Source organism: Diadema antillarum, unplaced genomic scaffold (assembly GCF_040938485.1).
Source record: "Diadema antillarum isolate AM-2024a unplaced genomic scaffold, OU_Dant_1.0 seq00000170_RagTag, whole genome shotgun sequence".
In the NCBI taxonomy this organism is placed as follows: Eukaryota; Metazoa; Echinodermata; class Echinoidea; order Diadematoida; family Diadematidae; genus Diadema; species Diadema antillarum.
The window spans coordinates 1,179,980-1,324,158 of record NW_027271239.1 but is presented as its reverse complement, the minus strand read 5'-3'; the positions used below and the strand labels follow the sequence as shown (position 1 = coordinate 1,324,158).

Sequence of the window (144,179 nt, the reverse complement as noted above, 5' to 3'; positions counted from 1 at the left end):
CTGAAATGCAAGTTCTATTGACAGATTTTTGAAAAAGTCCCTGGTGTGTGTGTGTGTGTGTGGGGGGGGGGGGATACCCCCTCCCGCACCCTCCCCCAACCCCCGCCCCGCTCAACTCTGCAATGATCAGTTGTGTATTAGGTTGCTGTAAGATGGCTGTAAGATAAAAACACACGCATGTGTGTGTATCATTATAGTTGTATAATATATAACGGTTGTTAACACTTCCTTTTTTAAATCCATGGTTATGTTCCTTATTTAGACCCCTAAGTGGCATTAGACTATTAAACAAAGTGAGAATAAGACGAAATGGAAATTAGACCAAGTGACGATTAGCCCAAGTGGTAATGAGACTAAGTGGTAATTAGACCAAATGACAATTAGACGAAATGGAAATTGGACTAAGATATATGTAGACCAAGTGGTAATAGCCGAAATGGGTGTAGCCTAAATGAATATCAGACCAAGTGGCATGTAGACGAAGTGAGTATTAGACCATGTGGAAATTAGACCAAGTGGAAATTAGACCAAGTGGTGTTAGACTAACTGAGAATTAGACTAAGTGCTATTAGCCGAACTGGTCATTAGACGAACTGGATATTAGACCAAGTGGAAATTAGATGAAATGGCGAATAGACGAAGTGGTTGTAGCCCAATTGGGTTTAGCTCGAATGGTGTTAGCCCACCTGGTGATTAGACCAAGCGGTAATAGCCCAAGTGATAATTTACCACATTGAACACGATCATGAACCACACATAAAATATGGTGACTGAAATCGTGTGGTTCACGCATGGTCTTGTTCAATGTTGCCTCCTTGTTTTGTTTTTGTTTTTTTTTTTGTATTATTATTATTTTGCCTCGATCTGACGAAGACTGTCCTGAGATCGAAAGCCCAGGCCCCTCTTGACTCAAATTCACTCTACTGGCTCGCCATTATTGCATAAGCAGTTTTAGCAGTTTTGTAATATATAACTTGCAAATTATGGCTTATATAACAATGTGCCTTTTGATACTGTCTGCAAACCGAATTATCATTCCCATTTGACGCGACATGCTCCGCCGACAATCATTGCTCCGTGAATGGCGACAAATACTCCTCGACGAACATTGACGAATTCTCCGCGACTACATGATACTATATGCTCCCCCAACATTTGCCCCGCGGACAATAATCATTGTTCCGCCCACATTTGCTTCGACAGCAATTTCTCTACTGCCGAATCTATAGAAAATTGTGTTTTCCATATAACGTTTGCTTTTCATAATTTATGTTTGGTACTATCAATAGAGTTACAAAGAATTCATAAAAAGCAATTATCAATATATATATATATATATATATATATATATATATATATATATGCTGAAAGAAATTAGACTGAGGCGGACGTTGCTCTCGATATTGTTCTCCCTTTTAATCAGTCGAGCTTTCGGCCTGAGGAAGGCCTGATGACTGGCCGAAAGCTCGACTGATTAAAAGGGAGAACAAGATCGAGAGCAACGTCCGCCTCAGTCTAATTTCTTTCACTATATGCTATACCCACAATGAGGCACCGCGTACGTTTGGGAAGGGATCTATCTCTCGCACTAATCATATGTATATATATATATATATATATATATATATATATATATATATATATATATATAGTTGAGACAATGTAGATAACAGAAGATGTCGCCTGGATGGCAAGACAGCCACAAGACATCCACAAGACATCCAGGCAACGCAAACGTCTGCTTAGCAGGTAATCATATTATTTAGTGTATTTATGATATATGTTTGATAATTTTTATTGTATGATATGTTTGTATGCTATATATACTCACTATACACTCATTTCCAGTTATACATTGTTGAATGTGTTGCAAAGTGCCAAAAAATATTGCCAAGTATGTCATGTAACTATTAACTCATGCTCAACTTATATTTAATATATTGTGTTTATGACTTCAGATTTGTTATGCTCAAAAACATATATTTCGTTTCACAAACAGATATTAAAGCTGAGGAAGACCACGGTCGAAAGCTTCACAACTCTGCCGGTTTCATGCGACATCTTCTGTTATCTACATTGTCTCAACTATAATTTCACTTAAGATGACAGAGGCGTGCAGTAGGAATATCAGCATCATCACACTGTATATATATATATATATATATATATATATATATATATATATATATATATATATATATATATTGTATATATGTAACCTTGAAAATTCAACTGAGAATTCAATCTTCAGCAAAGTCGGCGGAGCACTTGTCATGAAACCTTCACAATTACACTGCATACGCATCGTCTCCCTGAATTTTGATTCCAAGTGACGTGGATCCCCCCCCCCCCCCCCCCAGTGTTCATGAAAGCATTAAATCATGGACCTACTACAAAGGGACATTCACAATTTCGTACATCAATGCATGTCTCTGTCCGTGTCAAAATTGTCACAAAAGCATTTTAAACATTCTCCGTGCTTTGATCTTATGATATCCGCCGCCGGCAAGCTAGGGTAAAACTACCGTGAGCACGCAGCTCCGAAAAAAAAGTATAAAATAAATGCGCTGAAGATAACAACTGTCTTAAATCAAGGAAAATGCATTTATTACAGTTTTGGTATGTATTAGTATATCACCGCTCAGACATTTTAACTGGCGAATTGCAGGTACTTTTAAAGAGAAAGCTAACTTCTTAGGTAATTAGTTATGATTCGTAATCTCATTTTCCACCTTATCCGTACATTTTTCCAGAGTAAAAACTGATAGTAAGGGAAAAGATATGTCTGTCTCACTATAGTAGGCAAGGTATAATGATTGAGCGCGAGCGAGCGAATCGGTAATGTCCAATCCAATGACACGAAATCAGTCATGTTCTGAGGTTTGCTGCTTCTCATCATCGGCGTTTATTCATAGACGTTTCAGTATGACAAGGCACGTCAGCCAAATAGGACAGGACTGAGGGAAACAAGTCTTTTGACAGTGACGCTACATGATCATGCAATCATCAGATGTCTTTTTACGTGTTTTTTTTTCGCGCACATTTTGTGACATTTCATTTTTTTCTCGGTGAATCTTCATCATCATAGCTTAATATCTTTCACCATATTATACGTTTATGTTTCTCTAATAAACATGCATAATTATATTGTTATCTCTATTACCTATTAAATAGTCTTCTATCTGAAATGGTGCGGGTCCATCCGTCGATATTTTGTCTTGTCGGACACTGAGGAAAGAATGTATGGTTGTGTCGTTACCATTAGCCACATTTTTTTTTTCTGCACCGACTGATACCACTCGTAATTAAGCCGTCCCACTTGGAGTAGGAGGTTCAGCCTCAACTCTGGTGCCGCCACTTTGTGATCAACCCGTCTCTGCCTCTCCGGACGAGTGAAGTATTCTCTATTGACCTGAGCTTTGGGAGCAGAAAGAGCGCTCTCCACTGGATTCAGAAAAGGGGTAAAGGTGGAAGGAGCTTCATGGTGATATTGTCTACTACCTCTGGTAGCCTGGATTTGATATGTGGTCGGGTGTTGTCGAAAATGAGAAACACCCCTACGTCCTCTTGACAAATCTCTCGGCAGCGTCGGGCTGTATCAATCAGAAAATCTTCGAAGCCTTCTTTGGTCGCAGTCTCTTGCATACTAATGTGTGATGCACCAGACCGCGTCAGGGGCTACTGCCAATATTAAATCAAGATTTCGCCTTCGTTGTCCACCCACGATTTGCAGAGCTGGCTGACCTGTGGGGGCACGGCCAGATGCCCAACGAGTCCATACATTGTTTGGAAGAGATGCTTCCAAGTCGGTTTCCGTATGTCCGAGGGTCGTTCTTTCATCTCGTCATCAATATTGGTATTCAAATTGTCATCTCGAGGCACCTTGTCGCTTCGTCCCGTTCACAGGAAGGTAGCAATTACAGATCTTCAGTTTGTCGCTTGGCGGTGAGTTGGCCCGGTCGGTAGCGCGTCTGCCTCCGACCCAAGCGACCCGGGTTCGAACCCGAGTCTGGACAGAGCAATGTTGTAATCATACCTTCCCCTCTAGCAAGAGGCAAACCACTTTGACCCTCGGATAGGACATAAAATGGAGGTCCGTGTGTGAGAGAGTCACATCTGATGTACGTAAAAGATCCCGCTTCATTCACTAATCGCAAAGAGCAGGGTGTTTAACCCGGTGAAGTGGTCCCGCCTCACATCCAACTGGGCCCATGGAAGACCAGCTTAGCATATAGCTGAATATGGGCTATCCAGCCATCTTCTCAGATGGAAAATGAACTAACAAACAAACACCAAGTATACCAGCTACTTCTAGATAGTCTGTTTTGTTGTCTTCTAAGGCCTAAGTTATTCCGGTCGGCCCTCATTAGTGGTGCTTCGGTAGCACTGGTCGGTAGCGTACAGGACGATCGTCAGCCATGGTGGGTTTTCGTTTTTGTTGTTGCTGTTGTTGTTGTTGTTGTTGTCTATGTTGTCAGTAAGTCAGATCAGTACACTATCTTGCTCGTCAGCGTCATGTTTGTAGAATGAAATGAATACAAAACAAAGAACAGAATGACGACGGCGCACGGGTTTATTCAATAGACTGTACTTATGTAGTCAAATTCATGAATATGTAAATGGACCTAGTACATGCAACAAGTTTTCCTTTAACCTGCTCGTGATGACGAAGAACATTATATAGATCCATTACACAATTAATGAATTTTTAAAGAATGTTTGTGGTTGATAGCGGGAGAACAGGGGCATAGACCCCTGGCCCTGAGGAAATAGAACGCCACCTCCATAAAAAGGGCTCAGACTTCCTACATTTTTCATGATTTTGCAGCAAAAGAAGGATTAATGTTATTTGCCAAAGGAGCAAAACATCACCAACACAAAGTATTGATCTGTTACTCAATCCTCTCCCCATTTTGAATTTTTGCCTGATACGAATCTCACATTCTTAAATTGAGTATTTCCAAGGAGGTTTAAGAGATGGAGTTCCAACTGGTTCTAATTATTCAAACAGTTGTCACTTTTCTATTGATGTACAAAAGAATTCCACAGGTGCATCTGTGCCTTTGGTGGCGGGGTTTGATGCCGCCGTCTTGCTGAGCAATCTGAAGATTCATTTTGAACGTTAACTTAATGTTGGCTATATTTTGCTTGCGTATCTATTAAAAGAAACGAAATCTCACTTAATGATAAAGCTCATTAAACAAAGGTCAATCCCTTCAAGAAATATGTGCAAAAGTGTAAATCAGAGCTGTATCATGTGAAAGTGTTTAAAACTGTACCCTCCTGGAAAGCCGGTTTTATCACTTTTCCACTTAATTCCTCCAAATAAAACTGATATGGAATAACCTTCGAGTATCAGATTAGTGGCCGGGCACGGGCAGTCGAGTAATTTTCATTTTCATTTCATCATTTTTTGCGCTATTTCTATTCGCGCATCCCCGTGTCTTTACCTTTATATACCGCCTATCTTTTATAAGTAGGGATATTTTCGTTAGAAAGTGGCTGATGATTATGCAATGAGAAATGAGTCAATTGTCTTCCTATCTGCGCGGCAGATCCAGTTTGCCACATGCTTCAAATACTTTCGAGTGGCGGCATCGAACGTGACTTCAAAGGAAATACGACAGTTGTGACTCCATTATCTTGAACCTCCTTGGTATTTCAAATACGATTGCACATACATGTAAACGAATTTGAATGATTGATGGAACGGATATGATTGTTAGGCATGGACGAATTTGAAAGACTATTGACGAATGCCACCTTAACTCTTCCTGTACTGGGCTATTTGGCTCCATGAAAATACTGGGGGGGGGGGGGGGGGGGGGGGGGGGGGGCTGGGAGGCCCCCCTATTGATCTCGGAAACGCAATGTCCGATAAACTTGAAAATTTGCATGCTGATAGATCTTCGCGTGCTGAATCTGATGGTGTAATTTATTTTAATCAATTATGCAATTTTTTTTGCATAATTAGCTGATTAATTATTCATAATGCGTATTTTATGCATTTGGGGGATATTTTCATAATTTCAGCCTAAACAAGTACAAAATTACATGAAAACTGTGTAATAATGAAGAATAATGTTTCCCAAATGTGAAATAAATCAATTCTTATCTATTTTTATGAGTAGGTCTACAGCAAATTTGCATAAACTATTAATATGCAAATTTACTACTTGTGAATTTTTGCATACTTTTGAAATCTTTGACGTACTAAAATGAAACTGGAAGTAAAATTATCCTTTTACAGGACCCATGGGCACTACCATACTTTTCAACTGTATTCTGTCCCTGATATTGTAAACTTGAAGTATGATTTATGCAAATTTATGTAAATTTATGATTTTCTAAAATAAAAATTAGCTTATATGTGATTTTGCGTGCAAAATTAAAAAAAATCAATGAATACAAAAAGTATAGGAATGTGAGAAAAATCAAACAAATTATTTGCCATACTCATAAAACATTTTTGAAATTAACTTTACAGAATCATGTTTTGTCTCAAAAAGTGAAAATATCACTGTTATTCTTTTGTTTTTCCAATGTTTTTCATTTCTTTTGTTTTTACTGTTTACATTTGTTATGTATTTTATTGTTTTCTAAGAGTGCCCAGTAAATCAATGTGGAAGGATAAGAGTTATTTGAATCATCTATGTGGATAAACTCAATTCCCCCCTCAGAGAGAAAAAAAAAACGAGAAAAAAAAAACGTTTTTGTTATGTTTTGTATTGTTTTTATTTCCTGTTTTCTATTGTTTTATATTCCTTATGTATATCATTGTTTCTAAACTTTGCTCAATTTATTTCAGAACAATATAGAAGCATGAACCAAGTGGAAAACCAATTCCTGAGCAAAATGTACAAGGAAAAGTAGAAATTACGCGGTGCGTAAAATATGTCCCCGCCGGAAGTAGCATTTAGTATCAAAATGTACTATATAGGTCAAAAGATCAAGGTCAAAGGTCAGAGAAGTCAAAGGTCAAAATTCTGTGTACAAGTTTTGAAGCCCTCACCTAGTGCCATCACATAAAGCAAACGGAATCGAAATCGGGTTAGAAATGGCGAAGGAGTAGCATTTTGTAGCAAAATGTACAATATAGGTCAAAAAATCAAAGTCTAAGGTCAAAGAAGTCAAAGGTCAAAAGTCTGTGTAGAAGTGTTGAAGCCCTCACCTAGTGCCATCACATAAAGCAAACGGAATCGAAATCGGGTTAGAAATGGCGAAGGAGTAGCATTTTGTAGCAAAATGTACAATATAGGTCAAAAAATCAAGGTCAAAGGTCAAAGAAGTCAAAGGTCAAAATTCTGTGTACAAGTTTTGAAGCCCTCACCCAGTGCCATCACATAAAGCAAACGGAATCGAAATCGGGTTAGAAATGGCGAAGGAGTAGCATTTTGTAGCAAAATGTACAATACAGGTCAAAAATCAAGGTCAAAGGTCAAAGAAGTCAAAGGTCAAAATTCTGTGTACAAGTTTTGAAGCCCTCACCTAGTGCCATCACATAAAGCAAACGGAATCGAAATCGGGTTAGAAATGGCGAAGGAGTAGCATTTTGTAGCAAAATGTACAATATAGGTCAAAAAATCAAGGTCAAAGGTCAAAGAAGTCATAGGTCAAAATTCTGTGTAGAAGTTTTGAAGCCCTCACCTAGTGCCATCACATAAAGCAAACGGAATCGAAATCGGGTTAGAAATGGCGAAGGAGTAGCATTTTGTAGCAAAATGTACAATATAGGTCAAAAAATCAAGGTCAAAGGTCAAAGAAGTCAAAGGTCAAAATTCTGTGTACAAGTTTTGAAGCCCTCACCTAGTGCCATCACATAAAGCAAACGGAATCGAAATCGGGTTAGAAATGGCGAAGGAGTAGCATTTTGTAGCAAAATGTACAATATAGGTCAAAGGTCAAGGTCAAAGGTCACGACTGAAATTCTGTGTAGAAGTTTCAAAGCTCCCATGTAGTGCTATCATATAAAGCAAACAGAATCAAAATTGGCTCATAAATGACAGAGAAGTAGCAAATTGAAGATTTTGATCACACACGGACGCACACACGGACACACGGACGGACACACGGACGGACACACGGACGGACGGAGCCCGTTTCATAGTCCCCCGCTCGAACTCGTTCGGCGGGGACAATAAAGTAATGCAAGCCATAGTCTATTGACAGTATGTAACTGTACACAAATATATGCAGCGATTAGCCGTTTTAATGACATCGGCCCATAACACCCCCTAGGTAGGTCCGATATGGACAAATGTGGTATCAAAATGTGCGAAAGACTTCAGGGGAAAAAGTCATGAAGCGAGAATCCGAAATTCAAAGCGGTCGCGATGCAATCGCCAAAAGTGTGGAGGGGGGGGGGCTCCCAGGCGCCCCCCCCCCCCCGGTGCAGTTAGGGTTAACCCTAACTAGGCCGCGCTATTTAGGTAGTTGATAGAGCCGGGGGGGGGGGGGGGGGGCTCCCAGGCCCCCCCCCCCCCCCCCAGATCTCGGCCGTCGACCGCGCGATCGCGACGAAAATTGGCACACACATTGCCTATGATGTAATCTAAAATACCATGAATTTAATTTTTCAAAAAAATCCTTATTTATGCTAAATTATGCTAATTTATGCATGATGATGCATAAAATCAGACTATTTGGTATAAATCACAAAATAAAGTTCAAAACAGGCACATTTTTTGTGTAAATATTCTATTTAGTGTCCTTAGCAAATGTAATAAAAAAAAATTGTGATATCAGAAAAAATTCTTTAAGTATTTTATTTTTTTTAAATTTCTCATGTTTTTTTGACTTTATTTTTTTCTATGTTTTTTCGATGAAATTTGTCCGCGACATCGCTCTGAACAAGAAAATATGTTATTCATTGATTTTAATCAATAAAACACCAAAATAATCATGCTTTTATGAAATTTGCCTTGCCACAGTTTGCATTGAAATTGTACACGAATTAACGTTTTTGAGCAATTTTGGGTCTGACATGCATGTACATATTTATGCGTAACTTCGGAACCGCGCGCCCGGGCGTCGCAAATTTGGTGTCAAAAGATGCGGGAGACTCGAAAGAAAAAAGTCATGAAACGTCGCGGCGATAGCTTTTTGCGATTGCGATACATCGTGCGGAACGTGGGGGGGGGCCTCGGAGCCCCCCCCCCCCCCGCCTAGTTAGGGTTAAGACGAATAATCCTTTCGACTAACAGCCTTTTGCAAAGGCAGCTGGCAATAATTTGTGGACGTGCACAGTCACAGCAAGTGTAGCGACCTGCGAGCGGAGCTGAGTTCCAGCTGTGTGCGAGTCTACTGCGAGTGAGTCCATTGCGAGCTGCCTTCGCAAAAGGCTGTTCGACTACTCTCTTACTTGAAATGTATGTACATCTATATTGCATGCATGTATCTACACCCATAGCACAAGTCCCATAAACAACTGTTGAGGCATCAAAATGAAGTATAGTTGCTACACAATCATCTTTGATTCAAATTACAAATTTTAATCAAGACAATTCTGGAATGCATGTACATTCAGCAACAGAAAACTTGTACAGGGTAACCTTGTTATAACGAAGACCTACAAACCATGACAATTACCATGTTATGATCACATTTCTCATCATACATCAGGGTATCAAAGCAATGAAATGTAAGAAGCTGGGATCTACAAAATCATCTTGATATAACAGGGTTTTGTGATATCTGACCTCTTCAGATTCCATTGTAAAACTACATTTGTAGGTACTTTTACTTGGATACCTAGATAAGTACAATGGAGCATCTTCAAGAGTGTAGTTCAAAGTAAAGCTTTGTTACAGAGTAAGTTACCCTGTTCACCTTTGGGAGCAGTGATTTAGGAAATGTTCAAGGTATCACTTTTGATGCATATGTGTAGGTTTGTTGTGTCAAATAGCATCTTACCATATACAATTTTTGCAATGAAGTCTCAAGTATAAGGAAATATCAGTATTTTTCTTAAATACCATAACTGTATATGGTTAAATCTGGAAACAATTTTTTTATAACAACATGTATTATTCACATTTTGTGTATTTAAGATACTTAACATTGATTTTTTGGCTTCAAAATTTTATGGTGATTGTTTCTTTCCAAAACTCACATTTTATAACTGTTTTAAAAGCACTAATGCTGGGTTTTTGTTACCCTGCAAATGGTAAATTATGCAAATGTAAATTATTCCAAAAAGTAAACTGTTTATTTATATCACGATTTCAGGGCAGAGAATATAATGGAATCTGTGTACATATGAGGCTTCAGCAAGCAAAGCAATGAATTTTATTTTGTGTGTGTGCGTTTTGCTTTACTCTTTCAATCAGCATGTTCTGGTAAATGTATGTAAAATCAACCTGCAATAACGTTTAGCAAACTTCTCTTGAAATTAATATTTAGTCACCAATTTAATACTGGCCCAATAAAGACCATGCTGGTGTGCACATGATACAAGTGTATAGAAAAACTTAATGAATGCTGTACAAGTGTAGACATGAATGAAAAAGCTATACATACATGTATATGATATCACAAAACAGTGGTTATTGGTGTTTAAAGGGGCTGTACAGTACTGGTTGAGGTGGGGATTCATGTTTTTTACATTTCTAAATGAGATAATGAGAAACCTCTTAAGAAATATGAAAGAGCATGTAATTTTAAGAAGGATTCAACGTTTATTTGATGAAATTGGTTTTAAAATGGCCGAGTTATTCAAAAACACTGATACAAAATGTAATAATAAGAGACTACAGTAAACGCCTTTTATTAGGATCTCTCTGTTTCACCTTGTTTTTGGATATCTCTGCCATTTGAAAACCAATTTCCATCAAATAAACTTTTTATACCCCTTAATTGCATGCTCTTTGACATCTCATAGAGTGATTTCTGAATATCTCGCAAAACGTTAAAAGCTAAATGAAATCCTCACCTCGACCAGAACTGTACACAACCTTTAAAATGATTTAAATGGCAAAAACAAAAAATAAATTACAATCTTCAAGAACATAAGATACCAAATAAAGAGTTTGAACTCAAATTGGGCTAAGCGCCATTCTTAACCTTTCTAGAGTAAGTCCATCATCATACTGAACAAATAAAAACTTTCCAGAAATGCCTCACTGGTAACATGACACAGAATTTATTTTCTTGAAGTTATAATTAAAAAAATATCTCATATTTCTTATTATATTCTATACTCTTTTTAAGCAGCTTACACAATTACAACTCCAATTCATGAAATGGAAAATGATCACAGCCTACAACGTCTGATACGAATGATAACAACAGGCACACACAGACACACACACACACACATACACACACGCATGCTCATATACAATGAATTGCAGATGAATTAAAAAAAAATAATACCCAATGATTAAGTCAATCTGATAACTATGGTAATGATTATCACTTCACTAAAATTACAACACAGCTACATTCAAAAGATTGTCAAGAGCTGCTGATTTGATGCCATCATCACCATCAACATCATCACCACCATCATCACCAGTATCATCACCATCACCATCATCATCATCCTCCTTATCATCATCATCATTATTACTGTTGTGTCACATCTGTTTTACGCAATCTGCGAGGTTGGACACTTCCATTTATTATACGGCATCGAGACTTCCATGTCTGTGAGATATCCACCTGGGCTACACCAGAGCTCAAGCTCAAAAGGTCTCCATTTAAAAAAAAAACAACAAATCAAACCAAGAACTGGAAACATCAGCTGGATCTAAATTCCTAATTAGATTTGGAAAAAAAAAATCGAGACACTGGTGTCAACAGTAAACTAAATTATGCACTCATCATGCTGGCTTCAAAATAAAATATCTGTGATGCAATATTTGAATTGGACACATTTTTTGTTGAGTTGCATCTTTTCATTGGCAAAACAAAAAATATCTAAAGTTCAGCTTTATGGAAGACAACAAAAATTCTATCACCCCTGTAATGGGTCTCTGTCTTTACTTCCCCCCAAGGAAATTCCTCACGTACAGATATCTTGCCTATAATTGTACCAGCAGCAAGGCCGTTGCTTTCGGTTTACTTTGCCTTTTCTGCGTAGAAGAGGCCCCACTTCTGATTGCCAGCTTTCACACGCTCAATTTTGCTCTTCCAACCATCCCGCAGTGCTGCAACGTCTTCTTCCGAGAAACCCTGAATGGATAAAAACAAAAAGCATCAGAGAGATCGAGTATTTACAGGACCTTGGATATCCCAATGATAGATTAATCATGGGATTGAAATAAAATACATCTTTACTGACTTCTCTTTTTTTTCTTTTTGAGTTCAAACTCATTAACCATCTTTATTGCAAGCCCTATGATTATTGTACTCCTTCAGCAACGTGCTGCGTATCATACTGAACGTAGAAAGTCAACATTTTTGTATTGTTTATGTCTCTTGAGCGGAATACTGCTTTTTTTTTCTTCTTCTTCTTCTTCTTTTTTTTTTGGGGGGGGGGGGATGTTTTTGTATTGTTTTGTATGACAAAACTCCTTCAATGTATACTCTCACAAGAGTGTATTTTACTTTCAGATGTTGAGTGTTATTTGAATACACACATGATTTGTATCTTCTTGCCAGGAACGGTTGATTCTCTACCCCCCCACCCCACCCCCTTTGTTTAACCCCATTGTAACTGGGCTATATGAGACCAAGTTTTTACTGGGGGGGTCAATTTGACCCCCCCTTCAGATCTCGGCCGCTGATCGCGCGATCGCCGCAAAATTTTGCCTGAACATAAAGCCGGATGTCAACTACAAGATTACATGGTCATACAATAGAATAATTTTGATTTTATATTTTCTAATATAAATTAATTATGCAAATTTACGCATGAAATCATATTTTCACCTATAACTCCATCAAAAAGAATGAAGGATTGCTAAATTTTTGTGTCAGAGTTCCTCAAGGCACATCAAACAATTTTCTTGCCAAAAAATAGCGCAATCAAAATCAGTTTCTTTTGTTTTTTTTTGTTTTAATTTCTTATGTATTTCAGTGTTTTTTCGACCTTTTGTTTTCTATTGGTTTTTTGCCAAAATTTGTTGGAGGCACTTTTTCAGGCTTATCTACATTAGAATCGATTAATGTCAATGTTCAAAAGTTGAAATAATCTAATTTATATCAACTAAACAAAACAAACCCAACCACAATATGCATTGGATTTGCACATGAAATCACAAATTTGAGCTGTTTTCGGGTTGACATGCATATGCAAAACACGGTGTACCCGGACGTTGCAAATTTGGTCTCAAAATATGCGGGAGACTTCAATGAAAAAAGTCATGAAATGACGCGGCAAAATCTTTTCGCGTTGCGGAATCGTGGCGCGAAATGTCGGGGGGGGGGGGGATCAATTTGACCCCCCCAGTTAAAATAGGGTTAAAGGACAATTTCACCTTCATAGACATGTGGGATGAGTGAATGCAGCAATATTAGTAGAACACATCAGTGAGAGTTTGAGCAAAATCGGACAATCCGTTAAAAAGTTATGAATTTTTGAAGTTTCTGCTCAGTCACGGCTGGATGAAAAGACTTCTATAGCTTGTGATGTCACATGAGTACGATATAAAGAAAGAATAAAGAAAATTCAACATATTTCCATTTTTCTTGCATAACAAAAGAACACTCAACTTCTCTCTTTCAGAAGGCAGGGGGAATAAAATTACCCTTAACATATGTCAGTAGCAAGTCTAAGAAATGTGCATTTTATTCAAAAAGTAAAGTTTTGTGAAATTCTCTTTTTATTTTCCTTATATAGTTGGACGCATGTGACATCATACACTGTAGTAGTGTCTTCTCTTCCAGCAGTGACGGCGCAGATACTTAAAATAATCATAACTTTTGAACGGATTGTCCAATTTTCCTCAAACTTTCACTGATGTGTTCTAATAATATTGCTGCATTCTCTCAATCCTTATGTATATAAAGGTGGACTTGTCCTTTAAGGAAAGGATCATGCCTCAGACAGCAGTGGGTGCTGATCATTTCATTTAATGCCACAGTTCACTCATTTCACTTAGGCCACCATTCTGACTGAAAATTAGGGGTGACTTAGTTCAAAACTACATTAGGAAAGAAAGAGCAGTCCCCATAGGAGTGTGTAGCAACATAATCAAGAAAAATGGGAAACTCCTATTAAAACAAAGAGCTGGGAATAGTCAAAATTCAGATTCTTTCCTCTAAATTCAGATTGGTTGGGGAGTTTTGTAACCATCACTTCTTGTGAATAATCATCTTTTTCTTCTGGAATGGAAGGCTAGGTGGGAGTGACCTCTGACCTATAGACTACAACATCCAAGAGTTTGTCAGGTTTACAAAGAGTGCAAATTTTTCACCCCTTGTACCAGACTCTCTCAAATTTTGCATTGAGTTCTCATGTACCAATATATCCTTACACCTTCTCTTCACATTGGACCTTTAGACATACAAAAATATTTTGGAAACTATTGCATCATTGATTGTGAAAGAAATCAAAAAAGGACAGATAATTTCAAATACTCGACAAATAATCATCAAAATCTAGCAGTCTGTGGGATTGGAAATATAATTTGAATGTACATACCTCCAGAATATTCTGGCTTCCATCCAGTATCTTGGCCAATTCTTTCTCCAGCATGGCCTGAAATTGCCAGGTCCTGTCTTCCGCCCTCACATTGACAAAACCTGCCGTCTCAATAAGCTGTGTTGACAAACGGCAATGACACTGCATTAACATTTAACACTGCCATGGGCACCCCGCATACACTATATTTATTCTTACATAGATAGCCATTTCATGCCAGCATTTATACACAGATTATCTGGGTTTTTTTCATAAAAATGTTTGTTACTGCATTGCTTTTACGTCAAAATGTTTGCTTTTTGAGTTTCAGCAGCAGAGGGCAGTTACTATCAATATACCTTTTTTAATCAATTTGCCTGGTAACTAGACACATTATAACTTCATTATCAAACTTATTGATATCTACATAGTTTTATAATTGAAATTGCTCTAAGACTTTTAAACTGCTTCTGTCGATGCATGATTCCATCAGTCACACACAGGGAGGTACTGATTCTAAAAGCAGCTGTCTCCAGTTGTTATGGTAACCTTAGTCATGCCATCTGAAGCACAAAGTACAGTTGAACCTCTCGTATCCGGACAAGTCGGGACCGGGGCTCATCCGGATAAGGGATTTGGCCAGATACGGGAGACTCAATGCTTTATACATGTACATACATACACATGTACTGATGTAGCCCATTGTAGTACCACATGTAGTAATGTGTATAGTAATGTGTATACTGCAACCTTTTTTTTTTTTTTCATTGTTACACTCAGTAACAGACCCCAAAATAGAGGTTCGTGTTTGCAAGAATGAAATCATTTTCTTTTATAAATTCTTGGGATGATTTACCTAAATAATTAGTAAGAAATGTATCAAGTAGATCTTGAAAATAAACAGTACGAGTCGACGAAACTACGCTTCAAAATTCGATCATCACGGCTCGGCAAAGTCGACTGTAGGTCGCCATTGTTAGATGGTCTCCCTCTCTCTCTTTGTGTGTGTACTGTGTGTGAACATTTTTTGAGTGTTCAATATCATTCGTTGCTCAGCCAATGACTCGAAACAATGCATGTCTATCTAGTCATATCGACGGCTGTGCATGGACCTATATGTGGCAATGCGCTATGAGAGGACTCGAGCGCATAATCTGTCCATGTTCTTGCGATGATTTGGGGATGTTTGGGGATGTCAAAATGTCTGAAGGTAAGCAATTTGGAAGGAAATATGTAATTCATGTGTGTTTGTGTAGGAGTTCTCGAGGAGTTGGGAATCCCCCTTTCCTCCCGTAATTATTCAAAAACAAATCACGGCGAGATTGCGTCCATATAATAGAGAGATTCGGATAAAGGGAGGCCGGATAAGAGAGGTTCAACTGTATAGCTAACAGCATCTGTGCAAACACATTCAGTATTCAGAAACAGCAGTCACACAATTACATTACACATGAATACTACCACTGCCTCAAACACATAACTACTTTTACATCAACACACTTCATCACCCTCACCTCTCCATATTTCTTGGGTGTGTACAGTGTGTAACCTCTCTGAGCCACATATGCCTTGAAGTCTTCCCGATGAGGTAGCTCGCCGCAGCAGTAGTCTGAGATCAAGAGCTTACCACCAGGTTTCAACCAGCTCTGCAGGGGACAGATACCAGCAATCAATACAGGCAATTTAAAAAAAGAGAAACTTGATATCTGTTTTGCCGTAGCCTGGATGTTGAATCAATTCAACTTATTTCAACATATTCCAACTTCTCCCTACTTCTTCATTCTAGATATTCAAGGATACCTAAGGCATTATTTGTTCTGGGAGTGGATTTGCAGAAATGCTTCATGCTACAGAGTACAGAGGTGTGACATCATAGCTTTTTATCACTGGTTCTAAACAACCTCAACTAGCTCGAATATCTGTGAACACAATGGTCACTAACGATGCTCCTGATTTATTCAAACCCACTGCCTGAAGCCATGTGCCAGGATATCTTGTGACATCCTGACTTTGGTACTCTTAAACAATGAGGCAATAAATAGAAGAAAAAAAATGAAGAGGCAGGCAGAGACAAAGGAGGAAAACAACAACAACAACAATGACCACCTTACATAATTGACAGCAATGACACTGGGATGATGCAATGAGTGAGGGAGAAGAAAGGATGTGGTTGCCAGGTTACCATCTGTGCTCCACAGTATGTGGGATATGCCTCTCATTGGCTAGTTTACTAAATATACATATTAACTAGAGAAGCATTCTGAGAGTGCAGACCTCCACCAAGCAGCTATTTTTCACCAATGATCTTGTTCTTCCATAGAGATCAGTGATTTCCACCCATACATATGCACGCTGAAAATCACCCAATTTCCCAATATAGAACCCTTTTGTTATGTCATCAACCCTCAGCTACATGGCACACCTCGCCCTTGCAGAAACTAGAGCACGCACTCTAGTGCACATATGAAAACCTCAAAATTGCGCAGCTTGACATCCCAAGTTCATTAACCCTACCTTCCATAATATCTATTGTGATTGATTTGAACGTGTGTCTCACCAGAAACTTGCGGAATATCTCAGGCTTGTCCTTCAAGTGCAGGAGGGTGTCTCGGCTGTAGATGACATCGAAGAAACCATCGGCATATGATCTTTTAGTGATGTCACCAATCTCAAACTGGACCTGGCAGGAACAAGGACCAAATAGGATTAAAAGGGCTGAAATACTCTGGATAAGCAACAAGGTGGTTATTCTAGTAGAATTAGACTCAATGCAACATAATATTTGATTTTTAAAAAAATGTGTGTGTTTGTCTTTCAATCGTTAAGCAACAGAGACTTTGAGAGCGAACAAAAGTAGAAAGTACAGAAGGGAGGGAGCTTGTATTCTTAGGAGTAATGGTTAAAGATTGGGTAGCATAAGTAGACTGTGTGTTTCGAAGGTAGGCCCGACTCGGATATATTCGAGAATCCCCATAACAAATTGTGTACAGCTTTATACACAGCTCAAAGCACAAACTCAGCTGAAGAATCTTGAGTGGAGCTGAATGTCATCGATGAACGGTGCACAATTACAGCTGATGGGCAATTCCTTTCAGGAAGGTCTGTGGTAGTTAGAGTTTTCCCCCAGTGTACCCCAGTGAGCAGCAAATGAAGATCGATCAATGAGGCCAACCTTCTTATTACATAGTCTTCCTGCGCTACCAGGTCTTTAACCCATTGGCCCGAATTCACGAAGGTGGTACAAATGAAACCATGATTTAAACCATGAACAAAAACCGTGGAGCGCCAAGTGTTGCATGGAATATTTCGTTACGAAATTGGTCATTTCGTCGACAAAATGACTGTTTCGTTATCGAAATTATCATTTCGTGAACGAAATGTTCATTTCGTTACAAAATGTTGTCATTTCGTTACAAAATAATCATTTCATCGACGAAATGACTGATTTCGTAACAAAATATTCCATGCAACACTTGGCGCTCCATGGTTTTTGTCCATGGTTTAAACCATGGTTTCATTTGTACCACCTTCGTGAATTCGGGCCATTGAGGACAGACTGAGTTTGCTACAACACGCATTTCCCATAGACACCTGCCCGACTATACTCTGGACTCGTCCTCAGCGGGTTGAGAGAGTTTCTTCCCTAGCAAACTGCATGGGAGGCAAATTCTGACATGGGCAGTTGCCAGGTCAGCATTAAATCAAAAGAGCCGTTACCTTTGCTTCCTTTTGGTCTCTCGCCCTTTCCATGGCAACCTCGATCATGTTGCTCGAAAGGTCGATGCCGTCAACCTGCACACCGTACCTCTACAAAACCAGAAGACAGAGATGAATTAAAATCAACAACAACAACAACAACAACAACAACAACAACAACAAATGATTAGAATATATCTATGCGATGATTTTCTTAATGCCTGTCGACAAAAGACATTGAACCATTTTGTCTCAAAGTGCCTTTGCAGTTACACAGCTGTAAATTGCGAAGTATTTTGGTTTTTCCTCTTTGCAGTTGATAACTTCATCCCACCCCTTCCTCCCCAACAAAAATAGCAAAGAAACAAAAACAAGAGGCTGCAACCTAAGTGTGATGACATACTCAAGTGACGTGCTACTGCAATAGTCTAACTTGAAGGCTGCTGTGCTATAACAGGGATTAAGAAGGATTGCATAATCTATCAATCATTGACAGCGTGTCCTCGAATATTTCTGCCATCAATGAGTTGACAATAAAGAGTTAGATGCAACAGGCATGAGAAATGGCAACATAAAGTCTTGCATACTGGAATGGCTGCACAGGAACTTCTCGGACATACACAGGATATAACAATGAAATCTTCATTTTCAGGTTAAATTGAGGACTATTTCACAAGTAACGTTTCCCCATATATTATACAGTCTACGACTGAACTAGTCACACAAAGAAGAAGTCAGCGCCGAAGCAATAAATCTAGGCACCATGTGTGACGTTTAGGCAAGTGTGAAACATATGATACAACTCCAATAATTGCTCGCATCTTACAGGAATACATTTTACAGCAATAATGCCACATGACACTACGAAAAAACTTGAATTAATTTGACCTGGGCTGACTCCATCAAACAGAAGTACTCCAGTGCCATTGAACAATATTTGACATATACATGGAACTATGCAGGAAATTATCACTTTCATATCAGATGATGAAATCTCTCTTAGTTACTGTAAAACGAGGAATTTTCGCGTGCATTTTAATTTCGCGAATTTCGCGAGCGCCGAAATTCGCGAAATTAAAATGCACGCGAAGGTTTTTGTCTACACTACATGCATTGAACGCCAGTGGCAATTTGCGAAAATTTCATGCCGAGAAAAAGGCTGTCGGCTCCAATTCGCGAAAATTTCATGCTGCGAATATATCATGTTTTACAGTACTAAATGAGATGCAATGTGTTGGCTGACTCCATGGTCAGTCTTCACTGACCTTTGCCATGTAGAAGTCTCCTCCTCCAATACCACAACCCACATCGAGAACCACCTGGTCTGGTTGAAGGTCCAGCATCTTCAGAAATTCCTTTGGATGAGACACATTGTTTTTAGGAAGTTATTTCAGTCCACTTTACAAATCACAAAATAACCATGAGTGGCACCATTAAATTTCTTCATTTCCTCGAGGCTCACTTGAATCTAATTGTACAATTCCTATGTTGAGGCACAATTATGCTTTCATTTAGTTCATTTTTTCCCTAAATAATATCTATTCACCTTTTTCGGATTCTCACTGCAGTGTAACCATTGTACAACGTACTAATTTCAACAATTAACAAAATATATCACATTTACAATATCTTGCACTACAGCAACTTTTTCCACTAAAAGAGAAAATCGAAAACTTGGAAAACTGAATTTCTCAATTTTTCTATTTCATGACTTTTCAAACTCTATGAAACTTACAAATAACAATAGGCACTTGATTCAAATATAATGGTTCTGGTTCCTGCAAAGAAGTTTTTTAACATGAGAATTTCTGGCTTTAATAAAGAGACTCACCTCAGTGGTTTCGTGTCCTCCCGTGCTGACGTAGCCGTCCCCAAACACCTTCTCGTACCTCAGGATACCGGTGAGAGAGTACTGCTTGTTGTCCAGGAACTGCTGGAAGGAGCTGAAGCCGTGGTTGGCATTCCTGTCCTGCTGTACTCGGTGCCACAACCAGCAGAACTGGTTGGGATTGTTCTTCAGCTGTTATTGTGGGGGGGGGGGGGGGGGGGGGGAGATGTCGGAATACATTCACAAGTCTGTGCAGTGGCAAAGGGGGACAACATAGAGTGGGAAGGCCGGCCCGGTTTGGATATATCTGAGAATCCCTGTAAGAAATTGTGTACATCTTTATCACTGATCTCTATGTAACCATAGCTGAAGAATCTCAACTGGACTCACAGTTGCTGTTGAGTGTATGCCTCAATGCACAAGGCTAAGGGCTGCTTTTCTTGGTTTTCTTCAAATGCCCCCCCCCCCCCCCCCCCCCCCCCCTGGTGAGTAGCAAATTCAATTGAACCATCCATGTTTACCCATGCTACCAGGGCTTTAACCAACTGTTGAGTTACTGGCAAAATTGTGTGCCAAAACTTGAGTGTCGAAGTTGTAACTAACATTCTGATACCTGTCATCAAAATCCTCAAAGCAACAGCTTTTTCTTTCTCAAAATATTGTTACAAATGGGTAGAGAGTTTTCTGCTCTATGAACAGGGATGATGAAATTCAAAATCTGCTACACAAAAACTGCACACAAAGAATTTTGAGAATTCAGCTGTAACTACAGTGGACTCCCGTTATAACGAAGTCCTCGGGACCAGCAGTTTTCTTTCGTTATATCGAACTTTTGTTATAACCGAACAAATAAACAATAAAAATACATAGAGTGGATAATGTTTCGGCCTGAATTTTTACTTCGTTGTAATCGGAATTTCGTTATAACCATGTTCATTATAACGGGATTGCACTGTATCATGAATTCTATATATATGCATCACCATGTTAATAAATGCTGTACTTAAATGAATTTATTCCAACACTATGGCCCATGGATATGATCAAGTATGTTTAATCCAGTCACTTACAGAATTTCATTGTGTTGAAGCAGTTACTAGTAGTATTAGTTGCAATCCAGATATCATGGAATTAATGGACTCTGCATGTAGGATCATGAAGCTCAATTTCTTTTCAACGTAGACAAATTGTTAAACAGTAACTTTATTAAACAGGGAGCTAACCTTGGCGTAAGACTGTATCCTGCGGCAGAACGTCAACTCGAAGCCTGCTGCTGGACCTTCGTTCTCCTGGCTGGTGCTGGCCGACTGGAAGACAGCATTGTATTCTTTGGGGTGGCGGTACTTGGTGGGGTTGAACTGTCTCGTCACGTCCCCTAAGGCAGAGGGTCAAAAAATTTTATAGGCACGAGTCAACAAACAATGTCTTCTGCAAAGCACTAGGCACCAAACTTGATAATTCACTTGCCCTAAACAAGTTGTCCACAGCTATTGCCAGTCTCATGTGAATTGCACAGCTCATGCTACATTTCATTAAGATTTTGTAAGTTACAACTGTAGCAGCTACCACAGCCGAAATTAAAATGCCCCCAGTTCATCGACTGTTGCAATTTTGTTGCCACCAAATAGCTGCGACAGCTTTGATTAGTTGTGGCCATACAGTGATTAGCGATTTCTGTCAAGTAGTAACTATTGTGACACCCCTCTAAAGTCCTTTATGAAAGAGTGCTCAAATATATGAAAGATATTTGCTTCAAGAGGGCACCAAAACATTTTGGAGTTAACCTGTGTCTGACCTTGGAGACTTCAGTTAATGCCATATCTACTGTTCTTCAACTAGGATGACAATCGTTTCCTTTGTAGTGTTTAGGAATTCCCCTAGTAATATCAACTTAAAGCTATAAGGAAAGTGTCAAACACAATAGGGCCACTCATGCATCTTCCAAATATGGAACTCACCCTGAATTAACCCATAAATTCCTCGGGCAAATTTGCTGCGGAAAATATGCATCTAGGTGTTCGATTGGACACTACTGAATTTTTATCATCTTAGCCAAACATGACAGTCACTAAATAAGGAAAACTTTCAAAGAAGGACTCTACAAATAAGGAATAATTTTAGATGGACCTGATTGATGGAAACAGGACTCTCGGAAGAAGAGTTGACCACCATTCTTGAGCCAGCCAAGCAGTTTGAGGGCCAGTTTGACCAATTCATCGTCGGACAAGTACATGAACAGCCAGTTGGAAAAGATGACATCATAACTGGTGGGAAGAGCACATATCATGAGAGCATTAAAACAGACTTTCTGAATGATACTGTGTGTTCCTTGTAAATTCAGTTCATCTGATGGGTGGCATTTTTAAAAAATTATTGTCAAGTTTGGGCTATAACTTGATATTGTTACCTGTGCATGAGGGCAACATGGAAATTAAGCTATTCAACAACAGTTCCTTTCCATCTAAAACCCATCCCTCCTTATTTGATTTTTAATAAACCATTTACATAGTGAAATATCTAATGAAACTCCATTGTCTACACCCATGAAAATCTAGCTTTGCCTAAGATAGCCATTTTGAAATTAACATGCTGAGCATAGATGCTAATATAAAACTAGATGGAACTACAATGTACCAAAGTAGTTAAAAACAGTAGGTCAAATACAACAGTTCCCAGTAGAACTACAAGTATGTAAAACAAATGCAATGGCAGATACAACTACACTACACCAGTACACTGCAGATTGTTTGTTGTAGATTAACTCATTCAGAAAATCTTGATGGGTCTGTATCTTATCGACACACTCGAGTAAATTCAGTGTATCACCAAACATTTCTTCAGTCATTTTTTTTTTGTTTATCAACATTCTGAAACATGAAATAATCATCACAGTTGAAACTGGATATCACCTCATTACAGAGTCCATCCTAATCATTTTTAGAGATGTTTTTACGACTGCATATCATAACTGGACAAATATTTTGAAGTTCCATAAGTAAAACAAGGAAAAGTAGAAATTACGCGGTGCGTAAAATATGTCCCCGCCGGAAGTAGCATTTAGTAGCAAAATGTACAATATCGGTAAAAAATCAAGGTCAAAGGTCAAAGAAGTCAAAGGTCAAAATTCTGTGTAGAAGTTTAGGAGCCCTCACCTAGTGCCATCACAAAAAGCAAACGGAATCGAAATCGGGTTAGAAATGGCAAAGGAGTAGCATTTTGTAGCCAATGTACAATATAGGTCAAAAATCAAGGTCAAAGGTCAAAGAAGTCAAAGGTCAAAATTCTGTGTAGAAGTTTTGAAGCCCTCACCTAGTGCCATCACATAAAGAAAACGGAATCGAAATCGGGTTAGAAATGGAAAAGGAGGAGCATTTTGTAGCCAATGTACAATATAGGTAAAAAATCAAGGTCAAAGGTCAAAGAAGTCAAGGGTCAAAATTCCGTGTAGAAGTTTTGAAGCCCTCACCTACAGACTGTAGTGCCATCACATAAAGCAAACGGAAATGAAATTGGGTTAGAAATGGCAAAGGAGTAGCATTTTGTAGCAAAATGTACAATGCAGGTCAAAAATCAAGGTCAAAGGTCAAAGAAGTCAAAGGTCAAAATTCTGTGCAGGAGTTTTGAAGCCCTCACCTAGTGCCATCACATAAAGCAAACGGAATCGAAATCGGGTTAGAAATGGCGAAGGAGTAGCATTTTGTAGCCAATGTACAATATAGGTCAAAAATCAAGGTCAAAGGTCAAAGAAGTCAAAGGTCAAAATTCTGTGTAGAAGTTTTGAAGCCCTCACCTAGTGCCATCACATAAAGCAAACGGAATCGAAATCGGGTTAGAAATGGCGAAGGAGTAGCATTTTGAAGCAAAATGTACAATATAGGTCAAAGGTCAAGGTCAAAGGTTACAACTGAAATTCTGTGTAGAAGTTTCAAAGCTCCCATGTAGTGCTATCATATAAAGCAAACAGAATCAAAATTGGCTCATAAATGACAGAGAAGTAGCAAATTGAACATTTTGATCACACACGGACGCACAGACAGACAGACGGATGGACGGACAGACAGACGGACACAATGACACACACACGTACGGAGCCCATTTCATAGTCCCCTGCTCGAACTTGTTCGGCGGGGACAAAAATCATTAAAGAAAGATCTTACCTATTTTGAGGTAACTCAAGAGACATGACATCAGCTTGTATGAAGTCAGCGTTGCCATGGTGCCCATTACTCTTCTTGTTCTCCTCAATGAAAGAGGCCATGAAATCCACTGCCGTTACATGCTCACAGACCTTGGCCAGGGCTCCTGTGAAACGTCTGTAGTATTGATGGAACTCATAATCAGTTTGGAAAATTGTCCACATGCTACTTGCACAAATATTCAGTTCTCATCCTGTTTTATTTTTTTTACTCAATGCCCAGCTAGGCAACATACAACCACCTACAGTGTATTTTAACATACTTTTTCACCCATACAGAAAAGGAGTACTCTACAGATAGAAACATAGGACATGAACAGGAGACCATCACAATTTCTATGTTTTGAAGGTTTTACAGTATGTATTTGTTGGGAAATGAAATTTTCGCTCAATCATTCATAGTATCACATGGCCGGTGGAACCGGGGATGGGGGGTGGGGGGGGGGGGGGGGGGGGGGGGCTTGGGCCCCCCTACTTTTTGTGCACCATACAAAGGAATACATATGATGTAAGGTGTCATCACTTTGGCCTCCCCCCCCCCCCCCCCACTTTTTTTAACCTGGAAGTATGTAAGTGGCCCTAAATAGGAACAAATAGATAAAGATCTTGAAGTGTGAGCACGGTAAGGTTATATTCTTCCGCTGAAGACCCCCTTTTTTTTTTGCTTATCAGCTCATGAAACCTGGATGTGGCCCCCCACTTTTGAAAACGCTCCGCCGGCCCTGCATCATACTTGACACTCATCACAACCTGGCCATACATAATTTGACATTGCGCCACTTTTCATTTGTCTCTGTTTTTCACACGCTTGCCCTGTGAGACATGACATTGATGGCTATGTGGCCATATAACAAGGCTGCATACTGGCACTGGTCTGACGGTCCCTGATCAGTAAAAATCACTGTCAGACCACTAACTTTTTGGGGAATTTACCAGTGAAAAATGGAAAAACTGGCTGCCTACTGGACCAACGGACAGGTCGGACCAGTAGAAGAAATGGGTTAGTGTGCAGCCCTGCATATAACACAATCATTCTAATCAAACATGAAAACATTTCACACTGCTGAATACAGAGAGGCCTACTGGTCATCATCTTTGAGTGGTTGACATTCGGACTTCTATGTTGTTGCATTGGTCTGGTTTTGCTGAGCTGCTGCTCTGTCTATTAACTGCTCTTTGCTTCTACACCTCTCTCTATGGGGTAAGTTCTAATTTGTGTTTTGCTGTGTATTTTGTTTAGACACCCACAGGTAATGGGAGAAGGGGGGGAATCCAAGGGGTGTTGGGGTGGGGCTGTCTGAGCCACACTGCAGGACTGTCTCTAAATCCCAATTCTTATCCAATGCTTACCCAATTCCTGCCCCGAGCTCCAGGACCCTCTTGCCCTTGAGGTCCGGGAGGAGAGATAGGACCTCGGGAAGTTCGTACTGAGTTAGGACGGCTGCATTGGAGTCCAGCATCATCTCCTCAAGGCTGGCCTCGGTGGAGTGACTGCTCCAGAACTTGGTCATGTTCCCCCTCGAGTCCCCGTCTGAGATTGTCAATGGAATGAAAAGAAATGACACAAATGACGGAGATGTTTCCTTGATCTGATTCTCAATTCGTCAAATTTCACAAGGCAATTGTCCATGGACATTTAGTGAAAGTTTCCTCAGTGGTATGCCGAGTACAAAGCCAACGTTTGATGCAGCACGGAAACAAATATTGCATATTAACAATTTTGAATACCTTGGCTATACTCTAGTCAAGGGCAAGTCCAAGATAAGGTCCCCTCAGAAGGCAAAATTTCATCTTTGCTCAATATTGACATGTTTGGTATCGTTTTGAAGCTTATGAGTTGAAGTTTTGATTTCCATGAAGGAAAAAATGATATTATGTAAATTTATGCAAATTTCAAGGGCTTAATTTGCATAAATGTGAAACACAGCGTTACGTATGGGACATTTATAAAAATTCATATTAATTCAAAGGAAAGCAAATAATATTTGATTAATATGTGGACATAAGAAGTTCATCACATAGTTTAACTTGGTATGAAAATTTAGGGATTATGCAAATGATTATGCAAATTAGCTCGTGTCCTATCATGAGATGTCCCATACGTAACAAAATGAGGTCATTTTTTTAGGTTTTTTCTGAAATTGCTAAGGTTATTTGAATGCCCTTATTGGAAAGTTCTAATTTATTGTTTAGAGAAATTTAAATACTAGAGAAAAAAGAAAAAAAAAGTAAAAGAAATATTTTTTATTAGGCATTAAAATAATGTTATGTATGGGACAAATGCGTTACGTATGGGACATCCTCATACATATTGCATGTGAATGCATGTAGCTAGCTGGGAAGGTCTCTCAGTACACAAATGTTCAATCATCCTGAAGAAAGCATCCCAACATTGTAGTAGCTACTTTTTGAGTTATAGACACTTGAAACAATACATGAACTTGACTGAACAATTTTCAGAAAGGGGGAGGGGAAAATGGCAAAATACACAATGAAAAATCAGCATTAAAGGGATGGTATAGTTTTTTGTAGAAATGGGGATTCAGTTTTCAACATTTAAAGAGATGATTGGAAACCAATTATATGAATTACTTAAGAGCATAAAATCCCAAGACTAGAGGAATTCAAAGTTTATGTGATGGAGATCCAATTTGAAATGGTTGTGATATAGAAGAAAAAAAAAGTAAAATGATTTTTTTTTTATTGCAAGTGATACACAAATTGTCCTTATTCAGTTTTCAAGTAGCCACAACAAAATTCATGGGTATACATACTGAGTTGTGACTCGAATCAATGACCTGACTGCTAGACAGACATCATTTACTTGATCACTGGGATTCCACGCAGCAGGTATTGCTTATTTATTAAACTTAATATTTCTTGTGTCAAGTTGTTTTTTATTGAAACTAAATGGCAAACTGCCCTTCATCAATGCAAGTAAACACTTTAAACTATTCAATTTTTCAGTAGTAACTATCCTGATAAAAATAGGGCATACATACTCAGGCTGGTCATAAAAAAATATAGAATATGATTGAATGTGATCATGATGGTAAATATCTGGGGAATATTGTTCCCTTGTCAATCTGGATCAGTATTTGAGTAATTTCAACTGATTCCACCTCAATAATTATGCAAAAATTTGTTTAAATGGGTATTTTGCAAAATTATTTTGCAAAATACCCATAAACATGGTTCTCCACACGCTAAACGAATGGGGGACAAAGGGCATGCATACCCAGGTTGGTCATAGAAATATGAAAATATGATTGAATATGACTATGATAGTGAATATTTGGGGAATATTGTTTCCTTGACAATCTGGATCAGTATTTGAGTAGTTTCAACTGATTTTACTTCAATAAATATGCGAAATACCCATAAACATGGTTCTTCACACACTAAATGAATGGGGGACAAACTGTCCCATACGTAACTGTCCCACACGTAACACGTCATGTCTGTCTTTAAATAGAACATGTAATTAGAGCTTTTTGCCTAATGACATGAAACTTACCTGTGATAATCTTGAGTGTTGTGACTTTCATCACAGTGAGTTACAAGTTGTAGAATGATATACTTTCAGAGAGTTTTGAGATTGAAAAAATGTTTAAAAAAACAAAATTTTTCTGGTCCCATACGTAACGGCACATATTTTCTCTTCTAGAATATAATTGTCAAGGTCATTTTTCTCAATTTTTTACATGATTATACTTCTTCTAGATATCAATCACCATGATGAATTTCAATATGATCAAAGGCAATTAACACTATTTTTCAGGTCATAAAAGTCTCTGAATGTCCCATACGTAACGTGCGCGTTATCTTGGACTTGCCCTCCATCAGGCCCTTCCCACGACAGTATACACATGTAGGTAGCATATCCCCAAAAGCTATACAACAAGAGCACTTAGAGCACTGATTTAAACTGTGATCAATTAACGCTCTACAATTGAGATAATTTCTGACTATTTCTCCAAATCCTGTATTTCTCTAAAAATAGATACCATTCAGGTATGTTCCTTTGAAGTGGTCCAGTATGACACTTTCTGCAAATATTCCTATATTGTCTGTTGCTGCTATTACTCATCCTCCCCTCAAAAAACTTGTGGTCAAACAATAATATTACATTGTATGATACTCGTTATCAAGGCCATAATCATAATGATGATGAAATTGATATGAAAACAATTTTGGTAACCCTCAAGTGTAATGACAAAGTTTACATTTTTCACCATTAAAGTTAAGTTTCCTAGCAGAACAACAATCTTATTCTAAGCCAAATATCACAATTTATTTCAGTATGAATTGTTCAAGTGACAACATTCTTTTATCCCCCCTCCCCCCCCCCCCCCCCCCCCTCCCAACACCTCTGTAACAAAGCCATGTTGGTATGGTTGGTATAGTACTTTATACTGCACAACCTTCCTTTGCATGTCCTCGAAGCTGATTTTCATATGAAAGGAATTTTTCACATTTTACTATAATACCTAATAAACTTTCAGTGGGTAACACCAATAAGTCAGGAAGTTTCAGTAAAAATGACCTTGTGGGTCTGCTTTGCTGACTTTAAATTAATACTGTGAAAGAAATTGCTATGTTATCCCACACTGAGCTGTATGAAACCATTTCTAAGGCTGGAACAATTGGATAATCTTTGTTATCAAAGAAGCAAACTCAAGTTGCGATTTTAATGTCAATATTCATCCACACTGATAACATGCAAATCTGGTCATACAATCATTACAGAGCATTTTGCTTATCTACTGCTGTGAAATTTGGACCCACAGTACTGAAAGGGAACGTCCAGGGTACTGGAGGACTTTTATTTATCATTTCTGCTTGAAAAATTCTATGCCACTAAATTTAATAGCAAGACTCTTCTGTGAAGAGAGAAATAAAGGAATAATTGATGGCTTTTAAAGAATTAATCACATGTAAATTCTATCTGCAACTTTTGTCTGTTTCAATGCATTTCAGTGATATGCATAAATTTATATCTTTGATATCTATTATGTAATGCTCATCACGTCCATGGAATGATGCTGTTTATAGGAGTATTCCTCCGGGAAGGAGGCACTTTAGGAGAGAGAGTTTAGTGGCCATGCTCATACAATTTACCATCTCATCTCCCAGCACTTTCACAACTACAACTGAGCAGAACTGTGGTGCTAAAAAACATTTAATTAAAAAAAAAAATGATTAAGCCTACTCTGCTTGTTCGTCCTGTCCCAGTCCTTCATCTGTGCATACTATGTGTAATATTAATCCAGACAGATGTGCCACTTTGGTAGACTATAAATTTTTCAAATTTTTAAATTAAGGTTTTAAATCTATGTATTTCCATACACTACTAAATGTGGACCTGGCTGGTTACATCAGTTGCTGTTGTTGTTTTGTTCAAGTGTTCAACATCTTACAAGCTTGGCTTTTTAGTGGAACACTGTCTTCCATCATTATGATTATTTACTATTTTTGTTGCCACGACAAAGTGCATTGTTTCTCTTTCTACGACATCATTCGTGCATATATATGCCATATTTGAAAAAAAAAACTGCCTTTATTAAATGATTGAAAGACAAAATGACAACTTATACCGCTTTGAATCATGTTCTTTTTTAAAACATGGAATTGAATTGAATTGAAACAAGAAGTCTGCTTCACCTAAAAAAACAACAACTAGATGAGCAAAATTCTGATCCCAGATATTCTTTGTTTGATTGAAAAAAAAGATAAAACAATCTCTGACTAAAGACAATGTGTGTCAGGTCACTTGATTATTGATTACTAAAGCAACAAAGCTTATAAAAAAAAAAAAAAAAAAAAAAACACACGCACACACACAAAAATCTCCTTATGTACAAAGTCTACACATTGTAGTCCAGGGGTGTTTGCATGTTTAAATCTAAATTACTGAGCCAGATTATGTTGAATCTTATCAACACTTAGCATTACTGTGAAGGTGACTTTCTAGTCTGACCTCACTTGTCACTTATCAGGCCATCACTTTTTCAGTTCTCTTTATCATCCACAGGAGAAACGGAAAACAATTATCTCACACTATATCGGTACAAAAAAAAAAAACACCAAAAAATCACAAAAGAAAAGAAAACAAAAACTTCTTTAACACAATAATAGGTAATTTAAAAATTGGAACATGAGGTATACAGCATGTGTACATACTAATTTCTATTCATATAGGTACTGTATATAATTTCATTTTCTTATCTAATTTCACTTTCACACGATTTGAGTTAATATCAAACAAGCAAACATCAGGTAAATTTCTGTAATACATGCAAAAAATTGGCAATGACTTTATGTGCATACTGCAACCACATCTTGTTAGAAAGCATCATGCTTGAGCATTTATCTCGCTTATTGACAATGTCACTTATACAAATGGCCGCCTACCCAGGGTGGGGTGATGTGAAGGGATCTGAGGTTGGACTGAATGACATTCAGTCCAAGAAGGGCACAGTGAGAAAAAAACAAACTTTGATAAGTAGTCCAAAGAGCAAGTTGGCATGTTTAACACTGGACAGACATGTCATTCACAATGTAGGTACTAACAAGAAGGTCAAATTATGAATGCTCATTGAAACTATCTTGTTATTTTTCAATTGAACGGCCAAATATTGATTGGACAAGATAACAGCACTTAAATATTTGATTGAATACCTACTGTGTTTGTATACCATTTCTAGACTTTGTGGGTAGGTCTAATGTACATAACATGGACAGACAAAGATGTGACAGAAATAAGACTGATGAAGTGCACCATTTTGCTCATTAAATATTAAAAAAAGAATACGGCAGTTTAGTGAAGATTTGTGCATTGAATAGAAATGAGACTTTTTTCAGTATCTTAATTCTCATTTTCTTTATGTAGTATGCATGATTTCCTATGACTTGTTTTTGTGTGTCTGTTTGTTTGATTTTTGTATTTGATTTTTGCTTTTTTGTTGTTGTTACTTTTTTTAAAGTTTCCTATACTATGTATAAAATGTTGTATTTTGTAATTGTATGATTTTTTTACTTCACGGACTCACAGAAGAACAGCCATTGGCTGAAGTGAGTGACCTGTGGTGAAATAAAATAAACTCAAACTCAACTCAACTCAGGCAATGTACACCTTCGCCTCATCTAGTTTTGCTATTATTAGTGGTTGTTTCGATAATAAATTCCTGTCACAGGAATCTGATAACTTTAAATTAGATTATAAGTCAGCTGTATCACCCATCAATTTAATTTCAATATGTAATTAGTAGTTACATTGCAACTTACCGTACTGAAAAAAACCCCAACGAAACAAGAAATTTGAAAAATGTGATGTCATTCGAGTCAACAGTCTTCCTGTTGAACTGTACTTTTTCAAGAGCACAGTAGATTGGACCTTAAATAACAGATGTGCAATGCGGCAAAACGCTGTACTTCACTTTTGGGAGCAATCGGTAATTTGAGAGGAATTTTATTGTTAAAGCGTGTATTGAAATCATTGCCTTTTATTTTGTTTTTACAGAGTTGAATTTTAAGAGACATACTTGCCAAGACCAAGAGGGAACCCTGGAAAGAAACCAACGATTTGAATATTGTAGCAGGAGCCCATAGTACATCATTGAAGCCCCACAAAACGTCGCTGAATTCTCCTTTTGATAACCAGATTGCATATAAATGTGCAAAATTTTGTCGCTAGTGGTTGGGTCCATCACCCATGTGGTTTGTGCAAGTAAATGAGGTCTTTGAATCTTTATGCACCAACATGCAACACATGGAGGTCAAGCTAGATTACATTTTTGGACTTGACTTGTGGCACTTCCAGTGATGCAGAAGTCCGGCGCAGTGCATCCATCAGGCATACACGGAGTGTTTCATTTATGCATGATAGTGATTACAGTAGCTTTTCTCTTTTTATGTTCTGTATCTCCGATGTTTTAATTGCTTTTCATCATGACTTTGAATTTTAAAATTTAATATGTTTCAGTTTGTTACCATAGGTCTGAAGTACAAAGGGCAAGTCCAAGATAAGGTCCCCTCAGAAGGCAAAATTTCATCTTTGCTCAATATTGACATGTTTGGTATCATTTTGAAGCTTATGAGTTGAAGTTTTGATTTCCATGGAGGAAAAAATTATATTACGTAAATTTATGCAAATTTCAAGGGCTTCATTTGCATAAATGTGAAACACAGCGTTACGTATGGGACATTTATAAAAATTCATATTAATTCAAAGGAAAGCAAATGATATTTGATTAATATGTGGACATAAGAAGTTCATCAAATAGTTTAACTTGGTATGAAAATTTAGGGATTATGCAAATGATTATGCAAATTAGCTCGTGTCCTATCATGACATGTCCCATACGTAACAAATTGAGGTCATTTTTTTAGGTTTTTTCTGAAATTGCTAAGGTTATATTAATGCCCTTTTGGAAAGTTCTAATTTATTGTTTAGAGAAATTAAATACCATAGAAAAAAGAAAAAACAGTAAAAGGAATATTTTTTATTAGGCATTGAAATAATGTTACGTATGGGACAAATGCGTTACGTATGGGACATCCTCATACATAATGCATGTGAATGCATGTAGCTAGCTGGGAAGGTCTCTCAGTACACAAATGGTCAATCATCCTGAAGAAAGCATCCCAACATTGTAGCTACTTTTTGAGTTATAGACACTTTAAACAATACATGTACTTGACTGAACAATTTTCAGAAAGGGGGAGGGGAAAATGGCAAAATACACAATGAAAAATCAGCATTAAAGGGATGGTATAGTTTTTTGTGGAAATGGGGATTCAGTTTTCAACATTTAATGAGATGATTGGAAACTAATTATATGAATTACTAAAGAGCATACAATCCTAAGACTAGAGGAATTCAAAGTTAAGTGATGGAGATCCAAGTTGAAATGGTTGTGATATAAATATTTAAACAGAATATAAAGTAAAATGATTTTTTTTTTTTATTGCAAGTGATACACAAATTGTCCTTATTCAGGTTTCAATAATAGCCACGACAAAATTCATGGGTAATCTACTCGATCACTGGGGTTCCATGCAGCAGGTATTGCTTATTTATAAAAATTAATATTTCTTGTGTCAAGTTGTTTTTTATTGAAACGAAATGGCAAACTGCCCTTCATCAATGGAAGTAAACACCTTCAACTATTCAAGTTTTCAGTAGTAACTATCCTGATAAAAATAGGGCATACATTGTACATACTCAGGTTGGTCATAGAAATATAGAATATGATTAAATATGATTATGATGGTAAATATTTGGGGAATATTGTTCCCTTGTCAATCTGGATCAGTATTTGAGTAGTGTCAACTGATTCCATTTCAATAATTATGCAAAAATTTGTTTATGGGTATTTTGCAAAATTATTTTGCAAAATACCCATAAACAAGTCTCTCCACACACTAAACGAATGGGGGACAAGGGGCATGCATACTCAGGTTGGTCATAAAAATATAAAAATATGATTGAATATGATTAGGATGGTGAATATTTGGGAAATATTGTTTCCTTGACAATCTGGATCAGTATTTGAGTAGTTTCAACTGATTTTACTTCAATAATTATGCAAAATACCCATAAACATGGTTCTTCACACACTAAATGAATGGGGGACAAACTGTCCCATACGTAACTGTCCCATACGTAACACGTCATGTCTGTCTTTAATTAGAACCTGTAATTAGAACTTTTTACCCAATGACACGAAACTTACCTGTGATAATCTTGAGTGTTGTGACTTTCATCACAGTGAGTTACAAGCTGTAGAATGAAATACTTTCAGAGAGTTTTGAGGTTGAAAAAAATGTTCAAAAAAACAAAAATTTTCTGGTCCCATACGTAACGGCACATATTTTCTCTTCTAGAATATAAATGTGAAGGTCATTTTTCTCCATTTTTTGCATGATCATACTTCTCCTAGATATCAATCACCATGATAAAGTTTAATATGGTCAAAAGCCATTAACACTATTTTTCAGGTCATAAAAGTCTCTGAATGTCCCATACGTAACGCGCGTGTTATCTTGGACTTGCCCCAAACTAAACTCTTGGAGTGCAATCAGCTGCAGTATACAATTTGTACGCTGTGATGATAGAGTAATGCCACCATACTGAGCCCAGTCTCTCCGCAAGAGATGCAGAGTAATCACATCTGATTTTCCCCTTTTTTTAAAATCACAACTAAAGCCTTGTCACTTCAAAATAAAAATACATTTTCCGAACTTGACAGCTAACAGTTTCTTTACCGAACACTTTGCAATTGCTGAAAAAATTAATACAACTATGACACAGTTTGGAGATAAGATGGGGGGGGGGGGGGGGTCTACTGGTAGTACGGTACTACATTTCGTTTTTTTCATACATGACTAAATAAAGCACACACTGTGCTGGCTCAGCTTTCAAAACATTATTACAGATATTGAATAGCACCCCAAGTGCATTCTATGTGACAGTGAGAATGAACAATGCCAGTATAGTACAGCATTGCATACCTGATGTGGTACAGTAAACATGTGACAGTGAGTATTTCATTATGAATATTATACTGGTATGCTACAAAATGGGAATGGCTATAAAAATGGTTATCAGGCTACATAAAATATACCTGTAAGATAATGCCTTTGTGTGTGTGTGTGTGTGTGTGTGTGTGTGTGTGCATGTCATATGGTGATCTATTAAATGATATGGTATCTTCCTTCTTTGAATAGCTAATTACATTGCATCGGTGACAGAGAATAATTTTCTTGTATCTGCACCAATTTGTTATGCATTTTGTACGACTGCTATCTAGATGAAATGTCACTTGTGTAGCAATTTCACTATAGAATTGTATCTTTAGTTAAAAATATAATATTATTTCCATACGCTAAAAGTGCTATTTAATTTCACAAAGGGAAATTCTTCCCTGGAAGAACTTTTTGCTTTCCTACCTGTCCACTGTGCTCTGGAGGTGAACACATAGATTTTCTGGAAAAGTAAAACTTTTGATATTAAAGACTGTCTGTCTTTTCATATCTCGAGTGATATGTTCTAGTACTGTACTGCTTTCAAGTAATCCACTATAAATAATTCATATCTTTATCATTATTACCTTCGCCAAGGGAGGAGGTTATGTTTTCGTTACCGTTGGTTTGTTCATTCGTTTGTTAGTTTGTCCGTGTGCAAAATAACTCAAAAAGTAGTTAACGGATTGGGATGAAACTTGCAGGAAAGGTTGAGAATGACACAAGTAACAAATTATTAACTTTTGGTAGTGATCTGAGAATTTTGGGGGAATTTATGAAGGATTTTTGATATTTTGGCAGGTAGGGTCAATGAACTTGGGAGTTCAGGCTGCACATATTTGAGGTTTGCATGCGTGCACTAAAGTACGTGCTCTAGTTTTTGCTAGGGCGAAGCGCGCCGTGCAGCTGAGGGCTAACAGTGTAACAAAGGCTTCTAAATTGGGAAATCGCGCCACTTCAGCACACAATGCTATAAGTACGTATGGGTGGAAATCACTGATATCTCTATGGAAGAACAAGATCAGTGGTGGAAATGAGCTGCATGCTTGGCGGAGGTCTGCACTCTGATCAGAGTACCTCTCTAGTATATCATTACTATTCATATGTATATAATCAATGAGTTCGAGAGGCCTGTGGAGTATGGGCAGCTATCACGAGATATGGTAGGCAGGGAAAGGCAAACTACACTGTTCTTATCGAGGCATGACAGAGAATAGACTGAAAAATCTACTCGCCTGGATGAGTTTGATATTTTTTTTTCCTTTTTTACTTTGACAGATCTCCTCTGGACACATATTGAAGCCTGTGATACTGTAAAAGAGGAAATTTTTGCGCAACCAGAAACTAGCACGAAAATAAAAGCACATGGATATTTTTGCTTGCCATATGTTCCTGTACTTACATTCTTGATTCCGCGGAATTACAAACACGCCAATCTCTTCTTACCAGGCAGAGCGTGTAAAATTAGTCACGCAAAAATATCCACTTGTACAGTATTTACTAGCAGATACTGCAGGGGCTAAGCTTATACAGCCCTCCTACAAGGCCCCATCCCAACTTTACATTATCATTAATTAAAAGGTAAGGATATCCAACTTCAAGGTCAGTGAATGTTTTCATGTCCATATCATGGGACAATGGGGAAAGGAAAGTTATTATTTCTTTTAGTCTTTTACTTGTTGGAGAGGATAGTGAAGGAGGAATGAAAGAATAAAGTAACAGATGACCTCATCATCAATCATCACATCATCATCATCATCAATCATCATCATCAATCATCATCCAAGCCACCCATCTGAACACCCAGCCCAAAAAGGATCCAAAGAATAGAGTGATGTTGGGTGGGTCAATATAGAGTAGAGTCTATACTCACTCGACTGCATCCTGAATGATGACAGCACCTGAGTTAAATGACTTAGAATTCTATGCCAAGTTCAGATGATAGATGTTGATGTTGTCTCCGCGATTGCTCTCTCTGCCGGCTGCCTGGGTCTCAGCCGACTCAGATCAGGTCTAGCAGATTGTGCACCCCCGTCCGTTCGGTCGCTCTTTTGATTATAATTATGCAATACCAACACTCCTCCCAACAGCGACCTTGATTTCAGCTCGTGGCAAGCTCTTGCAACCATCAAGTTCCCAAGAGGAGAAAAATCGTCGATGCATGCGCAGCAGCCAGCAGCAGCTACCCTCGAGTTCAAGTTTGACGCCCTTCCGTCCGTGCAGAAGAGTAGCAGTGCAGTGACTCTGTGTCATACAGCGTGAATTGCCTCTCTCGTACGGCTGTAGGACCTGCTACGGCGATTTTGATCCCTTCCTCGCTGCTGCATCACCGCCAATGACGAGAAATTCAGCAGTCAACTGAAAGATAAACTTCTGCCTCAGTCAGATAACGATTTCTGTCTGTACAAACTTGTTTCATTACGTGTACCCTTACCGAGATACCGATTCCGAACTCGTAATATGATTATCTTCAGATGAATGACGTGGTTCTTCACACGGGCTCCACTCCAGTTCCCCAGGCCAGCGCAGCACATACAGAGATCCACAACAGAACAACAGCAGCATGAGCACTGACCTTTGCTTGTTCTAGAGACGGTACGCGGTCACCTGATTCTTGCAGCCAATCGTACATCATTTTGGAAAAAACGGGGCGGGGAAACTTTGTCTAATTAGTCTACAATGAGAGACCTCTAAGAACCCTGATGATAGCATGAAGTATATTAAAGAGGATGGCGATCTACTTTTCTACATGTATTCATGTTTACCATTATGGAATGTACAATATGTTACAAAATGTATCTTAGAACTTGTGTTTTATATCATTATCTCACAGTGATTCTTCTTCCTAAAATCAAGATAAAAGGACAAACACAGGTAGGGTCTGTACGATCCGAACATAAACATATCAGCTGTTCATCTGAATCGGCCCGAGACAGGAAACACGCAAAAAGACATAAGTGACTACATACTGTATGTATTTTACTCAACGTTCGGAATCAGAAAAGAATAAGCTTATAAAAAGGGGGAGGAAGTGACGGGGGATTGGCAACCTTTTAATACTTTTGAAGTTCATAAAATATATTACAACTAATTACTCTGCTGATGGAGCTAAGAGGTTCGAGTTTTAATGGCGTGGGGGCACAAAACTATACGCGCCGTAATTGTTGTATACACGGGACTGTATAATGCGTTGTCCAGCGTACTCTGTTTTTGTTTGTGTGTTGTGTGCAGTGTATGCGTGTTTTTTGTCTCTCTTTCTCTCTCTCTCGCTCAACGGACGAGGGAATTTGCATACAATGAATGCCCTGACATGGCCTTGTAAGTGTTGGTGCACAATTTAATTAATGTATATCAAACTACTTATATCTGCAGTCTCTTTATTTCAGAATGACTTTCTAGAGGAAAAAAACCCCAAATAGATACTATAGATTGTAGTAAAAATAAGAGGCCGGAGCAATGAGGAGATTCTTGATGAAAACTCTTCGCAAGGGCATAAATGCATGAAAAATTGATGCGAGGTTTCCATTAAATATAGACCTAAAAGCCTACTTGCACTTGTGCTTAGACTCTATCAACGCAAAAAAAGAAAAGAAAAAAGGGACAGCCCTAAGAACCCTCCAAGTGGAATTCGGAGAAATGCCCCTAGAGTTACGTCAAGAAATGCTCTCGGCAAGACTGAAAGCACGTATTGAGAATACTCACAATCATCCTATGAAAGAAGGGCTTAAGAACTGTTGGCAATTTGAATTTTGTAAAAACACTGCTTCAAAAGAACCTTTCGGACAAAGGACTCAAAACTCATTTGAATTTTTAGATCCATATGTTGAATTGTGTGTAAAACCTCCCAACGTGCCTTTCTGGATGTGGAAGCCTCCGTGTGTATCGACACAGTTAAAAGAGTGTGTGTCAAAGACTGACAACACAGCCTTCCAAAAACAGGCCTCCTTAGAAGTGATGTATACCAAATGGCAAAACTATTTACATGTATATACAGATGGCTCCAAATTACATTAAGGCAAGGTAGCCTCTTCATTTTATGTGCCAGTGTATAAATATGTTCAGAGTAAAAGAATGCAGAACTAAACATCTGTTTATAGAGCCGAATTGGCGGCTAAGTCACGTTAGCTTTGTATTGGATTGACTTACCACCATTTCAAACAGGAGTAGTTATTTTTAGTGACTCACTCAGTGCCCTTGAAGCCATTCGATCTCAAAGAGAAGAAAGTTTTGTTACAGAAATTTTAAGTTTCTGTACTAATCTATATTTTAAGGGAATATTAGTAAGTTTGGAATGGATTCCTGGACACTGTGGAATAACAGGAAATGAAGTGGCAGATAAAGCAGCAAAAAAGGCTTTACAAAATGTTTCCATACAAGTGAATAACAAGTTGAATAAAAAAGAATTTAATAAAAAACTGAAAAGGTGTTATATGACAAAATGGCAAATTAAATGGGAGGAGACAAACTCCCCCCCCCCCTGAAATATGTTCAACGAAAGGTTTCTCAGACCTATTTATGCGCTTTGAATGACAGAAGAGCTGAGACAATCCTACATCGCCTCAGGATGGGGAACTTAGGTTTAAATGACAATAATTTGTTTCAAATAAACCAACATGTGTCGGGTATGTGTGAATATTGTAACGTCCCAGAAACAGTTGATCATTTTCTTATGTTCTGCCCCAGATATATTATACCCAGAGCTATGATGTTAGTTGAAACAAAAATTCATGAGAACAGCATTCAAAGCTTACTAATTTCAACTAACCCAGTATACCAAAAAGCTCTTGTGTTATTATGTTAAAAGATCACAACGATTTTAGATAAACTTTCATGCATGTTATGAGTGTACATAGTTTGCACTAACTCTGCCTCGGGGTATTCTGAAGAGGCAATACATGCGCACCACAGCCCAGAGATTGCTTACTTTACTAAAAAATGTATATGTGATTATTATATATATTTGTAATTTATTAATATTGCTTGTTTGTTTTGTTTGGCTCTGTATCGGACCAATTGAGGTTCCTGTGCTGGTAAGCATCGGACTCTACTGCCTGCATATCGGAGGGGCCTAGGCCATTAATAACGGCTGAGAAGTCTGCTCGAGACAATGAGCCGGATTGGCCAGAAGATATGATATTTTAAGCAGGCAAATAGACGTACCGACAGCTGACTAAGGATACTCATTACAATATTCTTTATTGAAAAAAAAATGATAAAAGGAAAAGAAATTTCTAGATAAGTGTTTGGCATAAATATTCTAAAGAGAATGGAAAACGCCACTAAACACAAAACAATAACAACAACAACAGACCTACATTCACTTATCTGGAATACCAGAGACATGCAATAAATGCTGTATGCAAAGTGCACGGGAGTGCACTTTGACTTTCCATCTTCTCCAGACATCCTGAGTCATCTTCTCCAGGGTGTAGGCCTACTTGTATCTAAAGAAGCGAAACATATAAAACTCTCAAGTTTGTTGTGCATTGGTTATACTAACATAGACTATAGTGACTGCTGTTGTACTGGTAATACTGCTGTTCTTCTTGTTGATCAGCTAGCTTTTTGCTACTTCGATTACTTTAGCCAAAGGTCCTTGCTAGTGTAGGATCTTTGCTTTAGCACAGTCAATCGAATTACTTTTTTTAGATCAATTTCGTCCACATGATTCCCTTTAAAGAAAACGTATTCAAGTCCTTTTTTCTTTATCACGCAGGCTTAACCGGTCCGACTCAGAGCGATACGCACAGTGCACTCCAGGCGTATGATGTAACGAATATCGGGTCTAGGGCAATTGCCCCCCTGGGCAATTACCCCGGACTCTTCCCCTGGCCCTAATCCCAGTCCTAATCCTGAACATAATCCTAGCCCTAACCCAAACTCCTAACCCTAATCTTTACTCTAACCTTTAATACCACTTAGAACCAGAATTTAACTAGGGGGTAATTGCCCTGATACGCGCATAATATCACGAGGAAGTACAAATTTAGGTCCCAAAATTAATACTAGTAGGGCCTACCCCTAGTCGATGTACAAGCAAAGGATCTGTAGTACAAGCATGTACAGTCAAACCTGTCTATAGCGGCCATCCGAGGAAAACAACAAAATTAACCGCTATAGACAGGTTGGTGGCCATTTTGAATTTCAACACTTGCATTTTATAATAGCAGAAAATACTGCATGTGATTCTTAAACAACAACAACCAGCTAATAGGTTTGCATGTGCAGCTATTATGGGAATGTTTGTTGTACAATTCAATTCATTTCATTTATTTGGTTTTTTTTTTCGTTTGTTTGGTTGTTGTTGTTGTTTTTTTTTTGCCTGCTTCTGTTCCTTTGATTTTAAAAACAACATTTCGGGCCTGAGTAACTGCTCTGTTTCGAACTGGGTTGCATGAACGGCGGTTCACGAGTGCTGAGTTCGGTGGAGATTGGATGAAGCTTACGTAAACAGCAAACAATACCCAGACACTTAAATACTCTCCTTATTCAAAGGAACTTAAACACTAATAAGTCAGGATTTTAGTAAAATTGTAATATGTTATTAGGAGTTGTCTTTGCTTTTGTAGCATCTATTCAGGGCGGCATTACGGAAGCCTAGATTAAGTCAAGTTGGTGGCAAGACGGCTTTTCGTGGCACAGAGCTGCATTAATTTTGTCAATTTTGTCTGTGTGATTGTGGCTGAGCAAGAATTCGGTAGAATTCACGTATATTCATGGCTGATTTAATGATTCAGCTAAATTTTTGTGACCGCTATTTACGCAGGTGGATATTCACCACGGGATACAAAATGATTGGCCACTGACCGCTATATAAAGGGTCCATAATACATACAGCAATTTCATCCGGAGATTTTTCAGTGGCCGCTATAGGCAGGTGGCCGCTAAGACAGGTTTTACTGTATAACATACATCATGTACATAATATAAATGTACATATAATATTCGACACTTCTTGATGTTGATGATGTGATATTCTTGGGTCTTATTTTCGTGTACAGATATTTTCGCAAGAGACGGAGACAAACATTTCGTGAAGTGCTGATTTCGCGATTTGACACAGCCAATCATTCGCCCACAATGTCCCTCTGTGCGCAATATTTTCGCGTGTTGGCAGCCCAACAATGATTCGCAAAATTCGCATAAATTCAACCCTCGCGAGAATAACAGTTTTCACGCTGCGCAGCAACAACGTGACTCACTGTCCGACGGAATATGTAGCTGCCTGTTACTAGGCATCATGGCCACTCCAAGAATTAGAAACCCTATGCTCCGTGCTATCTATGAGCACAATACTAACGAGAGGTTTCAGAGGAGTTGTCTTCACAAATTTTACGATACAAACAAGGTGTGAATTCGTTCCGTGAGTACAAGTTGAACTTGTCAACAGTGCGTGCAGGATACAGACCCATGTATTGTGTTTCGTGTCATGTCACTGACGTTTGTATGCTGCATTGAATTGCATGAATTGCATTAACCATGTAAATTTGCTGAGATACTAGATGTATTAACAAAACGCTTCTGCCTTTTTTATGTGTACCACAAAGTGATGATCAATACTACAATTGTCTGGATGCAATATAGTATAGTAAGAGGAGAGTAACACTAACAAATTACTTAATTAAATTTAATCTCTGAATCAAATACCCCGACCAGACGCTGTGTGGAGCGCCTGGGCTGTGTATATCATTTATCAAATTGATTGCAGCATTGAGTGATTGAAGGCACACACAATTTACTGGCTCTTTTGATCACATTCTCACTCTCGGCCTATTTTCTCTCAAGTTGCAGGAAAGCAGGGCGGCAGGAAGGCACTCATTATTTGGCTCTCAGAGACTCTGGTCTTTTTTTAGTCTTGATGTTATAAGAGTGTAAGACAGTTTCTGCAATCTCACTTTCAAACTTCAAACAACCATTTTTTTCCGCAACCAAGACTCTAGCGACAAGGACTAACAGAGTAAAATTGCGAGCTCCCTCTTTCCTCCTGAGTCTATAGTTTGGTTCCAGATATAACATTGAAGAGTACCTTGAAGAAGAAGCATTCATTGTGTCACATTTCGTATTCCCCTGTTTTTAATTTTCCACATACATTTGTAGTTACTGAAAGATAGCAATTTTGGGCAGTTGGTTTATGCACCATTGCTTCCATGGATGTGGTTGTCTTTTGTGGCAAGACATTACTTGACTTAGCATCCAGACTATTAAAGACCAGAGTCTTAGCCAAATTTAATGAGTGCCTCCCTGCTGCCACAAAATGTTACACTTGCACTACATATCTAACCTGGCTACTTCAAGCTAGGGCGCAAGTTGTTTATACTGTATCTGCTCCAAGTATGATTAGCCTGTTCAGGACCTCTGTCTCAAACTATACTACTTACTGCATACGTAAGTCTTGCTTTTAGGTATCGATTGGTTAAAAGCAGTTATTGGTGGTACAAATACAATAGCAACCTGCATGAAGTGGATAATATTCCAATACTAAGAAGTGGAGAATTTGAAAACTTCAACCGTGGTAGTAGAATAATACTTTTTTTAATATGTCTTATTTTGAGGAATTTTAATGAGGAAAGACTTTTTCCCCACAATTAGATGACAAAAAATAATCACACAGGACAATACTGTTTAGTCATGTCTTTTAAAACTAACTGATGTTTGATCAACATAGACAAGTTTCCTTTGTTGAACTTTACAGTATACTTCAAGTTTTAAACACATAATTGCTTTCTGCTCCAGTGGTACAGCTGTGATTTGGCCAAACTGCCTCCGTGGCTATCCACCAAGTTTGTGCAGTGTAGCCTAGACCAGGGCACCAAACTCTTCCTTGACCAGTGCTATGAGAAGTCCGGATGGTTCCTGACCCAGGCTTGGCATTCAGTGGCAAAAGGGTTTTTGACTTTTGTCATGTCCCCCACATCAGCTAATGGGTGAGGATCTTGATTTCATGAGCATCTCTTGTTATATTTGTCCGTAATTTTTGCTGGGACAGGAAATAGCTGTGTGGTTTTTTTTTTCTTTTCCTTTTTTAGCCCATGTAATTTGCTGTGCATTTTTGGATTATTCCCTTAGTTTTATACTATGAATTTGACATTCGGAAAGCTTAAGTCAAAAGTAAGGGAAGACATACACATTGTAAAGAAACATATGAAGATAAGCATGCATATATATATAAATTTGTGTGTGTGTGTGTGTGTGTGTGTGTGATTACTTTGAGGCTCCAGTTAAAAATCCCTCACCAAACTGAAGTCATAAAGAGAGTCTCTTATTTTGTCAACTTACTTTTACCCCTTGGAATATCAGATATAAGACAGTAAGTTTTGCTGGAGTATCTCATCAAATATTCATTTTGATTACTAGTACTTGGACTCCAGCAAAATTTATGGATGTTAAACGTCTGTACTTTGCATAGAAAGCTTTATAGTGAAATGTTCATTTACCCGACTCTCTACCCACTTCCTCTGTGAAATGTACCTTATCAGACTCTTGAGGCGAGGCTCCATGTTTGTGTTCTCACGGGACCAGTTCATACGCCTCCTTGGGGTTTCGGAGACCTGGCGAGGGAATCGCGTCATGGACCTCGGGGCAGGAGACGGGGAGGTCACCAAGGAGATGGAAGCCTTCTTTGAGGAGGTGTACACCACGGAAGTCTCTTGGCCGATGCAGTGGAGGTTATCGGGGAGGGGATACAAGTGAGTTGTGTGTTGTAGCATTGCACACTATGCATTTGAAGGGGATGGGGAGGCAATAATCATTGTTAACCCATTGAGGATGAGTCCCAAGTATACTCAGGCAGGTGTCTGGGCAATGCTTGTTGTAACAGAATCAGTCCGTCCTCAATGGGTTGATTATATCAGATGGAAGAGAAATGTGATTTTTCTCTGTACCGGCACAAGCCTTTCTAACTCCTCCTATGCAATGCTGCTGTATGACAGACAACTTTGTATCTACTCTCATGAGCAATACACCTGCATCCAGCGGGGATAGCCTGAAGCCTGGCAACCCTGTGTCATGAGATATTTTGGACACATTCCTTTGTATTTGCAGAACCATGGGGCTTTCAGAACCAAGGTACCAATAACGAACCTTGTACCGCACTGACCTGCCTGACGTCATGCACGGGTCAGCCGAGAAGATGTCAATTTCTCAATTCAGAGAGGACTAAGTAATCTGTGTCAGTGAACTTGACATTCAGTTAATCACCCAAATCCAAGGAAAGTTTATGAAGGGACAGATGGCTTAAGGAATTCAATGCCTTCAGTCAGTTAGTAGCTGATCACCCAGCATTTTCCATGAAGATGTTGTAAGTGATTTTGTCTGTGTGTGTGTGTGTGTGTGTGTGTGTGTGTGTGTGTGTACACATTTCAACTTTGATGACCATCTTGCTCTGTGTGGGCTCTTTTGCCTCTTAGCTTGCTGGCACTGTTGACATTTATATTAAAAGAAAAGAGATCATTTCATTCTGGTTACTAGAATTCTGTCATTATCATTGTTTAAAGCCTATTTTTCCCACTGTAAGGTTGGACAGTAAAATATTGTTATGACATAAATTCATACAGGGTGCTGCCTACAGAGGAGTGGTCTCATGTGAAATCTGGCCACACCTATGACGTGATTGGCTGTTTAAATCTGCTGGACCGCTGCGACCGGCCGCTCACCCTCTTGGCAGACATGAGGGCGTCCCTTTCTCAGTCGGGTGTTGTCATTGTAGCAGTTGTACTTCCGTTTAAGCAGTATGTTGAAACAGGTACACACGGTTAATTACATGATTCTACATATAAATATACGTATGTGATGTACTTCATATTCTTTGTATGCTTTTTTTTCCCTGTTGATCAACACAACAGAGATTAAAGCAATTTGAGAAAAAAGAAGAAGGACAAAGGCTAAAAGAGATTGATTTGGATGTATATGTGTTGGGCATTTTGCAACAGCTTGGAAAAAGCGTTTGGTGTACAAGTGAATCTTTAAAAATCTTATCTAAAACCAGAAGTGATAGAGCTTTAGAAGTTAACACTATAAACTGTAGTTTAATAGTCTGCAAGAATGCGTGGATAGGTGAACGTGCCATACTTGGGTGAGTGTGAGACCCCAGGGTCTCTTGTTTAATCTTATTGTACATAAGCAGTGAAAAGACTGCACTAACTATGACACTGCACTTTTGTTCAAGACATGAGCCATCCAACCACCTCTGAAAACATGAACAGCAAAAGCAAATTAATGTTCATTGTTTATTTTGTCTTCCCAGTTCAGAAATGCTAATTTGTATGTATCAGGTTATTTTTGTCTTTTGTTGATACAGCATATTGCAGAAAATCCACCATTGAGGTTTTAACATGAACGTGTTGAGGACGAGTCCGGAGTATACTTGGGCAAGTGTCTATGGGAAATGCGTGTTGTAGCAAAATCAAACCGTCCTCAACGGGTTAAGTTTGTAGGGCATGCATGACATAATTGGCATCAAAATTCATGCTGTATTTTTTGTTGTGCAACTTCTTACCATTTCTTTGCAAAGGGGCACCAGGCAACCGACCATCGGAGGTCATAGAGGTCAAAGGTAAACATTGGGAAGAGCAGGTGCAGCGTTTAGTGGAGGAGGTCTTTCATCCAGCGGGCTACCAAGTCAGAAGCTTCTCCAGGGTGCCGTACCTGTGTGAGGGTGATGCCACCACCCCGTTTTACTTGCTGGATGATGCCCTGTTTGTACTAGAAGCTAAACAAGATGCGGTTGCAGAAGACTCATGACCGACTCATTGATGATAGATGTTTGCGCCTTCTTAGGAGCTGCCGTAAAAGGCAAATAAAAAAGGACAGACTGTGTAAGAGGAAAAGAATGACGGTGATATGCTTCTTGAATACTGAATTTTCCCTAATGCTTGACAATTTTGTGCTACCTTGAAACTTGTCATTGTATGTTTTATGTAGGAGAGACGTGTTGAAAATACAATCTCTGTTTCTATGTTTTAATACAAATTACGATGCCTGGTTTCCTTCTATGAGAAATCTGCACAAAGTTGCCTCTGGAAGTGTAATGAGAGTGTCTCAGGAATCAAAACTCTGGCATACCAAAGATTTTTCAACCAAACTGTAATTACAGGACCTGTGACAATTGCAAATACCCAGATTACTGCCTGTCAAATTTTTAGCAATTTTTTGGATTGTGTCATTTTTTAATGCTACATGAATGCAGGGCAATTACAGCAAATCTCAGGTACATGTATTGTCAATGATCAAATGAAAGCAATGTTAGATGTTATAGGGGTTTCTTAAAATGGAGTGAAACCCATATGTACATATGTATTGAGTTTGTGCAACAATTTCAGTAGAACACATCAGCAATGGTTGGGGAAAATTGGTCTGTCCACTCAAAGTTATAAAATTTTACAGTTTTGATGCTACCATCGCTGGATGAGAAGACAATACAATGATATGATGTAACTACAAAGAGAATTTCATAAAATTGTATATTTCATTTGAAAAGTGCATGTTTCCTTGACTTATTACTAACATATGTTAAGGACGATAATTATTCACCCTGCTTTCTGAAAGAATCTGGAAAAGTCCAATGATCTTTTGTTATGCTAGAAAGAGAAAAATATGATGTATTCTCTTTTGATTGTGCCTCCACCATGGATTGGCTATTACAAGGCATTATGTTTACGGGTTGTCCGTCAGTCCATCTATCCATCTCTGTCTGTCTGTCCATCTGTCCTTCTGTCTGTCTTTCTTTCTGTCCATAATCAATTTTGTGGACTGCGTAACTTAACCATTCGAGGTGTCCTTGTTAAACTTTGCATATGTATGTTTCAATGTACCAACTTGTGCCTGTCCACTTTTGGGTGCACATGCTCAAGGTCAAGGGTCAAATTAAAGGCCAAATTTTTAAAATTTCACTATTTCCTCAATGTCTATACAGTGCCTGTTATGGGATATTTTCCTGAAACTTAGTGCATTTATGTATTACCAGATAAAGATTCTCTAGTGAAAGTTTTGGGCCCTGGGGTCAAAGGTCAAAGGTCAGGTTAGAATGCTACAATTCTACTCTGTAATGTGGAAATTACACTTTTTTCTCCATACCTTGGAGATTACTCAGTGCACACACTTATTCCAATGGGTATATTGCATATAACATGCAATACTGCACAATGATTCTATAGGGGAAAGATTTTAGTCATTAGGTTTAGGGGTCAAGTGAAAATGTTACGGATTTTTCCAATATTTTATCGTGAGGACTGGATGTAACCAGCTTGTGATTGTTTGAAGTTTTTACTGGGGGGGGGGGGGGGGGGGGGGGGGCAATTTGACCCCCTTTAAGATTTCAGCCGCCGATGGCGCTATTGCCGCAAAATTTTGCCTGAACATAGAGCTGGATGTCAACTACAAGATTACATGGTCATACAATATAAAAATATGGCTTTCTATTTTTAGTGAATTAATTATGCAAATTTATGCATGAAGTCACATTTTCACCTATAACTCCATTAAAAAGACTGAAGGATTGCTAAATTTTTCTGTCAGATTTCCCCAAGACACATCCAACAATTTCACATGAAAAAATAGCACAATCAAAATTAGTTTCTTTTGTTTTTTATTGTTTTGTTAATATCTTATGTATTTTTTTTTGACTTTTTGTTTTCTATTGTCTTTTTCGCCAAAATTTGTAGCAGGCACTTTTTCAAGCTTATCTACATTAAAACTGGTTAATTTCAATGGTTAAAAGTTGAACTAATCCAATTTATATCAATTTAACAAAAAAAAACAACAACACACAATTTGGATTGGATTTGCACATGATATCATGAATTTGAGCTGTTTTCGGGTTGACATGCATATGCAAAATATTACGTAACTGCAGAACGGTGTACCCGGTTGTTGCAAATTTGGTCTCAAAATATGCGGTAGACTTCAGTGAATAAAGTCACGAAACGACGAGGCAAAATCTTTGTGCGTTGCGGAATTGTAGCGTGAAATGTCGGGGGGGGGGGGGGTCAATTTGATCCCCCCAGTCAGAATAGGGTTAAACAATTTAACTGTCATTCCAAATGGAACCTAGTTCACGGAAAGTAAACACTCAGCACCTTTGTGAAATGAACATGTCATTCAAATTTATTTATTACTCTTAACCTTTCTGGAGAATCGTGTGACATGGGGGAGGCAAACCAGTGGCTATAACAGCATTTCTAGTTTTTGGCATATTGTCCTGTTCTGGTCTTCTCATCCAGCAATGACCGCTCAGAAACCTAATGCTTACTGGGCACACTGGACACAAGTTTTTTTTGGGGGGACATGTATTAACTTTGTGATGTTATACTATGCCATATTCTGCCATCTCACTGTTAATTGCTTATCTATTTGCTCATCTTTGCATCAAGGCACTGTTATCCCCCCCCCCCCCCACACACACACAGTGGTCAGTGTAGTTTATACACAGAGCTACCAAGTCTCACGCATTCTGCGTGAGACTCAAGCATTTAGGGTCTGTCTCACGATCTCGCGCATGGCACCCATTTTTCTCACGCATCTGGTGAAATCTGTAATTTGGGCCAAAAATAAGGAGCATAGCTCAAAGGATTAGAGTGATAGTTGCAATTGAAGGTATATTTCCCTTTTGCCTTTCAAAATTAGTAAAAAATAGTCACTTAAGTATGCACCAGATCGCATCATTAAGAGCTAATAATTCAAAAAAGCTCCCTACCATGGGAGGGGGACACCCTCCTCGTTCGCGTGCGCATGCGCGGGAGCGCCGAGACGCCGAGTCATAAAAATCTCACTCATAAAAGTTTTTTGAACTTGGCATCTCTGTATACAGTAAAGTCCTGTAGTGATAGATGAAGGAGCAGAAAAAGAGAATGACAGAACAACCAGTGAAGGACATCAATAAATGACTTTTTGATCATTCAGTTGTATGAATGTCCAGTAGTGAATATTTTGATCTCTTCATCAAAATATTCACTTTCATATGATATTTGTTAAGCTACCAATTCAACGAATGTAACCAGTCATTACCTTGTGAAAGTGAGGGATAAGTGGAAACTTCAGCAAGGGTAGACTTGTACCAATTTGCTTTTCTTCCTTGTTAAAAATGGCAAAGAATTGAACAAATCGATGAGACAGTTACTGATATGGGTTTGTATGTTTCGTTATTGCAATTTAGGCATGCTTGACTGTGTTCCCCAATGGTCCGTAGTGAACTCCTAATCATCAGATTATATGTGCACAAACCATATGCTTGGCATGCAGAACAGGCTAATCTCATTTTCCTACAATAGTCGGGAATTTATGATATCAACATCTTGTTAAACAGATAAAGTAAATAAGGGAAGAAATGACATTTTACCAGACAAATCCTCTCATTCTAATGAAATCATCTTGTATCTGTAGGTTCATTGTGATGGGGTTCACCTGTATTCAAATTCAAATTTGATGCAGATTCTTGTTCTTGGTACTCATGTCTGAGCAAAATGTAAAACCTATCAAAGGAGAGCCACAAGAATGGATAACTTCTTCTTCAATAAAAAAAAGAAAAGAAGAAGAAAAATCAGGAAAATGTAAGATAAAAACATAAGTTGGTGTTGGTGCTGTTGCATATATTTCTGCATAACTACAGGCATTATTTTTCTTTCTTTTCTATGATACAGACTTCTCTTGTACTTATATTGTTTCTCGCCATTGCTCCAAGCAAGGGAACTACCTCTACCTATCTACCAATGTTTCCAGGTGCTAGACTACCAGAAGCTAGACTAGTCTGGTAGTCTGGTAGACCAGACTACCAAAAGTGTTTGTTAAAAGCAAGCTTTTGTAGATAGCAATCATTTGTATAGATTTGAGCATCTTAGTGGATATGACAGGCTTAGTGTCCAAAACATTGTCTCTTTTATCTATTCTCATTCCTCTGTGCTTTGCTTGGATACACGTTTTTGCAATTTGGTGTTGTGGTCTCAGCCACTGATGCTGGATCTGCTAATGTCAAAGCATAACTTTGTTTTGAGGGCATTATTATTCTACATTTTCCTGTGTAAGAGTGCATTTTATTTTGAACTAAAAAATGTAAGTCAGTACAGCCTAGAGAGTAGAAAAGTTATACTCAAATAGAAAGAAAGAAAAGAAAATTTATCTTCACTGCCTTGTTTGATATCAGAAAACAAAATTGTAGTATCCAGTATAAAGAATGTTAAATATATTTTCACATGCCATTGCTCCTGCCAAATCATGTTTTATGTTTCTATGATTGTAAATCAGTATATTCACACTGTTTTCAAGTTGGCTCTAAAAGAGTAGCATAAGAACATAGTTGAAGTTTCATCAAAATCTGACTGAAGGTGTAAAGAAAGGTACAGATTTTTAAAGATGCACATGATTTCATGAATCAAAGATATTAGTCGCAACCATGTGCTCAAAGGAGAGGTGATGTCATCAACTTCACAGTCTCTCACTGAACTGTGCCCAAATCTTCACTAAATGTCATTTTGTACATGCATCATCTCAATAAGATGTATCATTTGCAAGCAAACCATTGTAGGGCTGGGTGTTTTGTTATGTTTTAAACCTTTTTAAACCTAGATGTGATGACTTTGGGAGAATGGGGGTTGCAGTTGCTAAATAAACAACTGAAGTCATGACTTAAATGTTGTGAGTGTAAAAAAAAAAGATGAGAGCACTACCTCTTCCTGTTTTGTTTGTAATTGGGAAAGTAAAGTGGAAAATCATTTTAATTCCATAATTCATGTCTGATCAGACAAAACTTCCTGTTCTTTGGTGAGTTCTATTTTTCTCTATGCAGAGAAACCCAGATTAAACAAGGTCATCATGACTGCCAATTTTACCATCATACACCAGGCCTTTTTCAAGGACCCACATGCCATTAGCACTGATATGTAATCATGAGCAAAGAGAGGTATTGCCAAATGCAAGGTCCTTTTTTTTTTATCTGCAATTGTACTTTTGTAATGTGTATTCGTGACCAGGAGAAAGCCCAAACTGCACACCACTGTCTTACTGAATAGTCCAGCTACACTTTGTATATGTTATCGTTTTGACCAAAAAAAAAAAAAACAAACAATAATAGATAAATAAAATGAAAAAAAAAAAATGCTGAATTATTTGCCCATTGCCTGTCCCTGCAGAAGATGAGCTTCTTCAAACAGTGCAGGGCTTTGAGCTGTAGGTTGTGATTTGTGCTCCAAAACACTGGTAGCAAAAATTTGATAATTGACAGGCATGAAGTCGAGAAATTTGACTGGGTCTTCATAAACACTTTCGCTAGCGGCCCGACTTTCTCTCATGTAACAACCATCTGCTTGCTTCTCTTGAAGCAACTACACAGTGAGAGGGTCTTTTACAAAGCCTGAGCATGTGTTGCATTTTGCTCCCTTGCTAGATCTACTCGTGTTACACACACACACACACACACACACAAACACAAACCCACCAGATTCATGAAAATAACTGCATATCTTGAAAAGGGTTAGGTTTTAATGTTAATTATTACCTATACGAGGTAGTTTTGCGAGGCAATTGCAGTTGGTGTTTTGCAGGGTCAAAAGGTCAGCAGTCAATATTCGTTGGTATTTTGCTTCTTCTGGGTTTTGCCATTAACTTTACACAGGGAGGTGGGAAGAGAAGGAGTGGAATCTCTCTTCCCACCTCCCTGCTTTACATGTAAACATTTCGATCGACCATGAAAAGAAAACATTCAAGGACGTCGCTGCGTGGCAATTACACGAACCGCAGAAGAACGCCGATAAATCAACTCATACAAGGTCAACCACTTCCAGCAGCACTACGTGTCAAACAATGATAAGTCCATTTGTGCTCAATAACTGCACAGTGACCATCAGTTATTACAACTCTCCAACTTGAAACAGAAGCAAAAATAAAGTGTAAAAGTGTTCAGATGTTTGAAGTTCGCCTGTTACAACTACATATGTATCTTTGAAGTTGGAGTTTAATGATATACATTGATGAACAATTTTTCAATTATTCGACATGTTGGTGATGATCTACAGGTAGTCAAATGTGGCTTGTTGATCTATATCATAGTGTATAGCCGTATTCACATATTTTTACTAATTTAGGTAGGGGATAGGTAATAATTATGATATTGACTGGCCTTGAGGGAGATACCAGATAAATATTGCCCGCACTGAAAGAATATTGTCCTCGTCTTCGACTCAGGCAATATTCTTTCAGTTTGGGCAATATCTTCTGGTATCTCCCTCGAGGCCAGTCGATATTATATAATCATTTTTGTGTCAGGTAACTTGACTTCTCGAGCGGTCAGGTAATTATTTTCTTAGTTGGTCGTACTGGTTTCAGGTACATCTATTGTAGATCACTCACACACATATCTTGTTTGGAAGAGTTGTACCATCTGGTAAGTGACAAGAAAAGAACAACTTCCATGGCCATTTGTGGAATATACACCTAAAATATGAGAATGCCGAGTGTATGGTGTCTCAATTCACTTTAACAGAAGTACTTTACTTCGTTGGCCTGTGTGATAGCATGAGTAGAATGAGTAGAAGCTGACCTGCCGAAATTACAGTATTGATTTGTAGGGGGCAGTGAGGCCCCCCCCCCCCCCCCCACTTGGGATGTTCTTAAAAGACAAAGGAAAAAAGTTGAACCCCCCCCCCCAAGAAAAAAAAAATACTAAAGCACCCATGAAATTCCAATGTAACCCAGTGACATTTATTGACACCTCCCCCACACCCATCCCACATTTACAAAATTTCTTTCCAAATTTTTTAATCAAAAATTAGTTTTCTTACAACTGAGCTGCAAGTGCCAAATAGCTGTTTTTGTGTGTGTGTCAGAATAGCACCCTGAAATTGATTAATACATGCTCATCTGCATCTGAAATCTTGTCTTCCAGTTAGTTAAGTACCAGTAGATAATTCTTGCTCATTTTAGTCTGTACACTGTACATGTAATATATACTGTTAATTGCCTGTGTACAATATTGTCCGAGAGAATATTTTTCTCAAATTTAACAAGCTACATATGTATTTTGAACTGATTTACTATACATGTAGATGAGTGTTGATGTCAAGTAGGAGGTATACTATGTACTAGTAGTAGTATTTCAATAGTGCCATATCGTGTGCTGGTTACAGACGAAATACATTGTATAGTTTAGCACAGAGGAAAGAGTAGGCTTCCAAATTATCAATGTTCAAAGGACTGGTAACACATTTTCACAATAGACGTACAGTGTATGTACTATGTAAACCTTTCTTACGAAAACCTCTTTAACACTAAGCTGTATTTTATGTTTATGTGGTCATGGTAGCTCTATTAACAGTTCAGAAATATTTCATATTTGTACTGTTTTACATGTGTCACTCGTTTATGTGTTGAAATTGTTTGTCCAATGAAAATTCATATCAAGGATGGTTGAATAGTCTAATCTTGTTTGCATGTAGCATGTTATTGAAGTGTCACTCGAGTTGTGTATACAGTGTATATATATATATATATATATATATATATATATATATATATATATATATATATATATTTGTAGTTGTTCTGCGTATTGGCAGTACTAGAAATAGCAATAATAAAGTCACAACAGAGGAATGCAGGGAATGCAAAAATAGCCAATCTTGATTTAATGAATAATCCGAATTTTCGAGGATCCTTCCTCTTCTTCAGGGATGACAGTGCGAATATTCACAATGATTATTGAGAGTGAGGTGTTACTACCCTGCTAGCGTGCGCAATATGTGTAACCAAAACAAAAAATAATAGATAACAACAAATGCATGTTGTGCGCTTATGAGTGTCATACTCTACGTCATAATAGAGAAGACGTCACACTAGGATTGCGCGCGCTGCACAAAAAGATCATGAGACAATAATAGCAATAATAGAAACGTCATAAAGGCAATGAAGTTAACATGATACAATGAAAGTGCCAATGGATTTTCACCGTGATATTGTCAATATCCCACTAGCGCGCGTAGTCTCAGTGTAACCAAAACAAAGGATAACAAATAATAACAATAAACGCATGCTGAGTTGCGCAAATATGAGTGCCATACTGTGCGTTATAACAGAGAAGACGTCACACTGAGATGGCACGCGCTGCACAAAGGAGACAATATTAACGATAATAGAGACGTCATAATGGCAATGAAGTGATACAATCTGTCAAGTGCTTGTATATAGAGAGAAGAGACGAGAGAGCAAAAAGTAGGAAAGGAGGGAATAAGGAGAGAAGAAAGAAGGACACAAGAAAAAAATGAGGAAATTGTCATTAAATATACATGAGGTACACTTACTAGTAACACATCAAGACTGCGCAAGTTGTCCAGTACCAGAAAAATAAATTGAAGACCTCTACAAGGATGAAATTATCAATAGCGGAATAGCAACTGAAATTAGTTATCGTAGGAAAGCATATGGGCTGAGCCAGGAAAGATCTTTGTTCATGCCTGTTTCAAAACTGCAGCTCCGAACAATGGATCGCAGTTCTGCCCACTTCCTGTCTTCAGCCGATTTGTAACCCCCGCCAAAGATGCAGACTTTCAAGTCTTTCATCGAATGACGGGGGTCACTGAAGTGGTTCGCCACTGGAGTATCTTTACGCTTCTTCAGGATTGAGCTCTTGTGATTATTAAACCTCATACGGAACTTTGTGCTTGTTTCACCTATATATGACACTCCTGGGCATTTAGTGCACATGATACAGTAAAGCACATTGCTAGAGTCGCATGTGTGGTCCGGTGGTTTGATTCTGAGTGACGGAGAGATTTGCACCACTGTTTCTGTCACTGTTTCTGTCACTGTTTCTGTTTCTGTTTCTGTTTCATTTTTTGTGCAGCGCGCGAAATCCTAGTGTGACGTCGTCTCTATTATGACGTAGAGTATGACACTCATAAGCGCACAACATGCATTTGTTGTTATTATCTATTATTTTTTGTTTTGGTTACACATATTGCGCACGCTAGCAGGGTAGTAACACCTCACTCTCAATAATCATTGTGAATATTCGCACTGTCATCCCTGAAGAAGAGGAAGGATCCTCGAAAATTCGGATTATTCATTAAATCAAGATTGGCTATTAATGCATTCCCTGCATTCCTCTGTTGTGACTTAATTATTGCTATATATATATATATATATATATATATATATATATATATATATATATATATATATATGTATGTATGTGTATATATATATATATATATATATATATATATAGTTGTTGTTGAGCACAGCATATAGATTTTTACAGTATTTTTTTTTCTTGTACATTACACAAGCACGTACAAGTTAGCTTTTATGGCATATTTCCTTTCTTATCATCAAATTTCCAAGAGACAACAAAATTGATTGAATACAACTTCTTCAAAGTAATGAATTATTGCATAGATTTGTTGGTTTTTTTTTCTTAGAATCAGCGCTGGCTGTTATGAGGGAGCACGGTAGTGCTGCTGTCTAGTAAACAGATCGTTGGTTCAAATTCAACCCATGCATGTATGCCAATGATTTATTATATTTTTCTTTTTTTTAATCATGGCTGGTACTAAAACACTGAATAATTGGTGCTTATGTACACCGATGAAGGGCATCTTGTCAAGCAATATTGTAGTAACTACAGTGTATAACTTCTACATTCTATTCTATTCTATTCATGCATGTCCCCAGAAAGTACTTCTTTACTACTGACCGAATTCAAATCATGCTGCATGATATTTCAATACTGTAGGAATTATGAATGCACATTTGTGAAAGCCTCTTTGACCTAGGACAAGAGAAACATTTCTCGTAGAACACCCAACCCAACATTACCTAAAACCAACAATAGGAAAATGATTTGGTCTCAAGGCAAGCTGTTCTGCAAGGTTGTTTTCATGTGTGTCTGTGTGTGTTAGTAACAAAACAGTGTACTTGAGGCATAAATACCAAGACATGAACCAATACTTGCACACACACACACAAACATACACATTCTTTTTCACATAACGCCCTTGGGGTGACAAGACTGTGAACCTTGTTCTAAATTAGCAGATATTTGATAAAGTTTGAACTTAGTTTTGAATATCAAAAATAATATTTGAGTTTTAAAACATTGCAATCTTTAATGTAATCCAAAGCAATGTTTCTATATCATTTGACATCAACAATATTGATGATTTGCAAAAATGTTTGTTTGTTTGTTTTTTTTAAAATCTCCTGCAATTCTTGATTTTTTAGCTACAAGGTCTTGTCAGACCCAGGGACAATACAAACACACACACTAAAAGCGCATGACTATCATTCTGACACGAGTATGGCCTTAAAGTAACTGCGAGATGATTAAGAATTGGAGAACTGACTTTTATCTCATGGTAGGCCACATTATTTGAGCTGCAGACGCAAATATGTTTTCTTTGCTGATTTGTTTAAACTTTTGTCATACGATACTGAGTTTTAAGTTCATAGCACAGCACAGAGACTAACAAGCATAACAACTGGTGGCTTTTGAAGTAAAAATACAAACATGCAGACACACACAGGCCCTCCATTTCACACTCGACTTTCTGACAAATTTCACATGGTAAGAATCACACCAAAGCATGATATTTTGTGATCAATGAAGACCTTTATTGCTGGTCCTCATTAACAGACGTTACTTCACAGGATGTTATTTGTGACGAGTTTCCATGGCGATGGAAGCAGCAGAACTACTTGGCGGATGCCTGTGCCTTCTTGATCTTGGCCATCTCCCTGCTCACAATGGCATTCCTCTGTTGAATGAAATATTATGAAAGAACGGGAAAACCATCAGTTGAGGAACACAAAAGACTGTCAATGCTAACTACTGGTACACACATAAAATTATATATACATCCACATTTTATCGGGACCCTTTTTTCCCAGATTTCACACACAATGAGCGGATACTTCACTACAGACAGCAACTAAAAATAACAATTCAGGAAGAATTTGCCGATATCATGTTCATCTCAGGGTGCCTTACAGGGCATACAAACTGTTGAAAGAAGAATGCAAAGAGGACTTGTTAAATTGAAGTATATTATTCTTCGCCCTTTTTTTATGTTTTTCTTTTTGCCAATCTTGCAGGCTATGTCAAATCAGCACGCTAGTCTCAAACCAACACAGCTCTGTCACTATATCTTGTTCACACAGTGTGTCTTGCTATCAACACGACCTTTGGTGTAAATTATTGAGGTTGTCCTCGCAAAATTGAGAATATATCTTTTCTTTCCTTTTTTTGTGTGTGTCAAATGTTCCCTAGGTCACATTTCAGAAGAAACTAAAAGGTATTGATAATCATAGCACTTTTATCTAAGGAGGTATAGCTGCTCATGGGAAACTGTCCAACTCATCTGGCTTTTTTCCCCCCAAGCATATAATCACACTGCAGGCTGAGATTGGGTGTTTGGTAGTGTTCATTTGCTATGCTATCCTGCTGGATGTCCCTAACTGCATTCCTGTATAAGATAAATTGTGTCTTGTTCATAAATCCTTGAAAGTAATGACAGGCAAACACAGATTACAGGTGACACAGGAATACATTTTACCTTTTGCTTGCAGCGCATGAGCTTGTAGCGGTCGAAGTCGGTCATCTGTACTCTCTGAAAGATCCAAATATGTATGGACAGAAATGTTCAATATTTGTTATTTGTAGCTGAAACAGAAAGTATCAGGAAGACACTTTCAAAGGGACAAGTATCTGATCCATGAAGCTCAGCTCTGTTTACGTATTTAGTTAGGTTTTGTTTTGTCTCTGTCTTGCTAGCCTTCAATCAGAATATGATGATGGTAATTATGCTCCTTATGCAATCAAGAACCCTCCATGGAATAATTGGATTTTAAAAACAAAATGCATTAACATGCACTGGATTCAATGTTTGGTTACTATGATTAATACCAATCATTCAGTTTTATGTCACATAATCTTAGTTTCTTTACTCATGACAACATTACAAATGGTGGTTTTTAATTTATTGGCAAATGACTGAACACAGAAGCAGCAAAGTTTTGAAAACGATGAGTAAAATGGAATCCCTGTGGCCTCACCCTCTTCTTGGCAGCCAGCTTTTTGGCCCAGCGCGTTTCCTCCCACTTCTTGGTGATTTCATCCTTCTCCCAGGCCTTCCTCACTGTGCTGTTGCGGGCCGAATGAGGGATGCTGATGACGAAGTCCGTCAGGTGCAGCTGCTTGAAGCGGATCCCCTGGCGCTGGACACCGGAGCATGGTCCATCCACAAGCGCCTGATCAGCAGTGACAAAAGTGAACAGGTACATTGAGAGTTGGCTACTCTTGAAGTTAACACTGTGTGGTGAAGTCAATGAGTTTACCATGCCAAGTATGCAGTTTTCATCCATCAATATGCACCCTTTTTGTTGGCCTGAACTGTGTGTGTGTGTGTGTGTGTGTGTGTGTGTGTGTGTGTGTGTGTGTATTTGTTGTGTGTTTATACAAATCAAATGATTGGAGTGGGTGTCGATGCAATGGCAGCCAGTTGCATGTCCACATTGGTTGGAAATGCATGAAAATGCTGACATACTGGCAGGACATGGCAGATGTATTAATATCAAGAGTTAATGCAGGCAATTTCATTTAAATTTCATTAACCCATCAGTAACTGAAATGCCTGAAACTGCCTGTCTTTTGTTTTTGTTTTTTAGTTTTATGCTTAACCATTTTTTTTTTCATATGGAGCATATAATTATGTAATTTGAAAGCGGTCAAAGGTCAACAAAATATGTCAGAACTAATTCTATGACACATCATTACTTTGGTAAAGTCATAATAGGCTTTCATATAAACATAACTTATAATAGACAAAAATAAACATTCAAGGAACTATTCTATATCATTTAGAAAGTTGTCGAAATGAGAGCAATATTGCTGTATCTTCCAGGGAATCATATGCCATTGTGTACAAAATCTTCAGTTGCTAAAGGGCTTTATAAATCAGCCTTTGTAGTACTTCTCATACTTTTATGAAACTGTTTTGTTTTGTTTTTTAATACGAGGACTTGGATGGATATGTATGTCATACTGTTAAACATCACATATTCACAACCACTACTACAAGAGAGTAATTTCTTGAGTATTGCATTTGTACTATCACATGCTCTGAGGTTATACAATGTAATATCTTTCATTTCCATCAATTTACGTATGAACATTGTAATTTACTGTGAGACATAACATTAAACATACAAGTACTGAAATGTAGCTTGTCTTCAGTATAAAACAAGCAGACATACCCTTCTCTGGTCAATGACATCAACAATGACACACAATTTGCCCTTGTTGCTCCCACTGGCAACATAGGCGACACGCCCCACTTCGACGAATCTCCTGAAAACCTGTAGGGGGTATAACATAACATATTTTAAACATAACATAACATAACATAACATAACATAACATAACATAACATAACATAACATAACATAACATAACATAACATAACATAACATAACATAACATAACATAACATAACATAACATAACATAACATAACATAACATAACATAACATAACATAACATAACATAACATAACATAACATAACATAACATAACATAACATAACATAACAAAAGCTCCATTGAAATGTCGCCATTCTCTTTCAAATTCTAAAATCATTGGACAGAATTTTCAATACCCAGCTCATGGCATTGACCTACAGGCCATAAATAGGCCATGCAGGTGTTTGCACCTCACATTGCATCCTGTGCAACTGTGGGGACCCACATGACTGACGAGATTTGTAAGGGAGAATTATCTATCAGTTCTACTTGTCATTTGAATAAGCGGTGACTTCATATTCATGATAATTGACATTAGGTTATTTCAACAATCTATAGTTCTAGAATAAAACCACCAGTTTTTGGCCACCTTCCAGAATCCGCACAAACTCATCACAAGTCAGCAAATTCTATTGTCACAACACATGCATCACATCATTTCACATACTGGCACTGTCGTTCACCTGTCGTTCCCAACAGGAAAGTCCCTTATTCACCTCCAAAAATTCATCCAAAATACCAAATTTTGCCGTCAAGAAAATGCAGAATCAGCGCAACTTCTCCAAAGCATGCGTGAATTAAGTCCAGTGTTAAGAATCAGGGCTGCCGAAAAAGCGCAAAAAAAGAGAAATATGCCGTTCTGTTGCAAGATTTTTCTCTTATTGCAAGCTCAGAGTGTGATGGTACCTGCAAAAGCACAAAAGAAAAACAAAATCTACATCATACGTGCCGATGCAGTGCCGGTGATTTATGCACTTGTCAATGTAATGACTCACCCCACTACCCCCGGACATGGGTGCGTCATTTCCTCGTTTGGTCTGTCAAATTTGTGACCCAGGTGTGCGTCATTTTACCAGCTATGTCCGTCAAATCTTTGACCGAGAGGTGCGTCAAAATCCCATCATTGTCGTCAAATTTTTGACCGAGGGGTGCGTCATGGTACGTCACTTGGCTATGGAAAATAACACGCATTATTCTGAACCGAGGGGTGAGTCATGGTATGCACTTGGCTATGGAAAACTGCACGCATTTTTGCACGCTACCAGTACCGGATACACGTACGTACCGCGAGTGAATTTACAGTGAGCGCTTTCCCGCGGCAAGTGAAAATCAAAGTCGGGAAGCGTTTTGGAGTAGGCCTAAGAGGGAAAAATGCTTGCCCGAATCTGGCAAGCAAATGACTTAATATACTGTTTAGCGATATAACGATTTCAACCTCACAGTACTAAATAGTAAAATCAAAGATCGTATACGGAATTCCGTATACGATCTTTGGTACAATGTATACCGTTGCGTGGTGCGTACTGCGCGTACCTGCAGTAGCAGGCAATTGCAAGTTGAGTGTTAGTGGTGCGCGACTCGCTCGCTAACGCTGTGCAATTCGCAAGTGAGCAGCGTGTGCTCGTTATTCCTCATCGAACGTACATCGTCCATGTGTTGCATTCAACCGGACTAGAAATGGCCGCGCACTACAGCAACCGGACTAGAAATGGCCGCGCACGGCCGCGCACATACAGCGCACCTGCAGACAAGTCATAATGTATGGCCAGGTGACTATGGATATTGCATGTATGCATTCGGAATACAGTATCGTAGCAGCAGAGTGATGTACGGTGAATGACGGTACGGTGCTTATGCACTTGTCAATGTAATGACTCACCCCACTACCCCCGGACATGGGTGCGTCATTTCCTCGTTTGGTCCGTCAAATTTGTGACCCAGGTGTTCGTCATTTTACCAGCTATGTCCGTCAAATTGTTGACCGAGGGGTGCGTCAAAATCCCATCAATGTCGGTCAAAATTTTGACCGAGGGGTGCGTCATGGTACGTCACTTGGCTATGGAAAATAACACGCATTATTTTGAACCGAGGGGTGCGTCATGGTACGTTACTTGGCTATGGAAAACTGCACGCATTTTTGCACGCTACCGGTCCCGGATACACTTACCGCGAGTGAAATTACAGTGAGCGCTTTCCCGCGGCAAGTGAAAATCAAAGTCGGGAAGCGTTTTGGAATAAGAGGAAAAAATGCTTGCCAGAATCTGGCAAGCAAAGAATTTAAAAGCCACCCTTTCTTCTTACATTTTCCCTCCAACAAACCCATGAAGTCATGCATACTCAATCTTAAACCAGGGACTGTTCAGCGATGTAACAACTTAGTTCAATCTTTCCTGTCGAAACGGCAGCAGAAGAACTGCCTGCCGCATGCTATTTTCTGCTCGCGGGATAGCCCGACCAGCTGGCCAGACGCGCGCGCGCGCGACGCTGTTAGCTGTGCGAATAAGATCTCTACGTACCGCGACTAGGCTGTAGTCACGCAGTACTCGAGCGGGAATATGAATGCCGTGGCGCGGCGTGGTGTGTACCTACCTGCGCTGCGCAGCAGTATGCATCCACCGCACTAGCAATGGCCGCGCACACACAGCGCATTTAATCTGCACACATGGGAACATGTGATTGTCATGTATGGATTGCATGCACAGAATACATACACTGATACTAAATACTACTGTTCGGAATATCGTAGCAGCAGCGTGATGTACGGTGAATGACAATACGGTGCTTACATGGTAAGGGAAACTTGCCGAAACTTTTACAAATTATGTGTACGAACCAAAAGAAAATGAAATTGCTTGAATAAAACGTATGCAAATATCGTTTCAGTATTTACGGGGGTGCGTCAAATGTACCGAGGATGTCCGTCACAAAAGTGACCGAGGTGTGCGTCACTTTCAACGTGTTGTCCGTCAAAAAAGTGACTGTGGTGTTCGTCACTTGCAGCGTTATGTCCGTCAAAAAAGTGACTGTGGTGTCCGTCAAAAACCCCGTGTGGTCCGTCAAAAAATGACCATGACGCACCCATGTCCGGGGGTAGTGGGGTGCGTCATTACATTGACAAGTGCATTACAGGGCCAGGGTAAGGGAAACTTGCCGAAACTTTGACAAATTGTGTTTACGAACCGAAAGAAAATGAAATTGCTTGAATAAAGCGTATGCAAAAATCCTTTCAGTATTTACGGGGGTGCGTCAAATGTACCGAGGATGTCCGTCAAAAAAGTGACCTAGGTGTTCGTCAAAAACCCCGTGTTGTCCGTCAAAAAAGTGACTGTGGTGTTCGTCAGAAACCCCGTGTGGTCCGTCAAAAAGTGACTGTGGGGGTGCGTCAAAAACCCCGTGTGGTCAGTCAAAAAATGACCATGACGCACCCATGTCCGGGGGTAGTGGGGTGCGTCATTACATTGACAAGTGCATTAATGTGCAGGGGTTGAATGCAAAAGTGCCAACTCGCCAGAATATGGACACCAATTGGCGCCGCATCATCCCCGATGCAATTTTGCGGCAATAAGGTATAGCGTGGCGCATTTTTCAGCGGCCTTGTATGCGCATTGCGCACGTCCAGATTCTGGAGGGGCCGGATGGATTCTGGTGGATTATCAAGGACCCTAAGGTGATAAACTTATATATTTTGGAATTTTGTGAAATTTATGATGTAGATATCAGTAAAATGCTCTATAAACACAATGAACATTTAGATAAAAGTTGTTTAATATTCAACAAATATTGTTGTAACATTAGATATGATTTTGTATGTAAACTTAACGTTGGATTTCTGAGCAATTAATGATTACGTAATTGTAATATGGCAAAATGTCAAAATGTCAAAAAATGATTTAAAAAACTCCTCCAGACAGACAGATTTTTATGTCTACCTTTCTGAGTGAGATATTGAAACTGCAAGCACTCTGATGGAGAATTTGTAACTTCTATAATTCCATTTTACTCAGCAGTTAGATACATTTACAGGGCAGCAACGGAGCTGCGGAGCGGGGCCTAATACTAGTTAGTACACCACAAAGGCAAAGCTTCCAAACAACGCGTGTGACTGACAAATGACATGAAATGCCATGCCACGGCACGGCACGCACGTTGTATATTCACCTGCCCTACGCACATCGCACACATGAAAGGAAGACCGATATGGGGAAGGACTGCATGGCAGATATACAGACATAAAACCCGATAACCCCTCGATGGTTCCATTTTAATTATGTTAAAACAATCTTGAAGTATTCTAACACACAAAAGAATTGCCGATTACTTCGGAACATATTTATTTCAGTCAATTATGAGACATGTTTCAGGCATGATCTAAGAAGTCGTACCCGCTCCATGGTGTGGTACTTGAGTGAAAAGACTGGGGGAGAGTGGACAACAGAGGGCGACAAAAAGGTGCTTCATTAATAGTCGCTTTTCCATACTAATTACCAGAATTAGAAATAAAAATCGAAATGTTCATGGATCAAATTATAATAATGTATGCACAAGTTCTCAGTTTATTGTGTTTCTATGCTTAGAATTCTTCATTCTACTTTTAGTGATCGAATTCAGCTATTGCATAAAAACACTGTGATCTACAGGAGATCCATGTCTATTATCAAAACAACAAGAAGACTACTAAGTTCTATGGCATGCCATGCCTCTAAAGGCAGGAATTGTTTGTGATTTGGGGTTGATTATTTCATAATTTTGGGGTTGATTATTTCATAATCAGCAATTTTAAAGGAAGAAAACACGTATTGTGACATTGTAAATTTCTGCTTTTGTGTTCGTGTAAGAAAATTTCATAGATTGCTGCTTGAAAGACCATTACAGTCATGTTTGTTAAAGGGAAATGCATTTTATTTTTACCGACTTTAAGTAACTCCTGTAAGCACGCAAATCTTTTAATTCGGCATTCCATACTGAAGACTACCACAATGGCGGTGCAGCAGCATGTGTCCTGTGGGCGATGCCTCAGCTGTGTGCCGGATATTTCCAATTCGATGCAACTAGCAACTTACGGAGGGTAATCATATAACTGTCAATAATTCCTGTAGTCAGTATAACTTGGTGATCGGTGTGAATAATGACAGATCTCATGATTATGAGCTATGCAAAGACGTGTAAGTGAGCATGACTGATCCAGTGATTTGACGACCGACCGGTGAAATTGACATGTGTGTGCTGTGGTGATGATCGTGTGCATGATGCTATGGATGGCATGTGTGCGTGTTGTGTAAAATGTGTGGCATGCCCGCCCGCGCCTGTCTTGCCCTCATCCTCCTGTCTGTGTGCAAGTGCTGTGTGTGGTGTGGTCGTTTGCTTGCTGTTTTTGTCTCTTTCCAATCCCGCCAGCATCCCAGCTCCAGCCCAAACCAAAGGAGTGTCGGAGTAACTCCTTTGCCAACCCGGCCGGTGGCGTGGGAAAGTCATAGAACTAGTCATATAAGTTACTAAGTGGTCCAGTTGAATTGGTCTCTATTTGCCACTTAAATACCGCATAGTTCTAGAGGTCTACCCGCTACATACATTTCTCCTTTCATGACTCAATCATTCAGTCATGCTCATGCCACACGCGAAATTGTCAAGAAGTCCTGATTCACAAAAAAGTCACTCTCTAAATAGATGACGTTGTAGTCTATAAATTTACAGTATGCAAAATGACAGATGAGGCAAACCTGACGAACCTGTTCTAACTGCGACCAGCAGCCCCATATGCATAGCGTATGGATTGTGGGGCTGCGGACTGTAGCATTCAGGATCATGACAGGGTAGTATCGCGGATAAATATCAACTTAAAATCGAAAAATTTCTTCGATTTGAAGACTTATGTATCAGTATAGTTGAACTTGAAGTATTGACAACAGGTTTCCAGGGGTCGCACTTAACTTTTTTTTAAACTAGCCAGGCGGACTACTTAGAATCAATTTTGACACTGAAGCAATATTTTGGCTAGCCAGACGGACTAGTTACTTCAGAATTTTGTGATTTTTAGCTAGTCCAACATGATTTTGGGTGGCCAATGGCCAGCGGACCATCGCCAATTTCGAACCTTGGTTTCAGGCAACCTTTGGTTCTGCCAATAGTCCCTTAACTAGGCCTTTCTGTTCAAATTGATGACTTAATGTGACTCGGTCGAGAGGAACCTGGGAGAGCTACACTGAATTGCCGGCCAGCGCATGCGCAAACAGACATCTTATCTGGTCAATGGGTTTGAAATTTGTGCGCATGTGATGTGTGCGCATGCGGTGGCCATCAATTCAGTGTACTGTGTAGCTCTCCCAGGTTCCTCTCGACAGAGTCACATTATTAAGTCATCACTTCAAATAGAAAGGGACTATTCAGATTGGCAGAACCAAACGTTACCCGAAACCGGTTGTCAATACTTCAACTTCACTGGTAAGTCTTCAAATTGAAGAAATTTTTCGATTCTAAGTTGATATCTATCCGCGATACTACCCTGTCATGATCCTGAATGCTACAGTCCGCAGCCCCATTACGCTATGCGTATGGGGCTGCTGGTCGCAGTTATACCTGTTCATGCTCTTGTACATGTACTTTGCAGCAAACCCTGGACTCTAGACCCCAATTACATGTACCTTGGCTCAGGGCCGGCCTGGCCTGGCCCGGGGGTACCTTGACTTGTGGTCCTTGTATTTCATCACGCATTTCCGTTGATTTCAAGTATGGGTTATTGTTATAACTATTAGATTATAACCAATATGTGACCCTGCACCTCAAAACAAACAAAAAGTGCCAGACATGAATTTTGAGTTAAGACCATTATTCTGAAAGAGCAGACTTTAAGCTTTAAAATTATGTATAACTGAAATCAAATGGACTCTCCTAAGCTATCTAAATATTGGAAAGAAAGCACAAACTCAGGAAAAGTGTGAACTTAGAAAAGAGGCTCTGAAGTACAGTGTCTATTCAAGCGCTTAATCTTCACCAAACCGTGCTGGCTGTGTGATGAATGGGACAAAAAACAGGAAGTAAACCACCAGAGTAACAACAATGAAGGGATTATCAGATTAAACTGAAATTAAGCATGCCTCATTAACACATTCTGTCCATAATTAATGCCAACTTTCAAAGCAGTAGCACTATCCTTTCAAAAGTTATTAGAGATGAAAGTGAAGAGTGTGGACAAGGTTTTTCAGAAATGAAAAAGGGATTCTAAAGACACACCTAATCACACTATTCTACCAAAAATGTTCGAGATAAACTGCTTAAAAAAACACACCTTCTTGCCCGTTTTATGATACCAAATTTTAGCATAATGTAAAAGAAGACCCTCTCTTTCAGAAAATATGAAAAAGTCAAGTGCGGCTAGGTTGACCCACTTCACTTATTTTCAGTCCTCGCGCAAAATCAGTGTGTGCGACTCTATGTTTTTTTTTAGGTGCATGGTCACATGTAAGCATGTTAAAATTGGCTTAGAACTGGTAATTTGCATATGTGCATTTATTGTAAATGATTCTCTGTACAAGTAGTTCTGTCCTGTGAACCTGCAGATTAAATACATAGGTTTGTGGTCAGTCACCAGCAACCGTGTCTACAGCTGTAGTGGACATTGCTAGAATAATTGCCTGCTACACCTTGAATTTACCTTGAAATGTCACACCTCCATCTTCAATTCACGTAGTTAATAGATTGCAAGTGTGGCAGGGTTTAGGGAGCTTTGTAGCCCATTAGCTTGTAACCCAGTTTCGACAATTCTTGAATGTTTGGAGCGTAGGTGAGTGGATGACATCTGGGAGTTTGTTCCAGCTATATACATGTACCACTCGTTGGCTGAAGAAGTGTTTTCTTATGTCCAGTCTAAGGCATGTTTTGGCCAGTTTCTGGGAATGTCCTCGGGTTCCTTGATATGTTGCTCTCTGGAAGTGGAGTTTGGGTCAATATTGTCTATCTGTACAGTGATGAGTTATGCTTGAATAAGGTCACCCTCTTCTTTCTGTCTTCCAGAGTTGTAAGATTGAGTATCCTAAGTCTGACTTCAAAGGATAGGTCTTTTTTACGTATAGGTTGGGAATGAGTTTGATGGCTTTGACCTGCACTGTCTCCAGTAATTTCTTGTCTTTTTCCAGATATGGACATCTGGCCTGCTTACAGCAGTTTACCCAAGTGTGGTCTGACAAGTGACTTGCAGAGTTTTAGGATAGCGCCTCTCTACTTCTGTACATACAAAGTTTCTCTTGATCATTCTCAAAATTCTGTTGGCTTTCTTTGCAGCTGCTGCATGCTGGGTTGAAACTTTGTGGGATTTGTGAATCAGTACTCCAAGGCCTTTTTCCTCTGGTGTTACTCTTAGGGTGGCATTCCCCATGTGGTAGGTGTGATGTGGGTTATGGTATCCCATATGCATCACTCCACACTTGTCAGCATTGTATTTCATCTGCCACTTTCCTGCCCATGAATGGAGATTGTCAATGTCTCTTTGCATGTCCCCAATATCTTCTTCTGTTCCTACAGGGTGTGCTAACTTAGTATCATCTGCAAACTTATTAAATAATGCATAAATTGCCACCCATATCACATTTTATATGTATACATGAGAAAGCAGAGTGGTCCCAACACTGAAGGAGATGGACAATTAATGTGTGAGAGAGAGAGGGAGAAAAATGACTTTATCTATATAATATATTAGGTAGATATCGTCTGTTTTTCAAATACTTCAATGTCATCATAATATTCAAATTCAATTGTGTTTTCTTTAAAATTTGTCTTTGACAGGTTTGATTTTGTAGCCTTACCAATTGTTCACCCAAGATTCAAGCGTGAATTTGTAGAGGGTAAAGCCAAGGACAGAATAGCTCCATTTGCAAGGTCAGATCTACTTTTACCAAGCCAAGGTGAGTGACACAGGATGGTGGGGAGAAATTCTCAGCATGAATGTCTCCTAAAAATATTTCTAGATTGCTAATTTTGCCATATAAATAATCTGTAGAATTGGGGGGGGGGGTGGGGGAGAGATAATCAATAAAACATGTTCATATTGATAATGATGACTACTGTACGAGCTGAAAAACTTCGCGGTGGTTTGATTTTCGCAAAATAATCGCCTTTGAACCGTGAAAATAACAACGCGCAAATAACTAAGTTCAGTTAGATGCGCGAGATTATCTGTAAGCGAAAATTTCAGCTCATACAGTACTGGTGTGGGGATATATGGGTAATGATTTCAGAAAGAAAGTAGAATATGGTCAACACTGGACATGTGTGACTAGCTGTTACAGAAGATTGCGTAACAATGCCTTGATAACTTCAAAACTAGATCATCTGAATGATAGCTACATTTATGTCTAGTTGAAGGGCACCCATATTCATACTGTGATGTACGGTGAGCCTCCTGTCTAATGCATTTAGACTTGCTGCTACAATATGTAGAGTGCATTTAGTTGTATGTATTGTTGGGAATTGTAACTTGCAAACTATTTTTGATGTACAGTCCTGTACTTTCACCAACCTTTTTATTTAAATCATAGCAAATATAGTGCTTCAGGCATACAAGCAGAAATTGTATTTACGATATATCGCTAAGCTGCATATCAGCCCAATCTCAAGAGTGCGTTAGCGCTGTACTGTAGTCACTTGTACTGAATGCAAATCTCAAAAATATTAAAAGAATACAGTAGCCTCTATCTCTGTCCAACTTCCAAAGATTAGAAAAATTACATGAATTTTTGTGTGATTGAAAAATAAATGCGTAGAGGATGTGTACTTTAAGATTGATTGGAATTCTTTTGCATGAGAAATAGTTTGCTGTAGGAGTGTTCTTGTTTGTTAAAGTTTGATAAAAGGTGTGCTCAGGTGTAAGCAGTAATTGGTTTTTTTTTTTAATGGGCCCTCCAATAATTTGCTGGTGACACTTTTTGAAGTGTGTATGTCTTGTCAGTCCATGCACTTTTGTAAGTCTTTTTGCAGTTATATATCCATACATTGTTGGATGAAAAAAAATTCGCGTAGTTGTAGTTGTTTGAAATGCTTTTTTCTTCATCCCATGTTTTATTTCGTATTTACATTTACCTTGTACAGACTGGAGCTCATTAGTGGTTGGCAAACTTTCTGCCTGGCTTCAGCCTGACTCGGAGAATGCCGTGGTGCGGCTGAATTCCCAGGAGGCGCTCCTGCAGGAGTTGAACTATGCCGCCCACCTAAGTCTCCCGGCGGTCCTGGTGCCACTGTCCAGCATCCAATGTGTCAACCTGGCCAGGTGTCTCTTCAGCCACATGCAAGGTCACAGCAACCACCAGGTACACGGGAACATCAAATTCTTTACTACACCAACTAGACAATAAACCACAGGATGGTCAACTTTTCTTGTGTGGACTACGTGTGAATATCAGATCTAGGATAAGAGGGGGGGGGGGTAGATGTCCTGATGCAGTGAATTTCAAAAAAAAAAAAGAAAAGAAAAGAGAAAACGGATAGATCCTGCCGAAGTTTGTTAGTTTTTTCTTTCTGAAGAAGCTAGATATTCCCTTTTGTACAGGTAGTAAATTAAAATATACTGCAAATGGCATTTTTGTTTGTTTAAGCTCAGATTTGTCTTTCCCCCAATTGCAAGGAAACCGCTTAGTGAAACAAGGTGCAAAGTTACTTATTTAAATACATACAAAATGGTGCTCTCCTGTTATAATGAACATGCTTATAACAAAATTGCACTTACAACGAAATAAGAATTCAGGTCGTGGCATTATCGGTTTTATGTTGTTGATTTGATCAGGTATAACGAAATTTCGATATAACGAAAGAAAACTGCCGGTTCTGAGGACTTCATTATAACATGAGTCCACTGTACATGTGTATGATACATGTGTAAGTATAGTATAGTGTTTTGATCCTTTGATGAAGTCAGGAAATTGAAAGAGGGGTAGACAAAGCTAGTCCTAGCAATACCTCCATGTAAATCAGGTTATAACCAACAATTCATTGAGAATACAACATGGTGGGCCTGGTTATACGTTCTGCCAGATAATTGCATCCGTCACTGTGTCATACCCAGGTATGGATTCAAGTGCCAATCCAAGCCCCTAGTGTAATGACAGATGACCTGATTGAGAATGAGCCTGACCATGGGGACAATGAGAACGAAGCCACACTATCACGCGACAAGGATCCCTGGCACTGGTGGAACACGTTGAGACGCGCCTGCAACCATCACAAGAGATTAGGCGTCGGTGTGTTTCACTCTCCTTTCTGAATTTTAATGCCATGATATTGTGTGTATGACCCCCAAACTTAAATTTGAACGAGGCCAAATCCATAGTATCCTTCGAACTCTGCTTTTCTGTCTTTCTTTCTGCGGATGTGTTCAAAGGTAAAAATCGTGTTAATTATGAAATGGTAAAATTGGTATAAAGAGGTAAAAATTATCCATTTAGGGATATCAATATGTAACACTAGTACTTTTTAATGTATTTTAATGCATTGTTTTATGTGTATTTGTAACTAGTTTTCTTCTGTGCATACTCATCATACACAATTTCTAGGGATGGCTAGTAACTGATCAGTGGGAATGCTGGGGGATGATTGTTCCAATCCTTGTGGGATTCATTTAAGAGTACATTATTATATCCGTTGTTGTGTGAAATTTTGTTTGCTTTAGAATGTTCTCATATTCAGTAATGTGCAGTTTAATGTTTCCAGGTTAGCATGCCTGAACAGTGACGGGGCATTAAACTGCACATTACTTGAATATGAGAACGTTCTGAAGCAAATAATTTTCACAAAACAATAGATATATAATGTACTCTTAAATGAATCCCACAAGGATTGGAACAATCATCCCCCAGCATTCCCAGTGATTCCCACTGATCAGTTGCTAGCCATCCCCTTTAATGCAATGTCAGTCGTAAGTCAATCTGTCCTTGAGATGAATATGTCAATTCATCGATGCCCGAAGATTAATGATGATAATCATGGCATACTCGCATTCCGAGTCGCCTAGCCCGTTACTGTAAAAGTGGATATTATCACGCTACTAATTTTTTGCGCTCGGCAGGATAAGAAGAGTTTCGTGTGTTTTTAATTCTGCAGAATCAAGACATCAGTTACTGGAACATGAGGCAAACAAAACTATTTGCTTGCATTTATTATTGCACTAGTTTCCGGTTGTGCAAAATGCACAAAAATTTCAACACCATGAAAATTTCTACTTTTACAGTATGATCAAAATGTTTTCTGCTGCTCTGTGACTGCCTTGGTATAATGAGAAATGTTCCTCCTCTCCCAGCCCTGGAGGTGTCACCAGACCTCCCATCACAGGCCATCCTGGACCGGTGGCTAGGTGAACCCATCAAGTGCGCCATCTTCTCCACGAGCCTCTTCCTGACCAACAAGAAGGGCTTTCCCGTGCTCTCCAAGGCCCACCAGTCCCTCGTCATGCAGCTCTTCAGGGTGAGTTGTAGGGGGTGGAGCAGTGCCGTATACAAAGAGAGTCTGGCCAACTCGGTTTTCAGCTCATGAGTTTTGAAGCATGTGATTGGTCAAAACGGGTCCCGTGATCTTTGTGGAGCCATGTCGTTACTAAAGTGCGCTTATACGCAGTGCCCATTGTTAACTACCCCTTATTTGGCTTGGTTATTTTGTTATGTCTGAGCGTACACGCTAACCCTGTAACGCGTAATACGCACGGGAACGACATGGCGTCCAATTTAACAGTTGGCCAGACTCTCTTTTTATACAGCACTGGGGTGGAGGGCTGCCACGCCCGGCAACCACCGAGGATAGATACCGCGGATAGGAATATTGAGAGCTGTTATGATGGCATCATATTGGCGAAATCATGAAGTTGTTAAGTTTATTAAGTTTCAGGGAAACGAGAGATAGAATGCCAGCAATGTATGCAACTGCATTAATCAAACTGTTTATTAGAAAAAAAAAGAAGAAAAAAGCACAATACAGTTGAACCTCTCTTATGCGGCCTCCCTTTATCCGGATCTCTCTATTATCCGGACGCAATCTCGCCGTGATTTTTTTAAAAAAATAATTACGGGAGGAAAGGGGGATTCCCAACTCCTTGAGAACTCCTACACAAACACACATGAATTACATATACTTGATACATTTCTTAATAGTTATTTAGGTAAATAATCCCAAGAATTTATAAAAGAAAATGATTTCATTCTTGCAAACACGAACCTCTATTTTGGGGTCTGTTACTGAGTGTAACAATGAAAAGGTTGCAGTATACACATTACTAAATGTGGTACTACAATGGGCTACTGTACATGTGTATGTATATTATGTACATGTATAAAGCATTGAGTCTCCCGTATCTGGCCAAATCCCTTATCCGGATGAGCCCCGGTCCCGACTTGTCCGGATACGAGAGGTTCAACTGTATGTTTTTTTCATTTAATTTGCTCTATAGCTCATTACATTTTCACCGCAGTACAGGGAATACGTATGATGCATATCGGGGCAATTCCCCCCCCCCCCCCTTCCCAGCTAAATACTGGTTAGTAATATGGGAAGAGTTAAGATTAGGGTAAGAGGTTGGGTTAGGATTAGGATTAGTTTTAGGATAATTTTTAGGGTCAGGGGATGGTTTTGGGGTAGTTGTCCAGGGGGCAATTGCCCTAGAACCATATGAAGGGACTGTCTCATTTACCAAAGAATGACACCTCCTGCGATCTTTTCTTATGATCAATTCAGAAATTGTGAAAGCTTATCGTGAAATACATAAGAGCCCATTGTATATGTAGAGTAATCACAGCAACTGTTATAGAAATAACATATTGTGTGATACGAAACCCAAACTCTTGTCATCTTCCATTTTATGATAGCAGGTCATTCATAACTCTTCCATATGTATGTGGGTGAATATTGGGATAAGTGATCAAATGTTTGGTTTCCATGGCAGCTAAATGTTCAGATGATGATCACTGGAGTGAACAGACACCCAGACAAGGGCATCAAAGCCTACCAGCAGTACATGGACCACCTGTTTCAGTCTCAGCCTCCACTGGGAGGGGTCGATGCCTTCGCCAAGGGTTACGAGGATTACCTTCAGTGTCCTCTGCAGGTGAGTTGGTTTTGGAGCCCCCTGTAGTATTATGGAGAGTTTGGTAATGGACTCCTTACTAATTAGCTTGTTTTACTTTGCAAACTTTGCAAAGGTTTGTGTTGTGTCTGCCCATATCTTGAGGGTTCAGTGCATTTTGAGGCTGCTGTTTCACTTGATTGGGCCTCTTCTACTTTCTGTCTATTTCTTTCTCTCTCCTCTCCCCCCCCCCCCTCCCTCTCTCTTCTCTGATATCTTTTTCTTGGCCATGTAGTTACTTGTAAGGTAGTATCTTCTTAATCATTGTTGAAATCAGAATTATTGATGATTGCAATCTGTGAGCTCTCGCCTCTAGGTAAAAGTTGCTGGTTACCATCATCAGAGTATAATCCCGAGTGTTTAGAAAGGAACTGTGTGATATCCAATACCGTAAAAGTGGTAATTTTCATTGTGTGGAAATTCTCATGCATTTCGTGCGACCAGAAACTAACATGTGAATATTTTTGCTTGTTATATGATTACCTATGTAATGTGATTTCCACAAAATTAAAATCATGCAAAATTCATCTTACTTGGCAGAATGCGAAAAATTACTCGCACGAAAATATCCACTCTTACAGTGACTCATAATGCTTCTGTTGTTTGCAGCCGCTCTCGGACAACTTAGAGTCACAAACATACGAGATTTTTGAGAAGGACCCAGTCAAGTACACACGCTACCAGGAAGCTGTCTACAAAGCCCTGATGGAATCAGTGTCAGAGGCACAAAAGTCTTCCACTAAGACGTGAGTTTGTCGCTCATATTTTGTGTGAGGGCGGTACTCCATGTTTGGCTACATTTTGTTCTAGTGTCTATCCAAGCCCTCGCTTCATGATGGTGATCAAAAAAGATTTTTTTTTTTTTTTTCAAAGAGAGAAGTTTCTTAATGAAATACGTGGAGCAAAAGTAACAGAAAAGCACAAGCGTATTACCTTGACCATGTGGTCACATGACCAAGCTGATTTCATTAAGGTGCCCACTGAGTACGAGCTTAGGTAACTTTCCAATAATGATGTGTTAGCAAATTTCACAACATTTGTCAGACGTTGCTCAAATATTTACTACCCTATTACTTTGTTTAAATCCATTCATGGTAAGTAGATTTCGGCTCCATGATCTTTGTCTCACCAGCTGTACATACAGTCGAGCTGACCATGGAAGGGAAACATAAAGGTAGCCTTTACACACAGATGACCACTGTAGAAAGGTTACACATGTAGGGTTCCTTCTTGGGAATGTGAATTTTCATTGCGTGCGAAGATGCAGCTTCAGGAGGATTATGCATGGTGCCCTAACAATGAGTGTCTCTCAAACAGGGTAATAATGGTCTTAGGAGCTGGAAGAGGCCCTCTGGTGACGGCATCGCTAAAGGCAGCAGAGCAGGCAGACCGGAAGGTGCATGTCTACGCAGTTGAGAAGAATCCCAATGCAGCTGTGACGTGAGTAGAGAATCAAACTTTAAAGCCGGTCTGCACTGGCCATTATCTTGATGCCAGAACTTTTCGTAAAGAGCGCCATCTATCAAAACTTCCGGTGGCCGGGTTACATCCATAGAACTCCAGTCAGAACTCTAGTTCTGCGGTTACATCGTTTGTGGCTGATCGCCGCCTTGCGCCTGCATGATATGCCGGTCAGCGCACGATCTCACAGCAGCTGTGCACAGAGCCGAGAGAACACACACAAGCAGTGCATAATAATTATGGTGGGGTACCGAGAGCCCAGCCCGGCCCGCCCGGCGCGGCCCGCCCGGCGCGGCCTCGATCTTTCGGCCGATCGCGAGGGGACAGGTTTCTAAACCTTTGTCGCGAGAGAGATCCGCGACAATCCACTCACTCAGCCAAATGACCTACTCGCTATACACAATACCAGCGCAGCGAGCAGAAAAACATCGCTGTAATGTGGCCGTCGGTTTCTTCAGCTGATTTAGATATCTACATGATGTGCAGTAAAATATTCCTTCAAATTTCATGCTCTTTATTGAGTTTTCATGAAGTCCAACACAATGACTCATGAGTGATGAAAGTTCCAGATGCATTTACGAATATCTCTCACACATAAATCTTTGCTACTACTAACACTTTTACAGTCAGACGGTAAGAGTTATAGATCTATTAAACGTTAGTAGTAGTAGTACTACTACTAGGCCTAGTAGTACCAGAACAAATGTAGGCCTATATGCGGTTCCTATATCTATGTGCTGTCCCCCTGCCCTGAATATTATTATCACACAAAAGCATGTGAGAAATGACACCAAGCTAATATCTCGAGATTGCAATCGGAAAACAGATAACATATCTTGAATTGATCATGATTTCCCTTCCTAGAAATTTCATTCAACAATTTGTTGAGGCTGGGTTAGTGAGGAACAATAACCTTAAACGCTAAAATGAAAACGTTCATACTGATTGATAGTGATACTGATGTGGCCCGTCATACACGTTCACTAATTGACTTAATCAGGCCTAGGTCTAGGTCTAGTCATTAAGTCATCATAGACACTTCTTATCGTAAGTTGGACGTCAGTATTTATTGTAATAATCACTGAAAAAAATGTGAATAAGGTTGTTTTAAATTTTGTCATCGTTCATCGCGATGTTATGATGATCAACGGCAACGCAGCGGTAATTTCGAGTACCGCCAACGGTAACGTTAGTCGTTACATGGATTTGGAAGGTTATAAATTCAGCGTTCAGTGAATGTCATTTGCAACTGAATAAAAAGTAGGTACAATTGTATATCATACAAGTTGAGTTTCACCACCTTGGCTTATCAGAGGCTTCTGACTCAGTCTGAGTGCACATGGAAACTTTCACGACGGGTTGATCCCGCAATCCTGGCACACAGCTTCACAGGCTCGACACCAGTGCTGATGCCCAGTGGTGGACATCCAGCAGCTAGCAGATGACCAGCTAGCCCCGGAGACCGCGCCGCAATTAATGACCAGCAAAGTTATCCTATGTTGAATGGCTTGATGGGCCGTCAAGGGCGACGTTTATCTTGTTCATTTCTTGCCGATAAACAGCTCACATCTCCTCCTACTGGATCCAGCATATACCAAGTCGTATCCGCGACATAATCGCAGATTGAAGTTCGACACAACGATCAGAATAAACGATCTGAGTGTCGAAGTGTTTGAAAGCACCGGACATACATGCAGATCACGCGCATCGCGAAGTGATATAGACGCTAACTAAATCTAGATATCTGTGGTACGTGAATGCATGCACTGGACTGCGCAAGATAATGCGGGAGCGAAGCGAGCCGCTGCGCTGCTAGGCCATCCCCTACGTTTACGGGAACCTGGTGATCTGTGTGTTAAGTCTATGGGAATATCGGAATTCAGTATGGAACGGGTTAATTTTGATGCACGCCGCTCGGCATTATGGGAGACATGCTGGGCACCACAGAGAGAAATGAGCCTTATGATGGCGCTAGACATGTTTCTTACCAATGCAGACCCACTTTAAAGGGATCTGTCTCTTTAAAATATTATTCTTTTTCAAAGAAGTGTACTCAAAAGCAACAAATTCCAGAAATTGTGTTCAAAATGTATAGAAGGGAAGTTGATTATCCAATGAATATGCTGAGCTGTTACTATAGAGTTTGCTCATGAAAGTGGGTTTGTTGACAGTACATCATAGTAAATTTTACCTTCATTGCTCATAAGGAACAGACAGTGGAGTAGGGCAATAGAAGTTTGGATTTTCCTCATTTCCAAGATTTCTGTTGTGATGATGTAGAAAACAATGAGCATATAATGCTTTCCTGTATGATTTTCCATGTTAGGCTCTTTAGTCTAAAGGAGGACAAGTGGGGTGACATGGTTACTGTGGTGCAGAGTGACATGCGGGAATGGAAGGCGCCGGAGAAGGCGGACATCATCGTCAGCGAGCTGCTAGGGTCCTTTGGTGACAACGAACTCTCTCCAGAATGTCTAGATGGAGCACAGCCTTTCCTCAAAGGCAGGTTTGCCTCATTTCTTTTGTAAGAGCCAATTAATAATTCTCATTTATTGGGGAAAGCGGGGGCTGAGGGAGAGGAACCAGGAGGTCCATGCTTATCACGATTTACAGTCCAACCTCTCCTATCCGGACATGTTGGGACTAGCTCTAATCCGGATATAAAAGGATTTGGCTGGACATGGGAGACTCAATGTTTAGTACATGCAGCTGCTGAAGAATGATCGCCTGCACCGTGCCCTGATTTAATGAAAAGTTTTCTGTCCATGTTCTTTTGGTGATTTAGGGGTAAGAATGTCTGAATGCATGTTATGTAGATGAAAATTAGATGTGAATGTATGTTAAGTATGTTGAAGATAATATGTAATTCTTATGAGTTTGTGTAATAATTTTTTTTTTTTAGTTTGAAATCCCCCTTTCCCCCATAATTTTTAGATTGAAAAAAAAAAAAAAAATCATGCCGAGATATTGCGTCTGGATAATGCAGAGATCCGGATAAAGGGAGGCCGGATAGAACAGGTCAGGCTGTATTATGGTAGATGTTTCGTGTGACATTAGTCATTGCACTTAATGCATACCTAAGGTTTGGTACAAATATTGATTGGCTCTTTAGTGTTAGGATATATAACTTGTTGTGAAGTCAGTGAGGTGGTAAATTCATGTGCAGTTATTACCAACTGAATTATTAAAGGATTCATTATACCCCCGCCAAACAAAGTTTGAAGGGGGTATATAGGAATCAGCGGACGGTCGGGCGGTCGGTCGGGCGGTCGGTCGGTCGGGCGGTCGGGCGGTCGGTCCGTTGCAAATCTTGCGTCGCGAACTACTTCCTCAGTTTTCAACCGATTCCCATAAAACTTGGCACAGATGTGTACCTTGGGTTGTAGATGTGCAAGACGTATTTTTTGACAGTACCCAAAAGTACGTTGCCATGGTAACGGCATATTATGGGCAAAAATGGGTACAGTTTTTGATCAATTTTTATGAAATTAGGTACAGATGTTCGTCTGAATATGTTAATGTGCAAGACACATATTTCCGCAGTGGCAAAAAGTGCGTTGCCATGGTAGCGGCATGTTATTGGTAAAATATAGGGCAAAATGCTTCATGGCAAAACTGCTTCATCAGTGTTCTTCCAATTCTCATGGAATTCATATTGAATGTTTGTCTTAGGATATAGGTCAGCATGACACATTTCTTGACAGTGTCAAAAAGTATGTTGCCATGGTAACAGCTCACATATTATGAGCCAAAATGATGGAAAATTTTGTGTTGCAAACTACTTCCTCAGTTTTTGCCCAATTTCCATGAAACTTGGTACAGATGTGTGCCTTTGGTTGTAGATGTGCAAGACGCATTTTTTGACAGTACCCGAAAGTACGTTGCCATGGTAACGGCATATTAATGGCAGAAGATCAAGGAAAGATCTTGCGGATTTAACTACTTCCTCAGTTTTTTGACCAAAGCTTATGAAATGTGGCACACACCTTGATCTTGGTGGGAAGATGTGGAAGACATATTTTTCAGACGTGTCGGAAGCTGCGTTGCCATGGTAACGGCATATAAATGGCAGAAGATCAAGGAAAGATCTTGCGGATTGAACTACTTCCTCTGTATTCGACTGAAGCTCATGAAATGTGGCACACACATTGGTCTTGGTGGGAAGATGTGCGAGACATATTTTTGGGACGTGTCGGAAGCTGCATTGCCATGGTAACGGCATATTAATGGTGGAAGATCAAGGAAAGATCTTGTGGATTGAACTACTTCCTCAGTTTTTGACAAAAGCTTATGAAATGTGGCACACACTATAGTCTTGGTGGGAAGATGTGCAAGACATATTTTTCGGACGTGTCGGAGCTGCGTTGCCATGGTAACGGCATTTAAATGGCAGAAGATAAAGGAAAGATCATTCCTTGGGTAAGACTGTCGTCACGGGGCGGGGGTATTAATCACCTTAAGTGATATTTCTAGTTTCTCTTGTTCTCTCCAGTGATTACACTATAATGCTTTGTAAGCAATTTAATTTTGAAGTTCTTTTGCACCATATGGAAATTTGTTTCTCTTGTCTATTTCTCAATGCACAGCTGATATTGCTGATTGCAGTTTTAAAATGTTGTAGGGATATTGAATCTAGGGTTTCTCATGGTGAGGGGTTCCACCATCAATTAGCACCCATAGTTTTACTTTGAAAGTCCCTGTCACTACTTCAGTTTAGGTGCAATATGAATTTCATGGTCAACACCAAGGCACTCAGAGAAATTAGGAAGCAATATTCATAACAAATCATGTTTGGCATTGAAAATACCTGTCAGATATCTTGGGGAATACAATCCACCTGCACATGAAAATACATGTAGGTGATGGCTTTCTTAAATCTCAAGATTGCCCTTGCACAGAGAGTACATTTCTAACAGTATATTTCTGTATGTTTCCTATTTTCCACCTACAGATAGCTGTATCAGCATTCCATGTAAATACACATCATATCTAAGCCCTCTTATGTCACACAAACTCTACAATGAAGTCAAGTTGTGCAAAGAGAAGGACAAGAATCCTGAGGTAAGTGTTGTAGCCTTTATCCAAGCTACTGCAATAGTTAAAGTCTGTGTTATATGGACTATTCTTTATACAGAGTGTGGGATGATTTCACTTCAATCACTGTTTGCCATCTTGAGTGAAAAAGCCACCCCTTGTCCAAATTGAATCAGCAAGGTAGAGTAATCTCGAATGTAGGAGTGTCTTTAGAATTGGGCAGCACTTGGCGCTTTTTAGAAGTTAAATATATTTTCACAAAAGCGATGTTTTGGGTACTGTTACATGCAAGTGGATAAGACAATGATGCTAGTGTTTCACTTCTGACCTGTAGATCATTGCTAAGTTGTAAGGACTTTTAAAGGACAAGTTCACCTTCATAAACATAAGGATTGAGAAAATGCAACAATATTAGTAGAACACATCAGTGAAAGTTTGAGGAAAATTGGACAATCGATGCAAAAGTTATGAATTTTTTAAATTTTTGTGTTGGAACCGCTGGATGAGGAGACTACTACAGCTTGTGAGTCATATGCGTACAACAGTATAAAGAAAATATAAAAGAAAATTCAACATATTTTCACTTTTTTCGCATAATAAAAGAGCAATTGACTTGCCTCTTTCTAAAGGCAGGGGGAATAATATTACCCATAACATTTATCGGTAACGAGTCAGGGGAATGTGTACTTTTTTCAAAAGATGGAATTTTGTGAAATTCTCTTTATATTTTCCTTATATTGTTGTACGCATGTGACATCTAAGTTATTCATACACTGCAGTAGTCTTCTCATCCAGCGGGTACTGCAAAAAAACTTCAAAAATTCATAACTTTTGAACGGATTGTCTGATTTTCCTCAAACTTTCAATGATGTGTTCTACTAATATTGCTACATTCTCTCAATCCTTATGTTTATGAAGGTGAACTTGTCCTTTAAACTGGTGTGTTGAGCCTTTTATCATTTTTTCTCCTTGAGAAAAAAAAAAATTTAGTGGAGATTCGTGTGCAGGTCAGGTGGAGACTCATTTTACTTGGTGAGATGATATAATCATTTCAATCATGTAATTGACGTATGAGATTGCCACTAATGTCATTGTTATGTAAAAGCTACCGAAACTGAAACTACACATTTTTTTTTTAATATATATTTTCTGTGCCCAATGTAATGAAATAATTACTAATGTAACTGGTACTTGGTGTTTTTGACCTGTCACTGCATATCAAAGTCGTACTAAACATGGCATGACTCTCCACTTTAATCCAGGTCAATTGCTTTTGTCTGCTTTGAATTGTAGGCCCATTTCGAGACGCCCTACGTGGTTCGCCTCCAGAATGTTGCCATCCTTGACAAGCCACAGCCAGTGTTCACCTTCACCCACCCAGCCAAGCAGCCGGCCGACAACCAGCGCTACAAACACTTGACCTTCACTGTGTCGGAGGACGCCGAACTCCACGGCTTTGCCGGATACTTTGACACCGCCCTCTATGGTGATATCATGCTCAGTAAGTGTGGTCTCCAAACTGTTGTCATCATCCAGCCCACCCGCCCCGCCCCCCCCCCCCCCCCCCCCATTCTCCGATAGCCAAATGAATGCTTGTAGATACCAGGGAATTCGAAAATTTCACCATCTTTCTCACTTTGCCCACCATTTTGAAGATGTTGAATAGCATGTCCTCCAGATCCACATCCAGAAGTCAATGTAGTCTGTCAAGTAAAAACATTCAAACATTCTGACATAACGAAGGTTAGTGTATGAAAGTCATCCCTTGGGCAAGTTTTATTGCTGTCCTATTCATTTGTTAGTAAAGACATTCAGTTGCAGTTAAATACATTGTACAAGCTAACACTGAAAGTAAGGGGTGATAGTCCAGGCTAGAAGGCACCTAACCTTGTTTTTTGATATATACAATGTTTTTTGATGGTTTCTTGTCAATTCGAGGGTGCTGATTCCAAATCCGATTGATGCCACTCGCGTAACCATGAGCATTTTCGGCATAATGCAAAAATCCAAAATGGCCGCCAGATATGATAATTTGGCCGTGATAATCACAATCATGTGCATTCTGTGACCAATTATTCCACCAAACTTTGTACATTTCTGTTCCTAGAGTTACTCCATGTGCATTTGTAAGAAAATTTTCATTTCATATAGTTTCATTTGGTATTTAAAGATCATTTTCAATTCAAAATGGCCGCCATTCCTATGCTCATGTACAATATGAATGGCAAAAAGCCTGTGCATGGAAATACATGTATATACCAAATTTACTGTATTTCCAGTTCCGTACCTATGCTGTTATAAAATGTTGCATGTGCAATACTAATATCATGGGTGCCACTTACAGTATAGGGGGCCGACATGCATTTTTAGCTCACCTGAGCCAAAGGCTCAAGTGAGCTATTGCGATCGCCCTTCGTCCGGCGTCCGTCGTGCGTCGTGCGTCGTGCGTCGTCCGTCGTCCGTCGTCCGTCGTCCGTCGTCCGTCGTCCGTCGTGCGTAAACTTTTTACATTTTCATCTTCTTCTTGAAAACCCCAAGACCGATTTTCATCAAACTTGGCAGGTAGCATCCCTAGGGGGTTAGGAACTCAATTTGTTAAAATGGGCACCATGCCCCACCCAGGGGGCCCCCAGGGGGGCCCAAACCCCCCAAAATTAAGGAATCTGTAAAAATCTTCTTCTCTAGAACCAGAAGTGATAGAGCTAAGTTAATACTATGAGTTAGTACATTGATGACTGTAGTTTCAAGTTTGTTCATGGCAGAATCAGGGGTGCCCCCCTTGGGACCCAGGGGAGGGGGGTGGGGAAGGGTTCTAATGGGGCCTAAATTGTACATTTTCATCGTCTTCTTGAGAACCCCATGACCCATTTTCACCAAACTTGGCAGGTAGCATCCCTAAGGGGTTAGGAAATCAATTTGTGAAAATGGGCACCATGCCCCACCCAGGGGGCCCCCAGGGGGCCCAAACCCCCCAAAATTAAGGAATATCCGCAAAAATCTTCTTCTCTAGAACCAGAAGTGATAGAGCTAAGTTAATACTATGAGTTAGTACATTGATGAGTGTAGTTTCAAGTTTGTTCATGGCAGAATCAGGGGTGCCCCCCTTGGGACCCAGGGAGGGAGGGGGTGAGGAGGGGTCCTAATGGGGCCTAAATTGTACATTTTTATCTTCTTCTTGAGAACCCCATGACCTATTTTCACCAAACTTGGCAGGTAGCATCCCTAGGGGGTTAGGATCTCAATTTGTTAAAATGGGCACCATGCCCCACCCAGGGGGCCCCCAGGGGTACCAAATCCCCCAAATGAAGGAATCTTTATAAATCTTCTCTAGAATCAGAAGTTATATATAGAGCTGAGATAATACTATGAGTGAGTACATTAATGACTGTAGTTTCAAGTTTGTTCATAGGAGATCCAGGGGTGCCCCTCTTGGGTAGGGGGGGGGGGGGGGGGTGGTGGTTGGAAGGGTCCAAATGGGGGCCTGAATTGTACATTTTCATCTTCTTCCTGAAAACCTCATGATGGATTTTTGTCAAACTTGGCAGGTAGCATCCCTAGGGGGTCAGGATCTCAATTTATCAAAATGGGCACCATGCCCCACCCAGAGGGCCCCAGGGGGCCCCAATCCCCCCAAATTAAGGAATCTTAAAAAAATTGGGCCCTTATTGTACATTTTCATCTTCTACTTGAGAATGCCTGGTCAAATTTTGGTAGAGCTGTGAATAATTTAGATTAGTGACTGCGTGAAAGGTGAACTTGCGATACTCAGGTGAGCGCTAGACCCGCGGGTCTCTTGTTATTCTTCTACATGCAAAAATTCAAAATGGTCGCCACTCTTATTCTCCTGTACAATATGAATAGCAAAATATACGTGGAAATAGAAAACTAATTTGCTGTTTTTTTCTGACATGCAGCTACATAGTTTGTTAAGATTTAGTGCTGATCATTGTCTGAAGGATGTTCTTAACAGAAATTTTTTCTTTTGTGATGCAAAAGTACCAATTTACCACATAAATTAGGATTTTCACCAGGAATTACGGATGGAGTTTCGAGCATTTAACAATCATAAACCTTGCGATGTTTAACACAACTTCAAATCTTTTATTTTGTTTCAACAAAGAATATATACCAGGTGCACCAAACACCACGCAAAAATTCAATAATGTACCATCATATTCTACGAGCAGCTTGCATATAATTATAAAAGTGTAATATTAACAAAACATATTAAGAAGCCTAGATGCATATCATTTATCAAGTGTTAAAAAAGCAAAGCTTCTATGCATTCCCCTAAAACCATTATCAATAAGGTACAGAAAGATCTGTAGAAATACATGATAGCGGACAAAAACATTAATGACAAAACTATCAGCCCTTCACAATGTAGCTTTTGTTTTTCCAATTTGAAGTTGGGGGAGGGGGAGTCCTGAGGCAAGTTTTAAATGGATAATAACCTCCATCGCTTTGTTATGATATGATTTAGGAGTAATGCCTTGATATTATCGAGCAAACTTGATTTTCCTCATATTTATTGTCTTTAAAGATCTCTTTAATTGGATATTTGGCAGCAGGCGACATCAGCCCCAAATTTGCAAGATTCTCAGGCTAAAGATACATATCAGTCCTGCAATTGCCTTAATTACAACCACATCTGATTATGTTCAGTACTTCCTCAGTGGTCAGAGGGTGATTTTTATTTTTATTCTTTTTTTTTTTTTTGGGGGGGGGGGGCCATAGAAACAGGATGAAGACATCAAAGACTTGCTTCACCACCCTGTGAAGCCCTTTGGCTTTGTCGCCAGGCAAGAGACAGTGTTGTAGGTAACTTGGGTGGTATCAGAGATGACATCAGCCCAGCATCTGCACCACCCTGTTTTGGGGTCAAAGCTTTGAAGCGAAGGAGAGAAATCTGTAGGTTGGCTTGTGGGATTTCAAACGCATTGATGGCAGGTTGTTCGGGGGGCATGCCATGAAGCGTTTTGTCAGTTTTTTTTAAGAAGCTATTATAACCTACTAAAATCGTTGTATCTGATTGGCTGAGAGCAAATTTGTCAAACAAACTTTTCAGACAAAACGTTTCCCCTTGTAAAGCAATTGCAGGATCGCAGGGGTCGCGGAACCGAGGTTTGGGCAGCAACATAGGTGGGGGCAAGTATGTGTAAAACAAGCCCCATGACTGAAATGGACCCATTACACGTATATTCATCATGAATCTTCTGCGTTATATTAACATTGGTGAATATTCCATGATTCCAAAACTCATCATTGAAGGAAAGGTGTGAGCAAAGTACTCATCTCCAGGCAGAAAATGAGTCCCTTTTACAGTGGCAGCATCATATGCGTCAATTCCAGTACATCTTAAGTGATTGCATTCCTAGAGAAAATACAAAATCATTCTTGGATATTTCAAAATAGGACTATACTGTGGTGTGATGGACTTTCTGTTCACTATAATAAAATATAAAAAATATAGTTGTACCACTAGCAATACTTTACCAAACTCTTTGTAATCCTCCAAACACACTTGTCCGTGCTGTTACATTTTAACCAGCCTTGAGCAAGTAGGGAAAATCATGCAAGCACAGAACGAGTGGTAAATTTTATCTACGATATACAGATAAGACAGAAGGTCATTTGTCATTTGCGTTTTTAAGCAAATCATATTCTGGGTTAACATGGCAAAATGTGAGGTTTTTTTTTAATTTCAGACATTTGACGAAAGGAAGTGAGGTGGTCCCTTTGTTCCACTTTCCCCTGCCTCATGTTCTTTCTCGGATAAGGGGGTTGAAAAGTTTGTGTAATATCGCTTTTAGATAATGTAGAACAGAACAGTTATTTCGAAATTTCATTTGTGTCATCATCTAAGATTTAGCCTTTTAATTCAATAAACACAGTGAATATTATGATGTTGAACATCTCAAGGCAAATAAGTATCAAATGTTCATATCTAATAATTTCTGATAAAAGATCTTGATGTTGGCGTCAATTTTAAGTTTTGGTGGGTTTTTCCCCAATTCCTGGGGGAAAACCAGATTGAGATACAGTGTACCAAATTTGGATGTTTGCATCACAACTAAAACAGCTTTTTGTTATGTTAGTAACAACCTTCTGATTTATAATCAGCACCCAAATTGATAACAAGTGTAGCTGCGTGACAGAAAACTAAAAAAAAAAATGTTTATTGCCATGTGCATTTTGCCGTTCATATTGTACAGAGGAATATTAGTGGCATCCATTTTGAAGTTTTCTTTTAAGAAGAATATATAAGCCTAAAAACAATACATTTTTTGTTTGTTTGTTTGTTTGTTTGCTTGCTTGTTTTGCTAGTGGCACTCATCAGATTTGCATTGCACATGCAACACTTCATAACAGCATAGGTACGGAACTGGAAATATACAGTTAATTTGGTATATATTTCCATGCATACTTTTTGTCATTCATATTGTACATGAGCATAGGAATGGCGGCCATTTTGAATGGGAAATGAGCTTTAAATGCCAAATGAAACTATATGAAATTAAAATTCTCTTGTAAATGCACTTAAAGTAGCTCTCGGAACAAAAATGTACAAATTTTGGTGGAATAATTGGTCACAGAATGCACATGATTGTGATTATCACGGCCAAATTAGCATATTTGGCGGCCATTTTGGATTTTTGCATTTTGCCGAAAATGCTCAAGGTTACGCGAGTGGCATCAATCGGATTTGGAATCAGCACCCTCCAATTGACAAGAAACCATCAAAAAACATTGTATATATCAAAAAACAAGGTTAGGTGCACTTTCTATGGAGCCTAGCCTGGACTATGATAGGTGAGGAGGAAGAACATATGCACGTCTGTTGTCCAAGAAATTAGATTCAGAACCTACCAGCGAGAGCCATGCAATCACTGAACAACAACAACATCAACAACAACAGATTTATCTCTGTGTCTGAGAGGTGATATGTAGTTTGTTGTCCCCGCCGAACGAGTTCGAGCAGGGGACTATGAAACGGGCTCCGTACGTGTGTCCGTGTGTGCGTCCGTGTGTGTGTCCGTGTGTGATCAAAATCTTCAATTTGCTACTTCTCTGTCATTTAAGAGCCAATTTTGATTCTGTTTGCTTTATATGATAGCAGTCAACATGGGAGCTTTGAAACTTCTACACAGAATTTCAGTTGTGACCTTTGACCTTGACCTTTGACCTATATTGTACATTTTGCTACAAAATGCTACTCCTTCGCCATTTCTAACCCGATTTCGATTCCGTTTGCTTTATGTGATGGCACTAGTTGAGGGCTTCAAAACTTCTACACAGAATTTTGACCTTTGACTTCTTTGACCTTGATTTTTTGACCTGTATTGTACATTTTGCTACAAAATGCTACTCCTTCGCCATTTCTTACCCGATTTCGATTCCGTTTGCTTTATATGATGGCACTAGGTGAGGGCTTCCAAACTTCTACACAGAATTTTGACCTTTGACTTCTTTGACCTTTGACCTTGATTTTTGACCTATGGGCATTTCCACGGTAACTCACGTTACATTTTGAACTCAAAATTAGGTTGTTGAGATCAATATCCTTAAAACCTAATTAGTGATATGAGTTACTATATGTGAATGAGTATCATACACCTCCATCCTACCTCACAGCAATATTACATCCACAGACTCTTGTGAGAACTATGAGAAAAAACACTACAAATGTCGGTAACTCACGTTACATAATTTGGACATGCAAAAATTTGGCATGTCTTATATTCAAAAGTTTCCTCAAACAAGAAACAGAGAGACTTTAAAGTCTATTGTGTCAAAGTCATGGACTAACAACATACATCACTGAGTATGGTAAAAATTCAAATTGTCTTACATTCTCCAGGTATCGTCATGTTAAGCGGTAACTCACGTTACGATAACTCACGTTACAGTTTGTCCACATGATCACAAGACGATTTTTTGTCTTAATAATCCAAAGAAAACTTACCAAGACATCTTTTTTTTTCACAAACAAACTCCATGAATAAAGAATCTAAATTGATTTGAACATTGATCTGACAGTAATTAATCCCATTTTATCCATGAGATTACCAAAAGGCAGGAAACTTTACATTTAGAATACCAACTTGAAGATAAATTTCATTTTTAATTGAGTCGTTTTCCAAGCTTTCATTTGTACTGAGACAAAAATTGTATTCAACAAAATGATATGAAACAGAGTCTATTTCATTAAATTACACTCTTTTCCAGTTAACAAATGCATCAGAAATTGAGGATTTAATTGAGAATTTGATTTGTTTTTTTTTTTATTTTTCTAGATTTGAATGGATTTCAGGCTATCTAGATAAAACAAGTCATCCATAAACTATTCCATTTAATACACTGAGTCACGAGACTAGAGACCTGTACATGTAGTCTGTGGAGCGTTTAAAGGTTCAGAAATGAAATATTTCAATAAATCTTTTAACTTTTAAACAATGCAATTTATATTCCAATTATTTGATAATTGTTTGAATTACTCAATAATCAATTGTTTGTATGTTTGATTTGTTTACAAATTCATATACGAAACTGGTACAGAAATTAGACTTGAATTACAGAAACTGCAGATAAATTTTAGTTATCTGCTACCAGTATTGATCAGTTTAATAAAACATGGTCATAAATGTTTTAGCCTTAAAAAACAAAAGCTTTGGTCTATGAAATGTCAAGTAGCCATTATTTAAATTGTACATACATGTAAAAAGTATATACATAGTACCAGTGTTTTCTAGAGTAATCAAGCAGACTGAAGCAGTAAATCCCAATGAAAAACATGAATAGTAAATATTTTGTGATCAGGAGGCTAACTATTAATATCACAAAATATTAATAGTTTGCTTTAAGGTACATGACTGTCCAGCTCTTAAAGAAAATGTCTGATAATGAGGTTCACATTCAACAAGTTTTTGGTAATAGGTCAGCATGTAAAGTAAATTATAGTAAACATGGAAAAGTTTCATTGTAGGATTTTGCAACAATATAGCTAAAACCTCAGAGTAGAATAGTATAAAACACATAAGCGTGTCAAATTCACAATGTTCAGTTCTCAAAAATCTCAGAAAAAACAGCAGGAAGCGAGCTCCAATCTTAAAATTCTGTTCATACATGTAAATGTTTCAGCCTCATAAACAATGGCTTTGGTCTATACAGGTAGGTATAAACTATGAAATGTCAAATAGTAATCACTTGAATTACAAAAACAAGAACTTTTCAAGAGTAATCATGCAGTGATTATCCCAATCAGGAGACTATTAATAGTTATCACAAAATTTTGATAATTTGCTGGAACAAGGTCCATGCAGCTTTAGAAATGTCTTTTAACAACTTTCATAACAGATCAGTAAATACATGCACTGTAATATTAAATAGTAAATATGGAACAGTTTCTTTCAGAAGTTAACATGTGATGAACATGTGTAATTAATACATTGTACATGTAGACCAGTTGGTTTGGTGATAGAGAGAGACTAAGAGAATAACAATCTACTGGAAATAGAATCTTAATACAAGAGTTCAGTAATCATGTACTCATTGGTTACTTACAATCACAACCTTCATATCATTTCTTGGTATTAAAGAAAAATCATGTCGGTAACTCACGTTACATGGTAACTCACGTTACAATTTTAATACCTCTGTTATGAGAATTTGAAGCAAAGACTATAAGTCCCATCATATTTCTTGGATGTGTGCTGCATAGTTATTTGATAATCCAAAATACCATGTCGCAGTTCGGCATAGTAAAATTGCGAGGTTAAAAAGTTCATGTTTCGGTAACTCACGTTACAGCAGCTTCTCGAGCTATGTAAGAGCACGCTGGTGTCCGAAGTACATATCTTATATCGAGGTCTCCACTTTATTTTCTGCTAGATTAATATATTTTTTATTTGTAAAACCAAACAAAGTTTGATTTGAGCCTCAAATATAAAAAATAATCACAAAGAGCAACAAAAATGCATTTTTAGAGATTTTTAGGTAAAAAAAATGCTTTCTGGCTTCAAAAGGTATAAAAATGCACAAAAGGGAACTTTTCTTAAAGGTAAAGTTGGTTTCACACACTTCAAACTATGGCTAACAAAGTAAGATTATCAGTTGTCCTGAAATATGCGGGTAAAATTTTGGTGGTCATGTCGCACAACTCACGGAAATGCCCCTATATTGTACAATGGCTACAAAATGCTACTCCTTTGCCATTTCTAACCCGATTTCGATTCCGTTTGCTTCATGTGATGGCACTAGGTGAGGGCTTCAAAACTCCTACACAGAATTTTGACCTTTGACTTCTTTGACCTTTGACCTTGATTTTTGACCTGTATTGTACATTTTGCTACAAAATGCTACTCCTTCGCCATTTCTAACCCGATTTCGATTCCGTTTGCTTCATGTGATGGCACTAGGTGAGGGCTTCAAAACTCCTACACAGAATTTTGACCTTTGACTTCTTTGACCTTTGACCTTGATTTTTGACCTGTATTGTACATTTTGCTGCAAAATGCTACTCCTTCGCCATTTCTAACCCGATTTCGATTCCGTTTGCTTTATGTGATGGCACTAGGTGAGGGCTTCAAAACTTGTACACAGAATTCTGACCTTTGACTTCTTTGACCTTTGACCTTGATTTTTGACCTATATCGTGAAAGGGCTACAAAATGCTACTCCTTCGCCATTTCTAACCGATTTCGATTCCGTTTGCTTTATGTGATGGCGTTAGGTGAGGGCTTCAAAACTTCTACACAGAATTTTGACCCTTGACTTCTTTGACCTTTGACCTTGATTTTTGTCCTGTATTGTACATTTTGCTGCAAAATGCTACTTCTGGCGGGGACATATATTACGCACCGCGTAATTTCTACTTTTCCTTGTTTAGTTTTGTATTGTAGAATGATGCCTATATATATTTTTCAGTGAAACATAATGGAGACTTTAGACTGTGCACTTTTCAACTGAAAAGATTCTACAAGAAACTAACAGCAGACTTTGTAGAGCCTGTGAAACAACAACACTCCTTTTGAAAACTGTTTTTTTTTGTTTTTTGTTGTTGTTAAAAGAAAAAACAAACAAACTCATGATATCATTGCAAATGGTTTGTCCCTTCTCTTCCAGGTACTGAACCAAGCACATATTCAGAAGGAATGTTTAGCTGGTTCCCAATATTCTTTCCATTAAAAGTAAGTATAAAAGGCTGTCTATTGATTTCTTTTTGATGAAAATCTGAATTGTGATATATGTGTCAGAAGCATGAATGAAATGCAGTGAGTGTGATGACAGTGGTATTACTTGTGGAAATTTTGTCTACACCTACTGTATGTTTTGCAAAAATCTTTCAAAACAATCAGGATATTAATTATATTTACACAGAGTGATTCTTGAAAGCAGATCGATTTTTTAAAAAAAGTCTCAAATGAGAGCAACTACTAGCATATTAAGGTAAGGATAAGTGAAATATTCGCCAAAATATACTTGATACTGGGGCGGATACAGGAATTCTGTAAAGGGGAGGCGCCTTTACAAAATTAAAAGGAGGCGTTCGCCCCCCATTTTTTTTCTTTTTATTTCTTTTGTTTTGACAAAAAATAAAGAGGGGGTGCGTGCCCGGTACGCTCCCCTCTTGATCCACCACTGCTTGAGAGGTAAGCAGACCATTGAGCATTTTTTCTTAAATATATAGTATAGGCATGAATTTGTTCACGACAATAGTACACTTTATATTTAATTCCCTGGGTGCCTCAGGAATTTGTTCATGGCAATAGTACACTTTATATTTAATTCCCTGGGTGCCTCAAAATAGTAACAATTGCAATATGAAGTTTGCTTCATTTCTGTCATCACTTCAAAACAAAGTATGGAACCTGTGGATTTCACTGATATTCTCTGAAGGAATTAATAGCCTTTCTGATTTGAAATGTTTGAGAAACTACACCTGTCATTACAATCTTTGGCTGTATTATGAAGAATATGAAAGGGAAATTTCACATCACGTCTTGTCAGTAATACTTTATATACAAATAGTTCATCACGACTTCTGCATATCATAATTTGATTTGTTGTATGTGGTTGCTAAAGGAGCAGCTAATGCTTGTATTAAGCAAGGAACCATGGGACGTATGGTTCAAGCCCCCTCTGAAAGACCAGACACTGTCAAACAGCTGCCGTGGAACACCATTTTTTTTAAAGATACATAGAGGCATGAAGCAAATCTTCTTGGTTTTATGTTCAGGCTCAATCCAGAATTTGGGACATATGAATGTAAATGTTTATTCTTTGAGTTTTCTTGCCTTTTCCTCAGACACCAGTCCATTTGAAAGCAAATTCTCAAGTGACCGTCCACTTCTGGAGAAATTGCCGCAGCCGGAGCGTGTGGTACGAGTGGTGCTTGACCGACCCCGTGGCCACACCCATCCACAATATCAACGGCCAGTCGTACACCATCAGCTTGTGATGCCGATGGATCCCCTCCCCCCTATTTGTCAATTCAGCCAAGTGTTCCAAGTGACATGTAAAAGAGCAATGCGACTGTGATAATTTATCATCTGCCGGCTTCTCTGAATGAAAGCGTATTGGAGTGAATGGCATCATGTCTGCATCTCATTCCTGAATCTATTCAAATCTATTCACGACTAAGATTTGCCGAAAAGTATACTGTATTTTATCTAGCAGAATTAAATATTTCTCCAGGAGGCTCTTGAATGAATTTGAAGATCTATGTTTCTGACATAATTCGGCCTACATGTGATACACAGACTTAAGCATGACATTGGCAATGCTTGTGCAAGATTACATAAGGCTGTGATAGCATGCTAGGCATGATAATGTGTCTGAGACCATTTAACTTGCTGTATCTACAGCATTTTTGTAAGATGGATTTTTTTTTTTTGTGGCCTGACATTACTTATCATATCAGCAAAATTCTGATTAGTAAACAAATAAATGTTAGCACATGCAAAAATAGCCTGGTAAAATGTACTGTTTATGTAAATGAGTGAAACATCCAGTGCATGAAATACAATGTATGGTGCACAATATGCAGTCAACACTGAAAGAATAAATCATGTAGCAATGGTACACTCTATAGAGCGTAAGCCTTGAAAGTAATTGCACAATATCATATTGACATTTGGCCAATCAGAATGGAGATGTTCTTGCGCCCCATATACGTATAAAACTTAATTGTGATTACAGTGACATAACCTCCACATGTGCATTTGTGTACTGCATGCTGTGATTCAATAAACTGTAATGTGTAGACTGTTACCCAAAATGCATTGCAGGTATCATATCAGTCAGCGATTGCAAGTACCAAATCAGTCAGCAATTGAATCGCATAAGACGCATACAGGGCATGGTGGATTTCTTGTAGGGGTAGAGATGGATGGAAGGATCGTTTGCGTTGCTTTCAAAACCCCTGGCAGTATCAGATGCTGAGCTTCAATTAACCCTTTGTGCGCCAGGGGCTATGGGCAGTGTGTACAGCGCTATGGAGTTTTCTGTGCCAACCAGCACTCACAGCCCACAAAGGGTTGAAGAGCCGGTGGCGCGGGGAGACCATGCACTTGGAAGGCTGGCCTGACTCGCATAAAGTCAGAAATTCCTATATCGAATCATGTACAGCTTTGCAACGCAGCACAAATGTAGCCAAATAATCTCAACTGGAGTTGAATGTTACCGATGAGCGTACGCTTTGGTGCACACATTTGCAGATGGGCAACTCTATTCAAGCAGACCCGTGTCAGTCGTGGTTTTGTTATATACCCTGGTGGGAAGCAAATGCAGATTGATTCAATCAGTCCATCCTTTTCTCCCCATGTTTCCCAGTCTTTAAAGGGATAATACGGTATTGGTGGAGATGAGAATTGGGCTTTTAACTTTTTCTGAGATACAAAGAAAACACTTATGATATAGTACAGAGCATGCCATTTTAAGAGGAATTCAAAATTTATTTGATGAAAATCGGGTTTGGAATGACTGAAACATCCAAAAACAAAGTAAAACAAAGCGATCGTAATAAAGTGTGGGTCTCACACTTTATTAGAATCGCTCTTTTTTTGGATATTTCAGCCATTTCAAAACCAATTTTCATCAAATAAACGTTGAATTCCTCATTGAATTACATGCTCCTTCATATTTCATAAGAGGTTTCTCATTATCTCACCAAAAGATGTTAGAAACCTGAAATTAGGTCTCAACCAAAACTGTACGATCCCTTTAATGATTGCCTTTTTATTTGCAGCATTATACCTCTACTTCTGATGATGGATATGGTAGGTTTAGTCAGGACATACAGGGCTTAATAGCAATATTCTATGATGTGTTATGTGCAAGATTTTTTCTGCATCTAGACTATGACCAAGGTATCTTCGGGAGCTAGGTCTTGCCTTGTACTCTCCTGCTCTCTCCTCAATGTGTACTACTTTCTTGAATGTTTTAGAGATGATTGTGTAACTTGATGATATGCATTTAATAATATATGACGTGAAAAAAGAAGTATGGCATGGTACTGTTTGTAGTAATTCATACACAATCTGCTTTACAAACCAAAACTAGAGTGATTAAAGGATGCATGAAAGAATGAGTAAAGAATAATGTCACTCTCAATGGAAGATAAAAGAGGTGGTACTGAGAAAGGTTTATTCATATATACAGAATGTACACACAAAAAAATACAAAAATTCTGAATTACCCAAACTCTTTGTTATTTGTCATTACTATGAAAGTGTATCTCAGATGTGAGTTATTTCTCAGTAGTAAGTTTTGTAAGGCTCAGTTTGTCCTGTCCACATTGTGCTTACACAAATCTCTCTCGTATTCCTAACCCACATACTCTTCGTATTTCACGACGAATTTGCTCCAAAGGGTTGCGACGGTGTCAGATTTATTTTGCCCTGAATTATTTGAGGGTCGTTTGCTCACGAGCTGCCAAGTTTATTCATAAATGTGATGCTTCAAACCAAACCTCAGTTTAGAGAGCCAGAGTGAAAAAAAAAGAAGAAAAAAAGGTGGAATAAGACAGAGAAATTAAATTGTCAGTACAAATTTGCTGCCAAAGTCTGCTGTGGAAATGGTCAGAAATTGTATTGGTAACATTCCATCTGGGCAGGCAGTTGTGCAAAGAGACAAAGTGTAGGTCTTACGCCTCGCCACTATCATTGTTATTTTTGTTTAAAGATTCCAGTGATTTTGGTTGATTTAAGGCATGGAATTTGATGGATGCAAATTTGGTATGTGTATGCAGAAGAGTGCAATGCTGGAAAGCATGACAAATTCCAGTTTATTTGTTTCATTGGTGTTCATTCTAAAAAGTTCCAGATGTAATAGTGAGATGTACAGTGTGCAAAAAGGCCAAGGGCCAGTAGTGTTAGCTGTTTGTAACTCCCCCTTCAGTTGGACTTGTGCTAGACTATAATTAAAGCTACTTCAAAAGGCATCAGATTAATGATTTGGATGCAGGTAATTGAATGTGAAATGTATGTAGCCACATTGCGTATTTTCCCATTCTTCAACATGACCAACATGAAAATCTTTGGTGAAGACCACATGGTTGTAGCAGTATACCTCCTGTGGTATCTACATGCTTTGTACTTCTTCTTTTTTGGCACTTTTGGATACTGCTTTCTGTAGTATGTGCTGGGTTCACAAGTGACAGTTCTTATTCCACCTGATTAGTGCGTTCCTGCAGGCGTGTATTTGTCAATGAAGCACAGTGACCAACTTATCACAACAATAGCATTAATAAGCATGCCCCAATGCAGAACATTTATGGCACAAAGGCAGTATTGTGTGTGTGTAATAGTGGAATTCCTTATAAGACTCATTATTGCGGACAGTGGTAACAATGACTAATAAGAGTGCATGTCCTCTGGAGAGTTTTGTGTTGAATTGCCCATGCAAATATAACCTTCAATCCTCAATTCCTCGTCAGGGTGCAATTGTTTGTACTGAATAGAGCATCTAGTAGCTGTGCGTTACATTGACCCAATATTATGTGATGGTGATGCTGTATTTAGAGATGGTTATTGATTAACTACCCACACCCAAACCTTTTTGGGATTCACACTTTGGATATGTCTAAAGCCTCGTCCATGCCACCTTTTTATTTATTTATTATTATTATTTTTTTGTGGGCAGTTTTCTGGCTTGTAGTGAACATAATTATGCCTTGTACCACATGAGCCCTTTCGACAAGGTTATGCGATGTGAAGATAATATGGCATCGAACGCGTAAAATACTGTTCTGTATTTCGAATTTATACCTGAGTCATATACGGAGATTTGTTTCCAAGTGTGTCTGTGTTTGTGTGATTACTGTGGATTCTTCCAGAGTGATAAAATAATGTGCATTTTTGACAGTATACTTATATGTATTCCAGGACATTATACATCTAGCCGTGTCGTTGTATTCTTCCAGGTGTGTTTCGGTACCTAGATCCATCAGCGTGGTGTAGAGTGATCCAACGTGTCCAAAGCGATACATCACAGCCTTAAATCATTAGTTTCATCAGGTTCGATGGTGATTGATACAGCTTTAACGTGTTTCTCTTGGTTGTTTGCGTAACAATAAAATGAGAATGCAAGCCCAGGAGAAAAGAAGCAACTGTGACTGAGCGTCGTGAGCCTAATTGAGTATCTAGCTCATTTTGCATTGTTGCTCTACCTGTGCATATTTATTTTCAAATGTATGGCTATATCTTGGAAAGAGATTTTTTTTTTTTTTCAAGTGCATCTCTCAAAGCCTTCAGTTTTTGTATTGCTATTCAGCTGAACTGAGTTCATATTTTATAGTTTTCTATGGATCTTGGCAGCCTTGGTAGGCCTGTGTTCTTTCTATTGCTCATTTCATTTAATACCTTGTGTCCAATAAATGTGACTGCACAACTACTTGAAGTATATGTTTGATTTTTTTTTGTTAACTTTTCTTTCTTTTATCAGGGGATAACGTGTGAGAATGGAAGGTTCCTGCCTCATATTACTGGTTGCATTTTGGCTAACATTGTACTAACACCACAGATCTCCAGGATTGTTTGATGACATACCTACCCATATTATTGTGATCCTGATATTGGCCACCCTGATATTGACCAAAAGGTCAAAGTATGTGTTATATTATGAGCATGCGTGCACGTGTGTGTGTGTGTGTGTGTGTGTGTGTGTGTGTGTGTGATATCATTTGAAAGAAAGAAGTCAAAAAGATTTTTTGCATTAAAAAAAAAGAAGAAGCTATGTGTATGTGCACATGTGCAATTTTGTGTATGTGATGTGTGTATATGTGTACTGTGTAAAATATGTGTTTATGTACTTTTGTGTACCGGGGTATACCATTTCGGGAATTCACTCTGCTAGCTGGTGTTACTGTGGTTACAGCTTGTTATTCCGAAGGCTCTTTAGTCCGAAGATTCATTATTCAGAAGGTTCGTTATTCCGAATTTCATTTTCGGAATATAACGAATCTTCGGAATAACGAACCTTCGGGATAACGCCACAAATATTCGGATTAACCAACCCTTTTTCATTTTTGGATTAACGAACCCCTATATTTAGGGAATTTGTGTGTTTCGGATTAACGAACCTTCGGAATAACGAACAGCACTGGTTACTGTGACCTATCCTGAGATTCAAGGCAGTGGGCTTGAACCATTTCAAAAGCCTTGAAAGATTTTAACATTTAGCAAACATCTGAGAAGTACTTGACTTGAGTTTGTCTGTGCTATGTAATGTGTATGTGTGTACCAGTCACGTTTATTACATATTCTGTTGCTGTAGGTATGTCTTTTTTATGCACTCCAGACTTAATATCACATAGGCCTCAAAGGTCACCACATTTGATGAGTTTCTACCATTCCAACTGTTTTATAACATCTCTGAATTTCTCATCAAACAGTTGTCCATTGCTCCAGCAATCTAGTTCTACACAACCCTTCAAATGTAAAAAAAAAAAAATGAAACAGAAAAAAAAATGCTAAATCTTGTTTTCAGTCACTGAATTAAACAAATCGAATTGAACTGAATACATGTAACAATTAAATGTACAATGTACTAGTATCACCAAGACAAGGGTCACTTGAACAAGAACTGCAGTGAGATTACCCGAGGAGCTACGGAGACAAATCTCTTTGGATTACCTTGACATAGCGCCCTCACATGGTCAAATCTTACATAAACTCGTCTTGAATGTAAACAATATTGAGTTTACCTGTCACCGGTCCGGAGGAGCTGGCTGTGCTGTGTGGACGAACAGTAAGTATTCGCGATGTTTTTCGCCTCCCTAACTGACCCGAAAACGTTCATACAACTTGATTTAAGATTATCGAAGGCTTTGGCAAGATTAATGTCAAATAACAGTGCGTTAGGATGATTTTCATGAGGCCAATAAGAGATATGTGACGAATGTTCACAGGGCTGCCAACCTTGAGTGAGAGTTTGGCGTGAGACACTGCACGAGCGAGGGAGCGGACAACAGCGTAGCCAGGATTTCATGTTAGGGGGGGGGGGGGGGGCGGTTAGTCTGCGAGGGAGCGAAGCAACCGAGCCCGAGCGAGCGGAGCGAGCGAGGGGGGGAGGGTGTGGGAGGGGGGTGTCCCCCCTCCCACGGTAAGAACTTTTTGCATTTGGATGTTGTAAATGGTGCAATTTGATGCATGTTTTTGCGCGTTTTATCGACGTGAAACAGTCCCACTTGTTCATGGTAGCAGTTTATTTTGATGTAGATTATTATTGAACAATTTGCCTATAAAATGGTATGATTTAGATACACTTCTTGTATTAGGCCAAGTAAAAAAAGAAACCAGTTTCTCGTCCTCGCGCGCATCGATTTTGGCCGCCGCATCGATTTTTTTACTATTTACTATTTTCAAAATGGCGCTGAAAATACCAAGAAATTCATAATTCTCGTCCCAGCCCGCTCCCCGCCCGCATCAACCTTTTTGATATTTACTATTTTTTTCGGCCGCCGAAATAACAAAATCGACAATTCACCTACCAATCGTGATGTCTCATTTCTAATTACGCCTTGCGTCCTCTGCTTAGCTGGAGTACAGCTGTAGCTTCTGTAGTGCGTATGTAATAACGCACGCATTTCACACTGCGAGCTCGGCAAGAAAGAATGACCCACAAAGCAGTCGAACTGTAGTTGGATGGGCGCGGCGCGCGGGCCTGGGCTGTGATGTACAGCGCACTCGGTATCGTCGTGAACGCGAGAGCGGCAACATTTTTTGCGAACAATCGCTGATATTCCACGCATATTTCGCGCATTGCTCGTATTTTTCCCCGTTTCTCATATTTTAAGCGGATGAATTGTACTGTACAAATGCTTGTGAGGATTGTATCGAGTTTGTATGTATACATTTTCATGTCATTGTGACTATGTGCATGTGTGTGCAGTGTCGGAAGGTACGGTGCCAGTGCAGTGGCCGTGTGCGTGCTGGCCGCGTATACGTATGCGTGTCTGCAGCTGTCAGGGTCCCCCCCCCATCCCCCTGATCTATCAGCCGTCTGCACGCACGCATGAACACATTCGAATGTGTAGAGGCCCAAACACTCTGCTCTGTAACGTTGCATCTGACGGCGATGTATTGTTCTATTTTGAAGAGAAAATGAATGCGCTTTTCCAGCAAATGTAGAATTATTAAAAAGGTGTATCTACAAAATAAATAACTTTTCCACGGACTCTGGTTTGTCTCGTATTTCTGCGGGATACTTTTCTTTACTATGTAAATTCACGGACACGGCCGTGAGTCGTATCACACTGATACAATCATTCATCATCCAAATGATGAGTGATTATCAAATGTCTTTTTAGAACATGAAGAAACATCTTTAAATGTTTAATGCTATAATGCCATATCAGTATCATTTTGACATCCATCTGCAATTGTACCAGCCAGTTTCTAGTTGAATGTGCTACAATGCTGTGAAGAGATGCAGATACATATACCATCTGTGTGGACACAAAAAGTCACAAACACCAATGATTCCATAAATAAAGCAGTGTTTTGAATATCATGGAATTTATTTCAGTCGTACATTTGTTGATAGAATGTTTTATACCTGATTCAATTAATAGCACAATACATCAGAATTGCAAGTACACTGTCACTGGTATCAGAAATGCCATTAACACTAAGTAATACCAGTATTAAGATGGTCATTTTCCCTTGACATAAACATCTGTAGTGTACGTAGTGGAAAGAAAAAGCAAATGTATTTTTGCATGCATGAAGTTTCATTTCAAGTATGGTACATATTATATCTATGCACAGAGTGCAGGCAAGACATACTTTTGGGACCTGGTCTCTCATAACACAGCTACCAGAGTGATATTTCATTTCATAAATTGGATATAGAAAATAGTATAGCCCTCTCTCGTTACCTTTCTCAGAATTACCGGACGAGAAACACATATTACTTTCATTTTGACAATCCTAGAAAAAATAGTAAGATATCAAATAGTAAGGGCCTCCCTCATCGCCTTGCTCAAAAAACCCGGACGAGAAACTGCTTTCTTTTTTTACTTGGCCTTAATTCTTTTCACTGAATATAATGAACGCGACTGAACCCGAGCGAGCGGAGCGAGCGAGGGGGTAGGGGAGGGTGTGGGAGGGGTGTGTCCCCCTCCCACAGTAAGAACTTTTTGCATTTTGATGTTGCAAATGGTGCAATTTGATGCATGTTTTTGCGCGTTTTATCGACGTGAAACAGTCCCACTTGTTTAAGGTAGCAGTATATTTTAGTGTAGATTATTATTGAACAATTTGCCTATAAAATGGTATTATTCAAATACACTTCTTGTATTAATTCTTTTCACTGAATATTATGAACACGACTGAACCCGAGCGAGCGGAGCAAGCGAGGGGGAGGGGAGGGTGTGGGAGGGGGGTGTCCCCCCTCCCACGGTAAGAACTTTTTGCATTTTGATTTTGCAAATGGTGCAATTTGATGCATGTTTTTGCGTGTTTCATCGACGTGAAACAGTCCCACTTGTTTAAGGTAGCAGTATATTTTAGTGTAGATTATTATTGAACAATTTGCCTATAAAATGGTATAATTTAGATACACTTCTTGTATTAATTCTCTTCACTGAATATCATGAACGCGACTGAACCAGAGCGAGCGGAGCGAGCGAGGGGGTAGGGGAGGGTGTCCCCCCTCCCACGGCGAGAACTTTTTGCATTTTGATGTTGCAAATGGTGCAATTTGATGCATGTTTTTGCGTGTTTTATCGAGTTGAAACAGTCCCACTTGTTTAAGGTTGCAGTATATTTTAGTGTAGATTATTATTGAACAATTTGCCTATAAAATGGTATAATTTAGATTAGTCTTCTTGTATTAATTCTTACACTGAATATCATGAACGCTGTCTGTTCAGCAATCAAACAGAAAAAGCATGCACACGAGGGTGTAGATAGGGGCATATCCCCTCCCACACGAAGGTGATTTTGCGTTTTCAGACCTGAAATTCAGCGATCTGGTGCAAATTTTTGGTGCAATACTTTTTCATCGAAGTGTTAAAATCACGGAATTTAGCTCTTATTCCGAATGTGCACCATCTGTGCGTATGTATAAAGTCTAGTGAGGTATAGAGCTTAGGGGAAGGGGATTCCCCTTCCCGCTCGCGGAGCTTTTGCGTTTTTAGAATTGAAATAAAGCGATCTGGGTATAGCCACAGTCTACTTCTTTGCATGGCCGGGGGGGGGGGGGGGGGGGGGGGGCGAGCAGGGAGAAGGCGTGGGCGAGTGTTATCTCCACCCTTCCCTTCCGATGGAGCTTTTATCTTTTTAAGGTTGAAATTGAGATATCTCGTATACGCATATTTGATGGAATCAACATTTGAGAAATCACAAAAAAAACCTGATTTTTTTTTTTTGGGGGGGGGGGGGGCTGAGGGAGGAAAGGGTCGATTAAAAGGGGAAATTCCCCTGAAGATACATGAGGGAACCTTCCGTTTTCGGAATATAAGTGATAAGTCTTGTGCACTCAGAATTATTCAGAATTTTTTGTAAATCTAAAAAGTGTACTTGGCTAGGGAAAGAGGCACAGAGGGGGAGGGTTTGGGAGGGGGATACCCCCTCCCAAGCACGAGAGATTTTGCATATTTTGAATTGAAATTCAACGATCTGGTGCACACTTTGAGTGAAATATTAAAAAAAATATCGTATTTGATAAAAGGTTGCAAAGGAGACCCGCTTCATGTGCATGCATACAGTATACACTCATTTTTTTTTCCGCCTCCCAAATCCCCGGTCCAAATCTTACGGGGGGCGACCGCCCCCGTCGCCCCCCCCCCCCCCCCTGGCTACGCCAGTGGGAGCGGAGCAACCTCCTGGCTAGCGCATGGCGGCCTGCTGTGCGGCCGTACGAACGTACGTACTACTAGTATGTACACAGTACGTCAAGCGATGTAAAGCACACGTCATTGCTATACATACTGTAATTTGCCATAAGTACAAGCTATACGCTCACGCGGTATGGTAGAAACCAATCGTAATCCAATAGCTCGTCTTTGCGCGCGAACCGAAAACGATTATTATTGGTTAAGCTTTACACCCGCGCGGGAAAATCTCGAAACTTTGGGCTTGGGCATATCGATATTCGGAATATCAGAGAATTTAGAGATATATATTTTTTTTTTACATTCCATTTTGGGGGTTTAGCGTGAGATTTCGTTTATCAGAGTGAGACAGTCAAAATTGGTTGAATTGCGTGAGTCTCACGCTGATTGCGTGAGAGTTGGCAGCCCTGTGTTCATGCTCCCCACCCAGTTATGATGAGTAGTACGTCCACGTCACAGACCACCACGAGCCACTAGTGTAGTGCATGGGGTCACTCACAGTTCGGGGTTTCAAGCCCGTAGCAGCCGCTGCTCCGCTGGCGCGACGTGGAGCTGGCGCTGCCTTGCTGCTCATCAGCTGCTGTAACTGTAAGCATGCTTTGACTGCACTGCCCGTAGACCCGTCCGTTTGAAACATCACATAGTTGTGAAAGTACTTTGCACGCGATGAACTATGACATGTCGTGCGTTATTCTGTGTTTTTTTTTCTTCCATGCTTAAAATGTGGAAAGACTTCCATGGGGCATGCTGCGAAGAGTGTTTGTGATTGTAAACGCTATCGATCCTCGATCGGGAGTGTGCTGAGAGTCTCAACAAGAACATGTTTACAATATTAGATAATGAACAAGTGTAGACATCTAGACTTACTATAAAATTACACATATTTTGCAATATTCAATGAATATATGAATGTTTGCATTTTGCCATTGTGAATTCATTAACAAAGAACAACTAACATTTTGATTTTGCTTCATATCCTCATTCTGCAGATATCGGCGTCCAAGCAGCATCAAAACTCATGGTCGTGACTTATTCAGAGAGATGTTGAAGCAACATTGAGTCTTCGTGATAAATCCCCAGTCGTATCTTTCTCCCAGTCATCTTGTCCAATATTCTGTGCAGTCTCTTTCAGTATCACGTATGACAATGTGTCAGAAAGTTTTGTCACCGAGTAAAATAAAAAGATAGTTGTAGAACATAAGTGATCATGCGGACTGCTGGTAGACTTCAGGAGTAGCAAAGATCTATTGATTGCTTGTCAGGCAGTAAGTTGGAAGGAACTTCATATCATCATGGAGAATGACATTGTACGAGGCTTTGCCAACCTTGCCGACCATGGCATGCCAGATATTACTCTGATCAACCTGGTGTCGTGGGGCGCATCGGCGGCGATGATCTTCGGTGGAATCGTCCCCTTCATTCCTCAGTACATGGACATCAGGCGATCAGAGAACACGGACGGCTTCTCCACATATGTCTGCCTTGTGTTGCTCATTGCCAATTCACTCAGGATTCTGTTTTGGTGAGTGTCATTTCGCAAAGCCTCATCATTGTATAGCAGTATCAGAACCTCTCATGTAGACTTACCCACCATGCAATGCTCTTGAACTGTTTGTTTGAGGAATGGGAAAGAAACCCTGGACAGCAAGTCATTCTGATCAGGATTATGTGATATGTACCTTTTACATGGTTTTGAAGAGTCAGTATCTCTTTGTGTGTTTGACCCAAATACCTTTTTTTTTCACTGGTTTTAATGTCAATTGACTTGGATCTCTTAATATCTTGCCAGCAATGTCTGTTTAAGATGAGATATGACAAGACTCTTGTACCGGTACACTAATTGTCTTGATTCTTGTCCCTAATTTTGTGAAAAACGTCTGCGACAAATGTGATGATAAATGATTATATGTATTTCTTGTCGGAGCTACCAAAGGCAGCATGATCTACAGTGATTAGTGGCTCATTATTTTGTATCTTTTTTTTTAGCCTTTCATTTTCTTTTTTTTTTTTAACCAGGTTTGGTCATCCTTTTGAACTTCCACTCCTTGCACAAAGCATCATCATGATAGGAACGATGATGGTGATGCTGCAACTATGCACCCGGGTCAAAGCACTTCACGAACTTTCGCCGGTCAAGAAGCATTTCACAGGTAGTGGTTTCAGTAGGAGCAGATATTCCCTCTAACAGAGTTTAGACAACAGCGATGGCCAAACTGAAATTCAACCCCTTGAGTGGATTTGTGGCCAAATTCCGAACAGTATCAATTAACTTCCAAATTCGAAACAAATTTGTGTGTATGTGTGAGTGCTGTGACTGCAGCAAAAACAGCATGGCAGAGATTTGTCTACGCCTGTTGTTCAAAAACACATCATGGTCAATGAAAAAGACAGAGTTTTGCGCTTTCTACACTCCGTGATAAATTTGTATGTTGATCTCTATAATGATGAGACATTGGAGCATGCTTTGTCATGGGACGGTGTTCAGCCACAAACTTGTAGCAGAAGTGGTGCTGACATGACGAAATGACTTATTGTAACTTGGTGTTATATTAGCTTATACAAAAACACTCAGATGACATATCTGTTTGTGGATAGAAAGAGCAATGGTCATAGCATACCTCAAAATGGCCCATTCTATACCTCATATGTGTATTTTTGGTATGGTAATGGTCTTTGATATTTGGGATGAGGGTCTTTGGATATGTCCTGCATAAGAAAAATGTATTCTATGTAATATGTATTCATCATCTTTAAGACTGTATGGTGTAAGAAGAAAGACCACGGTTGCACCCTTTTCCACCTCTTCTTCAATACCTAACTCACAATTCCAGTTATCTTCCCAAAACCAGTACAGAGCCATGTGGCATTAATTCTTCAGATGGGCTTTCTTACACAATTGTCAGTATCTATTACTAAGCTTTTGGTCGTCCATATCTTGACCAACCATGTGGTGCAGTATCACAGCTAAGAGTAACACAAGTGTTGCACTGTGTATAGGTTCTCCACTCATCATTTTCTTCTCTCTTTTCTTCTTTTCCCCCCTGTCTGTTTTTTTTCTTAATTATTATTTTTTCATTATACGTATCTCACCTCCATGCATGTCCGCTTGTCAATTACATTCCACCCCCCCCCCCCTCACCTCACCTTAATGTGATATATCTGAAACTGTATCCTTATACTTTTCTCTGGCTTTACTCATTGCTAACATATATTATGCAATGTGTTACCCACTATCCACCCATGTATTACTCACTGTGTACCCATGTGTGCACCAAAATACCCGCCACTGTAACCACCACCCCCCCATTATAGATGAACCCGTCTCAGAGTCCTTCCCTGTGTCACATGGGGAGGGGAGGGTCCGTCATTCCGGCAATACCCCGCCCTCATCTAGAGAGCGGGTTGTGGTCAGACGCTCTGAGCGGACCTTTCTTGGTACGTACATATAATTGGTGTACCTATCTTGAAATGCATTGTTTCCCCCATTCGCATGAACCTGGAGCAGTATGTGACAAAGGTGTGCAGTTATGGTTGCTATGACTTCTGTCGCGTGAACTGTATTGCAATGTGCCATTGTTGTGAATGCAACAATACTTTTGAATGAAAGGATTTTAATACCATCAATTTATGTTTGCCTTCTGGTGAAACTGGGTAATCAAATGATCATTTGTTTGCATCTAAGCATCTTATAGTAATGCTAGCGCTGATATGATCTAATATGCAATGATTGTTGGAGTATGAGCAAGAAAATTATCCCAGTTATCCCAGTTTCTGCCATTCCCTTTAAAGGGATGGTACAGTATTGGTGGAGATGAGAATTGGGCTTTAACTTTTTGCGAGATACCAAGAAAACACTTGTGATATAGTACAGAGCATACCATTTTAAGAGGAATTCAAAGTTTATTTGATGGAAATCAGGTTTGGAATGACTGAAACATCCAAAAATAAAGTAAAACAAAGCAATCGTAATAAAAGTGTGGGTCCCACACTTTATTAGAATCGCTCTTTTTTTGATATATCAGCCATTTCAAAACCAATTTTCATCAAATAAATGTTGAATTCCTCATGGAATTACATGCTCTTTCATATTTCATAAGAGGTTTCTCATTATCTCACCAAAAAATGTTAGAAACCTGAAATTAGGTCTCAACCAAAACTGTACCAAAACTGTACGATCCCCTTAAGCTTGGAAAATATTTTCATTCTTTCAACTAACGTCATCCTACTTGCCATCATTCTCTCTGAGGTAAATGCACAAGAGCAAGATCTCCAATACCAGGGCTAGCTATCACTGTAGTAGCACAACTACTGCTTTAAGACCTTATTTGCTCTATTAGCAGCTTCATGTAGTACTGTATTTTGCCATGTGTTTTGTACTGTGCAAGCTTACTATTACTGTTAAAGTAGAAACTTTCGCATGAATTATCTTTCTGCACTTGGCTGGGTAAGATAAAGTTCATGTGTTCTTCATTCCCCAGAATCAAAAGATAAAATAGCATGACATACAACTAGCAAAAAAAATTGTGTGCTCTAATTTTCATGCTAGTTTCGTGTCACACAAAATGTTCAAAAAATTTCCGCGCTGTGAAAATATCCACTTTTAAAGTATTGTGCAAATCTTGAAAGTTAGAACAATGTCGTGAGTGCAGCCATTAACGATTATGAACCTCAGCGATTACCGGTACATTGTATTTTTGTGGTACAAGAGACACCCTTTTGGCATGTTGTTGATTTAACACATGACACAGTGATCTCTCAAAAACTTGGAGAAACTAAAAGTGATGCAAAGTATATGGCATATATACAGTATATCATGATATATTTTCTTGATTATGGTTAAAGGACAAGTTCACCTTCATAGACGTGTGGGTTGAGTGAATGGAGCAATATTAGTAGAACACATCAGTGAGAGTTTGAGCAAAATCGGACAATCCGTTAAAAAGTTATGAAAAATGAATTTTTGAAGTTTCTTGCTCAGTCACGGCTGGATGAAAAGACTACTATAGCTTGTGATGTCACATGAGTACAACGATATAAAGAAAGAAAGAAAATTCAACATTTTTCCATTTTTCTCGCATAACAAAAGAACACTCGACTTCTCTCTTTCAGAAGGCAGAGGGAATGATATTACCCTTAACATACATCAGTAGCAAGTCGAAGAACTGTGCGCTTTATTCAAAAAGTGAAGTTTTGTGAAATTCTCTTTTTATTTTCCTTGTATAGTTGTACACATGTGACATCATGCCCTGTAGTAGTCTTCTCTTCCAGCAGTGACTGCGCAGATACTTAAAATATTCGTAACTTTTGAACGGATCGTCCAATTTTCCTCAAACTTTCACTGATGTGTTCCACTAATATTGCTGCATTCCCTTAATCCTTATGTATATGAAGGTGGACTTGTCCTTTAATAATGAATTCACATATTGAACACAATTCATGTGGTATTTTAACTCACCTTATTTTATTTTTCTGATTTTGCCACCCATGCAGTCAGTCTTATTTAATCAGTCAGAGTAAAAGACATCAGTACAGGAAGTTTGGTTCTGATTGCTTTATCACCTGTGATATTTCTTTGATGAAAATCATTTCTTCAAAATCAGCAGTCAAATAAAAAAAAATTGATGTTCAGATGTAGATTTTATCTGAGATACTAGCATTTTGCACAATATTGCGAATTAATCATACCGCAGTACACACATACAAACACACACAAACACATGTTCATTTGAACACATGCACCTCTTCCCTGTGCACATGCATCAGCACAAAGTGAAGCCATCAAAATGGAATATTTCCTGTTTGAATCATTCCATTCTGTATATATAGCAAGAGAGCAGGAATGTGCCTCATCATTTTCTTATTTGCTTTGTGTCCATTGTTAGGATTGTGACCAGTACGGGATATTACACTGTTTACTAGTTTCCCATCATTGCTTTGAGCTGACACAAGTCAATTTCTTTGAGCTGACACAAGTCAATTTCTTTCAACAGAAACCCCTAGTCAACTTTTTCCAACTGAGTTTTCATTTCCACGTATAATGCTTTACCAACTCTCCCAACCAGCAACTTTTAGCTGCATTCGTAATGAAGTTATTTATAAGAGGAGTTGAATGAGTAAAGAATTTCCTCATTTCGTTGAAATCCTCTTTTGGTTGAATGTCACAGTTATGATCCATTGTTGTGATGAAAGGGAAATAGATGTGATGCATTAGGAACCATGTTAGTCTTTCATTCAGACCAGTGCCAGTCTTCTCTCACTTTATGAGGTTCATTCACCGTATGAGTTTATAATGTAATGCACATTACCCATTAGACCAAAGTTGGTTTGATATGGACAAAATGGATACAGTGCCACTACCTTAGCACCTGAAACAGGCTTGAGTTTGGTCACATGACAAAATTTGTTGGCATTGCTCCCGTATGTTTCCTGTGCTGGTGGAGCCACTGACAATCACCCTAACCCCATCGAACTTTCCTGTCTGGCTGTAAGGCATGTAAACAGTCGTATGAATTTGTTCTTGTTGATAGAGAGTGTGTGAGTCGAGGATGTTCACTGGTTTGTCGTAAAGTTAGCAGGGACCTGGCTTCAATCCATCCTAGCATTTTTTTTTTTTTTTTTTCATTACAAAATCAATCCCCTGTGTAAAACCTCCCAATGTGGGTTGAATGGATGTCAACCTTTTATGTCATATTAGCCATGTCTTCTTGGCAAGTAAATCATACGTGTAATAGAGAAACATCTGCTACATGTGTATTAAGCATGAATGCAAGGATTTCTTTGTAAAGACACATCAACAAGTCTTTTGAGGGTTTTGTGGGTTTTTTTTTTGCCTTCGCCAGCAGGTGTCGCCTGGAGGCATTATGTTTTCGGGTTGTCCGACCATCTGTCCGTCAGTAAACACTTTTATGGATGGCATAACTTAAAAACCATTTGAGGCATCTGAATGACACTTGGCCTACCAGTTTATATGTAGGGCCTATGAGTGGACGAAGCTCTGCTTCTGAATTTGTGGGCACAAATGCGTAAGGTCAAATGCCATAAGGTCAATTTCTGAAAGAGCATTAATTCTCCCATATCTCCACAATGCCTGAGGGTATTTTTGTGGAAGTTTGTGTAAGTTTGTAAGTTTAAGCTCATGGGTCAAAGGTTAGATGAAAATGCTTCAGTACCACTTTATCCCTCCATATCCCAGAAAGGCTCAAGGTGTATTGATGAAACTTATGATTATGCATGCCTTGCCTGACAATCATTCTCTTTGGAAATTCTATGTCATGGGGTGAAAGGTGAAGGGTCAAAGGTCAGGTTAAAATACTGACATTACACTATTTTTTCCATACCTTGGAAATGACAGAATGTATCCACTTTCAAACAGGGTGTACATTATACAGTTGTATGCCTGCATTTCTGCACAGTAATTTTGTGTCCAGGGAAAATCTAGGCCATGGGGTCATGATTTTCATTTGGAACTTGGAATATCATTTAAGACACAGCATACTCTCATTTTTAAGTTAATTTTAACTTTAAGACCATCTTTAATAATTGTGAAACACCCCCAGATATAACAGTGACCTTGTCAAAGTGCCACTCAATTTGGATAAAGCCATTTGTGATAATCATTTATGTGACATTTGTGGTGACATGAAGGACTTTCTCAAGTGCAATGCTGACAGTTTTGTGGGTTTGTTCTTTTCTTTTGCAAGTAGAAAACATTTTGTGGGTGGCTTCAGACCAGTTAAAAGTTAGTCTGAAAAGATATAGTGAAATTTCATCTGCTCAACAACGGATATCTGATCGAAATTGGAGAAATATTAGGGAAGTTACGATATTGTGTGAAATTTGGCTAATTTTCAGAAAACAGTTCTTGAACAGGCAATATGAATTCCTTGGTAGGCAAGTGAGTTGAAGATGTCATCACCTCACAACTTGACATATAGTTTGAATTCAAAATCTCAAAATCCCCATTACTTTTTTATTTTGGTTCAAACGCAAGTATGCCATAGTTTCAAATCCTAAGATACTGTGCAGGTGTATGACCAATCTTTATTTTTGAAGTTATTCAGCCAGGAATAACATTGTTTTACATTTTTATAGCAGAAAATTCTGATTTTGGTTTTTATTTGTATGTGTGTGTGTGTGTGTGTATATATATATACGATCAATGAAAAATTATGAGGTGAGGATATCATCAGCTCACTCATTTGCATATTCATATGAAGCAATCAAGAACTGTTTCGCAAAAATTAGCCAAACTTCACAATTTTATAAGTTCCTCAATTTTATCTTATTTCAGTCACATTTTCACTGTCGTGCTGTAAGATACAATGTTACTCTTTCTTTTCAGACTAACTTTTAGCTGGTGTGTAATTGCCCTTTAATTTCAGGCTTATTTTGAGTTGTCATCACCTATAGCTAATTTGCTTAAATGCAATCCTCCTGCTACAAGCACATTGCTTTACCATTTCATAGTGCATTTTAATATGCAGCCATGATATGTCTCACCGTGCAAATTATTCCGCACAACCCACTCCCTTCTCATTCCTGCAAAGACTTCAACTGGCGACACTTTTGGAAGTGGACACGCTTCATAGACTACATCCTGTTCATGGTCGTTTTCTCCACCATCGGGGGCGTGGTCACATTCCTGCTGTCTTCCAGCAACGTTTACGTCGAGACCATCGGGTTCCTGGCCGTCTTCACTGAAGCCATGCTGGGCTCTCCGCAGTTTTATCACAACTACAAGAACAAGTCGACTCAGGGAATGAGGCAAGTGTTGTGTGACCAATACAGTGTAGTGACAGCTTCTGCTGCAACTTAACCCTACCACAAACTCCAACCCATGTTCAATTTATCTATGTATTCATTTTATTGTTTAATCTTTTTAAAGAATAAGCAGGGTAGTTCTGTTTAGAGTGTGGGATCCTGCTTTCTGAGTGAACCCTGTTACAAATAGTGAATATTGCATGTCTTCAATCTGCCTCTAGAGCATGTGGTATTTAGCAATAAATACATGCTTGAAAAGTTATTAAATTTTCTTTTGAAAGTTTGAGTCATTTTTGTTTTTTGTTCTTTGTGATAGTATGACAGCAGATTTGATGATTCCCGGGATTGATACCACCCTGAGGAAATTTGAGAGTAGTTTGACAATTTAATGTCTGTTTTCATTCAAGCAACAGTGGGTTGTTACTTTTTCAGGGTCTAAACATTAGTCAAGGTTCTTTTCCTTGCTTCCCTGTTAACATTTTTAGTCATTGCGAGGAAAAGAAATTAGTGTAAAAGTGGAAATTTTCGTGCATTTTGCACAACCAGAAAGTAGTGTGAAAATAAAAGTTCGCAAACATTTTTACTTGCTCTATGTACCACTATCAATGTCATGATTCCACAGTATTAACAAATAACCTAAATTCTTCATACACGACCCAACCCAAAAAAATTTCTCGCAAGAAAGTATCTACAGTGGACTCCCATTATAACGAAGTCTGCGGGGCCGGCAGTTTTCTTTCGTTATATCAAAATTTTGTTATAACCGAACAAATAAACAGTTCAAAAAAAACATAGAGCGGATAATGTTGCGGCCTGAATTTTTACTTCGTTGTAACCAGAATTTCATTATAACCGTGTTCGTTACAATGGGAGTGCGCTGAACTTTTACAGTACCTGAATCCAAGGATAGAGATAGACAGACTAGAAAAAAAAAAAGAAAAAAAGATATATGCATTCAATCATATATCGGTTATGACTTTAATTTTCTCGTCCCTATCTGTCAAACTCCAGCATCAAGATGGTGATGTTCTGGCTATCGGGTGATCTCTTCAAGACTGGCTACTTCCTGGTCAACAGTGCTCCTGTCCAGTTCTGGATCTGTGGCATTCTCCAGGTTTCAATAGACATTGCTATCCTGTCTCAGGTGGTGTACTATGGCACAAGACCGCCGGTCAAGCTGGCCAAAGTGTCGGCACCTGCAGATCATATATCCTGATGAGCAGGAGTGCTTTTTAAAGTAATTTATTCCAGCGTACTTAATAGTGATAGCAAAACTGACCCGATGACAAAAATCAAGGTCACACTGTGAACGGGTGATGAATGAGATAGAAGTGAATCATCCCAAAATGCATTTTTTGTGAAGTGATTCACTCAAAGATAGGGAACATTTTATTCCCAAGCATTTTGACTAAAACCTTTAAAGTGTGAATAACAGTGCTGCACACACTTTGTCTTGAATTGAATTTTAAGTCTGTGGTTGCACCTGATAGTACCTTGTATTTAGTATGTGCCAAGAAGGATAATGTTGATTATATCCCTCGCAAATTATTTTTTGTCCTCTGATTGGTTGAGAGCATTGAAAGTGACAAAACTTATTTTAACCATGAAAACTCTTGTCACATCAGAGTCTATTTCCCTAGGGAAATAGTAAAAAACGGTATCACGCATATTTTAGTGTATGAGACAGTATCGCATCCTGCTCATTGCATTGACATGAATACAGTACTGTTTTTCCACCAACACTGTGTCTTGGCTTCGTGAGAAGACTGGTTAGGTTTTCAAGTTCTAATGAAAGGGTATCGCGGCGGCGTTGTTTCGCGAGAAGACAGGTTAAGTTTTCACATACAAATGTACGGGTAGCGCGCTCCGCAGACCATGAATACAATTGGCGTGTGTAATTTCTCTGTGTAGAAGAAATGAACTTGTTTAATTGAGTGATCAGTCAACTTTACAAACTTCAAACAGAGAGTAAATCCCACATACTTTGCTAGTAGTCTTGAAATAATTTGGGAGGGATATAAAACAAATATACCAGGCCTGATATAAGTGTATACTGTAAGACACTTTTGTATACTGGTAGCTATTATGTAACTCAATACATTAATTTCCCTACAGAAAAAAAAAAGAAGAAGATAGTACAAGTTCTTTTTTGTGGGTACAAAGTAGGCCCTTCAGACATTTGGACCTACTCATTTGATATGCAAAACTGAAAAATTGATGAAATGAATTCATAAAAATGTCACAATGGGAAAAAGTTGGATAAACTTTTCATGTCATATAAAAGAGTTGAACGTACACAATTTGTGGAAAATTGCTCAGTTTTACTTCCTGAAATGCCCAAGAGTAATGTTGCAGATGATGTTCTCTGTATATGCCTGTGTGTACTACACTAAAATTGGTGATCTGCGGTAGAGATTCAGGTTGTGTATCAGACTCGCAGCCTTTTTAAAAATATGTTTTACCCAACAGTGGAGACCCAGGTATCATGATTAAAATTTTGCAATCATTCTCCGTCCTTCACCAGTACAGCCATTGGTTCTGTGTGCTCAGTCTGTATGATATGATGGTAAAAATAAGTTTTTGAATCAATCACTGAGCAGTCTTAAATTATTAATATTAATGATAATGATAATGAGCACTTTTATAGCACATAGCACTAAGTGTATTAAACATAAACCTACTTCAAATTTCATGATGTGTATGTTAGTTCTTGTTATGTTAAGTTATGTTATGAAATATTCTTTATTCTACGGTATGGCAATGTAAATGAGAGTCCTCTGTTCTACAGATTAATTAATGTGTTTATATTTTCTTATGCTCACTATGTCTATTAGTAACCAGGTAATCGGGTTCAATTTTACATGTTTGGAGAAGTGAAAGTGCGCATATGCTGCAATTGAAGAAAAAAAAAGAATCAACAAATTACAGAATATCACGTAGTTATCATGGATTTTTCTTCTTCTTTTTTTAAGGATGCTTTAATAGATCAAAGTACATCAAGTTTCAATCCTTTTGGCATCATTTTCCCCAATTGTAGACATGAATTAAAAAAATCATAAATTAACAGTTTGATAAGTTTGTGTGACACTTGATTAAATAATGTGATCAATATTCTTAATGTTGTGTTGCAAATCTGGTTGCATGCACTGAGCTAGTCACATTGGACATGCTGCATAAAGCTCTTTTAAGCGATGTTAGGTGCCTGAATTGGTATAAATTGATATGATCTTCAATATAATAAATCTGAAAGCAAAACAGCAGAAAGCTTAGTGGAGCTTTCACTAGACTCTTCAAACAGTATGCTATGCTGTGTAGATCCTTTAGAACACCACTTTGACATAATTATAATCGCAGGGTCATAGATTTGAACCCTGTCAAAGCATTCCCAAAAAGCAGTATTCAAGAGAGATGAAGGACAAAGCAGTTGAATTTCATTTACTACTTGTGGCTATCCTCTTTCTCTTCCAGAGTTGAATCTATTTTTATATCTGAAACATGTCAGTCATCTTTTGACGACACGGAGTGATATTATATGTTGATTCATTTTCTTATTCTGCTCCATGATTGAGTGAACACCAACTATTGCTTGTAATCAGGAATGGAAAAAATGGATGGCTCCAATATGCTCAGAATTATTGTCATGCTGCAGATAGTTAGAATCATACATGTACTTTAGAAAGAGGTAGTAGGGTATACTGTATTGTTTCATGAATAGGATAGCATCTTCTATAGATTATTAACTGCACCCTGCATTATGGCCAGTTTATTTAATACAGTGTTACTTAGTGTACTAGGAAAAAGAAAATATGTGGATACTTGCGACACCTGCAAGTACAGCTGAAATACTTGTTTTCATTACCCCTCAGAGCTTATGCAACTGATGTTCGCTGAATTTAAGTTATGACCAGCTGTAAGCGAGTGCAGTACTCGTGCACTACTCAGGGTCTTGGCGAGAACTACAGTGACTTGCCACTGTGTGGGCTCCTCAAATTTGACATTTCATTTGCTGTACACTACCACTTTCTGCTTTAGAGTACTTCATTTTTCACTTCTGCTGCCAAAACATGAATTAGGGTGATCTTCTTTAGAAAAATATTGTTCTGTTTTGTCTTGTTTTTTGCACAAATTTTCTGTTACCATGAACCACAGCGGAGTGTTTCGAGGCCAAATCGAGGGTCTTTCTGTCTGAAAAGTAAAAGTGTGGTTTAATACTCTCCTAAATAATGGTATACTAGTTGCTCTTTACTAACTGTAAGAGATGCCTGCTCTTGTATAGTATGTGGACTCATAATTTTAACAAGGCTCATGTACTTGCAGATTGAAAGAAAGCTTATTCACTTGAAAGCTGGTAGAGTTCCATGAGGAGTATTTGGCAGCTATATGTAGGGAAGCAGTCAACCTCACCCCGAGTCCAATCCTGAGGGACTGAAGGAAAATCCTTCAACTTAATGTGAATTTGGACTTAAACAATCAAATTATCTCTGTATTTTTCAACAGAATATATTCTTGAATCATGAATTAACACATTTATATTCACATGGGGTAGGTTTTTTTTTCTTAAATTTTATAATATTTTTTTTTTTTTTTTAGACTTGTGTGACGTCAACTTGAGGTGAAGTTGATGACACCGTTCAGAGAAGACAGTTTATGTGACTGCTGGCCATGTTAGACAGGTGGTCACTACATGCAGGGTCTTTAACACAATTTTTTCCTCTCAGAGGTATTAAATGTGAATTTTAACAGTATGTCCCTGTGCAATGTAATGTAATATGTAGTGATTGCTGTAGTTGTAATGATGATTGCACACGGTAGAATATGCAAGAGCATTTTTCCTTGAGAGAAGATCATTGTTGTGATCAAAGCAGTGAAGTCAACAGATGAAATTGGGAACTGTGTTTGAAATCAGGCCTTTTTTTTTTTTTTTTTTTTTTTTTAAGTATCTTGGCTGGCATAAACTCTGGTCTATCAAAGATGGAATATGAGTATTATGGCACATACTGTGTACACTTTGTACTGTGACTGTGTGATCCTGGCAAGTGACAGTGAATCTCTTGTAAAAGGCATGGGTTATGTGATATGGTTTAGTCTGCACATAATCTATCCAAAGTGGGAGAAAAAAAAGGGGTTGTTTAGCAAAATATGCTTTTGTAGTCACCAACAAGGTGCCCGAGCATAATGATAATGGTAATGTCAATGAATAACCACACAAAGTCTTGTGTCTACGCAGCTATGACATTGCGGGTACAATGTATTACACTGCTCATATACATTGTTGATGAATACATCAATGTTATGTATTTCACATTTCGCTGGGAAAATAAAAATTGTCCATGATGCCAATCATGTGAAGTCTAGTCCATGCTCTTCCTTCACATTCTCCCAGTTGATTCCTTCATGTTCGAGAGATGTCAAGCTCTGCATCTGTTTGCACAGAAGGGACTTCAAGTCATGTTGCAAATTAGTGGCCTTTTAACCCTCGCTCTGCATGCTACATTGTTTTCCTGTCCATAGGTATATATGTGAAATTTGTGCTCATTCAATTATTAATTACATTCTATTGGCATAGAAAAGATTAAACACAAATACAGTGTATTGTAAGGTGGGGTTCAGATTTTGTAACAGAGACATTTGAAATGATCATTACATTTTTGCTGTCTTTCCAAGTTGCAATTATGTTTCTCTGTTTCTACTTTCTCTTTTGGGTAGCTTATTGGTTACAGGTTTTGTAATTGTGCTTATATATATATATATTCAATTTCAGGGTGCTTTCTTTACACACTGATGACTATGCCCAGTTGTCGCTTGGGGTATTATGTAAACACGGTTGCCTTGATTTAATTGCCTCTTTTAAAGCCTTTGTGAAGGCAAGCATTCAGCAGAGATATCTTCAAAACTGTGTGAAAGTTTTAAAGAAAGTGTCTTTTTAGTTGTGTCACCAAGATTTTTTGGTACACATTTTTTTGCTGTTTGTTAGACAAGAACCTCTGCGATCAACTTTGCATAATATGATGTATTTTCCCCAAAACGAATCCCTAGTGATGATGCAGACCTCAAAAAGTTCAAGGGATGAAAGAGAAAGATTTTGGCATGGACACCCCTACAAGCTACAAAAGATTCCATCCAATAGGGCCTGCCTATGTTTTTAGTATAATATGCTGCATTACACAAAACTGATGCTTTCCGCATCATTCTCTTATCACACAAAGGAAAGTGATAACTGGCTGTAATCATTCCTCACGATGTCTGTTCATGCTGATTAAATAATGATCCTGCTGCTGTTGTTGATGGTTATGGATATCTTAATCATTTTCTTTCAGTTTTATTACAAGTATTGCTATTCATAATTTGATATGCAAAATAGAGTGTCTGATCCATGTACATGTCCAGTCATGGACATATCTACAGCTTTGTGCTAGTCCACACAAGTAGTCTTGAAGGCATAGCATAAATGTGATTAGGTTGTACCTGTATACAGATACAGTGTATCTCACTGGGCTGGTAAAGTTGGCCAGTACATTTGAATGACAAATTAAACATTGTACTACACATTATGTACTTTTGGTTAATGGCATCTGATTTCAGGTAGTTGTTTTGTTTTATTTTGTTTTTCTTGGATATTAGAGCAATTCTGTCTTATCATCATGTTGTGGTAAACTCGTGGCAGCCATTATCAACATTTTATGTATGCCCCATGTGTACTTTATATCATGTAAGAGTCCTGTTCACAGTGGTTCTTTGACATATTATGCCCATGCGACAATTGCTCCCATGAAATATCTGCACACTAGTAAGGCCAAGCGTAAATTCTATAAAACCCACAAACATAACCCTAACACTAATCCTTATCTTCACATCAAACTAAACCTAAAACCCTATCACAGCCATAACCCTACCCAAAGTCTTACAGAAAATGAGAGGGGCAATTGTCGCAGGAGCAAATGTCATGTCACCATTCGCAGTACACGGGCATAGCTACTTGCCCATGGCTTGTTATCCTACACCCGCCATTGATCTCACAAATAGTTTGCTCTATGTGCGCAAAGAACTGTAATATTATGAGTGATATTGTTTTCATTTGTGTTTTTTAACCACCCAAATTTCTTATCATTCCTACTTTATTTTCAATATTTTCAAGTCTAATAATATCTCAAAATCTGTCCATATTTGCAGTCTGAAAGGGCATTTGATTAAAATTTGTTATCATATCACAAAGGCTGTCATAGGAATGTAAAATCACCTTTGCATGTTCCGTTCTGTTTTTTGTTTCAACTTTTGCATGTTGAAAATCCCATGTACATCCTTGTTTGGTTTTTTTCTGTATTTTTGCTTTTAATCTCAACACCATGATGTTCTGTTTTACAAATGGAAAATGTACCGCAATGAGTATACTTGTGAAAGTGTAAATACAGGTTAGCTCTGGGTATTGGATAACACACAAGTCGGTGGCAAACATGCCCATGTTAATGGGCATGTGACCGGTTGTTTTGATGTACGACCCCCACAAAATGAGTATCAAAATGTGCAGGAAACATCAATGGAAAAGAAGGCATGAGAGATAAATGCAAATGCTGCTGCAGCTGTTGGCAAGACAGCACAGGAAAATGAGGAAAATGGCTCTGAAATCATGTGCATTACAGTGCACCATTTCCACCGTCTCGGATATGCAGGCCCGAATTCACGAAGGTGGTTTAAATCTAAACCATGGCTTATGCAAATTCCTTCTGCGTGAATACAATCGACAGATTGCATACGGCAACAGAAGTCCAGTAACAAATGCGCATTTGCTACGCGCATGTCAGAGGTACGCCTATTTCACACTTATTAAAGTCCATGGTCTAAATTTCAGCGTCCTTTGTGTATTTGGACTGCAGTGTTCAAAAGAAGGGTTAGGGGAAAAAGAATGCCATCATTTTAGATCCTAAGCAAGAATATACACATACAGCGCAGACAAATATTTCAATTTCATTTTTTTTAATTTCAATTTGATGTCAAACTTCACTTTTTCAAGGGAACATAAATAATATCTCATGCAAAATAATGCCTCAACTAAAACTGTGTTCACAGCAATGGCCGCAAATGTCAATTTCTTCTCATCTTTTATCATCAGTCATATCTTACTAATGCTTGAAGGTGTAACAAATTCTGTATCTTGTATCTTTTCATGGTAATTACATCATGTATTACCTTCGTAAAAGTTTCTTTTTTTTTCACAGAACTGTACTTACAGACTACAAAAATCAGTTTCTTGTTGTCGCTTACAAAATAATTCACAGTTGATGGTTGGCAAACTGCCAGTCTTTGAATGGTGTATTTCCATCATCAATTGAGGCTTTTTCAAGATTGGCAATACAGTGCAACCCCTCGGCTGTCCTAGGCTTTTCAATCGTCATTTCAGAAAGCCAAGTATGTATCATACGACTTGTAACAGTTTGATCCAGGCAGTTATTCATGCTAATTGGGAAAATTTGTGTTAATTGTGACTTGTTTTGTGGCCATGTTGTAAGTAGATTGCTTCCATGCACTCTGATTAATGATGCCCGTCATTAATAGTAAAAAGGAAAAAAAAAATTGCGTTATTCTGTCCAGCTATGCGTTTCCCTCTATTGTGTTGGGTTGAAGTTGTTGCAGGCAATGTCCTGCAATGTCAATTGTCAGGGCTTAGGCAGCGGCGGAAACGGCTGCAGACGCTTTCACGACCTTTACGTAGTAGACTACAGCACCGACGACGGCCACGCCACCAACACCGCCACCGACGGCCCCACCAATCAGAGCACCAGAGAGCCCAGACGATAGCGCCGTATGTCCTGCAACACAAACATTTGTGTCAATTGTCACTCTTTACTTTGCGGGTATGTTTCATTGAATCATCGAGCATCAATCCTTGTGAGGCCCAAGAATATATGTAATTAGCTGCAAGGGTAGCCTGGCCATCCCTCTGCCTCCACCAACTTTTAGAAACACACTTGTATTGATGTCCATCCTCAAGCTTTTTCAAACTTTTATACAAATGCTTATGAATAGGTTGAGTAACTGCAGGGTCAGATGTGACATGCATCACAAGACCCACATAGAGTCACATGGGGCAAGCTATTTCCCAAAAGGCTTGAAGGTATGTAATGGATCACTACAGTGGACTCCCGTTATAACGAAGTCCTTGGGACCGGCAGTTTTCTTTCGAAATTTTGTTGTAAGCGAACAATTAAACAATAAAAATACATAAAGCCGATAATGTTGCAGCCTGAATTTTTATTTTGTTGTAACCAGAATTTCGTTATAACCTGCTTTCTTCAACACCCACAAAGTACATCTATGTGTACTCAAGCCCACAAAACAACTTTTTTGAACAGTTTGCAGTAGCATTGGTAGATTGAAATACTTGTGAATAGTGCATGCTGAACAAGCATGTGGACTTGCAGGTTAATCTGATGATCCCTACCTTCGTAGTGGTTGCTATGAAGTTTTGAATCATTTTTGTGTTTGCACAATGAAGAGGGAGTCTAGTGTCTCAATAGACCCATAATGTTCAAACCCATTTCCTCAACAGTATTATTCCTACAAGCTGGATTTTGTTGTTGTTGATATTTTTCAATTCAAGATAAACATCCAGATGTGACAAGTATTGCATTATCTTAAGAGCCAAGAATCTCTCTTCTCAAAATGTGGCCTTAAAAAAAAAGACATTCAAGGTGACTTCTTGTCGGTTTTGTGATGCAAGCTAGCAAACACATATACAAGACCAAATTCACTGTAGTAATCATTTTTGCATCAGGGGATATGATGTACGATGTGTTTAATTTTGTTCTTAACTTTGCTTACGGTCAGCATCATGTCTACCTGATGGGATACAACAATTTCATTAACCCGTCGTGAAGAGGAATCTACAAACCTTCGCAAGCGACTCCAACATCACCAGTCGTGCACGAGAAGGTTTCGGACACTGTTAGCTCACACTCCGGCAGGGTTTCATTGGCTACACCCGAGCAGACGACGGTGGAGAGGATGAAAGGCATATCTTTGTCCTTGGGAGCAGAAACTTCACTACTTGTGGCTGCTCGTGTGTCTTCTCCCCACTATACAGAAACAAAAGACATTAGTGACAGCTAGACTTTCATATGCATGAAGCTGCCCATTTTGGAGCTACCATTCAATATCGCACCTATAGATGCCCATTTATATACAGGGCACTTTAAGTGCACCAGGAGAGCTCTCAAAGCATTCTATGCTCTCTATGAACAGACTAGGTTCAAGAGTCCTCTTGAAGCGCTCCGAGTCCTGCACAAACGCTCATTAACATTTAAAGCCCATCGAATGGATATCAGTGTGCTCTGTCTCTGTTCATGGAGCGCTCTTGTGCCCAACTTTGTGTATACATGGAGTATTAGAAAGTTGTCAAAACATGTACTTATGAACTATCAAATTTCATTATTGTCTAAATAGCAACATATAACTATGGCCCAAAGCATAAGTCCTGTGCTTGTTGCTGTGAAAATATTTGCCTAGTATAGATCCATGCTCATTTTCATTCCATTCTTTCATGCTTAAAACTGCAGTAGCAGTGGAGTTTTGTTGTGCGATGCTCGGTTGTATACCCAAAGTAATCACTCAAGTTGAGAAGGAAAGACTGTTGCACCATGCAAGCTAAATGAGCAAAAAACGAATGAAGACAAAAAAAAAAAAAATGAGCAAGGAGACTGTACCCCGTGCCCTGCGTGGTAGCAAGCAGTCTTCGCATCATTGTCGGTCCAGTCTGGGTCGCACACACGGCCCCAGCCATTGCCCAGGCTGACCTCCACACGGCCGATGCCAGTTCCTATCCCAACGATACGAACTGCAAACAAGACAGATGGCATATAGGTGTATTGGCACATCAATCATTGAGCTGAGCCAAAGATGATGCACCCCCTAGTCAACATCAGTTACTGTGGTATTCCAACAACTTTAGGATATATCAATCACAGCTGCATCTATCACGGCAAACTCGAGTCAGATGGGGTTGCAGTCATCTGCAGTATGACTGTCACCCTCATGTACCTTGCCATTTTTCTTGAAAAGTCTGAATTGAACTTCCTTTAACGAATTTATTTAAACTATCACATGTGGTTTCATTAACAGCAATGAGGTATTTCACCTTGACATTTCACCAACTTAGTTGCACCAACCACGTAAAAATAAATTATTTTGTAATACACTGTATCATCATTTTATTGATATCATAGTTAGCACATGAAGCATTTAGAGACCCTTAGCACTACTGTGTCATAGCGTGGTGTTATATTTTACACTTACCCCTGGTGTCTTTCTGCAGGACTTCTATTGTATCGGTGTCTTGAGTGGCACACACTACTCCTGCATCCTCCACATGTTTGCAGGCGTGCGTCCATCCATCTCGTCTGTGGCAGTCGATAAGGCCCTCCTCTGTCCCGGTGCACATCATGTACGAGGTGTGGATGGGGATGTAGGTGTAGCCAAAGTCCTCCTGCAAGCAAGTATAGGTGGAAGGAGAAAGGATGGGGACAAGACACCTTTCTTGTTAGAGAGTGAGGGATTTCCTCAGTAAGTCACCAAACCCTGGAAGTCATTACCAAGGAGGTGGGAAAGTGTGCTACTCTAAAGTAGGGAGTTACATTAAGATATAGAAAGCTATTTAACAGGGGAAAATTGCTAGAGAGGTACCTTGAATTTCTTTTCTCGTGTAAAATTGACACTTCATCATTGACATCATCATTGCAGTTTGAATTCATCAAAAAACAAATATGGCTCAGTGGTAGCATGAAAGTCCCAAATAGAGTAGTAGGTACTTACCCCCTTGTACCCGGTCGCCCTAATGGCACCACGATAGCCAAGCTGTCGACACACCACGTTGGCATCGGCCCAGTCCCATCCGTCGTCGCAGATGGTGCCCCACTGCTCATCGTGGTAGATCTCCACCCTTCCCTCATGGGGACCTGACCCATCCATCAGGCGTACATCCCCTTCTCTGTTTGCTGGGTACAGAAAAGACAGTACAGAGTTCAAGTAGATTCACTCCCTGTTGCAAAAGACTCCCACTAGTACCCATACTCATGGTTGGGAGTTGGCACTGACGAATTAAGTTAATGGCTTAAATTCAGGGTTCAGATCTTGGTGTGAAAACACATTTAAGCTCAATGCACTACCTGTGTAGTTATCTTATTTTTTATCAATAGCTGTGGAAAATCTTGTAGAAACAATTTCAAAGACACTCATACTTACGCTTGCAGACAACACCCATATCGTATGACTTGATGCAATTGTGACCAAAGGGTCCGTTGGGTAATCCGCATTGGGTGATGTGTGTCTCAGTACCATCACATGTGAGATCATCAACGATAATTGGACCAACACCTTGTGGGAACATCTATGAAGCCAATGAGATGCAAGACATTTAGATTCCCTGACTCCTTTATTGACTGCCCAAGGAAGTAAAGTCAGCCCAAGGAAGTAGAGTTAGCAAAGTTTATCATCGAACCTGAGACGATATGATATTGTTCTTGCTGCCCACTTGCTGGGACAAATTATAAAGGGAATGGTATTTTGAAACAGAAATGTGTTTCTGGTATTCGTTGCACTTTGGTTTTTATAGAAAATACACCCCAAAATGTTATGCATTTGGCATTGATGAAGATAAAACACACACACACACACACACACACACACAACAGCACTACAAACCTTCAAAATTCACCCCACAAAAACTTTCATTTAACTTCCTGTCATATTCAGTCAAATAATTATAATTTTTGACGAAGTCAACTCGATTCTGGCAGGCACAGGGCCTACAAATGTACAACAAAAAAAGACTTAGTATAAGATAATCCAACAATGGAATAATTTAAGGCAAAAATTAAATGCCCTCCTCCCCCCCCCCAAAAAAAAAGAGAGGTTTGAACCGACCACTCGTCAAAATGACTCACATCAGCACCAAAGCTTTCAACGCCTCTGATGAACCCTAGCTGTCGGCAGACCACGTTGCCATCAACTTTCTCAAATTCTTGCTTGCATACAGAGCCCCACACTCCAGACCAGAATACCTCCACTGTCCCCTCGTTAGGAGAATCGCCATTAGCCAGTCGCAGAGTTCCATCAGCAGGATCTGTCAAATGTTACAAACTGTGATGTATTACATGTGACAATGACAGTGACCACAGCAGCAGCAAATGAGTATAACAGCTGTACTCTTGCTCCTGCATGATATATGAACATTGAATATAATGTAATCATATCCTCGGGCTGGTATCCACTGAACCATGTTATGTATGTCAGCATATACTGTATGTCATCCCATAAGATGGCCCAGAGATTACTCAAAATGAATCCGGAACTTTAATATGAGTTTCATTATAGCCAAGCCACCCACTTTTCATGTGGCCTATTTTGTTTCATTTCTGAACTGTTTGGTGCTATTGAAGTTTGTATGTCCATAACTTCTGGGTCACACACGAGTATGACTGTAATATTTTCAAGGTGAATAATTGTTATAATCAGAATTAAGAAAGAAGTCACACAAATAATTCTGAGGATGGAGCATAGTTATCAAATTGCCTCTTCACCATAACCACTAACATCATCAAACTACCAATATCTGCTACATCAATGATCAAGATTTCTGGAAGTGGAGATCTCAGGGGGTTGAAGATGAAATGTATCAGAAACAAATGCGGACAACTACTCTCTCATTACTTACTACAATTTTCTTACCTTGTCTTACTTTGATCCCAGTGTCAGGATTAAGCTGCTGATTTGATCTTGAATGTACCAATATGCAAGTTACCAAATACCAATTTGGAGCTTTGGATCAACTGCAACCTCGCATCTCATTCACCAAAGAAGGGGTCTGAATCACAAAAAAGGACACAGCCTTACCTCTTGGCTCACAGATGACACCAGCTCCCCACTGGGTGTTACAAATGCCAGGTCTTCCATATGGGCGATGAAAACACTCATCAAGCCTAGTCTCGTTTCCCAGGCAGCCATATTTATATGCCCAAAAGGTAACTGTTTGGTCTCCAAAGAATGACTGGAATAAGATAAAGTGGGGTAATAAAAAAAACAGATGTAGGCCTAGGTATGACAACATTTGGCATGAAGATACTGCATGGTATAAGCTTCCTATTAAACGGTAGGGCCTACTGTATGTAACTCATGGCTGCCTGAGAGGACATGTACAATACTGACATTTACTATGATACAAAATGTACTTCACACAGAATGAAATAACTCAATAGCCATGCATTTATGTCCAACACTAAGATACAAATTTTGCTGAAATCACATGAAGTTCACATTGTTCTCACTTGAATGCTTCTGGCTCTGTGGTTAAATCTCAGAAAAAGACCTTCATCATTATGCTCTTTATTAACACATACAAAATACACTTTGTATAAAACACATGCCGAATATTTAGAGAAGACCAACAGTGATGATTTTGAATATTTGATGAAATTTCATAAAATCCCTACATTGACTTTGACATGGCAACTGTTCATGAATTTGATAGCTGCACTGCTCTACATCATTCATGTGCTGAGTTTTTTTTTTTTTTTAAATATTTCAGTAGTAAATGTGAAAGTGCATCACAAAACCAACAAAAAATAACACAACAAAATAACCGGCACAGTATTAATGATTTTGGTCGTGGATGCACTTTTACACAATGTATTCAAAAAGAGTATACATTTTGCATTGTAAAAATCACTGCAAAAAGAAATCAAGAGTAATGATGATAACATTGATAATAATCAATGATCAACATCATGATCACCAGAAATTCTAGTGAAATATGTCACATAAATTCCTTCATTAAACAATTAGTAGACCTCGTAGGGTTTCTCTAGACGTGGCTTCATCACATAGAATCTTCTGTGTACTGTTACTGGCATGCAATGTTCTGAGATTCTAATTTTCTATATTTACCCTATCCAAGGCTTTTGTTGCCTGTGGAAAGCCGAGCTGCTTGCAAGTGATATTGGCATCGTTAATATCCCATAAATAGTCGCATATTCCACCCCAGCGATTCTGATGCCAGATTTCTACATTTCCTTCATTGGGCGTCCTCCCATGGACAAGTCTCAAGTTTCCTTCCACAGCTGTTGGAGCAAACAGAAGAAACACATGTTGTTTGATAAACATCTTACATCCTGATTATCCTATACATTCTCTACACCTCTAGATCTAACCGTGAGATCTAGACCGTCTATAAATAGCCAAGGGTTTATAGAGTTGATAGGGTTGATAGCCATAACAAAAAGGTTGAAGTGAAAGTGATACAGACCATACTCTTTAACTCCAAGTATAAACCTCATCTGAACAGGGATGCCAAGTTCAAAAAATCTTTATGAGTGAGATTGCCACGATTCGGCATCTCGGCGAACGAATGTGCGCGCGAGCGAGGGTGTGGGAGGGGTTTCTCCCCCCTGTGGCCTCCCACGTTAGGGAACTTTTTCAATTTTTAGCTCTTAATGGTGCGATCAGGTGCATACTTAAGTGACTATTTTTTACTTATTTTGAAAGACAAAAAGGAAAATATACCTTCAATTGCAACTATGCTAGTATCACTTTAATCTTTTGAGTTATGCTCATTATTATAGGCCCAAGTTGCAGACTTCGCCCGATGCATGAGAAAAATGGGTGCCAAGCGTGAGATCGTGAGACGGCCCCTAAATGCTTGAGTCTCACGCAGAATGCGCGAGACTTGGAAGCTCTGTCTGAATCTTCTTCATGTCTAAGTAACGTGTTAGAGCTCTAATGTTAACTTAGTTTTAACTGTGTTAGTTATGTTACTGTTGGACAGTAGCTAGAAACCTAGTAGAAAAAAAGAAGTCTATCTAGAACCCTAACTGACTCTATAGCTAGAGTGGAAATCTAACGTTACATTGTAACGTTAGGCTTTTTGTGCTACTGCCACTACTGGTCTAACTGTTTTTAGACCACAAATTTTACGGTAGGAGTAGAACACTAACACAGCCTAGCTAGACTAGTCACGTTTTTACAGCTACTGGGCTGTGTAGGGCCTACAGACCCAGTTAACTAGACACTAGAGCCCTCTAAAACAAAGGCTCTATTGTTATATTTTCTTTAGAATTCTAGTTAATAGTAAATACTCTAGAAACAATACAATAAATAGAGGCATCTAATTTCGTTAGGACTTGTTAGGTTCCCAGTAGCAACGTTAGAACCGTCTGTAAGAATTGTGGATAATGCATTATTTATTCGATCTATTTCTATATCTACTGTAGATTACTAGGAATAGAACAAGTGTTAGAACTATTCAAACCTGATTCCTATCGTATTACTGGCATATAGCAGTATCGGCCACGCGACTAGAACGTTCTATACCGGTGTAAAATCAGCTGTTGGTGTGTTACTTCTGTTACAGTGTTAGATCTAAGGTTAGACTTCTACTGTAAGTTATAACTTTCTAGACTAGATTCTAGAGGTCTAACCAAGCAACTGTTTGTTAGACGTCTATCTAACAATTGTTAGAAGCCCCTTGTTTGCACCGTGACCACTGCACTGGACAATATGACTAACAATGACTGACAATGACTGACAATGACACACTAAGTATTTGTATTTTAGAGCATATGAGCATATCATTTCCCCGTTTTTTTACGTCCCCCTAAGTATCACTTAGTCATATATGACTAACAATGTTAGGATCTCAATTCTAATAACGTTAGGGCCTATTTTTACCGTAGTTTTTAGAGTTCATGACTTACGTTCTCGACCGTAGTTTTGTTCAGCGATGAAATACTCTGACAGATCGACTGCACAAACTTCTCCGATTAAGACTCCAACGCAAAGAACCATGCAAACAAGCAAACATCTTGGTTTTGACATCAGTGAGACTGCCATCATGTCTTTTGCCTAATTGTTTCCTCTACTGCGATGGACCTGTCCTAGATGTGGCAGTTTGCTTGTTTGAAACAACTTTCAGCGAACTAAATTCCTTGTTGATTAACTGGTTAACTGGTTTGTGGCATGAAGATTACAACACAATCACAATACATACAAATCACGCGTATATATCCTTGATACAAAGTTTGTGCGTGCGTGACATATGAGAAAATAGGGTTGCTAGGAAATAATTCTATCACAGCAGCTAACACGCTCACTATTGCGCGTATCTACGCGCTGGTATGTGTGTAATTTACTCTTAGCATCTTCGCCTGCATGAAATGCGCGTGCTCATATATTATGATGTCACCATCAACACCACTGTGACATCATGAACTAGTTGTAATCAACGACCAAAAAGACATTGTACTAGTAAGACGAATCATAGGTAAAAGTATAGAATCTCGTCCAGTAAGTGTAATGAAAATTATAGGCCTAACGTTACAGATACTGTCTTTTTAGAGGTGTGACCAAGGGCGCCTTAAGCCCCCCCCCCCCCCCCCGGGGGGGGGGGGAACAAAACGAGTATTCGCCCCCCCCCCCCCCCGTGCCCAATGTAGAAATTGTTTTTTTCAATTATTTAAAGAGCAAAATTAATAATAAGGCACTTTTATTGTCTAAAAGTTGTCAATCTCATATCTGAAAATGCGAAAATTTCGCCCCTTTTAATAATAATAATAATAATAATAATAATAATAGTGGCTACTTGTACAGCGCACAGGTCCACTTTTCAGTGCTCATGGCGCTTCAGAAATGAAAAGATATCATATATTTACATGCATATACATATTCAAACATTTCAACAAATAAGAAAATGGTAAACAAAAACAAATATATACCAAATAAAGAATACAACATATACCGATTAAAAATACAATATTGATCCAATATTAATGACAAACAGCAATTGAGTCCTCAGTATGAAAGGAACAGATAAGTTTTAAGTTTGGATTTGAATGACTCTGTAGATGACAGTTCCCTTAACTGAAGAGGTAACTGATTCCACAATTTTGGTCCCATAACGGAAAAAGCGCGATCACCGTACCCATGTTTTACTCTGGGTGTTTGGAGTAAGAATGCATGCATCTGATGATGAACGTAGCCTTCGTGTCGGATTGTATTTTTGAACAGAATTACTTATGTATATTGGGGAAAAAGAATGAACTGAATGATGTACTAATAACAGAATCTTGAAAATAATCCTTTTTTATAATACACTAATAATAGTATTAGTGTATAGGCCTATACACTAACATTTAAAAATTATGAGTTATGAGTAAAATTTAGTGGAGTATATAAATGGTAGCCTCGCGTCCTCAGTGTGCACCCTGAAACATATACCTTTAGTAAGCCTTTCATTTTTCCCTTTCTTCTATGCTTTCTAGCAATATAAGAATAATTTTCATTGCTCGAACAATGCGATCACGTTTTATTGAATGCATTTCGGACGAATGACAAAGTGAAAGTGGCTCTCTCGCTCTGCCAGTACATATAATAAAATGAAAAGGTTTCATAAGTTATGATCCCTAAGGCCCTTCGCAGTGATTTCTTTTTTTCTTAATTCCCTAGAAATTTAATTTAAAATGCTCTATAAGCACGACTTTTATACTCTGTTTTTACAAAAAGTCCTTAACATGGGAGGGGGTTCCCCCCTCCCACACCCTCACCGAGGATCTCACACCGTCACATTAATGTGCCCCCGTATATGTTATAATCATACTCCTTCGCAGTGATTTTTTTTGTAAAACTATATGTTTAATTCCCTAGAAATTTTATTCAAAATGCTGTATTAACGCGCCTTTTATACTCTGTTCTTTTTTTTTTTTACAAAAGTCCCTGTGAGTAACACCAAACAACCAAACGAACAACAAACAAACAAAACCAAAAAAAGAGAAGTTTTTCGGAGCGCTTTGGTGTGACATTGTAAGACCTGACATCCCTAGCACTACTGCACTTACTAGTAAACTAGTCCGAAAGTCAATTAGACATATGGGTTTGTTTCAGAAACAGTATAATGCTCAAGGCTATGGCTGCAGTTGGCGGATCTAGAGGCGCGCCCCCTTTTCTGAAAATAAAAGTAATAAAAAGGGAACAAATAAAATGGGGGACGTGCACCCCCTTTAATTTTCGATTGTTAATTTGTATATAGTGGCATCTTATGAAATCCGGATAGGAATAAGGAAGATATGACATTATTTTTGCCCACATTTTGCTGGAAAACATTCTCGACTAGTCCTTATATGAATATTCAAATGAGTAAGTTGACGATGTCATGCTCTCACAATTTCTAATTGTTTTCATGTACAGAAATGACAAAAGTCTCATATTTCAGCTGTATAGATATAAAACTGGCCCATAATAAAAAAGAACTTGGATTTGCTAAAAATGAAAAAAACAAAACCGAATATTATAATACCACATATTAACATACATGAAAAATTGTGAACGTATGACATCATCAACTCGCTCATTTGAATATTCATAAGGACTGGTCAAGAAATGTTTTCCAAAAAAAATGTGAAATTTCAAAATGACATATCTTTTTTACTTCTCATCCGATTTTTGTCATTTTTGTATCGTTCTGTAAGGAATTCTCTTTCTTTTGAAGTTTATTTATTTTGGGGTGGATTTCCTTTCTTTCTATTGATTGATTGATTGATTTATTTATTCATTCATTTATTTATCTATTTATTTATTTATTTATTCATTTATTTATTTATGTATTTATTACCCAGCCTATTGCGGTCTCCTCAAAATGTTGCTCGGATGTTGTCGCGGTAACTTTTGCCAAATTCTACTCCGACATTTAATTAGTAATACCGCCAGTACGCCACATTACCCGACAACCCTGTTTATAGTAGAACGAAACCGCGGTAAAATTCCTTTGATACATTTAACACCTATCTGATCTCTTAAGACAAAGGGCTTAATAAATGAGATCAGTGAAAACGTTTTCGTTTACTAACACGATTAGTGTATTACTTCCTATGAGTGTGCACGGGCGGGCGGGGTATAGTCGCATCAGTGGACACACTACCCATCAGAGAATGTTTTTGGTGTGTGTCTCTTAAAACGGTAGGCCGTACCCCTCATTCTCTCCTGCGGTTTTATTGCCCGAGGCGAGGGAACGTTGTCGCCGCGGTACTGAGTATACGGTATCGTCCAGATACATTGTGGAATTGATAGTGAGATTTAAAAAAAAACAAAAAAACAAACTCAAGGGCAGCGGAAAGTTTTCGGGTGGGGGGGGGGGGGGGGGGAGAGGAATGGGGTCACTCTAAAGACTACCTTCGGAAAATATGGGCGCCGGTTATTTATTTATTCATTATTATCATTATCATCATCATTATTATTTTTTACAGAGCATAAAAACCGGAGGAGGCTTCAGCCCCACATCCCCACCCCCTTCCGCTGCCCTGAACCTTGCATCTATAAAAGTTCAATCGATTGATAACAAGGAAGGCCTATACACTGGAAACTGTATAGGACCTAGTTTCCTTTCAGCAAAAAAAAAAAAAGAAAAAAAAAGTAAATCAATAAGGCAATCCTGGTTTACAAAGCTAAATTATTTTAGACTTCCAACTTCAGCACAGCCATATGTAATTATCCCCGCTGAAGTTTGGGAAAAAAAATAAGTGATATGTATTAAAGTAACATAACGATGGAATCCCATTTTCTTTGCTCAATTTTCCACAAATAAATAATTAAATTTGGGTGGCTTTAGGGCTTAATAGGGTTAGAGTTTAAGGTTAGGGTTAGGTTTAGGTGCTGTGCTGAAATTAGAAGCCTAAAATGATTTCGGCCACTAACCCATAATAGCCATGAAGAAAACAGAATGAAATAAAAAAGTACCGGTACGAAAATTTTTACGCCCTATTGGAAGAGAGGTGCCGAGTTAGCACACGCCGCATTTTGCGGTCGAACGTCTGACGTCGACCTGTCTGGCTCCCGGCTTGCCGCACACACACACACAAATACAGGGAAAAGATAGAAACGTACTTATAGCGTACGTACGAGTATGCACCGTAAAATGTGTACAGTACATATCCTGTGCGGCGCGTTTACGTGTGTAATGCATATCATCCATCAATCAAATGCAATCATCATCAGCAACACATCAAAACAGACATGGCGGACTACAATCCGTTCTTCGAGGATACAGACGGAGAAATTGACGACAGCATTGTTGCCGCTGTCGAAGACGAAAAACCAAGAAAACCAGCAACATCATCCGAATCGCCTCGAACTCCTGAGAGAAAAGACGAACTCAATTATGATTCCATCGCTGTGAAATTACTGAAAGACAACCTGCTGCTTTCTGCTTTGGAGCTACACACTGAACTGACCGAGAATGGCCGACAGCTGCCCCGCCTCCGCGACTACTTTTCCAATCCAGGGAATTTCGAAAAGCAGGCAGAACGCGGTTCTCCCTTGGTCGGCGGAAGCCTATGTGAGTATAACCAAAGTTTTGGTAGACTGAACCAATGACATAGCATGATTTGCGGAAGTAATACAGTTAGACTATTGGTCATTTCCCTGCCAATAGTGCTGTGTGACTGATAAATCACCTTTGTGTTTTGGTAATTTACTGACACTGTCACTGAACTGGCTACCGGGCTACTGTGCCACAGCAGTGGGCACAGCTAGATATCTAACTGTTACAATGAAGTACACAGAAGGTTCGACACTCCCATGACCACGGGCCACTTCAGCTTCCATGGAGATGATCATGAATATACAATGTGTATAACCCTCCAACGTTACCAGTTCTACACTTGATGAAGATTGTAATGTTAGATGCTAATAACTTGTCACCAACATTATTTTACTTACGTCTCTCGATTATCACTTTACCACATGAAATGTTGTTCTATTAATGGCTGGATTTTACCAAGGTTGTTTCATCAAACTACATTGACGGATTATACCTACCCCAAGACAAAGGACAAATGACATTGTGAATGATGCAGTTTATGCCCCCTTACAGTATGTGACAATATTCTTGCAGACCTTGTCGTTTTGGAGGGGTTTTATGACTTTTTTTTTCAAATTTACTGCAAGTGAAGAAATGAAACTGTGTTGTAACATAAGATTTTTTTTTTTACACTCTAGTGATTGTACTTAAAAAGACAGTAGGACACATACAATCAAAGAAATACACTTGTAACAATATCATGTAAAAAATGGTCTAAAATGTGGAATTATTTATAAACAAGTGAAGTTCTGTGAAATTGATCCAGCACGAAAACATTTTCAGAGACTCCAACCCAAAGCACCTTCTGATCTGGAGATTCTCCTACCTGAAACCCCTACTGCCCTAGCAAACGTGAGATTCCAAGTTGATGTGTGCGAAGCGCGAAATTCCCAGGGTTCTAGATGCTCTCTGGTGCTATCTAAGGCTTATTTTTTCAACATACGATAGCAATAAGTAAGAAATCCTTTCCAACGGGAGACACAAAGCCAGGGTAGGAGAAATTAAATCATAAGCGGGAGAACGGGAGATTTTGCAAAAATGGGTTTTCGGCGGGAGATCTCCCGTCGAAAACGGGAGAGTTGGAGTCTCTGCATTATGCATACTGGTAGTACATTTTAGTAGCTCCCACTATTACACCTTCAAGTAGGAATCTGCCAAGCATACTGTAAAATGAGGAATGTTCGCGTGCATTTTAATATTACGAATTTCGCAAGAGCCAAGACTTGCAAAATTAAAATGCACGCGAAAGTTCTTGTCTATACTACAATATGCATTGAATGTTAGAGGCAACTTGTGAAAATTTCATGCTGCAAAAAAGGCTGTCGGCTCCAATTCGTGAAAATATTGTGTTTTACAGTAAGTTAGACCTAGATATCTGACGTTGCATTCTAGTCCATTTATAAAGTGAAACCTACATGTAGTCTGAGTTTAAATGATCTTCCCTATTTGAGCTGTATGACAATGGTTGACTTGTACTCTACTGTGACATTTCATCATGATGTTGATACAATGTATGCCATGATATTACATTATCTCAAATATTTTCCTGACTGCTTACATGGATGCCCAGTGTGAATGATGTAGGGTTTACACACTACAAATTACCCAAGTCTTAAGACCCATGATGGCCGAGATACATATTGTATTGGAAGTTCCACTGTACCAGTAAATTGTGTGTGCACTTGGTGCTCTGCCATTACAATGTTCCCCTTGTACACTTTGTACGTGCTTCACCATAGTGACAAATCACAATTGTTCATCCTTTTGCCCACAGGCAGTGGAGATGAAAGTTATTTATTTCTTTTTCTTTTCTTTGTCATCATGCTATCATAAGTTCTTTTACCATGGTAGTGGTATCATTATTATTAAAAACTCAATGTCAGTCTATGGTTTACTGAAATACACATTTGTAAGGTTTCATAAATACATAAGGTTTCATATGGTATAGGATAATAGCAGTTATATTTAACATGTACATGTATGATGGACTGTTAATTGATTTGCATCTTTGAAGACTTCTTTTGATGAAGGCTTTGATAGAATAATAGAAATTAAACAGGCAGGAAGTGTACCAACACACTGTAGGATTGATGGGCTTTAAAAGATTACATTGTATGTACAGTTTCAGATCTAATGCATTCCAATGCATAAATCACAGTAAAACCAAAGCACCCTGCATGTACAGCATAGAATATACACTGTAAGTACTGACCAGTGACCACACAGACCAGTGAACAAGAAGAGGTAATAGCATTGTGATTTATGAAATTACTGGAGAAATGAAGAAGGATGCATGCAATGATTTCAACTTTGAATGTGCATGCTATGTTTACATGCATCATATTCTTTACAAAACAAATAAAAAAATCCACCAAATCAATTCAAACAAAACCTGCTGTTCTAAAGGTACACAGTAGATTAGAGAGCTTGCCTCCTAAAATAAGAAGTGTACAATAACTATGAGAAACTTCATGAGTTATCCAGGGTCTTTGAGATCATTTTTTCATATCATTCCTATGCTGTCCAATGGCATGAATGAGGAAAAATTTGTCAATAATTTTGATATCTACTTTATGCAAAATAGGCCTGCAAATAAATTCCACAACATGAAGAATGTGTGTGATCAACCCTCAAACAACTCAATTTTCCAGGCTCTAGACATTTAACATATGAAATAAATGTATGCGAGGAGTTGTGGCTTAAACGATTGCAGTAAGATGTTGCAGTTTGTCAGTATCAGATTGTAGTTCAATAGTATTACATACATGTACATTGTAATAATTGTACTAAAGTAGTGAGCTTCTATACAGTGTACTTAATTTTATAATCTAAGTACAGTTGTTGGTACTAATGATACTGCTGATTATTGTATTAATGATCCATTTCAAAGAATTTCCATGCATAAGGGATATTCAAAATCATTATCCTCATGTATTATATTATGCTTGTACAGCATATTAATTACAGTTTATGGGGAAAAGTAGCATTATCTGCATGATTTTGACATAAATTGTTTCCTTAAATGAGTGATTCTTAGTAACTGCATGATGCTCAGTTCACTCTTACATTTTGTATGGACAGGAAAGGTTTGAATAGATATAGAGTCTGCAATTCATGAGACAAAAAGACTTGTCATGATCATGAGTGATAGCGTAGTTTGTAGGTTTCTTTGGTAACAAGCTAATCTAAAAGCCTATAGTATTATTGTAATCTCTTCCTGTTTCCTCAAAATGTTTCACTATGTATAGGGACAGTGATTTTCCGCGATCGCGGAAAACGGACGGAAAACGCGGAAACGGCCTTTTGAAACGGAAAAAATATTCCACACGGAAAATCACGGAAAATCACTTTTTAACAAAATAAAACACATAAAAGTAAAAATAGATCCAACAGAAGCTGTGAATTAATCATTATTACATGTCCACGATATTCACAGACTGCGGAAACTGAGTTTCTAAGCCAAGTTGTGTTAGTTGCAAGTTCTAGCGATGTCTAACGGCGTTAGATCTAGCGATGTCACGATTTCAATAACTGTTGAACACTTACTCAGTTTGATCCAACACCAACAATCATAACCATAGAAGAAAGTCCATTTATATTCCAAAACACAACATAATGTGTGATGATAAAGCCAGTATTTTGGCAGTAAAAGTAGCGGCAACAGAAGAAACTGTCTGTTTTCTGCTCGCGGTAAGCTGTCAGCAGGTGAGTGGAGTGGTGACTTGCTATGCCTGCCTGCTATGTCGTGTGTAGAGCACAGCGCACAATGCATGATTCAGGAGAGAAGAGTGATCGAAGTCCAAGTCAGTTCGGGAAACCCACTCACAAGGGGGGCCCCTCCTTATAAGTAACCCGTCCCCCTTATAAGTAACCCCGTCCCCCTTATAAGTAACCCCCGGGGCACCCCTTATAAGGAGTCTCCACGCTTTTTTGCAATGCAACGCGAAAATGAAAGGACTGCGGCAATTCGCTTGATTATGTCCATAAAGCTTCACAAGTTTCCTAGTTACTCACGAAATTTGAGCAAAATCGGTTTGAGGCATCATATCTAATATCATGGATTTAAATGCGATGTCAAACGACCCCTGCGAATGCTGAAATGCGAGCGATTACTGGCGTGAGTGTCGCCAGGCGCGGCGGCGCGGCAATGCTTGAGTGCAGACGTGGCGACTGAGTACGTACTCAGTCACCACGACTGCACTCAAGCATTGCCGCGCCGCCGCGCCTGGCGACACTCACGCCAGTAATCGCTCGCATTTCAGCATTCGCAGTTGTCGTTTGACATCGCATTTAAATCCATGATTTTAGATATGATGCCTCAAACCGATTTTGCTCAAATTTCGTGAGTAACTAGGAAACTTGTGAAGCTTTATGGACATAATCAAGCGAATTGCCGCAGTCCTTTCATTTTCGCGTTGCATTGCAAAAAAGCGTGGAGACTCCTTATAAGGGGTGCCCCGGGGGTTACTTATAAGGGGGACGGGGTTACTTATAAGGGGGACGGGTTACTTATAAGGAGGGGCCCCCCTTGTGAGTGGGTTTCCCGAACTGAAGTTCACGCAGAAAAAAGAAAAATCCCACGATGCCAAGGTGCCATGCCAGACTGGCATGGGTGGGGTGGAGAGAGAGAGACCAATCAACAGAAGAAACCGCGCGTACTGGCGCATTCTTGGAGGTCATGAACTGTCTGGGGTGTTGGAGATGAACAGGGAAAGGGGCTGTTCCCAGGCCCTCTCTCCAGTCAAGAAATTGACACGCGCGCGCAAATTCTTCGGCCAACCAGCCAGCTGTCGGAATGTGCTTTGAAGTTTATGGCAGCCTGGCCTGGCTGGCATGAATGGGTGTTGAGTTTCAATCTGGCCTGGCTGGCATGAATGGGTGTTGAGTTTCAATCAATATCTACTGTTGTTTTATTTTTGTATTTGAACATGTCGTTTCACCTGACAGAAACACGGAAATCGGGAAGGTGTAGGGTAGGGGAGAGGTTTTTGTTGTGTTGCAATGTGTGTGTGTTTTCCTCGTTTTTTTTTGTTTTTTTTTTCGGGGGGGGGGGGGGGGGGACCGAGGCCAGAATGGGGAAAGATCAGAGTGAAATGAGTGCTAGTTTCTTGTCTGGATTATTGACTGAAGAAAGATAAATTGATTGTTCCTTTAGTGCTGAAATTTTTCATCTGTTTAGACCTTCTGAAGGAATATAAAGACTTGACTAGACAGTAGTACACTGTAAGTCACTTGACTAGCAAGTCAAGAAAGAGGACATTCATAATGATAGTTGTTGATACTGCAGGCCAGGCTTTGATAGTGATACACAAATATGTACTGTCCCACGGCATGATTAACTGGATTACAATGTATTGACTGAAGAAAGATTCAGGTAGATTGATCGTTCTTTTAGTGCTGAAGTTTTTATCAACACTGCTTATTAAACTGATTATCATTTTTTCTGTTTGCAGCTTCTAATCAAAGGAATAAAAACACTTGACTAGCATAAAGTCACTAGCTGAGACTCAGAGACTTATTTTACTTTGTATATTTTTTTTTCTCATTTGTAGACAGCAGTGTAAACAGTCGTGTAAACAGCAGTGTAAACAGCCCTCTTTATCATCGCCATAATTAACCTTGCAGATTTACACATTATGCAATACTCTTCGAACATTATCACTGTGGCAACCTATTTGTTAAACCGCCATTTGGCAACCTAAAAAACTCTATAGGTTGCCCGGCTGGCAACCAAGGAAAAAAGTTAAGTGACAGCCCTGTGCATGTTTTGACAGTCGAAATAAATAAATTGTCATACTGATGTTTCATTTCATTTGTCTTCATGGGTGTGTGGTATGTACAGAGGTTGGAAATCATCAGGTATACACTATGCATAACATGTATGAATGTATACACGATTACACAGGTACACAAACTTCAAATAGCAATCATTTAATTTTTGTTCATTTTTGCATGCAAATACATGTAAACGGAATTTGCATTTTTTGTATGTACAATTCATATGGGAAAACGGAATTTCCGTTTTTTCACCATGTTGAAACGGAATTCATGATTTTCTGAAACGGAAAAGGCAATTTTTTGAAACGGAAAATCACTGCCCCTATATGTACTTCGTTTTAAATGACTTTACCCATTGAAGCAATATAATTGTCTTTTATGATGATAACCATTGATTTTTATCATAGCCATCTAATACTAAAAGACACTGAATGATGGGCATGTATTTACATTAATTAAGGCAATTTTCAGTCACTTGTATTAAACAGGTCTTGAATCAGTAATTTGAATAATTTACATGTACATATCTAAGTTTATCTGATATCTTTTTGAGGGACTTCACGAAGACATGTTTCTAAGCATAGACATGTATACATGTACATTTGTACGGAAATACACCGTGGACGTATTGATTTAATCTTACATGTATGGTAGTGGCAGCTGAAATGTACCATCTATAGGAAGTTATCTTCTTAGTAAATCTGCCTCATGTGCTGTGGTGTAATAAGGTTCAATATTTCAGGCCGAACCATGGTATACATTGTACATGCAGGTGCAGTTAATGCGCATCTTAGTACAATGTCCAGACTGTGAACGAGTGCTGGCAGTGTTTGTGCATATTCAGCGACATCAACTCACTGAATTATTTGTCTCCTTTTCTCTGAAAAAGAGGGGGCGGTGTCCCTATGCAATAAACATCTGGATAGAGTCCCAAGTGTACTGTAAACACTAGAAATATCAGACCCAGATTGTTTTCTCTTTTACATGATTATGTGAAGTGAGTTTCAGGTGTCATTGATGATGCAATTAAGAATCATGAAATCATGTTGGATGTAATATTGTAGACCAAGCCTGAGTGATCACATTAATTGCTGGTAGTTAATGACATATAGATAGAGGAGGAGGGAAGGGAGAGGAAAGGAGCTTCATTTGATACATTTCTCTATAGAATCATAGTACACTTTTAAGTCTAGATTTACTGGATGTACATTGTAGAATGTAGAAAAGAATACAGTACACATGTATGTGGACCTCTGGCTCTGACTGTTAAATGCACTGTAATCTCCATCTTTCACCTGTGATTTTAATGCAGTAGATTAGATACTGTGAATATAAAAGTAAAGGTGTCTGCTGATAGTGCCATCTCTCATGAACCAATATGATGTCACCGCAAAAAAAAAAAAAAAAAAAAAATGAGTTGCATGTGATGCTTATTACAGTGTGTAAAAGTGGTGTACAATGCAATTAGTATTCGTGCTGCTGTCAGTGCTACAGGAATGCCTACATACAATTTTTGGTGTAACTCACAGATGATATCTGCTATTGTATTGAAAAGAAACAAAAAGGGACAAATCAAATGAAGAAATTTAGATAAAAAAATCAAAGCAAAGCATTGTAAAATATTTCACTGCATGTTTGTCATGAGCAATTTGTGTACATTGTACATGATGTAGATTACAAATGATGTAATGTTCACAATATCAGACAAGTTATCAAATAAATGAAGAAAGTAATCAGTTGTCTCACGATGTGCAAACGTTGAGAGGTTGCGACGTTTCGACTGCTAACTGCTAGTCTTCGTCAGGCAATGAACATAGACTTCGCTGCGTGCGGTTTATATAGCCGCGAAGGGGGCCCGGGGCGACCGCGCGCGCGCTATTGTCCGACTCTACCGAGGCGTGATCTGGACTGCCATTGGCTGGTGCCGCTGGCCTGCTATTGGTCGAGGTGCTCCTGGCGCGGGAGCTGCGTTATGGTTGGCCGCTGTCAATGGCCAATCACCGGACGCGGTGCTGCTATTGTTCCCTGCCGTCTATGTTCATTGCCTGACGAAGACTAGCAGTTAGCAGTCGAAACGTCGCAACCTCTCAACGTTTGCACATCGTGAGACAACTTATTACTTTCTTCATTCATTCTTCACCGTGATGAACCTCTTCCAATCCAAAGTTATCAAATATTTGCTAAAAAAGCAAAAATCAACCGCTTTTGACCAAGTAATCAAATTACATGAAGTATACATACATACCTATTTGTGATTTGATAAAATTCAGTGAGGCCACAAAAATATTGCATTATGCAATATGCAATATTTTTGTGGCTAATATTGTATGTGGGTGTGTACAATGAATGCTCTTCAGATTTATTAGTTATGAAGAAAGTCAATGTATTTTTAAAAATATTAGCATTTAGAGAATAAGTTACTAATAACTATTCATGAGGGATTTTTTTTTTCCTCTAAGGCACTGGTGAATCAGTATTATTCTTGAAAAGTAAAGCATGCTACAATGTACAGGATGTATGTAACTGTATACTGTGTACATACAGTACTGTACAGCTTTGAAGTATTATACTAGTTGATGTTTACACAGCACCTTTTCAACTGGGTACATAGCACTGTGTTGCCTTCAGAAAAACAAGGCATTTGATATACAAAAGTGGATGTACCATGGAAGTTCACTGAGAGTGTAATGAAGTATACATTTATTGACAAATTCAGAAAAGATCATTTAGGATAATATCCGAACTGTAAATTTTCAGCCTTTAATTTTGTCATTTTACTGTATCTACATTTTAGCATTAATGTGAAGTCAACTGCACTCTCCACTCTTAAATGTATTCGCTGTGAATGCAAAACCAGCTGTGTTTAATGTCTATGTAATAGAATTTCCTGATGATACTCCTCACCTTTCAAATATCCCTTGCCTGGTTTTGCCATCTAGACCGTACGTCTAGCGAAACCACCTTCGACTCCCTTGACATGGCACGCTATTCCGACGACGGCAACAACCAGGTTGACGAGAAATGTGCCGTGCTGGAGTTTGAGCTGCGGAAAGCCAGAGAAACCATCAAGTCACTGAGAGCTAACCTAACAGAGGCAGCAGGTGGGTGTTTGAGTTCCCACTGGTATGGAGTTAGAGTTTGTGTGTCCCTTTTGTAACCCTGGAAAATTAAAGATTACTTTCATACATTATTTGTAAGCTGGTACTGAGTGTATGTTGTAGAGGTAGATAATCCAGACCTTTCCTCAGAATGATAAAAGTGGAAACTTCTTTACGATGGAGGGGAAAACAGTAAGTAGTAATTTTCCAGTGGATTTTTTTGGCCCCCACCCCCCCCCCCCCCCCCCCAAAAAAAAAAATCCAACTGTTATTCCCGGTAGAAAAGGGAAGCTTATTTTTGAGTGACATGGGGTTAGTTTTTCATCTCTTTGGAAAAAAAATGATGATAATAAGTGATTAATAACAATAATTCTGAGGTGTAAATGAACAATTTCATTTGTAATGTTGGAAGACATTATTTTCAACCCTGCAAAATTTCATGATGTTTGCAAAAGGATAAGACCTTTAAGGAGTACATTTACTGATCTATAGCCAAAGACTACAAGTAATCAGTTGTGAAACGGCTCATAGAGGGAATTCACTCTTGCAAAAATTTTTCTTTTCAAGGAACATGGCCAACAAACAAGACTTGTCGTAGATAAAAGCTACTGAAGCACATGTAATAGATAGAGTCACTTCGGATGATACATGATGAGGAACTTCTTTAATATTACCTCAACTAAATTATAATTTTCACATCATCACACTTCATGTACATGGTATCTGGAAATAGCTCTCTTAGACGGTTATGACACAGTAATGTCACTTCTCATTTGCAATACTTTCGATATTTTGTGTTGATATTACCTAAGTATGTAGTACATTGTATTTTGACTAGTTGCTGATATTGACTTTAGGTGATTTTCCTGAAGCCATGACTAATGCTGACATTTACTCATTTCCCAAAGTTTTATATGTATTTGTGTATGTGTCTATGTGTGCAAACATATTTTTATTTGAGATTAGGTAATTCCTATTAGACTCCTGTCCTGTGAAGCTGTTAAAATGTATGATATCGCAATCTATGTATGACTCGTGTTAAATTCCAGAGAGTGACATTCCATCTCCAGTCCATTCCAACAAGGACCCAGAAGGCAATGCTGTTGAGGTAAGAGTGAAGTATTCATATGCAAGCTGTTTCACATTGCTGTATGCAGTGTATATTCCAGCGTGTGGAGTGAAGCAAGAATAATTCATGTGATTGAGAGCCATGGTAGGCAAATTGGTGGCAACTAGTGCAGTGTGGTTTTTGTGGTGAATTGGCAAAAATTTGAAACGTCGCTCTCTTCTACTGTGCAGATCATGAATGCTTGTACATGTACCAGCTAGTACGTGATTGTGTCTCCATATTCAGTACAAATGAGAAATTGTTTCGGGACAGCTCAGAGTAGAATAATACTCGTAATAAATTATATTTTTTTATCATATTTCAAAGAGTACAAGGTAAAGCTTATGCTTTTAAGTTTAACTTGAAGAGCCTTTCTTACCCCAGTGCATATTTTCAACAGAGAGTCAATTCTACTAGGTTTGGGACTAATAGGAAGTATCGTTTCAACCAAATGCTGCTTTGGGCGTAAATTACAAACTGTGCGCTGTACTTAAGCCGTCCAAAGGTCACAGATAAGGAAAACCTTACTAATGCCGGTAATGTACCCAAAACGCATACAAGGGAAAGAGGAAAAAGGAATGACAAATGAAAATCCCCCAGTGAAATGAAGGCTGAAGCATTGTGCATAAACTGGATTTGCTGCTGGCCATTTGGTTCTCTTGTAAGGAAGATATTACAGAATTTCTATTTGTTGAATATAACATGTATTTTTTCTATATAAAAGAGAGAAAGTTGTCATAAAACAGTTTGATATGAAATACAGTCACTCACCAAAATACTACTAGAAATGTGTTAAACAATGTTAGCTCATCCTGCAATAAGAGGCTAAGGCATCTGCCTAACTTTTACTAAATGTTGGTAAGGCTGCATTCACATAGAAGTATACTATTCGGGTCTCGTTTTCGAGGGCACGCGAATAGCTTGAATCGAACGATAGGATTTCCTCACACCGGTTCACATAAGAGGGCACTATTCGAAAGTACCGAATAGCTGCGAATAGTATAGCAAAGTGGGAATCGAGCTTGTTCGATTTTCTT

The 144,179-nt window shown here is 38.9% G+C and overlaps 7 protein-coding genes across 7 annotated transcripts in view; 4 read left to right on the top strand and 3 right to left on the bottom strand.

Annotated features, from left to right (window-relative positions):
* Window positions 1-10,767: 10,767 nt before the first annotated feature.
* LOC139728233 (uncharacterized) lies at window positions 10,768-25,871 on the bottom strand. Its single transcript, XM_071639196.1, has 11 exons — window positions 25,636-25,871; window positions 24,248-24,403; window positions 22,218-22,354; window positions 21,314-21,465; window positions 20,094-20,282; window positions 19,528-19,617; window positions 18,284-18,373; window positions 17,124-17,246; window positions 16,081-16,212; window positions 14,588-14,704; window positions 10,768-12,174 (listed from the first exon to the last, which is right to left on the bottom strand). The coding sequence occupies exons 1-11, from the start codon at window positions 25,794-25,796 to the stop codon at window positions 12,061-12,063; spliced, it is 1,461 nt and encodes a 486-aa protein (XP_071495297.1). The 5' UTR covers window positions 25,797-25,871; the 3' UTR covers window positions 10,768-12,060.
* Window positions 25,872-42,052: 16,181 nt separating this feature from the next.
* Window positions 42,053-47,081, top strand: LOC139728232 (protein-L-histidine N-pros-methyltransferase-like). Its single transcript, XM_071639195.1, has 5 exons — window positions 42,053-42,160; window positions 43,546-43,736; window positions 44,289-44,498; window positions 45,366-45,553; window positions 46,322-47,081. Exons 1-5 carry the CDS (start codon window positions 42,053-42,055, stop codon window positions 46,549-46,551), a joined length of 927 nt encoding a protein of 308 aa, XP_071495296.1. The 3' UTR covers window positions 46,552-47,081.
* A 10,299-nt stretch (window positions 47,082-57,380) lies between these two features.
* Window positions 57,381-64,497, bottom strand: LOC139728231 (large ribosomal subunit protein eL14-like). The gene is made up of 5 exons (XM_071639193.1): window positions 64,470-64,497; window positions 60,043-60,144; window positions 58,843-59,037; window positions 58,344-58,397; window positions 57,381-57,545 (listed from the first exon to the last, which is right to left on the bottom strand). The coding sequence occupies exons 1-5, from the start codon at window positions 64,476-64,478 to the stop codon at window positions 57,483-57,485; spliced, it is 423 nt and encodes a 140-aa protein (XP_071495294.1). The 5' UTR covers window positions 64,479-64,497; the 3' UTR covers window positions 57,381-57,482.
* A 566-nt stretch (window positions 64,498-65,063) lies between these two features.
* Window positions 65,064-93,454, top strand: LOC139728230 (protein arginine N-methyltransferase 5-like). Its single transcript, XM_071639192.1, has 13 exons — window positions 65,064-65,152; window positions 68,863-68,981; window positions 70,165-70,382; window positions 71,135-71,309; window positions 72,365-72,528; window positions 73,997-74,158; window positions 74,786-74,922; window positions 75,494-75,616; window positions 77,964-78,143; window positions 80,593-80,698; window positions 81,965-82,172; window positions 91,796-91,860; window positions 92,979-93,454. Exons 1-13 carry the CDS (start codon window positions 65,064-65,066, stop codon window positions 93,129-93,131), a joined length of 1,899 nt encoding a protein of 632 aa, XP_071495293.1. The 3' UTR covers window positions 93,132-93,454.
* Window positions 93,455-104,212: 10,758 nt separating this feature from the next.
* Window positions 104,213-116,283, top strand: LOC139728229 (solute carrier family 66 member 2-like). Its single transcript, XM_071639191.1, has 4 exons — window positions 104,213-104,532; window positions 105,027-105,160; window positions 111,557-111,773; window positions 112,782-116,283. The coding sequence occupies exons 1-4, from the start codon at window positions 104,303-104,305 to the stop codon at window positions 112,984-112,986; spliced, it is 786 nt and encodes a 261-aa protein (XP_071495292.1). The 5' UTR covers window positions 104,213-104,302; the 3' UTR covers window positions 112,987-116,283.
* Window positions 116,284-120,428: 4,145 nt separating this feature from the next.
* Window positions 120,429-128,645, bottom strand: LOC139728227 (egg peptide speract receptor-like). Its single transcript, XM_071639190.1, has 10 exons — window positions 128,507-128,645; window positions 126,702-126,874; window positions 125,652-125,805; window positions 124,703-124,881; window positions 124,002-124,146; window positions 123,573-123,754; window positions 123,057-123,246; window positions 122,468-122,598; window positions 121,657-121,840; window positions 120,429-120,574 (listed from the first exon to the last, which is right to left on the bottom strand). Exons 1-10 carry the CDS (start codon window positions 128,643-128,645, stop codon window positions 120,429-120,431), a joined length of 1,623 nt encoding a protein of 540 aa, XP_071495291.1.
* A 4,167-nt stretch (window positions 128,646-132,812) lies between these two features.
* Window positions 132,813-144,179, top strand: part of LOC139728245 (RAB11-binding protein RELCH homolog) — a 40,539-nt gene continuing 29,172 nt past the window's right edge. Inside the window, exons 1-3 of the mRNA XM_071639206.1 lie at window positions 132,813-133,134; window positions 141,876-142,037; window positions 143,084-143,142. Of these exons, the coding sequence (XP_071495307.1) occupies window positions 132,813-133,134; window positions 141,876-142,037; window positions 143,084-143,142 (543 nt within the window). The remainder of the gene's footprint in view (window positions 133,135-141,875; window positions 142,038-143,083; window positions 143,143-144,179) is intronic.

Bases quoted from the DNA above. Each gene is read 5' to 3' on its own strand.
- LOC139728233 (XM_071639196.1), bottom strand. From the start codon at position 25,796: ATGACCAAGTTCTGGAGCAGTCACTCCACCGAGGCCAGCCTTGAGGAG. The intron at 18,374-19,527 runs GTCAGTGAAGAC...CTGGTTTTGTAG, and splicing joins GAGACTTCTACATGGCAAAG to AGGTACGGTGTGCAGGTTGA. The intron at 16,213-17,123 runs GTGAGACACACG...TGTCCCCTGCAG, and splicing joins AGATATTCCGCAAGTTTCTG to AGCTGGTTGAAACCTGGTGG.
- LOC139728232 (XM_071639195.1), top strand. From the start codon at position 42,053: ATGGCCACTCCAAGAATTAGAAACCCTATGCTCCGTGCTATCTATGAG. The intron at 44,499-45,365 runs GTGAGTTGTGTG...AAATTCATACAG, and splicing joins TTATCGGGGAGGGGATACAA to GGTGCTGCCTACAGAGGAGT. The intron at 45,554-46,321 runs GTACACACGGTT...TTCTTTGCAAAG, and splicing joins TAAGCAGTATGTTGAAACAG to GGGCACCAGGCAACCGACCA.
- LOC139728231 (XM_071639193.1), bottom strand. The intron at 59,038-60,042 runs GTATGTCTGCTT...ACTGCTGATCAG, and splicing joins ATGTCATTGACCAGAGAAGG to GCGCTTGTGGATGGACCATG. The intron at 58,398-58,842 runs GTGAGGCCACAG...TGGATCTTTCAG, and splicing joins AGCTGGCTGCCAAGAAGAGG to AGAGTACAGATGACCGACTT.
- LOC139728230 (XM_071639192.1), top strand. From the start codon at position 65,064: ATGGCGGTGCAGCAGCATGTGTCCTGTGGGCGATGCCTCAGCTGTGTG. The intron at 68,982-70,164 runs GTGAGTGACACA...TACCTTGTACAG, and splicing joins TCTACTTTTACCAAGCCAAG to ACTGGAGCTCATTAGTGGTT. The intron at 75,617-77,963 runs GTGAGTAGAGAA...TTTCCATGTTAG, and splicing joins AATCCCAATGCAGCTGTGAC to GCTCTTTAGTCTAAAGGAGG.
- LOC139728229 (XM_071639191.1), top strand. From the start codon at position 104,303: ATGGAGAATGACATTGTACGAGGCTTTGCCAACCTTGCCGACCATGGC. The intron at 104,533-105,026 runs GTGAGTGTCATT...TTTTTTAACCAG, and splicing joins TCACTCAGGATTCTGTTTTG to GTTTGGTCATCCTTTTGAAC. The intron at 111,774-112,781 runs GCAAGTGTTGTG...GTCAAACTCCAG, and splicing joins AAGTCGACTCAGGGAATGAG to CATCAAGATGGTGATGTTCT.
- LOC139728227 (XM_071639190.1), bottom strand. From the start codon at position 128,645: ATGATGGCAGTCTCACTGATGTCAAAACCAAGATGTTTGCTTGTTTGC. The intron at 121,841-122,467 runs GTACAGTCTCCT...GTTTCTGTATAG, and splicing joins GCTACCACGCAGGGCACGGG to TGGGGAGAAGACACACGAGC. The intron at 120,575-121,656 runs GTTTGTAGATTC...TTTGTGTTGCAG, and splicing joins TGTTGGAGTCGCTTGCGAAG to GACATACGGCGCTATCGTCT.